Consider the following 118,632-nt stretch of genomic DNA (forward strand, 5'->3'; position numbering starts at 1 on the left):
GTTGCTAATGTTTTTCATTTGCTCTGTGAGAATGGTGCATCCACTTTCCATGACTGTCTAGTATACACCACGGGGCGCTGAAATCTGAAAACATCAGAAGACGGTAATTAAAAACCCCTCTTAATTTGGAAAAGCTCGAAGAGAAGACATCCAAATGTTTAGTCTGGTTAACTTTGTTGCTGTAATGACTATATGTCCATTTTAAGTTTTGAGTCTTGTAAAAGGCATTTTTGTTGTTGTGTATCATCATGTGTCTGAACAACAATTCAGAGAGAATGCCAAATTCTTGTAATTTGAGAAGTTGGCTTTTCTCTTTTTTTCTTTCTTTCTGTCATATTAAGCAGAGTTCAGTCTACCAATATTTTCTAGTAAAAATAATAATGTATCCTGGGTGGCACAATGGGACCTCGTAGCAAGAAGTGAAACCCAAGCCTGGTGTTTGTTCTGCCCTCAGCAACCACTTCATGACTACCTTGTTTTTTTGGTTTTTTTTAAGATTTTGATCTGTATTGCATTTGATATGATGACATCGCGCATCTTGCCAAGCTTCAACCTTCATTTTTTTCTCATATCTTAGTGCTTCTGAACCAATGATGACTCCTCAGCAGATTCTGCATGAAGTTTTTGTCAACTCCTAACCAAAATGTCCGATTACAGGAATCACAGCACATTTATAGATTAAATTAACATTTTATTCATGAAGCTAAAAAAAAATCAAACATATACATATAACAGAATGCATAATAATTTGGCTCTGTACAGCAGGAAGGTATAATCGACAGATGCATATAACACTGTAGCAATAACCTCAAGATTAATTTACAGAATCTATTAAAGCTATTAAAGCTTTTTGTAATTTAGCAGATGCTCTGAATCTGCAAAAAGGTTACAAGTAGGTGTAAATTAGTCATCAAAGTCTGGGATATCTTCATACGAGTAACCATGGTAACCCTTTGATGCATAGTAAGCTATTCGCAAGTGATAGAATCCAGGCAGGAAGACAAGGATCCCAATGATGAGAACTGGGATAGTTCGGTCTGAGTGCTGAAAGAATAAGAACATCAATGTAAGACTTATTTGGCCAGAGAGAAACATGCTGAAGAGCCTTCATATTGTTCAATTACTCACTTTGACCCCAAAGTATCCAGCCAAGAGAAGGGCCCCAATGACGATGAGCAGAGAGCCGATTAAAAAGAGAACTGTGGCCAAAGCAATGGCTTTGTACGGAACTTTTGGCGGGCTCTTTTTAAACTGCAGAGGAGAAATATGATGGAATTATGAGAGAAATGCACATCTACTGACAATAAGAGATGACAGTGAAATACATGCACTCACAACCTACAACTGAATTAATTGAGCAGTGTTCAATTCAGTACGGAGGCAGAACTTGATACGTTCAGAGACTTTGGAATTTGATTACTATTATTTTTGAGCGATTCAAATCGACTTTTCATCTGCTGCAAGTCATCCAGGCAAAGAGATCAAACATGCTGTCGAGGCTCCTACCTGTAAATCGATGTATCCGTCATCATCTGTTGCTAACCTGGAGTATTTAATATTGCTGTTGGAAACCCCGTTGGACACCACGTGACGGGCGGGCATCTTCTTCAGCTGGTCAGCGACTCTGTGGACAGTTTTTTTGTTTTAGTGTTTTAATGAAGCGCAAGGGCTCCGCAACCGCAGCACTATCGATAAAACAGACGCTACTCGAAACACCCAATACACACGACTGAGCTACATATCATAACAAGTGGTACAAACCCGTTGTTTAGGCGTAAAACGAGTTGACAGAAGAGATTAAGTGAAGTGTTGTCGTTTCATGGGCAGCTTCCGTGTTTTCGCCCACGTAGGTAACGCGCCTGCGCATACCGAAGCGTCACGTACTGGTGTTTTTTTTTTTTGTTTTTTTTTACAGACTGGCATGTAAAACGACAAATAATGCAAGTCAGATAACAAATTAAATGCATGAAATGTAATGTTAAAAAAGAGAATGAAAAATGTTTAATTTTTATTTTGACACGGTTGTTAAAAGATTTAAGCGCTTAGTTTCATGACCAGAAGATGGCGCCATTGAGCGGTTTCAAGGTCAGGTAAACGGTAGCAGCAGGCTGAGTCAGAATGACCCCTCTGTGCTGGTATTCATTTACAAGTGTTCTCTCAGGCCAGATCCGTATAGCAAGTGATAAGATGTACAAGATAACGTTTCTGTCTGCACTGCAGATTTTTTTCACTGAGATTTCACATATACAAACAGTCAAAGAGAAAGCACACGCACACAGACACACACAGGCACGCATACACACAAATCCACTATTATTAGAAAAGAGAAGAAAACAGGCCTCCAGAGAAAGGTTTATTTTATCCAGAGATAAGCTGTGTTTTGAACATCATGCTCTTCTTTATATCAGTTTCATGTGTCGCAGTTACATTTTTCCACTAAGAGATTTACTTTTTTTTTTTTACAAAACAAATATCATTCATTTCATTTTAATGTAGAAAATAGAGGTTTGAAGGTATCACATTTTCTTTTAAAATCTCCCAGACTCCATGGGCGCAGTGTGACTACATATCTTTTCTATCTTGGTAAAACAGCATATGTTGCCCTCTGGTTCCACCCCTGACAAAAACGCTCTGTTTTCGCTTCCTTCTCACACTGGCGCTTAATTGTACCTTTGGCATGTTTGGAAAGCGACAAAAGCGAGACAGTCATGACAGCGTCTGGTCGGACACTGGATGTTTTCACAAACCCTCGGAGAAGTATCAATGAGGTATCAGTGACCTTTGTGTTGTCACAGGGAGTTCATATCAGAGACTGTGTGTTTTAGCACACACTTTCTACAAAGGTAAAGGGTGGACTGCCATCGACAGCGACAAAATACAGTTAGAAAACGTGAATAGACTGACTTCTGCACATTGAAAATTATCCACTTGCAACATGTAAGTGTTGTGTGCACCAGGTACCAGGTCTTTGCCAGATACGGCCATGCACAGTATTAATAATACCTGTAAAGAAAAGAAAAGACTGATCATGTGACCATGAAAATAGACAAAATGCACAAACAATATAATTTGCTGACAACTCCCCTGACGTGAATATTTAAAGCTGTTGTGCCTGGTATGCTCTCTTTTCCCCACCCTCTTTCTTTTCAAATGGTGTTTCTCACATAACCTGCTTCGCAGAAAATTGGACTGTCACATAGACAAATATAGATTTTCCCATAGGAAGCACTTAGATAGCTGCCTCACCCTGGAGCTACACAACAGCGGATGATTGTGACTGTAAAGTACAGTCTTTGATAAATGTCCACGGGTCCTTAGTCATCAGGAAGCGCACCAACCACTTTCGGGATAAGCAACAATAAAGTAATTGCTTGCAGCATCAATACCACATTCTTGTTTACTTTAAAGTACACATTGGCAGAAAATGAGTCTCGAACGATCATTAGTGCATTCAGTGACCTTGACAGAATATCTCATTGTTGTAGGGTGAGGTCTTGGCGCCGCTCTCTGCGGGGATATCAGCCCTGGAACCATTTGTGTTTCATATTGTTGTTTCCAGCGTGCATTATGCTACACTGGCTGCGTTCTCTTGTTATTCAAATTCATGATGCATATCTACAAATATAGCCCAGCCTGTGCAGACTGTAATCTCAGTTAATCTGCTTTGGCTAAAACAGGATTCCATTTTTTGTTTTGAGGGGGAGGGATTAAGCAAATATATTTTGTTCTCTTTCTGGCCACTTTCGAATCAGTCCTCTTTGGACAATGTGTGAATGTGGAGTGCTTTCTATCTCAGAATAAAGCTATCACAAAGGGTACTTGAAACAACCGGCCCTCCACATGCATCTTCACAGCAGCACCCACTGACTGTATGAGGGCTAAGCGGCCTTTGCCGCTTTAATAATTCCAAATTCTTTGTACCCATTCCTCGCTGTGATGTGTGCTGGCTGTCTTCTCGCAGACAGCACAGCCCTGCTGTGTCAGCAGAGCAAATTCCCTTTTTGCAAAAACACTCTCATCACCTCAGTCAAACATTCTGATCTTATCAGGATCACCAAGCACGCCACTGTCCCTTCTCCGTGTTTGAGTTTATCTTGATTGATCTGCACTTCAGCCTCAACACGCTGGACAGTGGCGGATCATTTGGCAACTGCTTTACATTCATGCATTCAAAATGAGTGGGCTGGAAGTGAGACACCACTGAGCAGTCTGCCTGTTAATACCCCCACTGCCCATTTCCCTTCACTTTCAGGCATTACTTTATGTGTTTTCCAGTTTCCCTCCTGTCTCTTTTTGCTTTTGTGCTGTAATGAGTGTGCGTGAGTGTGTTTGCTTCAGGATTCCAGCGGGACTCTTATTTACTCAGGACAGACTAACAACAGCACTCAAGTGACATTGAGCGGGGGTGGGGGGGGGTGATAAATAACAATGATGAGGAGGATGATGAGCAAGACATATAGGCAAAGGTCAGAGGTGCAGAGCATGTTGCATAATCTCTGCCTTTGGATTAAAATGCCAGTAGAAGGGAGCATCACAGCTGCACGCACTGAGTCGCAAGTGACTGTGTGTGTGTGTGTGTGTGTGTGTGTGTGTGTGTGTCTCTGCGGTTGTGTTTGTCGGTTTGCATGGTTAGCAGACAGAGACCTCCACCCCTGCAGCATGACACTAAACCATACGAGAGCAGTATTTAGGCCATAATTAGTGTCCTGTTTGGAGGGGGAGCTCTGTCTGCTGAGATAATTAGGTCTGTCTTCATTACAGCGAGCAACGACAGCGAAGGCCAACCAAAGACCGAGCCATTGTCACGCTTCTTCATCAAATGATTTCTCTGAGTCCCTGTCTTCTTTTTTTGTCTATATTTTTCTTTTTCTCTTTTTCAAAGACAAGATCAGAAGTGCCATGTGGGCGGCGCACAGGTGCAGCAGAGCGACACGCCTGCAAAGGCCAATTCAGTTCTGCAGACATCGACACACATTTGGACTCGTGGAGGAATTAGATGAGGACGCGCATACGTCTCCCTGTTATAGTCAATGCACACGACAATGTAAGTTTGTGGCTATGAACGCAGCAAGGGAGGGTGCGCTCTTCTATTCGGCAAACGCGCTGCTGCGGCTCAGCGGACGGTAATGTCATCACGTCACAGACTATCCAGACTGAAAAAGCGCCTAACGTCTACTGCTGATGGAATGCCATGAAGTTTCGCAGACTCCCTCGAGGAGGCATCCTTCAGAGATGCGCCACAGAGCAGCACAGCAGCGTAAAAAGTCATTGCTGCCTGTGTGTCAGACACTCTGAGTCAATCGCCTCACTCCTGAACAGAATTCGCCCCCTCATATTCTTATACATTTATGCTTTCATAGCTATATTTATAACTCTGCAATACAGACTTACCAGAACAATCTTTTCGTGCAATCTATTGTTCTGTCTCTCTGCTGTGCAGTTCACTTGGGTATAGTTACGTATATACTATTTTACACACCATTTTAGTAGAAAAGTAATACAGTTTCTACTGCTGCATTTTCACCCATGTTTTCTGCTAAGATGTATATTGTGGTATTTTCTTTTGTCATTCTTATTTGTTTTGAGGTTTTTTTTTTCATGTGACTGAACTTCTCATGAACAAAGAGTTTCTGTAATGGGCTACCCTGATGTGTATTCTGGTAAAATGCATGAACAGAAAAAAACAATATTAGTTTTAATCTAATTTTTTGATGTCATACAACAGTTGTTTTACTTTGTGTAACTTAAAAGATGTATGGGTATTATAAAAAATGTTATTACAATTAAAATATTTGAAAGGCCAGTAAGATTAACACAATAACCATGTTCTATTCAGGAAAAATGTAAATTCTAGTGAACCTCTGCACTTCCTTAATAATAATAACTTTATCCGCCCGTCAGTCATGTGTCTTTTCTTTTTCAATCTGCTTTTTGGCCGGGGTTCAGGATAGCTGCCGCTGTGTGGGTGGACAGCTGACTGCTGCAGGACTCTGCATGAGAAGCATCATCAACACAGTCTCTCACTTTTATTTCATAATGTCAACTCAGCTCTGTCCTTCCCTTTATTCCAAAAAAAAAAAAAAAAGACCAAGGAGTACCTGCGGGGGCTGAGGGGATCATTACAATACAGTGGACGGAGGTTCTGTTTCTAGATTGAATTTAAAATGGAAAGCATTTCATATCAGGTTTCTTTGAAAGATACCGTTTCAGCACAGTGTCAGTGATTTGCTTTAACGTGCTGAGATGATTGATGGTCTGGGTCTCTTGTTATTCTTTTTTTATTCTTTTTTTTTTCATATTTTTGCCCATATTGAGAGCATGTGAGTGGAAACCCATGATATGCAATTGAGGTGAATGTCCGTGAATTGCAGTCTTGGAGCAAACACCTGGTCAGATCTGTTGCTTCCAAAAGGACTGCTTTCTTAATCCAGTGCAGAGATATTGATTTCAGTATATTTTAAACTCAGCAGCCTGCCTCACTTCATGGGTAGCCCAGATAGGTAATTGTTTCTCCACTAGGTCTTAGATGGCATGACAACAAGATGCAAAGACATAGTAATGCGGTGCAGAGGAAACATATGGGCCCCATTTTAATCCGCTCTTATTTTTTCTCCCGACTGCATTGTTTCCCTGGCTTATACGTAACATTGCAAACACAAATACACCTAAATGGATGCATGCTTCAGTCAATAGTGTGATGTGCAGGAGTCACGCATGCACAATAATGAGGCATAATTTCTGCAAATGTTAACATAATTGCTGACTAAACTGCTGTGAAAATTGCTCTTTCAAGCTCAAGCTTAAAGGCTCTCAATTTATGGTATTTGCTTTTGCAAAATTATCCATTTCATGTGCACAAAAGCAGAATGTCATTGCACAAGAGGCCATGTTAAGGTGCAGTTGATCTTGCACAGGGTTCAGAAGTGCTCGTGATCAACGCTTTTAGTGTAACCCAGAAGTTTTTTTCCTTCCAACTGCAAAAGCATAAAAGGTTGAGTAAAAGTGTGATTACTGATTAAAACACAGAGCTGCACTTGGTGGTCGGATGGTGTCACAGATGGCCTTCACATCTCTATCAATCTGCAGCAGTAAAAGCATTTATTTTTAGTCCCAACTGGAAGGCTAAGTATACACCAACCGGATAAACAGAGGATTTGTCTATAATGGGAGGAAAAGGAATCAGTCCAGATCTATTTGCATGTTGTTGTGTTAGAATTCCTACTTCCACATCATCTCCTTGTTGTGGCTTAATTGAAGTAAGAGGGGGGGAAGGTGTGGGCGCAGCCGCAAGTTCTTAATGAAACTGCACGGCCGAATAAATTGCATGCGTCAAGCTCTAGCAAATGTGTATTGATTAAGTTAAACCAGATAAACCAGAGAATCTTTTAGACCATAATGTAGATGCTGTGTTGCACTTTTTTTTTTGATCAAAAGATATGGATATATATATATATATATATATATACACATATACACAGTATATATAACTGCATCTTTGGTGGTCTTCCCAAACAGTTACTTTTGTTTTAGTTGAACAAGCACCTTTTCAAACTTTGTCACTTTAAACAGACTTAATACTCCAGTGTACAGCCTGCAAAAACAGCTTAATTATTAGGTATATAGGAGCCATCCATTCCACACTTCCACAGTGTCAGTGCATGACAAATTAGTACAAGATGGAAAAGGGACAAAAGATTAATGACTACGCACATAGTACAAATCACACTTTCAGTAGTTTTTAATGGCCTTGTGCATAATTAATTCACACAGCTAGATGGAAAAGACTATTGCGGGAAGGTCTGGACTTGTACATAAAACAGCGCGATAACATAAAGTTGGTCTTCACTGGGAGTAATATTTAAAAAGAAACAACATTGTTTTATCATTTGAATGAACTCTACTTCCCTTATTTCATCTCATGCATTTCATAAGGACAATTAATACACTGACAGTTGGAAACAGCCACAATGAAATGAAATGGCAGATTTCTAGCACAATGTCATAGTATTAACATTTGCATTAAAAAAAAAAAATAAGTGTATATTTGAAATGACAACATTTCAGGCAAATCTAATTGCATACGGTCGTTTCAACGAGCCTGAAACACTTCCTTGTTTGGTCTTAAACATAAAGTAGGTCAGAAAAGCGAACTTAACAAAGTCACTTGGAGGTCGCAGTTCCCTCCTCGCACAAACGAGCGTAACTTCCCTGCGTGCGAGCCACTCTTCGGACGGCCCAGTGGTGTGCGCGCTTTCTTGACGCGCATGGTCGACGAGGGGTGGATTGGGGTGGACGGACGGTGACTGGGCGTCGTGACGCACGGGCTCGGCAGTGATGCTGTGAAGAGGGGTGTGATGTGACGATGAGGATGGTGCGGTGGCTGGCCGGTGGCAGGGCGCGTATACGGGTGAGACGCGTGAGTCATCTGGCGCTCGCCATCCTGATGGAGAGGCTGACTCGGAGCACCTGAGGATCGGACGCGCGGAGAACCGGCGGGGAGTGAGGAGCTCTCTCCGCGGTGAGCGCACCATCCGTCTCACCGCCGCTGCGGGGATGCGACAAATCAGACTCAAAGTTAGGTGAGCTCACGGATATTGAATTTCTCCTATTTTTTTTATTATTATTTATTTATTTAGGCTTTTCCGTTTTTCTCAGTCAGCTTTGGTCTAAGCGTCGCATTTGGTGTCCACTCTGGTGATGCATGAATATTTCCGACCTCTTGAGATGATGAGTTTTGGGTGAAGAAGGAATTTTTCGAGGAATTTCCCCCACAGGTGTGATTTTTTTTTTGGTTTGTTTGCTTGTTTGTTTGTTTGTTTGTTTGTTTGTTTGTTTTAATTTATCACGGCTGGCACTTTGAAGGCATTTTTCCAATAAAATTGTGCGATCACACGGGATTCTGTCTGAAGGGGCTATTTTTGTCTTCTCAGTCTGCGGTAGTTTCCCTGCCTGAGGTAACATGGCTTGGTTCGCACCAGTTAGATCTGAAGGCAGTTGGAAATTAATGACACCAACGTGTTTTCAAATGAGACTTAGAGCCTTTGTGTTGTTGTTTAAATCTTAAAATGGGCTTTAATTGGTTGACTTTTAAAAAGCAACAATGCGGTGTCGGGACAGTGTCCATCATAAGAACGCAGTGTGATGTCTGCTCTCTGTCAGCGTTGGCTGCTGAAGTCATTTTATTGCTGGAGATGAATCCCAGCAAACATGCAACGTCAGAGAAACGGTCGGGTCAGGTCTGTGCAATGTCCCTCAGACCAGAATGTGAACCAGGTTGTAATATCTAATAACCCCTTTGACTGGGATTCCCCCTCAACGATGATCAAAACATATTTGGAGTGTTTTGATGAATTCACTGCAAGTGAAACGTGAGAGTTTGATCTTCGGGCATTGACGTGGCAGCGACCCACTATATGGCTATTGTTTGGAAGAGTCTGATACGATACAATACATTTATCACCAAAATGGTGATCATTGGAAATGGAGTGAGTCCCAAGATATTTTTGAAAAAGGAATTATTTTGTTTAAAATCTGAGTAAAACATCACCAGAGGAGAACATGCAGACACTTTTCACTGAATATTTAGTGTTCATCTGATCATAGCCCCTTTTGCTGGCTGGTTGATCGTTGAAGATGGATTACCTTGCAGTGGTTGAAGGTTCAGTGGTTCTGAGTTATTCCCCCCCCCCCCCCCCCCCCAAGTACTGGTTGTGCTAATATTTATTGTGAGACAGAAAACCACTCTACAAAATGTGTGTGTGTGTGTGTGTGTGTGTGCGCGCGAGAGAGAGAGAGGGGGCGGGGGGGCATTGATGCATAAAAAAAATCTCATCTGCTCATCTTTAATGACGTTGAAAGTGATATTTCAAAATCAATGACATTTCTAGAAAAAAATAGCTTCTCAGGTGTCTTTTTTGATGCCTCTCGGCTCAGCAGAATTGTGTTCCTGTCCCACGTCACCTCTGCTCCTGTCGTATCCAGCACACGCGTTCAGTTGAGACGTTCAGACAGCTGAGCCTGAATGTTTCCCTCCAACCAGTTAACAGAATTGCAGAGAGGGAGGCTGCACGTCTGCAGCTGCCTGATACCTGTCCAGCCGTGAGCAGCTGCTGCTTATCAGCCAGCATTTGTACATAATTAGGGCAGAGCCGTGTGTGCAACAGGAAGGACCCCCACCATTCTATAAGGCATTTAAATAGCATTTAGCTCTTTATGGATCCAGTCGCTGGGTTTGGAAAGGTCTCCTCCTCTTGCCGGCTTCTCTGCATGAATATTAAGACACCGAGAGACGAAAAAAAGCCCACTTAACCGCACCTGAATCTTTATGTATCAGAAAAGAAGTAGCCCTCAATCTGCAATTTAGATGCAGCGTGCAAGTCTTAAGAAAGGAAAAATAAAATCAGATGCCCATAAGGTGAATCTTTTTTTTCTGCCAGTTTTCTCACATATTCCCACAGACATATTGAAAGATATTTTAGTACCGATTGTAATTGTTAATCCCCAGTCATCTTCTTCTTCAGTTGAACACCTACATTACTGGGCAGCTCTGCTGCGTGAATTCCACCAAGATTCCTTCGCAACAGAACGGGCATGAGCAAAAATAACTGTACGGAGCCATCGCCGGGGCTCGTCGCGACTTCTCTTACAGTAAATTCATCAAGCTTCTTCTCACCAGTTAATTGTAACACAGTAGATTTAATATTGGAATGCAGCAGGGACACTCCAGATTTCAAGTGAGGGGTGGAACATAATCTCCTCTCCAGTGCAAAGTGATGATGGTTTAATGAGCTCCCGCTGCTCTGCTTTAGATAAACATGTTACTCTCACTTTCATAATTACCAGCCAAGCCCTCCCACCACCACCGTCCTCTGTCCTCCAGCACTTTACTCAGTTTTAAGCACGTGGGTAGATTCAGCTGCTACATAAGCAGACCGATGAACCCAGGTTAGGGTGTGGCTGTGGGGGAGGTTCAGCACGAAGTCAGTCGGAGATGCAACAGTCGGTCAAACACCTTAAGGAGCGGTAAATCCAAAACGTAGCAGTGGTTTGTGAGGCTCACAGTAAAAGGTCAAGCACTTGTTAATAGGGTGTTGAGGAACAGCAGCAGAGTGGGAAGAGGTGGGTGATGACTGAATGTGGCCATCTGACTCGTGTTAGCAGGTAGATAGATAGATAGATAGATAGATAGATAGATAGATAGATAGATAGAACACTGTAAAAGAGGACAGCTCCTATAAACTTTTAATTTGGAGTCAAATAAAGCAGCTTAACAAAATCCTTTAATCGTCAACATGGCTGCACTACTTTTGCTCATTCCCGTCTAATCTATGTTTAGTTAAGGAACATCCACATAGCAAATATGCATGGGCAAGATTAAGCGCACATCTGTCAGTCGGTGTGGCACTAAGACATCGCTGGACAGTCAAGGTACAGGACATTCAGAAACGGTGGATTTCTATCACTCAAAAAGGGGAGAAAAACAGATGCCAAGGAAGCTCGTGACAGGGTCACTTACAATTCCAACCACTGCAATTGATTTTTGTCCTTCTCTTATAAAACAAAATCTTATTTTTCTTTATGTAAATCAGGCTAAACACTATATTGCGAACTGTAGAAACAAAAACAAAAACAGTTCACGTTATAAGAAGGCAAGTGTGAGGGAAAGTGTAAAGAGAACTGCCAGTAAATAGCAGTAGGAGTAGTAATAGTCTGGCTTAAGTAAGATTCCGTTACAGATGGATTACTGCAGTTATGGTTTTAGTAACGTGCCTTCAGTGAAAATCGGTCTGGCATTGAGTATGCAAATCTGCTCCCTTTCAGCCTAAAAAGCACAGAAGTAGAAAAAAGGCACAGGGTGAGTGTAATGAAGGAAATAGAGGCGTAAAATTAGCTCTCGCTACTCGGGATATTAGCGTGCACGCTGCCATTATGGCATTTTATCAGAACTAGATGACATTTTCACGCCAAATATGAACAAAGCACTGAAAGGTTTAACGGTGTAAAAGATGTTTTCACTCACCACCAACTGGCTTTTGTAATAGTTGAGTTAAAAAAAAATTCCACACATCAGCCTTTCTACCGGCTGTGACATGAATCTAGTGTTGCTTGTCATACTCATATGGAGCCCACACCAATACAAACCGTTCTGATGTGACGCTGGCTCTGGTTTATGAGCGTGTGAATGAATGTGTGTTGTTGTTGGGTTTTTTTTAAAACTGATTTTAAATCGGCCTCATTCATTCAGTTTTACTAATCCTGCCTATTTGGAAAACATTGCATCAGTTAAGACCTATACGGTATGCGGTTAAAGCTAGCAACTTTTGCTAATTTGTCAAGTCCTGTTGTTGTACACCTTGCTAAATGTCGTTAGCGAAGAATAAATCCATATTGCTGCAATACGATCTATGCTTATTGAAAATGTATTAAAGGTTCAGTAGGGCGTTACACTTGAAAAAGTCAATACCTGTCAGAGTTTAACGCTGTTTATTGTTTCGACCCCTCTCTTCGTAGGTCAGGGAGTTTTATTGATCTGTTGTGAAAGGGTTTAGGATCAACAGCAGGCTAAGTGTGGGTCAGTTCAAGATCATATTAACGCCACAAAATAGAGATAAAGCACGCACTGACTTGTTCGTAAGACTGCACCGTCGTACGGTTTTGATTGCGTGTTGCCTTTTCAGACAATATAGCGAAATGAACAGTCGGCTTCAGTGCTGTAACTTACTTTATTCGCACGTTCACTTTGTGTACTGAGGAGCTGACAGTGGGCCCGCACAATGTTTTGGCAGCTTTTTCTTTTCATGTCTTTGCTTCCAGTGTTGACATGTTCCGAGCCACGGAAACATGAAAAGCGAAAACAATTATGTTTGTTTCTGTTGGATGTGTCACTTCTCTGAAGGCTAACTCCACTGTTTCTCTTTTCAAAGGTGCCGGGCGCTGCTGCTGGCTTGAAGCTGAACTGGGCCTCGACATGAGACAGTGCCAGGACTTCTGCTTATTTACCATCTTACCCAGAAACGTGGCCCCGCAAACTGCTCTTTTGCCACTGTGAACATGCTAAGAAAATAGACACTGATCCATCGATCCCAACCATAATGCATTTCTACCAGCTGCACTGTGAGAGATTCAGGAGATGGATTCTAGTGCTGTAGCTTTTCTCTGCATACATTACACTTCCCTCTGTTTCCACATTCTTCCCATTTTATTTTTCTTGATATTTTGCCAATTTAATGACCCAGTTGCTCAAGGCATTATCATTCAAATCATGTTTTGACGAGACAGACTTAATGTGGTCATTACCCTAATGGCGCTCACGAAAAACGCCCTAATGTCCCTCCACTCCTGGAGTCAACTTAAATAGATTTTAGTTTCAGTCCACCTTTGCTGCTCCGGCCGGAGCACGGAACATCAGAACATTGACTTCAGAGCAGATGCTTCCCTCGATGGACAAAATGACCAAAGTTCATTTGACACAGAACTGCTCAAACTGTAGCCAAGTTTTAGTGCCGGAGCTCAACGTGATTAAAGCTGTGTTACTGGGCCCGTTTCTGGGAGCCTTGATCGTGTTCGGGATCGTCGGAAACATCCTCGTTATCCTTTCAGTCGTTTGTCATCGAAACCTGCGGACGGTCACGCACTACTTTATCGTCAATCTGGCCGTGGCAGATTTGCTGCTGAGCTCGACGGTGCTGCCCTTCTCTGCCATTTTGGAGATTGTGGACCGCTGGCTGTTTGGTCGAGCCTTCTGCAATGTTTGGGCAGCTGTGGATGTGCTCTGCTGCACCGCCTCCATCATGAGCCTTTGTGTGATCTCTGTTGACCGCTACATTGGAGTCAGTTACCCTCTGCGTTACCCAACCATAATGACAAAGCGCCGGGCGCTGCTGGCGGTGATGCTGCTGTGGGTGCTGTCAATCATCATATCCATCGGACCGTTGTTTGGCTGGAAAGAGCCGGCGCCGGAGGACGACTCCATCTGCAAGATCACCGAGGAGCCGGCCTACGCCATCTTCTCTGCTGTGGGCTCTTTCTACCTCCCCCTGGCCATCATACTGGTCATGTACTGCCGGGTCTATGTGGTAGCTCACAGAGAGAGCCGCGTCTGGAAGGAGGGACAAAAGACTGAGAAGTCCGACTCAAAGCGGGTGACTCTGAGGATCCACCGGGGAAATGCCACCGTGTCAGAGGACGAGGCCTTGCGCAACCGCACGCACTTCGCCCTGCGACTGCTCAAGTTCTCCCGGGAGAAGAAGGCGGCCAAGACCTTGGGGATCGTAGTGGGCTGCTTCGTGTTGTGCTGGCTGCCTTTCTTCCTGGCTCTCCCCATTGGTGAGTATTGTCAGGTACACAATCCATCACTGTGCTGGCTCGACTTTTGTCTGCGACCTCTGCGCTGTGCGTCTGGGCGAACGCAGCAATTGTCACCCCTGTATCATTCTTTAAGGCATTGTTTTCATTGTCACACGTGAAATTCCACAATGTCCAGCTAATTTGGAAAATCCCTGCTCAGCCCCCTCTCGAGCTAGTGCTTAGGTAAGCCGTCCTGGGCTGCGGTAACATTGATGCATCGTCTCTTGTTGAACTTAAGCCACAATTTCAAGATTACAGAGATATTTGACACTATTTATACATGTATATATATATAAATATATACATGTATAATTTTAGCACTAGCTTTTTGACATTTTCTTTGGCATTTGACATTAACAGAATCTTGCAATATTTCTAATATTTTTGTCATTTGCTTTATTTCTGATAAGCAATAAGCCGCGTACTGCTTGCTATGCCGTTGTGTCAATATTTTTAATTTCAAAATGTTTTTGCACTGAGATCAGCCAGTCAGAGGACTTCCCTCTTTTTCTCCATTCGTCTGAACATATCTATACACAGTGATTGCACTGTGATGCACAGTAAAGCGGCAAACAGAGAAGGCCCAGAGGAGGCGTCCTCGGCTTGATTCCAGGAGCGACCTGGTTTGCAGTGAGAACACAACTGGCCCAGCTACCAGAACAAACAGCTCTCATACGTGCTGCCTGGCAACAGGTGCCAAAATATCACTTGTCAATATAGACAGTACGGTCTTTCACCTTTGGGTATCGCTGTGTACGAGCAGCACTGTTTGGCAGTTGGTTCATTGAAACTTATATTGTTTCACTCCTGATCTTAGAAACTGTTTCACTTTATTATGTGTGGCGTCCAAACACCTGGGAAGTGTGTTAATCTGTCCAAATGTCTATTCGCCTTTTCAATTCCTCTCCGCGTCACTTAGACCTGCATTATTGTCACGATGCTGTCCGGCGATGCGACGCATTAACCTGCAAGTACGAGGCGGTGGCGTCTGGGTGTGCGGAAACATATGTACGCCTATTGATTTCAGGACAAATCACCTATGTCGGAACAAACCAAGACAGTCCAGATGTGAAAGCACCTTTAGCCTACGTGAAAAGAAAGCAAATGTGACTGGCTCACACTGTATGTATTTAGTTGAGGCCGTTTACTGCAAGATTTATCTGGTGCTCAGCCGCAACCAAAATTAGCATGATTCCCGAAGATCCCCACGGAGGTTTTTGTCTAAATGATTAACCAAATGAACAACGCTATCTTAAATGTCATTGCCTGCACTCAGTCCACTTCTAGAGAGCTACTTACCTTCTGCATTCATTCATTTTACACATGCCATTTGTCAATTTGCCAAGTTTTGTAAGTGCCGGCGGATTTAATTGTTTGATCACGTTAATGTAATTGCTCCTCTGTGGCAGCACAATAAGGTTCATTCAAACTGACCTCTTCAGAATTGCAGTAAGCAGTCACTTTACAAATAGGCCCCATAAATCATTCATATCTCATAACAGCGCCTACAACTCACCTGTCTGTGAAAAAAAAGCACAGAGTTTCAGACAAGGGATTACATTTCAAACGCACACCTATCTACAAAGTGTAAAGGCGTTCCTTTGATCCTTGCACTCTCCAATATCCCTGTCACTCACTTCATCACCTCTCCTGCTAGGGAGTGACAGATAAAGCCATCACAGCGCTGTCAGACCTCATAAGTTCTTTTCATTCAGCTCGCCTGGCTGAATAAAGACATGCCTGGGGGGAAATTACATGGCTTGCCCACCATGCATTCACAATATTCAATGTATAAGGAATGTGAGGAGGAAATCTGAACAGTGGAGATATGATGAACGCTCATAAATCACTGTTTTTCTTGTATTTTCTTGCTCTCACGCTTGTAAATTTAGCCGCTTTTCGTTGGCCTGGGTAATCAGGAAAAGCTTCTGCTTACAAATCCTCCCTTACTAATGCTGGTGTCTGGCTGCAAACCATTACCACAAGAGTCAGTAGGCAGGTTCCTTTTCTGAACAACATTGAAAAAAATGTCGACTTTGAAAGGTTGGAGCATGATTACATTAATTAGTTATACATGTATGGGGGGAAATGCAACTATAATTACAAAGGGATTACTTAATAACTTGATTCATTATCAATAAAGGTGAGTTCAAGTCTTACATGTATCAGTAGATCAACAAACGCTGTATTCTTTTTTTCCTGTGCAGTTTTCTGTTTTTTCCCTGCACAAGACTTTTTTTTTTTTTTTTAATTTGTTCACAATCTATGTTGTCATATAATTGGCAGTAGTAATTTTTTCCATGCCGTTCTATCGATTTTAGTGAGGTGGAACACCTGCAATACCACAGGTTGTTTTTCTCTCAAAATGCATCAATCAAACAGCAGAGGGAATGACAGCACAGCTGGGGACAAAACGCAGGAGCTATGGAGCTGAGCACAAAACTATTGGCTCTGTTTGTCTATCCACCTCCTCTGCCCGTCGTCATACCACAGTCTCATCTATCAAAGACAGTATATAGGCATTTGTGGCAACTCTCATAATAAAAGCCCTTTATTATCAACAGTTTTACTTCTCAGACGAGTACAAAAGCAATGGTGGTGGGTTTTAAACGAAATCCATCAGACAAATGACAAGTGGGGACATGTGCTAAATAAAACATTAACGAAAAATGCACAATACGCGCTGCATGTCAATGTTAAAGTGATGTATTTCTCTCAGTTTATGCAGATAAGTGTTCTTTTCTCATTTCCACTGCCACTGGTGAATCGCTGCCTAACTCAGCTCTAATTCAGGGACTGTGAAGATACCACAAATTGTCTTATCTACGTGTAAACTGGTATTTTACACATAATGGTGCCAGTGCTTTCTACCTTAACAGTCTTAATACAAAGACAGCACGGTTAGATGAGGCTGGGGCTCATTTTACACAAGGTGCACAGCACAATTTGTTGGCATTAACATCACTAAAGCTGTAAATGGACACTGTTAAACCTACATTTAGTAGCTTTGCACTGTAGTTCTTTCCTGCTTGTCTCCTTTCTATGCAAGAAAACACCAGGATGACCACCAAGAAGAAAGAATAGTAAAGCCGTTAAGCTGGCAAGGACAGAAAATGCACAAATACTGGACTGTCACAGTTGGTTGCCTCTAATTCATTTACATAATTTTAAAGTTCCAATATTGTGCACTTTTCACAAGTGATACATGTCTTTATTATGACAGAAAACTCCTTATTTGCGTTGCCTATTCAACTGCTTATTCAAAAAGTGACTGCTAAAACACACTGTTTAGCAAATGAATTCAGCTCTTGTTCACAAATTGTACCTCACTCAACAGCTACGTGACAACACTGACCGCCCTGCCTGTCTCGAGTTTGGGCTAAAAAAGAAAACTCTGGAAAAGCTATAATATGATCAGCAGTATAACATAGAAAATGTCAATGACACTAACATGGTTAGTTTATGTTCACTTTTTTCCAAATACGTCAGTTTCTTAAACTCCATCATCTGTGCCTCATGTTCCCTCAGGCTCCATATTTCCTGCCTACAGACCTTCAGACACCGTCTTCAAGATCACGTTCTGGCTTGGATATGTCAACAGTTGCATCAACCCCATCATCTACCCGTGCTCCAACCAGGAGTTCAAGAAAGCTTTCCAGAGTTTACTGGGAGTTCATTGCCTCAGAATAGTGCCGAGGTCACAGCATCAGCATCTGAAAACAGTTCAGAGTCAAACTCAGGGTCATAGCCAGACTCTCAACCTGGGCCTGGACAGCAGGGGGGCAGCGTGCCACCTCAGCCCTTCCTCGTCTATGGCCCTGTCCCGAACTCCGTCCTCCAGGGACAGCAGGGAGTGGAGGGTCTTTTCAGGGGACACAACGGGAGAATCAGGACCAGGCCAGGCAAGCAGGAGCAAGGTGGCCAGACTCTGCAGCAAAAGCTTTCACCACACCTGCTGTTGCATCCTCAGGGGCAGGACTCCCCCGCAGGAGTCCACCAGCGCTCAGCCAACTCCTGTCGGAAACCTTCCCACTATCAAAGTCCACCAACTGTCCCTGTCGGAAAACGGGGAGCCTGTATAACGACTCTAATCCCCTTATGCATTGCTCATGACTTCCTGTTTGAAGGTGGCAGACTAGATTTTATTTCGTTTTGCTTCATCGACAAAGGATGCACTGCTTTGGAATTTAAAATGCAAAATGCTTATCCCCGTTGCCATTGTCATGACTTTGCTCTGGAGATATTTAAAGAGACACAGTACTGACACTGAGACTACTCCAGCCTATTCATTATACAGGGGTAAAATGATCATTTAAAAAAAACTTATTGAAGGAACCAAATGTTGTCCAAATGTTTACATATTTTATAGAAGGGTGGAGAGGTTGAAATGTACAAAGATGTAAATTAAAAGTCTATCTGCTGCATGATTTTCACAAATGTTCCAGAGATGCTGGTCAGTGGTGCTCCTGTTGTCCCAAGTTTGCCTATAATGCTGTTCCTGCCATGGAGATGTTGTTTGTGTACTGCACTGTGCACACAGCCGAAACCAAGGGACCTAATGTACTTCCATGCCATATTATAATAAATTTCTATGACGCAATTCCTTGCAGGGAAATCACGCAGACGTTTTTTTTTTCCGACTTTTTATTGTGCCTTCGTGTTGCCTCGCTGCATAATTCGCCACTATTTCCAATCCATCCGGCCCCATTCCCACCATTCCATGTACCTCTGAGCTGCGCCAGATGGATGTCTTAATATACTTGCAAGGAATTTTAGCTGACCTTGTGGTTGCTGACCTCAATCCCGATTGTGGTCCTCCTCCCCCCGAATCCCCCGGTCTCTCTGCCCCCGCCTCCCTCGAGCCTGTTTTTTTAAAAAAAAAAAAAAAAAGCAAAACAAAAAAAACAACCCCAAACAAACAAACAAAACTCTGATTTGTCAACTCACGCACAGTTGCACAGGGGCAGAGCCTTACATTTACAAAAGCCTTACATTTCCACTCTACAGCATCTCAAGTCATTGTTTTGTTGATGTACAGTATCTTTTTTTCTTATGCGTATTTCTGACTTGATGATTGTCCTGGATTCTGTTCTCGTATCTCACAGAAGGAATGTACTGTAACACTAACCCTGACAGGCTGATATGGGTTTATTATTCATATTTCACATTGTTGAAGAATTCCCGTCCTATAGTTCACAAGAATGGTGACGGGCCAACTGTTATAAGGTCAACCTGAAAACTTTTAATGAATCCAAAAAAAGAAAGGACATTCACAATTAGAATAATTAAAGCAGTCATGTTGACATTTCAGGTATCTAGTTTTGCCACCCCGATGTGAGTCACGATCTCACGCTGTGCCCCCCCCCCAGGAAACGTTTCTAGCTCCGCCAATGCCATTGCAGTCGTTTCTCTCCGAGGCCGTGCTCTTTGTTTCACCTTTTTCATAGAGGGCATGTGAAACCTTCACCTCAGCTCGTGTGCTGCTTCTCTTCATGGGTGAAAGGGGGGAGGGGTGGGAGGAAGTGAGTGTGTCAAGTGGGCTCGAGATTGCAAAAGTCTCCCTCCTGTTTACGCAGCAGCATCAAAGGGCACGAGGACAGCCTCTCCCCAAACATATTGATTTATTTCCCACCCGGGCTACGTCTTCCGCGCTGCCAAAGACCTGCTCCTTTTGACTGCCCCCTGCTTTGAGACGCGTCGTACAAGTGGAGCCGACAGCTTCCCCTCCCAACGGAGAGGGAAAACCGGCGTGGCGGCAAGAGTGGCTGCCCGTGTCCTCGTTGTCATTGCCCGTGAACCTGTAAATCACACCATCTCTGCGCAGATGCCATTAGGACAGCAGCTGCCAGCCACAGCAATAAAGTGCAGATGGTACAGATGACCTAATTCATCCCGCCCCTTTTACAGTCTCTCTGAACCTAGGGCTCAGATTATGGGCTATATCGGCCGACATTGAATACCTACGTGAAACCTCTTCCAAAGACACGTCCTCATCCCCGTCGTGTGACAGTCGTAATGAATGCCGTTATTGGATATTCATTCGTTGCAGCAGTTCGATGTAGAGCAGCACAGGAGCATACAAACCCACGTTTTCATCAACTCTGCCTGATCTTATCTAGCAGCCTAATTCCTTATTTGCACAACGGCCAGTCAATATCATCTGCATTCCCCTCAGGCTCAATCCTTCCAAGTAACCATCCTGACACTAATTGTTATTAGAATTATGGAACGTGCTGATTTGATTCAAAGGTGAAACAGCGATGATAGAGCACTGACGGATATACAGTTGTAGCGTCTGTGTTCCACGACTTAAGCGAAGGTGGTGAGTCATGCTGTTAGCACACTTTTCCCATAAGGCTTTTCTTGTCGTAAAGGCCTCCTGACGCTTTTGGTTTTCTCGCTAAATCTGTCAGCCAAGGATGTTTGACATGATGCATTTCCCTCTCCTTCCTGGCTACGGGCTCATAACGCTCGGCCTGGTTTGTGAAACAGCAGTGTCGGGCGGCGTGGGAGTCACCAGTCAAAGAACTTGTGTCTGATGTGAGCTTTCATTGTTTTTGCGCGGCTCACTCCAAAAGCAGCATTCCCGTGTGGGTGAGGAGCTGACAGAGGAGATGGAGCTGAAAAGCTGCTCTGCAGCTCAGTCTACCGTCAGGGATCTATTGCTCCACCTAGCGTCCGATTTCCAAACCTACAACTGCCTCATAAAATGCAGGGATAAAGTAAGGGCAACATATTTGATAGACAGAACATGATTTAATTTTGTAATGTCGGGTATAATAATTTGGAGGCATTTAATGAGCGTTAACAAAAAGAGCTGCCATATTGAGAAATGACCTCGTTGCATCGACGTCAAGCAAAAGAAGTCACATTCTGTTCTTCCTTGGTGTCCAGCAAAAATAGATCACTGCAAACGTATCACTGAAGACTGCGAGTGCTGAGAAACTTCATTGTTATTGGAATCTTAGGGCGTGTTTCCACTGGCTCTACTCGGTCGGGTACAGTATGGCTCGGTAGGGATGCGTTTACATCGGCTTGGTTACTACCTGAGCGTGGGCGGAGTTAGTTAGTTGGACGTTTGTTGTGCATTCTGTGTCCCCGGATACATAGGTTTTACTTTTTGCATTAACCATGTTTTTGTTTTGATGCAAGACATTTTAGTAGGGCTTAGAATCGTTTTGTCCTGTCCTAGCGGAGAAAATGAGGCGCTAAAACCATCACTCCTAGCAAAAGTGGCTATTGCTAGGAGATAAGTAGGAGTAAGTAGTCCCTGCACTCTGTGAAAACACTACAAATAAAGTGGAGGGGTTTTGCTGTTCTGCAGATCTTTTGATTTCTTTCAAAAAGCTGTTTATTGCTAAATAAAATCTGAAAAGTATCATAGATCAATTGAAAACATCTACTTATGCCAATAGTACACACTTCAAATCTTTGCCAAAGATAAATCTTCCATTTGGAACAAAGCAGTCGGCACACTGTGAGTGTTGTTTTTAACGCTTTAATCCACCGAAGTCAACACAGAGAGGGTCAAATGCTGACGGGACTGATGATTTTCCTCCAAAACCCTGGTATCCTACAAAAACATACTTCACCAAAGGAGTATCACATTTTTCTTTGGGGATGGGGGGGTGGGAGGGTGGGGGCTACGACAGTGGTCAACATCACAACTCAATAACCGTCACCATAAAAACCTCGCCCCTGAAAACGGTGTAACACGGTTCACGTAACAGCTTCAGCATACGAAACCTCCACCGCTGAGACGCTGTGGTTTGGTGTTTCACGGACACTACACGTCAAACTGGTCAGCAGGTGGGGTTGAGAGAAGGGAAAACTGGATATCAGGTAATTCATTCACAACACGAGCACAGAGAACAGCGGAGACACAGCATCAGAACGCCGTGGGGAGCAGTGGGGAGGGGTGATTTCATATACGTACTGAAGCATTTTTCATCAGGTCTCTGACATCGCCTCTTTCAAGAGCCTTCATAGATACAGTGTGCTATCAATATCTTACACAACAGGCAGGCAAGTTCAACACAGATCCTAAAACATACAGACATTTCCTCATACAAACCAAACAAACAAAAAAAGTTGCAAGCCGCAGATACATTTTTTTTTCAAGCTCTTGGATTTTACAGGTGCAGAAACAAATTCTTTCAAAACGTGGCTGAACGGTGGCGGGAGGGAATGGGGGCTTGGGGGGTGGGTGGGACAGACGGACGTCATCATCTGCGCATATACAGCAAGGGTCAAATAGCACCGGGTGTAAAGGGGATGCAGCCAAATCAGTGTATCTTCCTTTTTGTTCCCCAACAATCCTGAACAATATATACAGACAGCCGTTTCCAGCGTTTGTTGCAACAGCAAAAGAAAATGAAATGAGGGACAATAAAAGTGAAAGCTGACATGGGAAGGTGAAGTTGGAGGTGTTGCTGACGTGGTGAGTGACCCGATTAAATACCCTTCTTTTCCTTTAGTGCCGTCCGCACTTTGAGCGCGACTTAAAAGTGATAAAAACATGAAACATGGATCAAACAAAGTGCAACTGTAACAGAAAAGGAAGACTGAGGTGAGTTATTTTAGCTGCAGACAGAACCAGCGCAAGAATACTGCAAAGATAAAAGTGAAGCGGGGCGATGAAGCACAGAAGCTACAGTTGAGTCTTTCACTGTGAGGTTGTGTCGCTGTGCTCACAGAAAAAAAAAAAAAATCCTACAATGGAGGCATGACCGCACGGAAGGCGGTGACTTTACATTAAACTGAAAGTGGCGCTGTAAGGCAGCCACCAGCACATTCTAAATTATATAGTTGAACGCAGCGCATGACCTGCAGCTCTCACCGGAGTGCATTGGCTGAGCACCTCCAAATCTGAGGCAGAGCCAGGACAGTCTGGAGAGACATTGTCTCCAGGTTGGCCTGGGAGCACTTTGGGGTCCCCTGGAAGAGCTGGTGGGAGTGGCTGGGGGGGGCTTGGGTTTGCCTGTTAAGGACGGTACGCCCCCAGTGACCTGGACCAGGACAAGCGATAGACGACGAGGTTACCAGGTAGCGCAATGACAAAAAAAAAGACTGTAGTGATCCTACCACTGCCCGCTTTGTGTAGTGACTTTTCTCAGCCAATGGGCAACTAAGCAGCTTAAACATGTACAGCAAAAGTGAACACAAAATGTAAACAAATCAATTTCATCGATCATGAAACTTTAAAATGGATGAAAACAGCTGCTTCAATGGACTCAATCCTTCCTTGTCAGTCAAAAAATGGCAGGAGTGATGAAACGTGGAATGACACCTTCTTAGTTTTGCGTGAGTTGATGGGAGGGGCCTTCAGTGACAGTGGATGGAGTGCGTTACGGGGGGATGCAGCGGGGAGTCAGTGTTGGGCAGATGTGATGTGATGCGACAGCGGTGACATTGGCCCTCTGCATCCTCCGCTCCGTTCGAAAGCCAGTTTAGCCGAGGCTGGTGATGTTGGCTTTTCCACCAGGGGGAGCCACTATGCGCTGAGTGTTGCGGCGAGGGACGTTGTCATCTACTTGGGCACCTGTCGGAAACAAAAAAGAAAGGCAATGTGAAGTTGAGACTAAGACGTAAAGGAGCCACGGTAGTTGCAAGACAACGGGCTGCTCCTGCTCACCTGACAGACTGAAGCCAGACTGGTGAAGGTTGCGCACTGGCTGTTGGCTGAGCTGCTGTTGCTGCTGCTGCTGCTGCTGCTGCTTGCTGGGGGAGGTCTTCATGGAGGAGACGGTGGACATCACTTTGGGGGTCACGGTCACCTCGCACACAGGCCCGTCGTACTGGCCCCTGGGAACCCCTCGCAGCTCTGTGAGCTGAACAGAGTTCATCAAGCAGGTCGTCAGACACTTGGGGACACTGACAACTGTTTCAGAGTGACTCATTTGCCACAGAGCGGTTTTTCCTTCATAAAATGGAGCCATATGGTACGAACACATGAGAACCCAAATGACTTTGTCCAGAAATAATGAATTTAAGAAATTCCACAGCGGTTACCCTAAAATAAATCCTTTTTTCCGTCCATGTACTTCTGAAGGAAATTATCCTATGCATAATCATCCTACAAAAAGGGCAAAATCTGCATTACTTGCACCCTATATCAAGGCTGAGCAATAATCTTAGCTGCCGTCGTCAGGCCTCCTCCCAACCATGAGTAGATGTGCATTAACTTTAATCGCACCTGTGACATCTCTGTTTGTACACACTCAGATAAAATCAGACAGAAGAGTGACAACGGGCTGGAGAAAATAAATGTCTATCTTAAAGTGGAATTTGGGGGGTGAACTGGCCCTTTAAGCACGACTTCCTGCTGTGAGGACTTACCCTGCTGCGAGCCTTTATCCTCTTGTACACGTGATCGGAGAAGGGTTTGCGGGTGACGTAGCGGCCGCAGCCCTCGGTGGTGTGAAGGTTGCCTTCCTCCAGGACAATCTTGCCCTGGCTGATCACCACCGCGGGACCACCGCGCACCTCGGTGCCCTCGAAGATGTTGTATTCTACAGCCTGGATAGGGAGAGAGAGAACCAGGAACCATCAGAAGTAACAATAATGACATCAATAAAAGTTCATATAATTCAGTGCTGCCGTGCACCAGATTCAGTACCAATCATCTTTTATAAATCTACTTGCTTTACTCATACACACACACACAAACACAAGAGTATTAAAGACAGGTGAGTCAATGTTCTGACCAGGTTGTGGCTCTTGGCTGAGATGATCCTGGTCATGTCTGGATCCCACAGCACGAGGTCGGCATCGGAGCCAACGGCGATGCGGCCCTTGCGGGGGAACAGGTTGAAGATCTTGGCGGCGTTTGTGCTGGTCACCGCCACAAACTGGTTCTCGTCCATCTTGCCCGTCACCTTTTTAGGACAAGATGATAAAATCAAGTTGAAGGGGAGAAAAAAGGAAGATTTTCCCGTAGCGGTTATGTTGTTGGAACGCTTTTGGGAAGCGGGTCGAAGCAAGCTCACCACACACTTGTCCCAGATTAGGGACATCCTCTCCTCGGTGCCGTTGGTTCCCTCCGGAATCAGAGCGAAGTTGTCTTTGCCTATGGCACGCTGAGAAGTCAGGTAAGTGCAGTGGGCACTGCCAGTCACCTGCAAGTCCCCACTGTGCAACAGAGGGACGAAAAGAAAAACAAACAATCAAAAACATAGAAGAAAACATTGAAAAGAATGCAATTTGACTGGACTTATTGATACAAGAAGTAGAAGAAGAGGTGGAGGCCTTTATTAATCCCATACTGGGGAAATTTGCATAACTCCGGCAACAAAACAGTAGAAAAGAATGGAGATTATATTGACTAAAAATAAAATAAGTAAAATAAAATAAAGAAAAATATTTATAGGCTAACAGGGAATAAACAAGATATTTACATTAAAAAAACAAGACATTCATTCATAGTATATTTTGAGGGAGTTGGTTTTCTCTTTGATTGTGTAAAGCGCTTTGAGTCAATTTTGGCTGTGATTTAGCCCTTTATAAATAAAAGTTGACTGAAGAAAGCCTGCCAGTAAGAAAACTCTCATGTTTAGGGACCTGACAACAGCAGCGCACATGTCCCGAATGTATGTCATACCATGACAGCAGAGAGCTGAGGTAGTCGGGGGTGGTGGGATCAGGGCTGAGTGGCGGAGAGGTGACGAAGGCCGCGGCCTTTGCCCAGTTCTTGCTCCAGTAATGAGTCCCATCTGTGCCCAGGCTGGCGGAAATGGGCTCCCCGTACACCACAGAACCTGCACGAGTGAAAAAGGATGCCGTCAGCGCCCAAAAAGAAAGTGCCAGACAGACGGTCGGGGGCGAAGGGGGATGAGTCTGATAACTTTCATGGAAATAAACCAGCCGTCTCCGTACCCTTTTTCCTGGCGAGGGCGATGACGTCCGCGGCACTCTTGCTCATCACCTTGGTGACGTAGAGGGGGCAGTTTGTCTGGTTGGCTATAGTGATGGCGCGGTTGACGGCCTCGGCCTCCACCTGACGGATGCACAGGTTCATTACAAGACTCGCAACGCCAGAACTGATCCATTTTATTTTCCCCAAAACTCTTTTCCATCTTTTTTAACAGACTGTGTTTTTTCAGTAGGCCCAGGAGGCCTGAAACAGGACTGTGGAGCTCTGGGCGTTTGCCCAACACGCCTCACTTTTCTGGCAATAGTTTACACGCCGATAGATGGAGGGTGCCTGACAGGCAACCACAAATACATAGCTCCATTTCAGAACAGTTGTCACTTCATCCGATTGCATGGCAATGAATTGCAGAAATGATATTCATATGAAACATTTTAAGGTACAAAATGACCACCTGGCGGTCTGGGCTTCCTTGTCAAGGACACTGTACTGTGACCACGGACACAAGGAAGAAAAACACACAGTCTTGCTTTTAAAATCAACATAGAATTTCTTTTATCAAGACCGGCCAATTTAAGCTTAATGTTGAGGAGAAATTTCATAAAGCCTAACATATAGCATTCTAGTCTTTTCTATACAACAAAACCCACACTGGTGGTTTAAAAGTAACCTGTTCTAGGTATATTATGACCATCAGAGTATCAACAGGAGAACTGCTCTTTCCTGCCACAAAAACTGTTATGATATTAATTACCCGTGTAGAAAATGTTCAATTAATTGCGAGAAATTTAATATATTTGATTTGATTCTTAATTGACAATTTATCGATGATTGATTAGTTGTTAACATCCCTATTACTGACACTTGCTATTAAGTTTGCGAATTCAATTCTTAAGCCTTCATTTCATTCTATAAATCCAGGGATTGACAGAAATCTTGAGTACACAAAAGCATATCCAACCAAAGCATAGTTTTAAAAATGTCTGAATTTTCAGAATGACGGGGCTATACAAAGCCCATCATCCTACGTCTGAAGAATGCATTTCTTTTGACTTACCTCCTCTGGGCGGCTGAGCACATGACCCTCAGGACCAGTGATCCCCAGCTCAAGAATACGCCTCTGCTCCTGAAAAACCCATCAAAAAAGAGTGATTGGCACTGGAGAAAGCTGCTTGTGGATGGGATGTGATCGCCGCCTTCACTAGTGACTCTAATATACCTCTGCAATGATGTCCCCGTTCTCAGCGTGCACCTGAGCAATGGCCCCAAGGTCTCTGATGACACTGAAGACCTCGTAGATCTAAAGGTAAACGACACGTACGGGCGCAGTTTAAAAGACAGTCAGCTCAGTAAAGTGGGCCAAGCAACAGAGCGTACCTGGGAGTCAGAAAGCTGGAAAATGTCCTTATAGGCCAAATAGACCAGGAAAGAGTTGACACCTGAAGAAAGAAAACTTATGATAGAAAGCAGCCAAAGGTGGAATAAAGAGGCCAAACGGGGGGAAGAACCCAAAGTGAGAAAGAAGTCAAATCAAAGGGATGACAATATTTAGTGAATGTGTGTTGTTACTGTTGATCGGCCACTGACAAGATGGTTTGTTTTTCAACCATCCATCCAAGGAACATCATGCTCCAGACACTATTTTGTCAGGAGAAAGGTGATGATCTTTGGTAACAATAAAAGCCTCAACTAAACAACCAAATTCCATTAAAAGGTTGCGAGCCAGGTGAAAAATTACGTTTTTCCAAATCTTCATTTGCCATCAGCCACTTAAGGTCCTTAATAGAGGAAAACGGACTGCAGACTGATGCAAGTACTCTTTGGTAGTGCATGACACACAGATACTCGCTGCGTACCGTGATCTTTCACCAGAGTGTCCATCTCCTCCAGAGTGCCTTTGTCCCACTGGGTGATGTCCACGTGCAGGGAGTAGTCACAGCACGACTTGCTGTCGGCCCACTCTCTCCACTGCTTGAAAGCGGCCACCAGACTGGCCCCGGGCTCTGGCACCACATGGTCGACTGCGAAACACAAACAACAGGTCAGGGTTTGTGTGCACCTGCGTGCGACATGATCAGATTACACGCTCGGCGGCACGCGCATCTGCACTGCTATGATCGCTGCAACAGAATGACTGCGTTTGGCGAGTGAGTGGAACCAGTGTCGGCACTCACTGATCATGGTTGTCCCCCCGGCCAGGGCGGCTCGGGTGCCCTGGTAGAAATCATCTGCAGACACCATGCCTCGGTCAGGCATCTGGAATCGGGTGTGCACGTCAATACCCCCGGGAATCACCATTCTCCCATGAGCCTCGATGATCTTCACCCCCCCGGGAACGATGAGGTTGTCTCCGATTTGCCTGGAGACGCAGACAAGGCAAATAAATGAGTTGAATTTGACAAAGCAAGATAAAATTCCAAGAATCACGAGAGGTGACCCTTAAAGGTCCAGTGTGTAAAATGTTTTAGGAAGCCCGGTATTTCAGGACGCCCGCCTGACAGCGCATTTCGTATTGAAGGGAACTGTCAGGCAGGCTTCCTTAAAAAATGGCGGCGTAAGATGGCAGCTATCTCAGAGCAAGACCCTTGATAGCTGCCATAGCAGGGCTCTATGGATATTCTTATATATATGCGAACCATACTGTGAAAACGGACTTTATTATTGTATTTATGAGCAGTATGTTAAGCTTTTGCCAATATAACAATCATAAATCAAGACAAATTTTACACACTGGACTTAAATCTTCCTACTCAACCTACTTGATGACTCCATCCTCCATGTAGATATCTGCCAGGAATGACTGATCATCATTCACAATCTTTGCGCCTTTGACAAGGAGACGGTCACTCTGAAAGGACAAGGCAACAATTGCATTATGCACAATGGCCCAAAGACACAGATGCACCCATACAGCTACCAGGCATCACCAACAGCAAGTTAACTGGGAGCTGTCTTGACTAGAAGCCCCCAGAACTAAAAGCCCATCCTTCTAATGCTTACTGCAGCTCTGAGGGAATGAAATAGAAAAAATAGAGGCAGTTCTTTCTAACTGCCCTTTGTGACGTCAATGCTTTTTTGCAAAGATTTCTGGGTGGCTGTAAAGAGAGGGATTTTTCCAGAGATCTACAGAGTTCTTAATAATTCATGTGAGGCTGCTCCACTTAAAAACAACATAAAAAAGACATGGCGACTCGTAGATCAGTAAATCATACGTTTACTTCAACATCAGTATCAGTACAGGAATTTCATAATAATGTAGGGGAATCTTTTACAGTCAATATAGGCCAATTTGATTTTTTTTTTATTTTTTAGATTAGATTAGATTTTTTTCACTCCATACCTTTCAGTGTGGTTCAGTTCTGGCTACGCTGCAGCTACGGCAGCCAGTCCACTACGACCACCATTTAAAAAAAAAAAAAAAGACTGCAGTAGGTCCTTGCTCTTGTCACCCCAGGCGGAGCTACTAACTCTTTCAGCCCCGAAGGGCAATGACTGGACCGTTAACAGAAGTGGGAGTGTTTCAATATGGATTTCCAATTAGCTTGCAACCTTTGAAGGACAACGGAGGAGAGCAAAAAGGAACATGTTGTGATCTCTCAAAGCTAACAAAATTCCATGAATCTGAAAAGACCAAATTAGACACAAGTTACTGAATTCAGTTTGCAAAGATAAACTGCTTTAATTATCGATAAATGAGGAGTTTTAAAAAAAACTTCTATTTAAAAAAAAAAAAAACAACTTCAATGTTGTTAAATTATGTAAGGCTAAAAAGCAGACAAGCCATCTAAAGGGACGGAGCAGTTCTCAGGAGGACTCAGGTTTGCGCACACGTATTGCGCGAGTGGCACAATGAAGGCCGCCTGAATAAAATAAAGGGAGCCTGAATCTGTAGCAGCACGCTCGGTTTTCTGAGGACACGAGTCGCGAACGCTAATGAGGAAGAAGTGGTGTACTGCAAACCTTTTGGAGGGGAAAGCTCTGTATTGGATTGGACGTACATGGTGAGGGGGCATCAGTGCGAATCCATTAGGTAGACCGGTTATGGCTGTATCGGCATGACCCTTCAGCCTGTTCAGCCCCTGTATGTGGGTCATACAACCCAGGCATTTTGTGTGCCTGAGTGGTCAACAACGAGAGCCCAGAGACTGCCATAAATCATCTGAATTACTGTGGCTTTCAATTTTCTAATTGAGTATAATTGATGGAGATTCCACTGCCCCTCTCTCTTTCATTGCTATTGCATCATATCTCTTTTCATTAAGATGATGGATGGATGGATGGACGGATGGTTGAATGGATAGATGAACTCCTAACTGAAAGTGCCCAAGAAATCAAACCCCAAAGCTTCAGGATGTGAGACGCACTGTGCTGAAATACCCCACATACTAGTGTAAAACTGCCGCTTTCGTCCCTTCCAGCATAAAATCAAATAATCTTTCATTTGCTTTTCCTGAACATGATAACCCATGTTACATTAGAAGATTTACTGTATTGCAGGATAACCGTGTAGCTTTGCTTCAAGGTAAGTGTATTTTATCGGCTCACTTGTGACTCAACAAAAGCTTGACAGATTTCAAGTGGCAGAATTTAACAGGGCAGATTAAATTATGGCTTTGTTTCCTTTACATGATTGAGCGCATTGATGTTTTTTGTAACTGTTTTCAATCATTAATTTTTAGTTTAATTTATGTAACTAAAATATAATGTGTCATTTAATTCCGCCTAGCTTAAACAAGACCAGTGATGTTGATTCCATCTGTGACTTGAAATGACAAATATGGCTAGATTTTCCCATCATTCAGTGGAAATATAAGACAGTTGTGTTAACATGCAATAGAGCTGTAAACCTTTTACCCCCGTCACTGTCAAACTGTGCGTGTGTGTGTGTTGCCTATCTGCATGTTGTGTCTGGGCTGTCCTTGCATCAACCTGTGACAGTTCATTGACTCAAACAAAGCTTGGCCCCATACTTTGGTGTTAATGAGTGATCGGCCAAGTCGACCACTCTCTGCCTATGCACACTCGCACTGGTTAAAAACAGCTGCATGATGAAAGCTTAGAGGAAAAAAGGTTTGGATGGGTGCTGTCCAATGACCTACTTTGCAAAAGAGGTTTTACTTGATTCAGCTATCACGACATCCTTCTCTAGGCCCTAATACTGTACTCTGTGGTGGAAAAGCTGCATGATAAAGCAAATAAGGCGTTACAATGTCGTTTCACAAGCATGTAAGAAATTTAAAGCAAAATACCAGCCGTCGGCAAAAAATATATGAATACATTTATGTTTGCATTAAAGAGACCAATTTTAACACAAATTCTCCATCGTAAAAATATAATAACAAAGCGAAATACACAGCAAAGGCCAAGAGGATGGAGGGTGACAGATAAGATGCAGGCGGATGAACCTGTCTTTTCACCTGCTGCTAGCTACACCCTTCGAGCTAAGGATGCTCCGAGTGGGGCTAACGATGCCGCTGCGAACAACAGCCAAATGAGCAAAGGAGCAAACGACTGCAGCAAGCATCGGCCCTGGCCTCCATAAAACGTACAGACATAATATGAGTTCCGTATTTCTTTCTGCTACAGCTTTTCGTCAACCGGCAGTCCGGTTACCTGCTGGTGGCAGCGTCCGTTTAAATGAGCGAAGGCGTCGGCTAAGCGTTCGGCTAGCTTTAATCTAATCCTGACGGCTCGCCGAAGCGCGTTAATAATGATGATGATTAAAAAAAAAAAAAAAAAGACGCACATCTAATGAATGGAATGGCTTATGGTAAAACGCACAATACTCACTGTAATTCGTGGAATGTTCTTCTTTCCTTGGTAGCCCGACATTTTGCGAATGCCTCAGTCACAAATCTGCCCTGCCTCTTGGCTAAAATCAACTAGCTCGACTGGAAAACCTCAGCTGCCAATGAAAGGATGATTGGATGCTCAGCTCGTTGGACAGTCGACGCCCCGAGTGTTCTATATCTGTCCGACGATCCTTATCAATAAAGCGTAATGGTTTTCGGCAACTCCCCTAAACTAATTATTTTTATACGTTTAGGTTGTTTGTTTGTTTTTTGTTTTTTTGCCTAAAGGTCCTCGCCTTGGTTTTGATGCTGGAACAGGTCTCAGTAGACCAGACAGGCACCAAGAAGAGACGGGCCACAAAGACGTAGCGCGCATGCGCACTGCCCCGCCCTGCTCAGCCTCAGCTCCACGCTGTTTCAATGTGTTAGCGTCAACGATGGGAAGACAGGTTAAACATCGCCCATTTATTTGACTGACTTGAATTGACCTCACCAGATTATTAAATATAACATAGTCTCAGCAATAATTACAATTTACAATTATATTAATTTGTAGATTAGTTGACATTAAGGTAAATGTGTCCAAAGAAAACTGGTGTAAGTTGTATTACATAATACCATTGATACAAATATATATTTTTAGAACCAAAGTATCATCACAACTCTAAATTATTGATGTATTTAGATACAACATCCATGTACATTTTTATTCTATGACACTTGCGATAACAAGGACAATTTCACCTCATCTTTTGACAAAAAGAATGTGGTTTGTGATTTTGAAGATAATGCAAAAGAAACATAGCAGCGTAAGGGCAAAAACTGGCATCTAAACCAAGAGATGCAGTGAACTGGTCCAAATGTTTCATTCAAGTCTCTTCAAATTCATTAAAAAATATGGCTCATGAGAAATTTGGTCTAATGTAAAGGAAAAAAAATTGCATCAGGAGATATTAAAATATGTATCACATACACTATTACACCAATCATGATTTAATCACTCTTTATTTATTTTATTGTATCAATAACGAAAGGATAGCTTACAAAAAAGCAACAAAAGCTTCGAATAGAGGTTTGGACTGTGACCAATGTTTGTTTATTTGATCTTTCAACAATCAGGGCAAATCTTGGCAGGGAAATAGTCAACACCCCTGTGGATTTGCCATGGTTTACGCTATGTACTAGGGAGCTAACATGTCTACTGTTATGCTGAAGAAATCTGTTGTTTTTGCTTTGTTTTATTTAGATTGATAGACTCTCGTGAACTATAATCATTAAACTTGACTAAATAGCATTTTAGTTATTCAATAGAATCTGGAGATACTACAGATGGAGAAGCTTAAACCAATGAAGAATACATACTTTCTATGTGGTAAATTACATGTATGAATCCGTCCCTTTAAAGTCAGTCCAAACTTCATCCAGGTTTAACGATTCTCACCACTTAGTTGTGCATGAGACCTTAGTGGTGATGCATGCAGTTTATCTAACTGTATGTACTTTACTTAGTCTGGAGAATACTGCACATAAAACTGATCGGCTGTACATAAACCTACTATGATGACAGTGTAAAGTTAGTTGGAGTGACAGAGCTGGCTTAGAACAAGATAACTATTTTACAACTAGTACGGCTAAAAGCGTTCACAGCCATTAAGCAATTTTCCTGCGACTCCACGACGGCCTTCAAACACTGGCAAAGGAACCACCTAGTCACCCACCAGTAAGAGTCCACAGACATCACGTGTTCTTTGGGAATTGCTCTTAGAGGTCCACTGTAGGCAGATGGATATTGACTGTACACTGTTTATTGCATGATATGATGTGATAAAACTGCACAGTGTGGTCTATAAAGAAGTTAGATAACACTATCAAGTGAAGCCCCCTTCCATGGTGGTCCATGTCAGTCATTGACACTCTGACATTTGAACAACAGCAGAAACACATTACATATGCTGCCACTAGTCTATATAATGACAATGACGTAATGTGTATTAGTATGTATAAATGAATTATACAATGTCAAAAGGAGTACATGGGGCAGATCACAGCTTAAATCATATTTCACATCTACATCCTTAAATATCTCAACATGTCACAATAACAAAACAAAAACAGTCGAGGCGAACTCACCAATGTGCATGTGGTGAAAAATATAAATTTTTGGCACTTCGCCATTGCTCCTATGTAATGTTAAGAAGATATGTATGTAATAAAAAAGAAAAATAGCATATGGCCTGGTAAACCATCATCATCACAAATACTCAAAACAACCTTGCTATCAGCAATTTGCAGCTACATACCAGATTAATGTATAAGATTTCCAAAAAAAAAACAAAAGCTGTTCAAAGAAACCCTCCATCCAACTTGACACACGCCTTTCCTAAAGAATGTGTGGAATTTCAAAACAAATCCCACAGGGCAGCATTGTTGACTGCTCCTTGAATATTTAGCTATAAAATTAAGGCAATAAAAGTCCTATTTGTGCTATCTGTACCCACTACCATTTCAGTTGGTTCGTGTTGCAGATATGGTGCATATTTTTTGGTTTAGACTCTCTTCCTACTGAGGAAACAGTGGAGAGGCAAAGCTTCGGAGGCCAGATTTCTCATGACATTAAATGAAACAAGTAAAGAAACTTCAACCCTGAAGCCACAGCACATAAAAAAAACTGTCATATATTTTGGAGTTAAAACATGACGACTCATATTATTTTCCAGCTCTAAGAGGGTTTGTTATCCACTAGATTCAAGACGATAACAGCTGCTGGGTACAACGTTGTCTTGTGTCGAAATGTGACGGGAGTGCAACCACATTACGTCACGTGTATACCTCTATAACTACATCGACAATGTGAGAAAATGTAATGCTAATTAGAAGAGAAACATGGGCAGACAATGGGTGCAAGGAGACAGCTTAACTACAGAGGGGTGCATAAGACTTAATGACAGGAGAATACTCAGGCACTGCTTCATCTTCTGTTTAGTAAGAGCTGGTGGGAGCTGTGGCAATTCTCTTTCCGATGTACACCCTGCAAAGCAAAGACATGACATTCATCAAATGGACTGTGGGACTAAGCTAAAACTGACAGCAGCTTCTTTGCAGGGCTGATGACTAAGGTTTTTAGGGCTTATTGGAAAACCATTATTAGCCAGCTGAAATGGCAGTGTTAGATTTTTAACACTGACGGCTGTCTGTTGAAAAAGCTACAGTTAGGTCAGCCTTTTGGGAAAGCCAACACTGAAATCTGACTGTTAAAATGCTACCGCTGGTGGCTGAAATTTAAATTTTCAATCTTTTATTAGAGCCTGTAGAGTAATCGGACATTTTTCTGACTAAGGCTGACATTAGCCTTTTTCTGAGGGAAACTGGATCAATGTAACAAGTAAAAAAACCCATCCCAGTCCAAAGCATGAAAAATGACTGTTGCATGACCGAATTAAAAAACAAACAAAAAAAAAACAAAACACAACATTTTCTACAGCTAGTTATGTTTGAAGATTGCCCTTTCATGAATTCATACTTACCCGATGCCAAGAGCAAAGATGTGTGAGATGAGAAGGGAAGGAATGAAGACTTTGAGGAAATCAGCAGAGAAGATGCCACCATTCTTCATTACTCCACTCTTCCTCATACTAAGAGAGACTGAACGCCTGGGATGCTTAAAGTGAAACTCTCTGAAAAGAATAAACAACCAGCCATTTAATGATGAGTTATTTTTTTAATATCCCGCAGTCCATGGTATATTAATAAAACACTCTTGATGTGACAATTTGCTTACTTTGGTGGAATGTTTTCCGGTCTGCTGGACCAATCAGCGACCCAGTCTGCTTCTTTGTTGAGCAAAATGTCATCCTCTCTGTCCTGCTCTGGACCGTCATCCTCAGACTGTGAATATGGGGTTGGATAATTTAAATGTTAGGGTTATGTTTTATGTAAGTGCAACAAAAACATTTTTTTTTATAAATATTAATTTACCTGACTTGGCATCTCTACATCAAAGGTTATCTGACCCTCATCCTGATCCGGACTTGGTGGCCTGTGAGGACTGTTGTAACACATTAGGACAGATTAGTTGGCACAAAAAAACAAAAAACAACTCAAACTAATTAGTTTACTTAAAACAAACAAAAACACTGATTTTGGTTCTACCTATCACAGGAGGAGCCACTTGGACTGGATTCATGCTGTGCATCTAGGAGAATCTTTTCCATGTCTCCATTGTGAATAGAGGAAGATGAGGGTACATGCTCCAGTCCCCCCATCAGGGTCTCATCGTTCTCAGGCACCACTTCCAAGGCCTGCAGGGTTTGGCTCATGCCAGCGTTTGCGTTTATTTGGTCTGCAGCCGGTGTTGTCAGTTGCACACTGGTCTGCGCTGCCTCGGGGGTGGTGTTTCCATTTAGTTCCAGTTCTACCCATGAGCCTGGGCGACACAAAGTTCACACATAGGGAGGGACGGAAATGCCATTAAGCTTGTTGTGTGTAGGCGCAATCCAAACAGCACCGTGCATACCACGTACAAACACGCCCCTGTCTCCGGTTTCAATGGAAATGGCTGACCCATATATTTCATGCACTACTCTCAACTGGCTGGGATGCGCGCTGCATTCATGCATGCATTTCTTTGTGCCACTGCCCCACTAACAGCTTGCATATTTTTTCTTCAGCAGTTATGTAATCTACAACGGGCAGGGGTCTTTACTAAGAACGTGCGTTAATAATAATAATGACAAAACAACAACAACTCGATTTTTACTTGTTCTTGGCTTTCCCAACGTCAACAAGCATTGCACTGTTGTGGTTTTTATCATGCAGCAAAACAACCGAGTTCACATACACAGTTTGCCATCTGAGCTCCCGAAGGCGGGGTTGCATAACTGCAGCGAGAGACAGTTTGCCAGGACATGTCGCTGCTCCAGCAGCTGATGTTATTACGTAAAATGCTTTATCACACTTGTTTTTGAACCGGTGTTTTAGCCTCTGGAATCACGTACAAGACGAGGCGATCTGATCAGTTTCTAAATTCTTAAATGTGTTTTCAAACGTGAAAAATGCAGGTCACTTCCTCCATTGTATGGTTCTATATGTTTATTTAAGACTGTGCCTCCTTGGAGGGAAATGCGAATCAAATGCATTTAGCGGGAAACTCATATGACTAAGTCTTGCAAAAAACATTAAACTTGTCCTTTTCAGAGGAACCTTTTTATTTGGTGTTTTGTCTCAACTTGTTTTCATTTAGCCTCGACCCCCACGTCCCCATCGCAGACGCACCTGATTGGCTGGCTACACTGTCAATCTTAAACTAATCGCCACGTAATTGGCTATTTTGCCAATACGCTACTCTGACGTCAAGGTTTTCGTACCGCCCAGCTCAAAAGAGGAGGAAATACCATGTTAAGACAACTTTTGCAATCAATTCACGATATTACCACAATTCTCGAACCATAACCTTGTCTTGACTGGCTGAAATTAAGTTTTGTCGCGTGGTGCTCGGAGAAACAGATGACGGTACATACCGTGAAGCCCAGACTCTTCGTTATTGTTCCGTTGAGTAGCGGTGGACATGTTGACGGTGACGACTACCCAGTTTTTGCATTCACCAACATGATACGCAGACGAGCCTACATTTGCGCATGCGCAGTGTCGATCTTGCTTCTGGAGCGTTTAAAGACATGCGTTTACTGAGCATAGGTTGAGGCTAAAGTAAAAATTATAAAATAGACATAAAAAATATTGATTTGTAATTTTGGTATACACAGCGTAAAACTTCGAAACATGAAAAAGTCATTAATTTAAAAGAATAGTTTGAATGCCAACACATCGTAAGTTCCATTAAAAGTTGCTTCCAATTATGAATTGTGACAAAGATACATTTCATGCCCAGTACAGAAGCAAAAATAATTATTCATAATTAATCACTAAAAGGTGATCATATAAACATTTGTGTTCCACATTTAAGTCTGCATGTTCTTTGACAGTGTCAGTAACAAGTAAAACTACCTTTATTGTGAGAGAAACAATAAGACATGTTAGATTCAAATACAGTGCAGTTTGCATAAAGCCCTAATCACACACATATAAAAGCACTTACAAAAAATATGTTTTGAAAGTCTTTATTACGTTAGCTCTGAAATTCAATTTATTCTATTTTACAAACAAAAACATTGCTGTACAGTGAACGATTTTTAACTCTCCCATCACCCAAAGTCTTTAAATCTTTGAGAGCACCCATGCCCCCAAAAGGAAAACAACAGAACAAAAACAACATGTTGACAAAATTCACAGAAAAGTGCATTATTGTTTGAAGTCTTGTGATGCATTACATGATTATAATGCTGAATGGGGGGCAGACCGGGGGGGTTGTCAAGGAGGTCGTAACATGTATTCGGACAATTTCCTGAAGGGGCAGTTTTTATTCATAGTGATTCAAGATCACGTTCAAAAATCATTACAGCAACTTAGGTTTCACAAAGGAATCTATCTGCAAGTAAGGCAGTATAAAGAAAAAGTTAAAGGTACAAGATTTTTAAAAGTGAGCAGCAGTAATTCCCCTGAGCAGTCTCCTTTCTGGCTCCCCAGAAAGTTGAACATACTTGATAATGTTATATCTGCCCAATCGAGTGAGGAAGGAAACAGTTCTTCTGAATGTTACTACTGTTTAGACAAGGACCTTGAACTGTAGCTAATAAGACAATATGAGGGTAAAATGAAAGCTTATTGTATGCACAAGAGCTTTAGAAACTCACTAACCTCTAAACTTTGAAGAGTATGTGTAATTGCTGATAAGTGTTTTAATCAATGAACGACAGGGCAAGTTGAACACCAGTTTGTTTCTTTTGATCTGCAGCTAATTCATCGAATGATTGACGTTGCGAATGAGAGGGATCAAGGCGTCACATTTTTCTGGTTATTAAAGGCAAATCATTTAAATGGCACAGGCACAAAACATGCATGCACAAGCATGGAAACTGGTCGGAAACAAATAAAATGTTTTTCCAAAGTTCTCTAACAAAAATGTATATTGGTGCCTTTACTAGGGGACATTACCTAGAGCCCTGAGAGTGACACACCTAAAATGATATCAATGGTTCTTAACTAATGTCAAATGCCTGTTATCTGAAATTATTCTCAATGCTAAAGAAAAGTTTTAAATTCCATAAATACGCCACAGAGAACCAATACAACAAGCCCTGATTGGCTTAGTGTGGCTTTAGAATTTCATTGAAATTAAGTAGAATATTGTGCTTTCATTAACCTGTCTTCCCCAGAAGATGACTGGCACCATGTGACTGAAACATTTGTAGAAGAGCTATTTAAGAATAACAATTAAAAAAAAAAAAAAAAAAAAAAAAAAAAAATCCACATTCAGCCTCTTCAATACAACAATCATCAAACCAAGTGCTTCAAAATTTCTCCTTTTTAAATAAACTTCTCCCGCATCATAGGAAAATACATCTTAGACATTGATCAGTAACTGGCTAGTCAATGGAATTGACTACATACACATAACTTGATTTTGGGATTTCTTTTTACATTATATGTTGATTAAAATGCTATTCCCCCTTACGAGCCCCAAGGGTCTATTCTTTCACAGCCAGCGAATTTATTCATGAAAAAAAACAAAAAACAAAAACTGGCATCTAAAGAAAAAACAAAACAAAACATTAGCATCTAAATGTACTCTGAAGTCAAGATTTGTATTAACATTAGTTACAATTACAATAGTTATTGTGCTTATGACTACAGAAGTACACAGTCCTGGAAATGTTTTCTTTGGACATCGTGTGAGAAAATGGCACATAACCTCAATGTCACAAAAAGCCTCAGGTTCCCTCCGTGTTCATCAGAATAAACAAATCATCCTAAAGACCGGAAACGCTGCCCTATCAGTCAACCCTTCTTCTATTATCAGTCTGAGACAGTTGAAACCTACAGTGATCAGACTGTAATCCTATTGCTTTATGTATGAAAACAAATCAGCTCTAGTGACTAATCTTCCATCACATACAGTACAAAAGTAGAATAAAATAACACTAAATAACAAAAAACTAGATCCAGAGAAGAAAGCAGTCGTCATCTGCAACAGCACAACAGGCATATTCTGGGGAAAACCAGCAGCTGCATTTAATTTCAATGCCATAGACCACGTTCATTCGCTTTATTCCTGAGCTTCATATGGTGGTCGGAACATGTGCAAGAGACTGAATGAATACAACTTTCGTTTCCTTTGGCATGATTAGTTCTCAACGAGCCTCCAAAACCAGAATACTTTGAGTGGGTGTTACCTATTCGTTTCCACATTATGGGATGACATTGGTGTTTCAAATAGTGACTGGAAACCACATCGGTACTACTGCTGACATTTCCTTAAATGCAGTTGTCTAGGTACACAAGGAAAATAAAACCTGACTTTCGTAAAGCATTTCTTAAAACAGAGAGCAGTCTGTTTTTTTGGTAACGCAGCAGAGACCAAGGACTCGCATCACATATTTTGACGTTGAGAAATAAAATGAAAATGAAAACGATCAAACAAAGATTTAAACAATGCGGACAAAGCTTGGTGGTCATGTAACGTAACCGATGCACCTTTGAACTAAACACGATGAATGACTTCAACACACTGGACATCAGGAAAAATGAACGGTGGATTTGGCATCTTGACAAACACTTGGACAGCTTGACTTTTTTTCAGACTAGTGGCAGAAGGAAATCAGTGAAACACATGTTGTTGACAGAAGGAGGGATTTCTTATGTAAATAAAACATGGTGGCTATGAAAGTTAGATGACATGTCCCAATGGCACAAAATAATGACACCCACCAACCAAAAACAAGCATTAAACACACTTTCCCTTCGGTATGGGATGTAGTGAAATGGCAATTGGTAGATTGGTGAATGGAGTTCTCCTCATGCGGAGACCTTGCGGCGTTCACATGGGCTAAGACCTGCAAAGTCTGCATGTTTTTTTCTGCAATTTAGATGGGAAACACTCTTGGGAAGGCATCTTGCAGTTTGAATGCCCCTCTGTGCCGTAGACAAAAGCTTTGTTGCATTCAGCACTCGACCCACATAGGAGAAATAAAACCCAAGATGTGACGATTTAAGTAAAGAGGGAACTTTGTGTGGCTCAAGCACAAATTGACATCTTAGCCGTTTTAACTGTTGTTAGTTCAATTTCTCCTGGAATATGTACAGATTGTTGGTGGTGGCCACGGCAATAATGTTGTCCAGTGGATGCCAGGCAGTGTGGATGATCTTCTTGTTAAAGTCCAGGCTGTCTACACTGATCTCGTCCTTTTTGCGTTTCCCACCTGTGCTTACTTTGCGAGGCTTGAGGACGGACCGTGGCTTGCTGTTCTCCCGCGACGCCTCCAGAGTGACGTCCTGCCGGTAGCCACGGTCAAACATTCGGAAGAAGTTGTTGTAGGAACCGGTCATCACGACGCTGCAGAGGGAAGCAAAAGTTCAATGGTGCTGCCAGTTTTCAACCAGCCAACTTTTACCATGTTTGATATCAGGCAGATCAGCCCAAACTGTGAGCTCATTGTCAGTATGGGTCCCTGCGTTTTTGTTTTAGAGTGATATACTTGATCTACTGTCGATTAAACAATCAGCTTAACGGTGTTGATTAACAGGATTAATTGTCTTAGCACTGTTAAACATTAAAGGGGCCTTATTCTGAAAAACTGACCTTTTCAGCTCTCTAGCATGTCTTTTCGCATTACTGGCATGCCAACTAACGCAACAAGTACAAAAAATGACAACATGCACATTTCTAGGTGGGCTGGCTTTTTCTGTGTAACTGTGCTGAAACAAACTGTTCCGATTCTGCTTGACTTTCTACATCACAAGTCGACCCGATTATCACACTAACGTCTCTCTTTCGGCTAAGTGAGAGAAACACTTCTTTTGTACAGCCTGTACAGCTCAAACTAGTTTTGAACAAACAAACCTTGTTTATTGTTGAAAGCAGACTGCCAAAATTAATTCATTCACTCGGGGTATTGCCATAATAGGGCAGTCAGTGAACTGAAGAAGAGCTCACTAGTCTGCTCGGGACATGTAGCACCTGCTATCTTTATGGTTGCTCCACACTAGAGATGCAATGTCCTAACAGCGGAAAATAATAAATAAAGTAGCAGGAAGTTCAATTTGAGGTTGTGGCAAGGAGCCATATGTCCAGGCTCATGTTCTGCACGAGCCAGATAACCACAATCGGTGATAAGGCCAGACTTTCTTAATATAGACTAACATAAAACGTGAAAATGAAACATGGGTCAAACTTGTGATGGCATTTTAAAGAACACACAAACTCGTCAGTCACGGTCATGACACATTTCCAGAGAAATTGATGTTTACCAGCCGTTTCATTGCACGCAGTGTGAAGACTCACCTGTCATTCCCATTCCAACAGCACTCAAACTTGTCAAAGATGCAGTCGTTCTCATAGAGCGAGCACAACTTACTCCTGAGGTATTCATGCACCTGATGACACAGAGACAAATGTTGATGTATTGAAACAAGAATTGTAACAACACCTCCCCCTTGTGGAAAGGTACTGTAATGCCACAGCTTGTATTCTGCAGGGTAGCAACGCCCTGGAATCTGCATTACAGACCTGATATGTCTCCACTGGCCTGGTCTCCATGTTCAGATCCCAGATTTTCACTGACAGATAGTCACGAGTCATCATGTAGCGACCACTATGGCTGAACTTCACATCAGAGATGGAGGAGATGATTTCAGAAAAGAATGAACGATTGTTTGGGTCCTCTGGCTCCTCAAACACTAAAACAAAAGAGAAGAAAGCGTACAGTTAGCCAACCTCCTGCCCTCTTATTATGAGGTAGTCTCATGGCCAAAGGTCTTTCAGAACAGAGCGAGCAAAGGCTGTAAAATTATAGTCAGGTTTTTGAGTGTAGAGGATTACAGACCTACCAATAAGGTCTTATTTATTATGGACAAGGGTTTCTTTATTTTACCATAGGTTAGCCCTAGTAGCTCACTCAAGCCCAGTTACATTTATTGTGTATATAGTTGAAGTGAAACAGGGCAAAAAGAGAATCCATGATTAATTATGTAGTAATTACATAATTGTATAATTATATAATTGTGACAAGGCCCAATCATCCTAATTCTTTTTTTTTTAATTAATGTTTTGGTTTTTACAACTGGTTGGTTCGGTTATAACAACAACAAAATGGGATCAACGGGTCATGTGATGGGAAAATACAATCATGTACGTTTTTGATCGGACCAATTTCTCTTGTTAGGTGTTGAAAATAAACGTTTTTGATGAAGGCTACAAATTTTATGAAATTTTCTAGATCATCTAGCTAATGTTTTTCTAGCCTTTCCTTTCGGGGTGGTCACAGCAAAGCATCTGCCTCCATCCTCTTATTTCGAACCAACTAACTTAGTTCCTCTTGGGTCTTCCTCTTGGCCTCCTGCCTGGCAGATCAGACCCCAGCAGCCTTCAACAACACTTTATTCACTTCCTTTCCTCTGTTCATGTCCAAATCATTCTGAATTTACCCAAATTCAGGCTGTCAAAATCTGAAGTGTGTCACAAAGGGTTTTCCAAGGAGTTTAAATCTTTGTAAGCTCTGTCATGCAACATTGAGCCAAGTTTAGCTTGTCACAGTAACAGACCCCTATGAATCTGCTTAGATCTATATATAGGCACATGGAAGAAGTAAAAGTAGGCTCACTTTTAGCATGATTGTCACAAAGTGCTGACGCCCTCATATCACAGAGGCGGATGGTCCCTTTGCTGCTGCTGTAGACAAAAGTGTTGCACTGGTTGGGGTGAAACTCTGCTGCCGTGATCACCTCAGTCAGCTCCTCCATATTGGCTGGCTTAATGTCAACAATATCTGAAGGAGGGAGGGGTTAAGGACAATTGACTTCACAGACAAAACGTACTAAACCAAACCACTAGTATGCTGCATGAAGACATCTCATAGTCCAGTGGAGACAACTTTATGTAAGGATCGCAGATATTCCAAAAACAAATGGGACCTATGAGCATATTTATGATGACTTATTTTAAGAAGGATTGTTGTCAGTGTCAAATGTGAATGCAATATGGAAATTCTGCAATGTTTTTCTAAAAGTCCCTTCTAATATCCATTTTAATTTCTTCATTGTTCTATCTGAGCTTCATTGGAGCAGCCTCACACAACTCATTATCTCACCAACTATAGATTTCCAGTAGATCACATATTCAGTGCTCTGTTAACACCTTAAAGATGCTTTTTTTTGCAGCAGTGAGTACAAACAACAACTGGCTGCGGGTGTCATCACAAACCAGGGAGCTGAGAGACTCATCAGTGCTCTCTGTGACATGACAAAGGTAAAGAATAGACTCTTTTGCTAGAGACAGTCATTTTTGTACAACAACAGACCTACAGCACATGCTAAAACTCTCTCGAAAAAATAACTTCACAATTTTAACAACAGTCTTTACAATATTTACTTTAGAAAAAGGATACTAAAGCTGCGGTCGCTGATCTCCAGATTCCAGAGGTTTACGCGCAGGTCATCTGCAGACAGGTAGGTCTCACAGTCACTGTTGACCGAGATGGAGTTGATATGGTAGGTGTGAGCATTCGAAAACACTCGTCTTGGGCTGGCCTCTACCATCAGGTCCATTGGCCTGAAGACTGGAACCTGCAGACAGGATGAGGAAAAGTGAGATTTTTCTATTTGTATATATTTATATCTGTGCTGTGTTGTTAGCTCTGATTAAAACATTGAGGACTATAGTAGTAATACAATCATTGATCATTTTGAAGTAATTCCTGAAAATTATGCAACATATTAATACAGTTTACTGCTGTCAAACTATTTTATTAAGACACACGGGTGCAGCTAGTTAACATGATTAAGTGCACGCTGGAATGGGCTGCTAATATCGGATTGGTTCTGCTAAGACATCTCACTATGCCTGCATGAATTAACAACAACAAACAAGTCAGCACTCATGATTGCAAATTTAAATTCTAGGACAAAGTTGGTGCAACAATAACCTCATACAACACACTGGAACCATATGTTTTAAAATACACACCCGCAATGTTGTGACAGTGTTGAAATCTCGATATCGCCCATCTTCTTCCTTCAAGTTGTAACCCTCTGGTCTCTTGTCACGCTCACTTATTTTCCACAGCTTTATAGTTTTGTCTTTGAATGAGGAAAAAAAGGTGATTGTGACAAGCACATTGTCTGATACAGAATACACAATACAATTTTAGTTCACCTCGAGATGAAAAATTTAAATGTTTAAGGGTGTAAAGATTTAAGGATGGTGAATCACTTTGGTAAGAATTTATTGTTTTACAAACCATTTGTGGACAGAAGGAATTGTGCTGCGTTTTTCTGGGGCAGCCATCGAATCTTGTTAATCTTCTCCTCGATTTCAAGGCTTTTAAGGTAGTCAAACTCAGGCTCGTGACTTTGGAAGGTGCTGTAAACATTGTACTCTCCACGACACTGTGGCTGGTTCTTGCTCTAAAGTGTGAGACACAGACCTTGAGTATTAGTACAAGTTCAACGAGCAGCAACAAAACAATGCTGGATCCATGTGTTAACAAGCATAAACCATTTTTGTAAAGCAAATAGAAATCAAACCTGACACATTGAATATTTCAAAAAATGTATAGCTTTTTCTCTGGGAAACAGCCTAAAAAAACATGGAAGGTGACTTTAAGTTTTACCTCTGGCTCCTGCTGGAAGATGACAACACGGCCCCCTTTGTCCCCAGTTGCCAGTAGCTCTCCAGAGTGGTTGAACTCAACCGTTGATATGATGTCCGCTGCAAACAGGAAAATGTAGTCAGGATATCATCGAGCATTGTGCAGCGTCTCCATTTGCCAATAAAGCAGGAAGTACATTGTGTAAAATGTTCAATGCACCAAACACCTTCCCACTGGCTTGAAAAATGTTCAAATACTCTTTTTTAAAGGCATTAAAGATGTTAAATGCCACTTTATAGGGGATGTGAACACAAAGCGGTGACCATCAACATATGTATATGTACACAGTGTGCTGGTCTACCGGGCCGACAGTCTTTTGAACACTTAGGAAGAAAAACACTCAGAGCAGAGCTATTTAGTATTTACCAATGACAATCACTCACAGAAAAGCTTATCACACAACATCCATTGCCAGTAACACTATTGTGAGAGTGTGACCCTTGCTATAGACTGGTGCTGTTTTGTTTTTGACCGCAGTAGTACACCAAATGCCTGGTACGAGCTTCTCCATGCAGACCAGACACTCATAAAGCACAGAGGTCAGAGTAGAGAATATTTCTGTAAGAGTAAAATAGAACGTATTTATCATCACGATAGTGAGTTTTGCAGCTGTGTGTTGACACAAGGATAGGTTCACACTTTACTTGATTTCAAGCAAAGTTTACTGTAAGCAACGGTGAGTTGTTTAAACACATTGGTTCATCGTGTACTGTAAACTCGAGTGTTTCAGGAACTGAACTTCGTCATCTGACAATGAGAAAGCATCAGTTAGGTAACAGTCCACCACTGTGCTGATTGTCTCTAGAGTGGTACAAGGAAATGCTAAAACTGATTCGTGCAACTCCAGGTAAACTCATACCTGCATAACCTACTCATGTTGCGCAGGTAACCTTGCCAGGCTAATCAGTTTTTAATATAACCAGCGGCTATAATTTCAGAACACATAACTCAAATACACTTTGATCAAATGTGGCTGTGGACCACAGTTATGTTTCTGTGCACTACTTGTTAGAAGCTATACAATTTACATAATAAACATTGTAAGCAGAGTCTTACAATTCCAATCACAAGGGAGTGTAACACAACTATTCATATCAGGTGTGCAGGTCACTCCCATTATGCAAACAGTGCATTCCAAAGTGGGAAACAACAGTTGTAAAGGACATTGACAGCAGTCCCAGCAACTGTATGAAATTGTAGCCCCGAGTTAAAGAAACCAGGTTTTAGAAATTCTGTATCAGATCACCTAAGGGTATTTATTTACGATATGCACAGATGAATCTGCATATATGTGTGACTGAACTTGTTTTTCCCCCCCCCCTGCATAATCCAGGAAACTGATAGCAGCTCTGCATTCGGGCTAACATCAAAGCATGCATGCCAATCGACTAGTGCTGGTAACCAGCTACTGACCGGAGTTGCACGTGGACTTACCTTCTGCAACATCATCGTCTATCGCTCCTTTGACTTGGGAAAAGCACCACTGCACATCGCTGTTCCCACCGCCGGTCCCTGCACCAAACATGAGCCAAGTTACACACGAAGCACACCAACAAATTGAACTTCACATGCGTTAGCCTGGTGCTACCCAAGCTAAGATCACAAACACGAGAATGCCCTTCAATATATAACACTAGTCGTATATTTCGGGTGTGCGCGCTATATATTTACAGAGGGAGGGCACTTAGAGCTTCCTTGAATAACTATCACACTGTCATGACATGAACTAGCATCTTGCATGTGTATCCTAGCATGCTAGCTATGCTTCACAGGTTCACGTCAACATAGCGGCAACACCCTGGTTTCTTTTTGAACAAAACTGGGCAAGTAAAGCAAAAACACATATGCCGTTGTCTCCTTTTCCAAATGTTTACCTGCCATGGTGAGTGGCTCGGTCAGGGTGGCTCTGTAGCGGGCTCAGGCCCCGGACTGGAACGCTGCTGACCCGGGTCGGCAGAATGGTTCTGACCGACGAGTAGATGACTAATAAAGCTCCGAGGACTGTTACAGACTTAAAAGACCATAAAAGTTCTACGTGCGCTCCTTACAAACGGCGCGGCGCGGGTTTCAGCTAAATGGAAAGAGCTGCAGACATCAGTAGTGAATTTAGACTTTGCACTCCACTTTGAGATTTCCCTCGCCTCTGCCTCTCCCTACGATTACACTTTCAAAATGGCGCAGCGCGGGCGGCGTTCGGCGAGCATCACGGAGCGGAGAGGATGCATTTTGTATTTTTCTGCGTTCCACTTTTAAGCTGCAAATAACATGGTTCGCCGTCTCCTCGTGTCTCCTATGAAAGACGGTTTAGTCGTTTACTGAAAGTTTAATTTACTCAACAAAGCGTTTTGAGGAAACCCTGTGATGCCCAAACCCCGCCCATGCGAATTGTCTCCGTAAATCAATACGAGCAAACCTGCGCACGCATGGTTTTGGAGTAAACTACGCTGATAGTTATAATTAGATGTAATTTATTTTATATATCTATTCCATTGCTTTGTATCTTGTGCAGTTTAAATTATAGGTTAAAATTAATTACATCGTAAAATATAAATATTTTTCTGCTACTGTTGTTTACGTTGCCATTGTAAAATTGAACTGTTTGAATACTCTGTTCAATATAGAACATAACTTCGAGAAATTATTCAGGTCATTGACACAGCTAAATTAAATCTACTACTCACATTCATTATCATTTATTATTTTTTACATCATGTATTAACAGCTCCTCATTCATAATACACACATTTTAGTGTTGCTTGGTAGTGAGTTTGCATCAGCGAAAGAAAGGTCGGGAGGTAAGAAAGACAAATATCAAAGAATAAACAAGGCAATAGGTGTTTCTGCTGTAAACTGCAACCATGCATCTTTAAACTAGATTTGTGAAAAAAAAAAAAAAAAAAAAAAAATTATTACCAAGGGATTGATGAAATGACAGCAGTAACTATTGGGAACACATTTCTGTTTGACCTTTTGCTCTGGCGATGTAGCAGAACCACCACAGGACAGTTGCCACTTTTCTAGTCATTTAGAGACCATGTCGTTTGAGGAGATATTTATCTGTTAACCTTATCGACTGATTCAACAGGTTCGTTTAGGCTGAAAGTACTAATAAACATTCTCTGATCACATTGCCAAGATGCTTGTGCACAGTGGCCTTTTTCACTTCTAAAGTAGCACCTTTTAATCTATCACGCTGTCAATATTCTGGTTTTGTATGTTACACAAGTATACAACTATGTTTACAGCTATGCACATTTCTATGCCTTAGGATATGTAAAATGTTATAGCGTGCACATTTTTAGTCTCGGAATAGACACATCTGATGAAACTTAAAGCAGAACTCCGTGTGAAGATTGTTATGATGCCTACAAAGGTTTGTAACAAAAGAGAATGCACACCTGCCTGGTGCTCCAGTGCAGAACGCAAATCAAATAAGGAAGAGAACACAATGAGTATGTCTGTTATTACTGCTGTGTGCTGAACAGAGCCTGTGTCCCAAGATTGTCAGATCTCTTGGCTGCAGTCAAAAAGCAGGCGCAGTCTTTAGTCATTCCATTTTACTTTCCAACCATAAAATACGTGGTCCATCTGGCAAGGAGCAAAGCACCGAACAGCACTGTGTAGCTGAAGAGAATGAATTTGAGTATTTCCTTGAAAGTGCGAAGGAAGCGGATGAACAAGGGCTCCACATCCACATCCAAATCCAGATACAGCGACTCGTTCTTCTGCTTAGGCCGAGGCATGTTTTCCATGTTTGCTCCCTGACCCATTCTGCAAGAATAAAGACGTCCATGTTGTAATATGGAAGGTAACAGCTTAACTATAGCTTTAATAGGGAGTTTTAGTTATAGGCACCATGTCATAAGCATTTTCAGAATCAGTTGTTTTTCATTTCAGGATCTCCAGCCTTGCTTTATTTTTTATTAAAAAAAAAAAATCTATCTCCAGAATACCTCATATTTGTGTTTACCACCTCCATAATTTGCTTCATTTTAGCTTCCTGTGACACTGATGATTTGTTGTGTCTTCCAACTGTTTGTAAGGGACAAAAAGGAAGTGGAAGTGAGGTAGTCTCAGAGGTCGCACAACAAATACCTGGCTGTTCATGTCACTTACCTGGAGGAGGCAACAGTGCCTTTGGTGAGATCACAAATGGTTGATTTCCAAAAGCACATGTTTAAGTACGCACTTACAAAAAAGTAATTAAGAGGTAACAAAAAGAGGTAAGAGACGTTTCCAGTGTCTGGAAAGTTCAGACTTGGGATATTATTATTGCTTTAAAACATTGATGAAGTCCATAATATATTTCTTAATGACTGACAAGAATGTGCTGACTCACACATTAAAAGTACTCAAAATTAAAGAACATAAAAAAGATATGTCATCGCAAAACGAAGGATTGATAATTTTTGTGTAGATTGCACTGTGATTTCTGCTCTGATATATGAGAAGCAGAACTCATAATGTTGATATTTCAGGGGATGCTGCTCAGCTGCCATTATTGATAAATTAATTTGGAAAATGTATGAACTGTTCCTCACAATTTCCTTTAATCCAAAGTGACTTCATTGTTTGGCTAAAAACAAGGTGCAACTTTAGAAGTTACAATATGTAACTTGTGAATGTTGTCAATTTTAGCAGGTAATCTGATTGTGATTGGCAGTTCGTTTTTCGTATTTCTTCATTGTGTCATAAAAGCTATACACAAATCATTGTTTGAATTAACTTTTTATTGCAGCTAAATAAGTACATGCAATTCAATTCACTTAAACACCCCAATACCTTGCACTTGTTTAGGTTAAGTAACTAAACATCAGATACAATCCACAGCTTTTCCTGACTTGATTTGTCAAATGTACAGAACAAATTTCACTGCGTATCGCTGTGCATGTATGAACAATAACTTAATTACGTGTAATACTCAAAATCACAAACATGTTCAATGGTTAAAAATGAGAACAGTCATACCTTGTTATTGCAAGTGAGGCGCTGATCAGAAAGAGGCTCCCGTGCTGCTAACCCTGAGGTCCAAGCGGGTGTCTGCTTTCACTGTGCGATTCAGAGCTTATGCCAGGGGAGGAGCCCTAAGCAACAACTGATCGCAAGGACCTGAATCCCCTAACATTGATCTAATGGGAGTTTAAGTCCTCAGTGCACCTGCTCCTCAAAGCAGGAGGCACAGGGGTCTCCCGTTGTGGTCTTTCAGGAACAATTCAAAATGTAAATAATTTCTAAATTCCCAGAAAAGTAAAAGATCCAAATGCTTAAGCCACACAATAAGCTCTTTGAAAGATTGACCAAAATATCCCAAGTGCTGTCAGCAGGTGTGTCGCTTAGTGTTCACAGTGTAAGGCACAAGGAGGTATTGACTGTAACAAAGATCAAACAGGCTCCCGCAGAACAGTTATCCTCCACCGGAACACGGAGCAAATGGCCTCTTAATTCAATCAGTGTCCTGCGCTGTCAAATCATGGGCTGCCACAGGCTGAGCACTCCAGACAACGCAGGGCCATTACCCGCTAATCATTGGGCATGTTATGCTGCTAATTGCTCCTTCAGTGTGCTTGCCTGCAACTGACAGACACACTCCCAACTCTGCCTTTCATCTGCTCTCCCTGCTCACGGTCAGCTTTTCTTTCTGAACATGACGGCCACAAGTATTAGCAAAGTCAAATCCCTGATGAGCTGCTCTGTCTGTATATGCACCACCAAGGATTTTGTACATTACAAAACAAAAAAAAAGAGCAGCCTTTCAAAAGTGCATCTTTAATCATTGCATCCAATACATCTTGACATCCAGAATGTCTTAATAATACACACAGAAGCAGGTGAACAGAGCAATGACATGAATAGAAATCAACATTATTTAAGTGAATAGTTACATGTTCTGGGGACAACATAAGAACTGTACAAAAAAACCCCACTGGAAAACAGGCAAATGTTATTAAAAGTAAAGGTAACAATGCAAAGTAGAATTTTTTTTAAAGAACTAATGAAATTTAAACTGATGTGGGTTCTCAAAAAGTATTTAGCAAGTAGCGCTGACAGTAAACAAAAAAAAAAGTGTCTTTTGCTTTGTCAAGCAGCACAGACATCAATAAGACACCTGCAGTTCACTGATGGACATAAGACGAGTAGATGAGTCTTTTTTTTTTTTTCAATCATAATGGATGGGTTGTTTGATGCAGCCAGGTGTACACGCAGGTGTCTCACTGGTTCTGCGACTCAGGCCTGTCCATGAGAGATTTGATCCAAGTCGTGCCGTTCATGAGTTTGGTGGTGGCTATAATGTACTCCATCCCGCTGTCTTCCATTTGAGAGAGGAAACGGAGAGCAGCTATTTCTGCGTATGTCACTCCGCCCAGGAAGAACACCAGCGTCGTTCGATTTTCCCCCTGCTGGCCTGCAAGGACACAAGGCGCCAGTCGTGAGCACAAAAAACGTCAGCCAAAATTGACTAGAAAGTGGAAAACGTAAACATGTGACGCGATTCTCTTTTTTTTTATTATCTATTTTTCCATGCCAATGATCCCAGAATTAGACAACACTTGAAAAACATAATTTATAATGTGTTGGAGTGAAAGGAAGAAGCAGACATTTCTCAGGGTCTTTTTAAGTATGGTCAGTTTGCAGTGTGTTTCAAAAAGTCATCAACGTGCACATGCACACACACGTTCACACTCTTTGGAGATGGACTAAAGAACTGGATGGCTTATCCATGTTCGGCTATGACACAATATGGTGAAATGTGAAAACACTCATTTCACTGTCACACTCCCCCATGATCAGAGTCCTCTATTATCACCTTTTACAATCTAGTACAAGCAGGCAAGCAGAGGCAAGTCCACTGGCTGATGGCCAAAACAATTCTAATTAACACATTTAAATTGAAATGCGTTATTCTCACCAGTTTACCACCTAATTCTGTCAGTATTGAACAGATGGAGGAAAGGCCTGCTGCCCACATTATGCTGTTATCCAGCCACCTCCTCAACACAGACGCTTGGAACCAGCACTGAGAGTCACGCTGCTTCTGTGCAACTGTCCCATTCCTGCCATCAATCAGCTGCTGTTTCGCAGAAACAAAGCCTGCGTCTTATCTGCACTGAGCCAGAGCACGAGCCCGTTTGCGTTTATTCTGTTTAGCTAGCAGCAGGGCAAACAGCACATTTGGACTGTGCTTACGTTTCTTATGAAGGCCGGCAGGAAGCTGCTGTCTCTCCTCAAAGTGTGGACCTGGAAGCATCTTCAGCACCTCCTCGATGCTGCGCCACCCGGGCCTTGCTAAGACCTGTGTCAGCCGGATGCTTAGGGGAGCGTAGCCACTGTACACGTAGGAGATGTCATTGGGGTTCTGTGGAATTAAATGAACAGAACAGATTCAGAAGATCATTATTATTATTATTATTGTTATTACTGCAATAAGAGAAGTCAAAATTTTGTGGGTTTAATCCCCTTAGCTCTCTTTGTAGGTCTTTACCTGCTCATTGGCATCCTCCATCCAAAGCTTCAGGGTTTTCCTGATAGTGGGATAGTTATTCCTTGAGCTTGTCTGTGGCTTCAACAGACCCACCTTCTCCAGATTGTTCAGCGTTAGCATGTGTTCAAAACCATAGGTCTTTAAAAGACAGAGAACAAAGAAAATTATAAAAAAAAATTTGACTCTGAACTAACTTTGCGTAATTTCTTTTACATAGTAGATTTAAGATCATAATATAGTATTTCAATCAACCTTTTGACATATATTTACCTAAAAATGATTTAAAGACGTTTTACCTCCCTTATTAAGTATCATTGTCTAGTCCTGACAATTGTTGTGGAAATATACACAAACAAAAATGTTGTTTTAAGCTTTTCTTTTTTTTTTTAAAGACAACTGTGTAAACAATACATGTATACAAGTGTGACACGGCAACTTCAAATTTTCAAATCAATCCTAAAGCTGTTTCCACACTATAAATATGTTCCTCTGCCAGGCAATATGTCATCACTTCTTCCCTCAGACTGAGACACACTGCAGTTTATTCTTAGCAAACCATACTAAAAATAGTTCTGATTTTAGGAATCAACCTGGAGGTAGGTATGAGGCACATTCTTTGTAAAGCGTCTTGCTACCTGCATCATTTGCCAAAGAACATCTTGGAATGGCACCTGCAGTTTTCAAACTCTGACTGTACCTGGAGAATCTCCCTCTTGTAAAAGTCCAACACTTTCTGCTTGAGGCCATTGTTGCACATGGACTGCATGCACGCCAGACGCATAATCTTGATCAGTGGGTCCTTCTGAGCGATGCAGTCTTCTATGTATGTGTTCAACTGGGGAGTCACATGATGTATATAGTTACTATAAGTGCAGAAATTACATGGTAGTTGTTCTTCATAAATCTTAACAAATGCAACAAGGCAGTTCCAACGGTAGAGTTGAATAATATCATATGAAACCACTCATGAAGTAGAATTATGTTTGAAGTGTGTAGATTTTTTTGAAAACCTTGTCTGTGTCAACTCCGGTCATGAACTCCTGCTCCACCGTTAGATTATCGAAAAAGGTTTCAGATGCTGAAACAACAGGCAATACTTAGATCTAAACACAATGTAATTAATTTAGATTGTACTGTGACGAGACAACTAGACAAACCAAAATCTTTAAAAGCAAAAGTGCAAGTAATTTAAAACTGTAAGGAGATGTTGTTATTTACGTACTGGTGATTTCCTTAATCAGCTCAGCAATTGATGTGTGGTTCGCCAGCGAGCTCCGTGCCGCCTGCATGTGTGGCAGCTGAGAGACAAACTGCTTAATTTCTCCCACAGTTTTGGCGTTGTGGCGTTCCTGAAAGACAGGAAGGTCAATTCACTGTCAGAGTCTTTAGTGCTCAATAAAAGAATGGAATATATGTACTTTTCAATCTAATAACAAAAAACAAAAAGAAAACACAGATGTATATCTTCACACTCTGGTAGAGTTGCATTGACACATCTGTCCCTATAGTGCACAGCAAGTGGTAGAGATGATGTGTAAAACAGCAATTTTAACATGACTACAATATACACAGCACCTTTGTGTATATTGTGCTCATGTTAAATTTTACAATTCATATATTATTGTATAATATCAAAATGTATAGCAAATAAAACTGCAATATAATAATATATAATAAATTTTATTTCTGACATTCTATAAAGAACCAAGAAAAGCCCAAAAACAAAACGTTAACAAAAGTGACAATGCCTGAACAGAGGCTTTGATGGCTGCTGAGGTAATTTTGCAAATTGACACCTCACTCATTTAGTTAGTATTGAAGAGTGTCTGTCACATGAGCTGATAAGCAAACTATTAGAACACTATAATGATCGTAGTGATTGTCATCTCCTAGTGATTGTCATCGCTTCCTTATTCGCAAGGATTTAAAAAAAAGAAAAATACCTTTCAGCTAAAATGCCACCAAGACGACAATCAAATCAGTGAAAAGTGATCTAATGGAGCTCATTGAAAGTAACAGGACTGGAGAGAATTACATTGCATTTCATTTCACAGCATGACAAATGGGACAAACAGATGAGGTAATGCTGACCTCAAAGGCAGCTGAGATGATTTTCGCCTTCTTGCTGAGTGCAGATCCGACCGCGTTAAAATTTTTGTCACGTATTTCCGCATAAAGTTCCTCTGCCGAGTTAAGTTGTAACTTCTTGGGCTCTGTGGGTAGGTCTTTGCTGGCTTCACCTTGCTTCTTCTGCGCAAACTTTTCAGGGGGCAACTTAACGTAACCTGCAGGTTTGGCAGGAAAAAGAAGCAGAAGCTGTCAAACTCAAGTCAGAGTAATTGCAACATAAAAAACATCAAGTCAAGAAGATTTCTCTGACCATTCGTGATTCCGTAGATCTCATCTATGAGACCTTCGTAGGAGAGTTGCGTGGCCAGAGGGGTCAGCAGGTCGACGTTGCGGTCAAGCAAGAGCAGAGTATCAAACACAGGCAGGATCTGATTCTGGCTGCCAGCAAACTCCCTCTTCATTCTCAGCATCATGTTGGCTACATGCTAAACACAAACAGTTGATTGATTTCTCGTACAAATTCATCCTCCTGGATCAAGAATCAACAACGCACTCACCCGCGCACAGTCTCCTTTCCCATATATCTGTGGAATAGTCCCATATAGAGCTTGTAAGGTCATGAGGCCTTTGGCCGTGTGATAAAGGCTTGTTTGGTCGTTTTCCAGGTAGCACTCCTGTCAGACAAAAGGGAGAGTAAAATAACCGTTAGATCTTTTGGTTTGAAATATAAACCTCAGAATAAAACAGCACATGATTGATAGATACATAGTGCAGAAGAGTGGTATTTCCACATCTAGCATGTATGGGTTGAACTCACCCTGAAAGCACTTTCATACTCCATGGAAAGCAGGTCGCCATCAAATGGGATCAGATCGAGTATGTACTCATCAATATTGATAAAAGAGGCCAAGACGCCCTGTTCCTTAAGCCTCTGTTCACACAACAAGCTCCGCCGAGGCACGAACAGAATGTGAAAGTCCCTTGACGAATGCATCTTGTCCTCACTGAAAAGCCAACAAAGCAGAATCTTAAACACTGTAGACAATTGTTGTGAATCTTGCTTCCTGGCGTGATTGCCACTGAACACAAGTGTTTCCTGAGTAAAACACTGCATAAGAGTGATTTCACATTACGTGCCAGAGTTTTTAATGTTGTTTGTTAACAGTGCCCATTAACTAACCTGTACACATTCTCAGCAATGATGTCCATGAGCTCCAGCCTGGGACGGACAAAGAAGATGATATTTTTGACGTCTGCAGAGGGCAGCCTGCCACTTTTGAGGGTGAACATTTTTTCCACTTCATGTTCCTTAAAAAAAGAAAAATGATAGTAGAAACAGTGAGCAATAGTTGACATTGCTGTGGAAACCCAATGTGTGCTTACTATATCGCAAGTGCACCATTGTCCTTCTTATGCACGTGAGCTGAATTTGAATCTGAACAAAATAGCGGTGCACATAGAGTTCTTACCTTCAGAAGAGAGTACTGAGCTATTAGTCCAAAAGGGCCAGTTAGATATTCGTCCCAAACGATGGCCTAAAAGAGAAAAGTCACTTTAAAATACCGTTCAATGGGTTCAAATGCCTTTAATTTGAAACTGCACGCATCTTTTTACCCATTAGTATCCGCAGTAATTTGATACGGAAACAGCAGACAAAATCGCATGATACTAATACGTAATATTATAAAACTGAAACTACTAAACTGTACACAGATTACAAGAACGTTGGTTTTGATACATTATTTTTTTCAAAATGTGTCCAACACTGACAACGCTGTGTTATCGCAGAGGTTGGAGATGCGACATGTAGAGCCATTACATCGAAAACGGTCGTTGTTTCAGCCATGTTTTACAAATGTACGAGGTCATTACCTTGGTTCCAGCACATTTATCCAAAAACTCCCTGAGCTCTTTCCGTGCTGCCTCTCTCAGGATGTTTAAGTTGACTCTCCCATAAGACAGGTGGGCAGCCATCTTTCTCCGCAGCTAAACAAAATCAGGTGACCACGGCAGTCAAGCGTTCTGTCACATGATCAAAGAGTACGCAGCGTCAAAATGGCTCACGCACACGTACAGTGTAACGCATTTATTTAAGGATCGCCGTAACGTCTTTTACATTGTTTCCAAATAATGTATACTTCCCTCTTAATGAATCACCATTGTTTGTGTTGAACGTCCTCTTTTTATATTGACATTAAGCGTAGGAGACAGCGTATTGGAGTTGAAAGTGCAGTCACCGCCTTCAGTAAAGCTAGCTTTAAGAGCAGCGGCATTTCTCCGGATAACACGTTTGTTGGTAGTTTTTTAAATGCACGTTATTGTATGTAAAAGTAAGCATGGTTTAGAAAAAAAATTGTCAAATTTTCCCAGTCGGTCGTTTCTTCCTCATACTTGACTGCGGGTCCCAAACACGGAAGTACGAAGAGGGGTTTTTCTTGGTTCAGATTAGTGTGGGAAGGTGTGGCATGCAAGAAATTAACGGTGACAAAGGCCCCAAAAATGTGTACTTTGCGTTGATTAATATGCAGTGCACTTATTATTGGCTGTGAGTTTGTATTGTTTGTGCCGAATCCACTGGTGCCGCAAATAAATTATTTTTGAATAAGGCAGAAGGCAGTTTCTCTATTGTGTGATGCAATGCGTCCTAAAACCGTACGATGGCGCAAAGTCACCACAGTCAGAAACGCATTGAACCGGCTTCTTTCTCTATATGAAACTAGAAAAATTCCAAAAGGTTCGCAATGTTCTCAATTAAATGCATAGCACAAAATAATCTAGCTATTATTATATATTGTTGTACATGCAATTCAATAAATCGTTTTGTGTCCGTGTCACCAAATAGAAAGAAAAAGACGTTTCATACAAGGTACAGAGAGAAAAGGAAAACAGGAGAAAAGGAAAATTGAAACAATCAAGTGGAAAATAACATCATGTTCCCCTTTCGTGTTTCATTTTAAATCTTTATATTGGAATCCTATGTGAAAGTTTGCTGTAATACAAACGCGTTGCATGTGTGTAAATGGTGATCTTGTCATTAAAGTATGTTGATCATAAATCCGCAATGATGACGACACAAATTTAGACACTATGCGATATTGAGACAATCGCGCGTTAAGTGATGACTGTCCTGCCTTAATGTTATCACTTCAGAATATTCGATCCAGGGGTTTCCTTCCCAGGGTATCAAGGGCTTTCCATCCCCCGCGCAGTATAGAAGACGAGTTTCCACACATTGTGGATATGCTCTGTCTTTAGAAACTGAATAGTTCTCCGCGGAGGGTGGGGGGAAAAAAATAGACGCACTGGTTTCAGTGGCAGGCACCATGCGCGCGATGACAAGAGACGGAGGACGTATCACGCGCTGAAATTTAGTCTGCATCATTCCCTGACAGCTCTCTGGGAGAAGAGGAGAGAGGAGGAGAGAGCAGAGCGGGGTCGGAATCACAGGTAGGCTGGTTGATCTCTTCTGAAGAGGGCTTTTCATCCTTATGCAGTAACCTGCTTTGCATTTGGCCAGGGACTCAGTACAGTGTAATTTCTCATTTACAACTTGAATGAATGCAGCATCCCATTCAAACGACGGAGGCTCGGTAATGAGGGGAGCACATGTCCAGTACGTGTTAATCTGATTGAAAATAGTTGCGTTTTTACCAACATGTGATGTGTGTATGTACGCTACTGCGTTTTTCGTTGTGTATTAATTAATAAAGAGGTACCATTTGTGTATGCGTTCTGTGCAACCCAGTATGCGTGGACATCCTGGTTATTAACATATGTGGGGAGAAAATATGTAAATTTGAGTGATTCCTTTGTTTTAGGCAAAGAATATCTTGCCGACACCTTTGCTTTGCAGCAGAACGGTCCTGTCATTCATGTGGCGATGTTCAAAGAGCTGATTATCCTCTGGATTGTTGCATCTGTTGTACTACACCATGCTTTGGTGTTTTGATTGAGGATGCATGAATGACTGATGAATACAACTCTATGTAGAGCTCTGCGTGCTTGAAGAAAAAAAAAAAAAAAAAAAATCTAATTTTTGTGGCCGGCCGCTTCCATTCACCAATCTGTGGTCAGTTCTTTGATGTACATGTGATATAGAAGAAGTGACCTGGTAATTCTTGTGTGAGATTGGTGTGATTGCGGTCCCTGGGCGTTGCTGCAGGATTTTTTGGAGTGTATGCTAGGGAGTGATGTGCCTGCAGACTAGGCAGAAAACATCATGATTCCCGCAGAAGCTGATGTGGGCAGGGCAGCTCTCCACTCCAGCTGTGTCACATGGGCAGGTGGTTTGGTCACCTACTTGTTGTGACATCTTTTAATTCATACACATTGTTGCTCTGAGCATTGCTCGTTGCGATAGACTAACTGGACCGAACCAGTTCTTTGCTCAGCATTCGTGCAAAAGGAAAAGGGAATGGGAAAGAAGCTTGGAACCCGCCTTCTTCTTCTTCCATCTCCAACTCCTCCTACAGACCTGAAGCATGGAGATTAAATGGGGGAGGGGAGAAAGGACTGAATGAACAGTCTGAAAGATATCTGCAGCTGCCTCCTCTCACATGAGCAACCACAGCAGTGATTGGACGACATCCCTGTGCTGGTACCCCTCTCTTTATTTCTGCCCGCTGGCCTACGGTAAGAGGCAACCGAGCTCGGCCAAATGGAAGCAAGGCAATTTGTGTCTTTTTAAACTGTAATGTGTAAGAGAATATAACGTGAGAGAAGGCTTTGCGGTAAAATGGGGGAAAAAGATGGAGGAAGTGCACTCCACACTATCTGCATTATTTAAAGATGAAGCATATGAGGCAACAGTACCCGTAATCCCACGTCCTTAGTTTGTCTTCCCCCCCACTTCTTTGAACTAAGACAGTCAAGTCTAAGGTGCAAATTGCAGCTATTATTACAGATGAGATATTTTCCTGTGACACCCCTAATTCCAAAATGATCTATTCTTAATGGCCTTTGAAATCTAAACTGGTACATTCTACCGTGTGTGCGCAGACACACACACACACACAGACACACACACACACACACACACACACACACACACACACACACACACACACACACACACACACACACACACATTTTTTAATCATTCTGATTCTTCTGATCTTGCTGTTACCATGGTCACAGTTGGTAAAGGTGCAAGACTCCATGTCTCTTCTGAATGCTTCACAGTCTACATACCAAGTGTAGAACCCCAATAATACCTTACTCTTTGATTAAAGGCCCATTTTTTAATCTGTCATATGATAGAGACATCGTTCAGCTGTGGCCGAGCTTTAGAAGGGAGTGGCTTTTCAAATTCTCAGCAGAGCAGTGAACGAGAATCAATGCAGCTGCAGCTCCTATACTCATTAGATCTGCCTAAATACTGTGGCATATTGGAAAAGACAGATATAATTAAAATGCCATTTAAACAAAGTTTCCTGAGAGAGAAGGAAGGTAAAATGGCCAAAAATGGCTGTGAATGAACCTTTGGCTTGCTGTGAGCAACATCTCTGTCGACGAATGATCTCAGTTGCTGAAGATTAACTGGTAAAACTCACAGCTGGCCATATAGTGGTATAGCTATAGCAAAAGTAATGAGACAGAAGCTAGGAATAATGTCTTCATAAAAACCACTTTGCATGTCAGGACAGATAGCCGAGATTCCCAAATGGGGTTTTCATCTCAGAAATTGGGCCAAAGCCCGTTCTTACTGTCGCAGTGCTTTCCAAACCAGAATGGGTGCTTCTCTGCCAACTGATATCCACATAAACACCAGGGGGATTGTAAATGCTATCTCTACCTGCAGCTTCTCTATTGGGATCAGAGGGAGGAGTGACCTATTCAGATAAACTGGGCTAGATTCTCCAGACTGATTAGTGTTGAATCTTGAATCTTGGCCACCTCACAGAGGGATTGATTGGAGACCAGGCTTATTTCTTTTATATGTTGACAATCTTGTTGTTTATCTCAACTGCACACCGGCTCAAAGTCTCTGCTGTTTGGCAAGGAACAAGTGCACAGTATCCTTAGAACAAACCTTTACTCCTCTGATTTAATACCCATGTCTAGTTAGACTTATTTTCTCGAGATAAGACGGGAGGAAATTGAAGAGGCATCACTGGCCTCTACATCAGCAGCTAGTTCTCAAAGTCCCACCTCTTACTGAGGGGGCATACATGGATGAATCACCATCAGCAGAATAAATTTAAGAGTCATTGTAGGCCGTTGCAGGAGTGCAATTAATTGAGTGCTCCTTGTACGGCAGCCACTCAGCTCCATCATTCTAAAATAAGGCCTGGATGAAAGACGATTTCGGATTACATCAAAATGTCTGGGACAGTCTGTGTCAGCAGACATATTTCAGCTAAATGTGAAAGTCATTCTTATCAAACATCTCCTACAATGCTAATTTGGTACGCAGACTTTTAAGAATGAAGCCTGTTCGCTGTTACAGCAAAGTTTTGGGCCAACAGCGATAGGGTATAACAGCACGATAGCTTGTTGGTCACTGGATGCTCTTTCCTGTTTGCTCTCCAGCGATGCGGGATCTGGAGCCAAGTCTGCCAAGAGGATGTAGGGGTGTGCATTTGAATTGGTTGGACACTCTCACATTTAAGAGGTGAAGGGCCCTCACAGATGGCTCCACAGATGGTCCCTGTCGACGTCCTTGTCTGACTGAAAAACATCGCTGGTCTGTCGATGCAACAGAGCCAAGAGAAAAACATGCTCGCTGTTTTCCCAAAATAGAGTTCACTAATTTATCTGACCTGTGATATTTGTCTCCCAAAAACCAGTCCTAATGTAATCCCTGACATTACAAAAGATAGACCTGTACCTTACAGAGGGACTCATGCAGAGTGGAGTGAACTGGGGGAAGGAGTTGTAAATAATTAAAAAATGCTGAGTGATGTTTTCTTTCTGCAGTGAACAGCTTCTTTGCGCAGTGCTTTACAGTCTTGCCATATTGTGCTGCTATATTGGCATCTCTCAGTCCCTTTACAGGGGTCGGCTGCCATGCGACTGGGAGTGGTTTGCAAACTTTTATTATTTCGGTTCTTCCTTTGCTTCCTTGCTGCTCAGTCTACTTGCCCAGTAGGTTACCTTCACTCACCACCAGCTGAGTACCTTGTGGACAGAATGACCTGTGTTTTGAAGAAGAAAAGTGACATGTTATCCATTAAGATTGGGTGATTATTTGAATTTTGTATTTGCCGAAAAAGCTGAACAATATCCCTGTGAAAGCGTTGAATGTGTTCTTACATACTGGAATCATACTGGAGTCTTATGCTTTGTGAGTTTGTGGCTTTTTAAACTGTGTAGTACCCCCATTCCATCTGCATAGAAACTTGACTCACATATAATAAAGTAATGCATGAATACATTAGTACTGTGAGTCAACCAAAATTACGATCATTCTTTTTTTTTTTTAACCTATACCTAAACCGATTTTATCTCTAAAATGTAATGGACTGCAAGGCTCATATTCTAAATATGTAAAACTTTAGATTTTTTTTCATCTGTATAGCCCTCAGGTAATCTTTATTTGTATCTGTGAATGAAGAGGAGGTCTATAAAGGAAACAGCAAGAGTTTTTCCCCCATCTTTTTCATCCTGGCATGATGTTAGAGATCACCATGGGAGTTAAGTCGAAACAGTGGTGCGGGCCAATATTCTCCCGTTTGAGGAGTTCAGGCTGTACTCTGTTTCATAATACATATTACAATCTGAGTTACGTCCAGGCCAGATGGTAGAACAGGAAAAAAAAAAGGGAAATACCATGTTTGTTTTCTCTCGCAGTTTTATGATTTTGGCTCAAGATCTGCATACTCATTTTTTGAAGTCCACCGTTTTCCTTGTCAACAGTAAAATGAGAACGTAAACACCAAGAGCAGTATTTGCCGTGTATGTTTTGAGATGGATGGTGTTCCCCTAGTATTGCATGGTTTTGAGGGATACCAAGCATCATGAATTATAAATGCTCAAGAGGGTATGTGGCTCGTAATGACCACGTTAAAAACAGGCAATTTGCACGTAGCACATATTATGTATGTGTTCCCAAGGCTATTAGGCCTTACAATGGAGAAAGCTGAACACACTACGGGGGGAAAACATTACTGTCACAGCAATTTGTGCGAACCTGTATAGCTTTTTCATTACAGGTAATAAATCATAGGTTGAAATGCTGCATTGACTTGAAGATGAAATCTTGCAGTCACATCAGCATGTTTTGGTAGCGTTGATCTGAGTCCTCGGGGGCTCTGCTCCGGCCAGTGGCGATGTCGTATGATCAAATCCCAGTGATAATGTAGGTTTCAGGCCAACTTCATTACACATTAGTAAGTATTACCCTAAGGCATTTACATGCAAATGGGGGCCTGATGAAGGATAAATTAAAGTGAAGCCAATCGTGGGACTTAGCATTGATCTTCAATCCTCACATTAACCCATTTTAGAAATTGTCCTTCTTGGAAGTTAGCTAGGGAATTGTTGCCCTAAAATACACTGTGTGCTTGCCACTGCTGTTATCATAGCAACTAGATTCACAAAATGGAATCTAAAGATGGGCAATCAGCACTGGACCCTTTTCTGAAGGATCCTTTTATGTCTAACAATTTCCTCTCGGGGTCCTCCTGAGGTGCGAACAAAAACAGCATGTGTAAGACCAAAGTGTCAATTAGATAATTAAATGGAACCGCAGCCAAAACTTCTCTAATTGTACATCTGCTATATGATCCCTTCAAGCTCTCAAACGCTGCATCCATTATGGCCTATGCCACATCGATCTATCAAAACCCTGCTTGTTTATTGCCACTCTTTCTGCTTTCCTAAACTCACCAGTTTTCAGCACTGACTGCACTGAAAACAAATACTTGAAACTGGCAGTAGCACCTTGAAAAAGATTGTCAGTCTGTCAGCATTGCAAGGTGCTCTTGCCCAGTCGTATAATCTGCAGTAATGAGTCATACACCTGCTGTTCAAAGCCATAGAATAACGTATAACTGCACTAAAGTTCTTGACAAGACTTAAAAGTCGTGGCTCATAGTAAGCATTTGTTTCACGTATCCAAGGAGAATGCATGGCTCTGATTCTATAAATGGTTGGGAAACATGCAGGGTGTATTATGGGAGTGCATCCCATGTATGTGCAGATGCAGATTGTGGTGGCTCCGTGGGGTGCTATCGTCTTTTTACCCCCATAATAATGTCTGCACAGGAGAATTCCTGCCAGGTGGGTGACTTGCTGATATCAGAGAGATGACAAGATCCAGGCGGTGCTGTTTTCTGTGATCCCTCCCGCTGCCTCCATCTCACACATGATCTGTTACTATTCCTACCCCGGTGTGTCTGCTAACGCCATTGTGTGGTTGCCCAGCGCAGCTCGTGGCACCACTTTGCAGAGTGCCACTTTTAAATGCAACGTCATCGAGACTCTCTTGAGACCATGAAATTCTGGGATGGGATGGTAGGGGTGCAATATCGAAAAAAATCCACCACCTGACTGAGTGATTTTGTATGGGGGAAAAACAAAAATGCTTGTTGCACCAAGTCACAGATAACGCACAAGAGTTGAATTTACAACCTCAACAGATGGCATTCTGAGGGCCCTACCGTGGTGATGTCATAACCAAAGAGGTCAGTGTAACAGTTTGCTTGATAGCATCCTTAAAAACTGAGCGGTGAGCTTCTCATTGTGTGTGCAGCAGCCTGTCCTGACAGCTTTCTCAGAGGAAAGTCTGCATACATTCCTTTGGCCTTCCTGCTGCTGAATGCTAATTTGTTCGCCGGCAGCCCTCTCAGTTATGCGGTGCCATCCATCCCCAGCGCCACAGAGCTCTGACTTGCCTGAGTCAGTGAATACACCCAGAATACACCCCAGCCAGCCATATGAATGTCCACTCACCACAACTCTATCCGTCCATCTACTGGACAATTCTCTCAATCAGAAGGTCCTCATAGAAAGAAAGCTTCAATGCGTGTTGCAGTGTTTCTGTATTGCACAGTGACAGCGACGCATCAGACCGATGCTGAAAAAACGGACAAAGACGAGCGCTCCTTGAGGAATGAGTCGCCACTGTTGGCCGGGAGCAGCCTCAGATGGAAAAGCCGGCACCCGGAGTTCATATTAAAGCGCCGCGAAAATTTGCTTGTTACTCCACGAATCCTTCCGGCAGTGCTGCAACAGATTAGAGCTCAGGAGGCACGGTGGTGGTGTGTGATTTTTACGCAGCAGCACAATGCGAGCGGCTGAGTGAGGTAGGCAGCACAGCACACCACTACCTTTAGCTGAGATTTAAATACTGCGAGCAGCACAACACAATGCTATTGATTTCCTTTTTGAGCTCCAGCGTCACGCTTTCCTCTCCGACGCGGCAGCTGCACGCCTTCTCAGCCTCACGCCGTCGCGATTCTTGACGTTGGAGCGTGGTGGGGAGGTTCTCGTTTCCTCCTGCTGCTCCTCCGAGGCCCCTCGTAATTCCCCTCAGGACAAACACTCCCTCTCCTCCGGCAAGTGGTTGCTGTTGCTTTATGCATTGTCTGGCTTAGACGGGTGGCAGCCCTCAGTCGGTCGCGCAGACGCGCGCTCGCACAGATGAGCAGACGTGCCCGTAGGCGCTCGCTCTGGCGGTTGAGCTGCGTATCGTGGCAGCGGTGACACCGAGATTAAAGGACTTTGCAAAGTGCACCGCGTATCATCAGAGCTGACGCCACAACTGCGTGCATGTCATTTTTCCTCTATGTAAAAAGTATGCCTGCTGTCAATCAGCCATCCTCAGACATGTGTATCACCACCAGGGCCAGTTCTGATATAACCACACCTTGGCAACAACCGCTTCCCTTGACGACCCCCTGACAGCGTTCTTCGTCCCACTGGGTCCCTTGAGAAGGAGGTGGAGGAGTGGAGTGCCATAGTCAATACTTGAACAAAAGCTTCATCTTCGGCTGTCATGCCGTGGACAATCAGCACAGAGGGTGGTTGTGGGTGTGTAGAGGGTGGGGTTGAGAGGGCCCAGGGGGTTAAAGACCTTTAGTCATCCTTGTCAACGCAAACAAACCACCTCCTCCTCTTCCTCAGTGTACAGTGGTATAATTGAGCTGCAGCTGCAGCTGTGCATGCATCCATCTGTTTCTTTGATATCCGTCAAGTCACAAGATGTTTGTAGGAGAGCTGCAGTCGCAGCTGCTGACTTCACCGCACCTCTGGATGCACGCGCAGGTTTTTTAATGAGCCGCTGCAGTTGTGACATCGTTGCGTGCCCGCTGATTTGCAGGAGGGGTTGGCATTATCAGTCGCTACCTTTGCGGTGTCGGTTTGAACACGCTGCCTCTGTTCAAACCGACGGCTCACAGTTTGCAGTTGTCTTTACGTGTCCGCCGTGTTTGTTTTGTCTTTGCCGTCAATGCCCGCATGTTGTTTGAATAGGTTTGTGGAAAGAACAAGCAGATGGTACTGAACAGGCTTTAAATTTGAGCGTATTTATTTCATTTTATGGTTGCATTTGTGCTCGGTGGCTGTTTTATATTTTCTGTTTCAGACACTTAATGAACACCCATTTGGATTTTAGAGAAGGATTCAAAGTTTCAATTCAATTCATAAGTGTAATTTGGGTGGTGTGTCTTGGAAAGAAATTGATTGACATATGTTACAATAGCAGGATGGTTCTCTGACTCATAGCAAACACAGAAATACTTCATACAGTGCCATGGAGGATTTTTGCAGACTCCAGAGATGACTCAATCATGCAGACACTGAAAAATATTCTCATTATTTTCATTCCAACAACACGCTTTTATTTGGAGAAACTTACCTTGCTCCTGCCGATGTATTGACTATTAACCAACTCCGCATGTTGATTTAGCATCTTGATTACTTAAAAAGAGTAAACAAAACCATTTCTCAGATACGCCATCCGTCAGTAATAGACAAATAGACAAATGAGCAGTATATGTACCACATTTATTGCATACACAAATTCTCTTTCCTGTACTTAAAAGCACAGAGTAAGCACTCTGTTTTTTGAGGACAACAGCCGTTGTCGTCTTTTGACATATTTCAGCTGTGCGCCTCTCCGCCTTTGTCTTTCTCCAGCGGCAGACTGTGACAGTGCGGTATGACAGACACAGTGATGAGCAACAGCTCGGATCGTTGGGCGTCCAACGACAGGCAAAGGAGCATGCATTCGAGGTGAGCCTGGCTGGCAGAACCTTATCAGATGTGGACCGTTCCCTGTGAGTCTTAACAACCCTCTGCTCTGCCTCTCTTGTTTCCATTGCTGCCCTCTGATGTGGGATTTGTCACACAGCGATAAAGAGCAGTAAGTAGATAACCCTCTATTGTATGTGCATCGCGCATGGCTGCTCTGAAAATAACCAGATAGCGGGAAGCAATGGTTGGACGTTATTGAAGTGGCTTTTTAATTTATTTTACACAAACAAAGCATGTGTTGATGACTGTGATCATATGAACAGTGTAACCACTATTGTTTGGCCGACAGGGGTACCTGGACCATGCAGCAAGGCCCTGGTCCTGGTCCAGACCTGACAGATGAAGAGAAAGAGATAATAAACAGCGTGATTGCCCGGGCTGAGAAAATGGAGGCTATGGAGCAGGAGAGGATCGGGTGAGAGATTTATGAAATCTGCAGAGGTTTTCTTTAACATCACCTGACAGATGTGGCGGCGGGATGATTAGCAGTGGCATTTAAAGTGGTGTCTCGCCCCCCGTATTGCTGCAGGCGCTTGATAAATCGCCTGGATGACATAAAGAAGACCGTGTGCGGGGACGGGATGTCTCGCTGTCTGCTGTGTGGCGAGCAGCTGGGGTCGCCCGGGGTTAAATCCATTGTGTGCGAGGACTGCAAAAAGGTGAGCTGGACGCATTTGTCTGCTGAAGTTTTGAAAAAAGGGTAGAAAAAAATTCCATGAGCCAAAAGGTCACGGGCTTCCGTGCTCTTCCTGTTGTGCAGAACATGTGCACCAAGTGTGGGACGCAGTGTAGCAGTCAGCCACGTGCCGTGTGGCTATGCAAGATCTGTAGAGAGCAGCGAGAGGTGAGTGTTTAAAGCCTGTAAAAAATACAGGAATTAGTCACAGTGCATATGTCTGTGCATTGAAATGTCCATTGCGTCCTCAGGTGTGGAAGAGGTCTGGCGCCTGGTTCTTTAAGGGATTTCCTAAGCATTTCCTGCCATCGCCAATGCCTTTATCGAAAGTAAAAGAGAAGGTTTCCAAGGATGCTGCAGCCAAGGCCCAGCAGGCAGCAGCCTCTGAGCCCAGGGAGGAAGCAGCCCAGCCTCCAGCGGCAGGTACACACATCCACACTTTGCTCCCGTTATGCAAGCTTAAGGTTTCTGTAACACTGGGAGACTTTTTAAGCTTGTAATCCATCAGCCTGACTTTTATCTCAATATTTATTTTTTTAATATTATGAATGCACCCCCAGATTTACTGGAACAGAACTGGCGTTAATGCACCCCCCCCTGCTAGTGCAGCAGTTATGGATATCAACCAAATTACATACGACGGCCTTTTCATAGTTTGTGTTGCCTGCTAATCTTGTAGTGCAACATCACAGACTCTATGGAAGAAAAATGTCTATTCTAGTGCAGCAGAACAAAACAATATATATTACCAAATGGTTATGGACACAAAACAAAATCATGTATATTATGTTGCATCTATTACTAACCTCACTAAACAAATATGCTAAATGCTGGACATTTGGCATTGTAATGCAATCTAGCATCACACTGGTTGACAAAGCTGGTTACAAGTCATAATATTTCAGCTATTATGTCCTTCTGGTAATGAAAGCTGGGTGGCCGTTGCTCTAGTCTTGTCCAGAGTTAGGGTCTGTTTTGTGTCTTTCGAGGGTCCAGCTGCGATGACAAATGACAAAGTGAGTGCTGATAAAGCCATGACTGGAATCATGACTCACAGTTCTGTGTGGGAGTTTCAAAAATCACAGATGGTAGATTCTTTCCAGCAGCTGGTTGGTTAACTATTTTGAGGTTGCCACCCACTCAGATATTGCAGATCAAATAGCTGATGCTGACATCGTAAGGTACCAGGATATCGTTGTGATATGCTATCACTGCAGAAACAAAAACCTTCAAAGTTTTTGATTCAAACTCAGACGGAATTTGTGACCAAATGAAAACTGACACCAGGGAGTGTAATACACTGTAGAATTCATTTGAATTTAATTAGGCCAATGTCACATTAGATCAACAACCATGCTTAAGTCCCTCTGCAAGCTCACCTCTCGTTATTCTTTTTTTAAAAACTTAAAAATCTCCTTTCCAAATGTGGTTGAGGAGGACAAGCATGATCAACTCAGCTAAACCATCTAAAGTTCATGTAGGGTTGAGACGTCAGGCGATGCTGGGACATGAACTGTAGTTTCATGTTGTACTTTTATCAGCTCGGTTACCTGAGCAGTTTTATGTCCCTGTAGAAAAAAGAGCTGTGTCTCAGGCAACTCATATACCCTCTGTGTGTACAGTAGCCCGCTGCCACATCTTGTTGTTGTGTATGTAGGTCAATGCCTTTGCAACAGAAAAGCTGTAACATCAAAAGTATCCGTAGAGACTTAGCTGTATTACAGGCTCGACTGCACCTGGAGCCTGAAGTAGTGTGATTATGCACGCCTCCCTTATGTATAGACTGTGTGTTTAGCATACTGTTATCCATGCTGATATTTATGACCAGGGCCACAGAGCCGCTCCGGTTATCCACCTGTGGCCCCCAAGCCATCGCTTCCACGGATGGCCACCGGTGGCGCTGGACCCGAGGAGGCGGGGCAGGGAGGCCCAGTGGTGATGAAGAAGATGGTCCCTGTCCAAAGCTCCAGACCACCAGCTGCTGCCTCAGGCACCCTGGTCCAGCAGGGTAAGAGGTGCCACAGTTCCAATTTAAACCAAATACTGGAGCATCTCTGATGTAATTTTGTGCAACCCTGGAATCCCTGAATGGTGACTGCAGGTTCTGTGACTGGAGACGGGGGGCTCTACTCTTCTGGTGCTGCTGCTCCAGAGCAGAGGGTGCCCTCCAGGCAGCCCGCTGCCTACAGCGCTCCGCCGGCCCGGCAGCAGCCCCCTCCGGCCGAAGAGGAGGAGGAGGCCAATGACTATGACTCTGATGAGGCTAGTAAGTAAACCATCTGCGCTCTACTCGGGTTAGCTGGTCATGTTAGGTTTCATGCACTGATTGCCAGAAGTGATTTCTTTTCACACAGTTCAAGTGAATTGTACCAGTTTGTGTGTGTGTGTGTGTGTGTGTGTGTGTGTGTGTGTGTGTGTGTGTGTGTGTGATTAAACAAAGAATTTTATCCTTGAAGCACACGGCGCTGGTCATTTATTAATTACCATCATTTGATAAGCATCTGTGCTGCCCTAAAGATTCTGAGTCATAACTGTTCTGATGCTCATTTTCAGCCTTCCAGTCTGCTGGTAATAATTGATATCTATATTCTGCACAATAGCCCCAGCAAATAGAACGTATCATCCTGGCTGTGTGTCACGAGCTGGGTTGAAAATGACAAATGACATGTACCATTTGTCATGTCGGCATGGTAATCAATAGGAAGGAGCCCAAAGCGGAAGAGGATGTGAATCAGGACAGGAGTCAGTAAATCAATAGTGATACACGTGTTGGCTGTGTAATCTACATTTTGTTTTTTATATATGCTATTTTTATATCAAGAATTGTGCCATGTCGTCTGTGTTCTATGCCTGCAGTGTCAAACGGCCTTTTTTCTCTCTCGGGGGGATCGCTTGTTAATTTATTTTATTGAGGTCCGGGAATTTGGAGCTGTGAAAATAATTGCAGATGTTCCAGAACTAACAGGATATAGATTCTCTTTGGGCTTGTCTCCAGTCCCCCGTGATGGAAGAGAAAAATGTAGAAAGAGCACTGAGTTGCACGTGTCAGTTCTCTGCGGAGGTTTGAAGTTAGGCAAAGAGCAGCATTAGTGTGCCACTAACTGGTTCCAGTCCCATGAGTTTTATGTTTCCGGGAATTAATGTATGTTAGTTTAAAGTTATGGTGAATGCAGTACATCTTACAGCTATTTTAAATCGTTCAAATTTGTCACATTTGCAGCATCACTTGCCCCCTGGCTTAGATGCCATTAAATGTGGTTGTAAAAAAATACTGAAAATAAATTATTGCATTGATTTGTAAAACGAAAGTCAACACATTTTTCTGAATGTCTTGTTTTAAATCACATGCAAAACAGTATGAAAAGCCTGTTACTGTTTACCCACAAGGAAAGGATGGAAAGGAAGAAAAAGAAATCGTAGAATGTGTTTTTGTTCATTGTTAGCCCGCGCGGTGTATAATTCTCATCGTTGTCCACAAGTTTGGTTACTTATATTTAAAAAATATTAGTGCATCTCTTGTGATGACTGGTGTGGGTCTCTTTCAGCCACGCTGGGCTCTTTGGAATTCGGTCTGCACTATGACCAAGAAAGCAACAGCCTCCACTGTAGCATCCTTAAAGCAAAGGTAAGGTTCATGGGGTTCCAAATAGGTGCTTTTTGCTAATATGATCCTGTACTGCACCCCTGCCCTGAGCTCTCTGTCTCTGCTGTGCATGACGATCTGATGGACGACATGATGTGTCTCTATCCCAGGGACTAAAGCCCATGGACTCCAACGGACTTGCCGATCCCTATGTGAAGCTTCATCTGCTGCCTGGGGCCAGTAAGGTAAAAGATGCAGCACTCCTACATTAAGCTCCTACATCTTTTGAAAGATTCATCGCTTTAAGTCCTCCTAAGCAGAATAAGGGCGGTGATTATAGATGGCTTATTGTCAGGCCTTTTCCTTTGGCTCAAGACTGACACCTTGTGGTCTGAGATTGAAACGTGCCGAAAACGAACGCATGGGAAAATCTCGAACTAGTATTTATCGATTCCAGATACGTTGCTCTCATTTGCGCGCTGGGATTACATTGCCAAATCAGTCGGAGGCTTTGATGGGAAGTGGTGCAAGGTGGATTTTAATGACCAAATGATACGAAACATATCTTGTGTGCTGAGAGTTTCTTGTCTCCCTGCGCCTGACAGGCGACCAAGCTGCGCACAAAGACCCTGAGAAACACCCGCAACCCCGTGTGGAACGAGAATCTCACCTACCACGGTCTGACAGATGAGGACATGCAGCGCAAGACCCTCAGGTGCATAGCGTGCAACGCAAACGCACACCCCCCATGCCACGGCTTAATGGGTCCGCGTGATTGAAATTCTCCTCTGACTCTCGCAGGCTGTCAGTCTGCGATGAAGACAAGTTTGGGCATAATGAGTTTATTGGCGAAACCCGAGTGGCCCTGAAGAAACTGAAGATGAACCAGAAGAAAAACTTCAACGTGTGCCTCGAGAGAGTTGTCCCTGTGCGTAGAAAACTCAATTACAGCCGAGCAGCATTTTGTTATCCTTGTCTAAATCTGTTATTGACCTGCTGTAATCTTGCCGCGCCTCCCTCCACAGACAAAGAGAACCGCAACTGCCGGCGGAGCCAGAGGCATCGCTCTCTATGAGGATGAGGCAAGGCCTCTACTTCTCACGTCTGTCGACCCGTGACCGATCCTCTTTTCAAACATTCCCAGTGAACCATTTCTATCGTGTTGAATCTTTTCCTAGCCGGGGAAAGACGGCGGAGAGGTGGAGGAGCGCGGTCGGATCCTGATGTCCCTCATGTACAGCTCCCAGACCAACCGCCTCGTTGTGGGAGTGGTGCGCTGTGTTCACCTGGCCGCCATGGACGCCAACGGCTACTCAGACCCCTATGTCAAAATGTAGGTAGAACAACTTGAAGCTCACCCATGCATCACTTGTGGCGTAACTAAACTTTTATGCAATTCTTAGATGCCTGAAGCCCGACATGGGGAAGAAGGGCAAGTGCAAAACACAGATCAAGAAGAGGACACTCAATCCAGAGTTTAATGAGGTTTGTGGGCGAATTCAGGAAGGATGAGTGGACACATGACTGAGTGGCTGAGTGTCAGAAGACTTGTATCTAAGCAACTGTTAACTGTGTGTGTAATGAATGAATGTTCTGAATTACCCTGCAGGAATTCAGCCTCGACATCAAACACAGTGAATTGGCCAAGAAGACTTTAGATATCTCCGTGTGGGATTATGACATCGGCAAGTCCAACGACTACATCGGTAAATGTTTGCCAAGTACTTACTTTGTGAGTTCAATGCCAAAGCTTTTCTCCCACTCACCACCTGCCTCTCTGACAGGTGGCTGTCAGCTCGGTATCACCGCCAAAGGGGAGCGGCTCAAGCACTGGTACGAGTGCTTGAAGAATAAGGACAAGAAGATTGAGCGTTGGCACACCCTGTACAATGAGAATCACGATGCTAGCGATTAACCTCTCGCCCTTGGCCCCACACACAGCATGAGCTTCCCGCTAACTCCCACTCTCTTCTTGAACTTTCTTTGCATTCATCTCCCGATGCACCTTTGTCTTACTTTAATCCTTTGATCCGTTCTTTTGTCAAACTGACCATCTCTCAACACTTCCTCGATATAGCGGCTCCTTCCTCACTTATAAACAATTTCCCTGCCTGTGCGGAATCTCATTTTGCATTTGGGACAAATCAAAGTCCAAATGAATAATAGTTGTTAACGTAGACAAAACACCAACGACCATCTTGCCTTTCAGTAACTATATGTACAACACTGAATTTGTTGCATTCTGTGATTAAAAAAAACAAGCAAACACACAAAATAAGCAAACAACAATATGTTGAAAACTTGCACTGGCACAGGTCAAAGAAGCAATATGATATGGCTCCTGAGGTCAAAAGCATCCTCATGCCCATCATCCCCGAGAATTGCCATTGCATTTCCTGTTTCACTATCTATCTAGGAGAAGACTTTGCCGCACCTGTCCGACACATGTTGTATATTAACATGAAGAAATGTTTACATACCGATACATTGCTCAGGTTAGGATAGGCGTCTGACGTGCAGATGTTTCATGTCTAAGAGGAACATGAGCTAGCTAATCCTCGATTGCTGTTAAGTTGTGATTTGAAATGATAGCACACCTCGTTAAACATTAGTTGGTAGTTTTCATGTATGTTTATTAAAGCTGTTGCTTTTGTTCCCTTTTGGGGAGAAAAAAATAATAGAGGAACATTCTTTACTTTCACAATTGATCAACACATTTGGCAGGAAAAAAATGTTTTAACCTCCTGCTACCTCTTCTTCACTCTGACACCTCAGAGCTTTTCTACTGTAGTGTTTACATTGAATGCACACGGGCAGGTCTCTAAAAAGGTTTCACTCTTGTCAGAATCGGTCTGCTCACCTTATGGGAACGGTTCAACCAGACATGTAAATGAAGTCATCATTGACTCATGCTCCGATTATGCTAGATTGAGATTTCGAGGCCACAAAACATTTCCAGTCTTGTAGTGTACTCCAGGTTACCTAAAGAACTTTGAACCTAAAACACCCAACAGGTTTAGCATGAATCCTAACATGACTTTTAATTGAACCAAATATGTATACCCCATTTTAAGATATCCAGTTTGTGATTGACAAGTCCTTGAGACCTGCGTCACAGAAAAAGTAGCATGACACCCAGTTCCCTCAGTATTTTAGGTAAAGCTGATTTGCTGAGTTGACTTTTTTCTAGCTTGGTGATGAGCTAATTATGACTTCATTTGAATTTTGGCTGAACAACAAGCGGGGAGAAGACGGAACGGTTTATGTCATAAGTATGTGCAGCTTTACCTGCATGCACTGTGCTTGTGAATCTGGTGTGCCTCGGGCAGTTGTAGCCCACTTTCACTCAAAACGCACCTTTTGCACAAAGCAGGACTCCTCACCCTCTGCCACACCCCAATCACTCGAGGCTTTAGTGTGTGCCTGCTCACGCATCACAGCATACCTAAGGAAAGCACACCTTACCAAGTGGAATGACCTCAATTTATATGGCTGTTTGCAAGGTATTCCAGCGTCAGACATGAAAACAAAAGATCCTATGCATGAGATGTCTTGTGGTTCAAGATATATAAACATATATACTTTGTAATAAATTATTGCTATTGTGATTCTATTTATGTTGACTGCTCCTCTCCCATGACATTGCTGTTTAAACTTTATTTAAAAAAAGGAGGCCATATTCTGCATGATTATGGTAACTATGATGTTGTCAGAATAACATCAAAAAGGGCAGACTGATTATCAACTGGGCGCACAGCCCCCTTTCTGTCAGTAGCACATGTGCGAAACTCACCTCTTTCTGTACATACGCACTCGCATCTCTTCATCACGTTTTATCTGCAAAACTCTCCGCCCCACCCTGTGGAATTGTTTTGAACTACCACAAGTAGCATCACATATGGCCTTCTGGTTAGCTACTTCAGCTGCACTAGACTATAATCAAGATGAAATATAACCAGTAGGAATTTCTTTCAAGCTGGCTTCTCCCTGAGCCCCCTTCTTCCCTGAGCTGAACCCCTTCCTTAGCTGTCTTCTACTCGATTCTGCCAGTCCAGTGGAATGTCTCTGGGTAAATCTCTGTATTTGTACATAGGTAATGCATGCACTGGGAAATATGTATGTTTGCAAATAACTTTGCATGTAAAGATTTTGCAAAGAGTTTACACAGATCAATAAAAAGTAATGAAAACTAAGAAACTATGTGCGTGTGAGTGCTTATTGAATGTGACTGTGAGGTAAGATAATGGAAATTTAAAGTGGGAAGTAGTGCGTGTCATGTGGACTTGTCAAAAGAAGTGGAGACAAAATTTTTATTATTATTATTATTATTATTATTATTATTATTATTATTATTATTATTATTATTATTATTATTATTTATGTCTTCATTATATAACAAGATCCTAAACACATGGGACTTGGGAACTGAGATAAGTACTTGATTTTATGGGCACACACCCACACATGCTGCTGTGTGTAAAAACGTGGAGGAGTGTCAAATTTCTGACGAGCCTCCAAAGAAGGCAGACCAATAAGAACCCGTGCCAAGTCACACGCGTTTCTCAGCAGACACCGGTGCGTTTACGCACTGATGCAATAATTTCATTCAATCATTTGCTCTCGGCTTGCATGTGCTCTCAATCTCTCTCTCAAAAGTGACATGCAGAAGTCTCCGCCGCCTGTTCCCTTCGTCGTTCTATGGCTTTGTGTTATTCTGACAGAAGCGCAAAACATGAGCCCGCGTGACCTCTCCTGTCTTAGATCAAGTCCATCCGACCACGGCCAGGCGCAAATCACGTTTCTAGCGTACGTTGCTGGAGTGCGTACTCTGTACGTCAGCCGCTGGTCCGAGGATCAGCTGCTGGTATCGTGCGAGCGAACCACCGACCCGGTGGTCACAGAGAGATATGGCGGCAGCTGCGACGACCGGAGTGACTCGCAAGGTCATGAAATCATCCGGAGCTTTAACATCAGTTCACTTGTGGCTCCTGGTGCGCCGTGCACGCTCGTCACAGCCAGAGGTGAAACAGAGGGAAAACTCCGGAGGGAACGCAGATGGATTTTTCCCGGGACGAGGTGGTGCGGCACTGGAACCTCAGCGTCCAGATACGACCAGCTAGGTGAGGACAGTGGGTGGTGTGATGCCATTCCTTTTCTTTGAGTTTTCCATTCATCTTCATCTTCATCTTCAGTCTTTTGCACATAATTTCATGCCCCTTGTATAATGTAAGCCATTGTTTTAATTTCATGTCCTACTTATCTGTCCTCTGATGCTTTCAGGCTGATTTCTGTTTTGTTTTGTTTTGTTTTGTTATCATAAATAAATAAATAAATAATTCCTTCCAAGAGAAGTGCCACATGACTAAACATGTACCTCTGTCTTCTGTTCAGGGACCTTTGTGGACACAGACCGATGCTGCCGTGAGCACGACCACTGCATTCACATCATCCCAGGGAAGACTTGGAATTATGGAATCTTCAACTCCAGATCCCACACTGTCTCCCATTGTAACTGTGATAAAAGGTGAGCCCCTGAGAATACACATTGCAACAATCTTACACCGTGTGTGGATTATGAGCATTTGTCATCAACACCAATAACAACTAATTCAATTTTCCCTCTGTTTTTGCAAAGCTGCTTGCTAAGTCAGTTGAGTGAGAGGCTGATTCTGCACTTTTTACTATATGATATTTGATAAAATCTGTTAATGAAAGTGTCCTGCCGGCCGACTCTTTGTGCCAAATAAATGTGAACCAATGAGAACTCATAGGGTCATGTGAACATCTGTTTTAGAGATGGTCATTGCTCAGGGTACTTTTGCATTCAAGAGTGAGCATACTGCTTGTGATTAAAAGTAGTATTTGCATTTCGTTATCACACTGCAATGTTCATTCATGGCTCATTAGGGAGTTAGTAATGTAATATACATGTGTTTTAGTTAAAGGTTACTTTATCTATGGCCAAAGACTGTTTGGACTGCTCACAAGGCATAGCCACAATAGATTCAAGGTTTCTAATGCATAGTGTGCATTTATCTTACCATGTCACTGGCTCATCCTTTTTTTGGCAACTCCACAGATTCCGACAGTGCCTTCATAATGTGAATGATCGCATTTCCAGAATGGTTGGCATCAGCTTCTTCAACGTCATTAAGGTCCCCTGCTTTGATTTTAAACAGCAATGCACCTTGTTTGGAAGGTAAGCAAGGCTGTAAAAATCTAACAACAGCTGGAGATTATTTCACAATTGCAAATGTTTGTTTAAAACTTTAATCACTGAATGAAACATCATTCTTGGAATTTTGGAAGCTATTTGGGGCGTATCAAAGCGATACTTGTGGCAATGTACGTGCCTATTCATTGCCAAACCGAACGATCATAGAATCAAAACAGACTGTGTGTCACAGTTAAACAATTAAAATGGTGACCTACTACTAATTACCAACAAAGCAAAATCATCAGATTCTTGGTTGCTCAGTTATGATGAACGACCTCTTTTGAATTTTGCAATTTCCGCTCAGTCATATTTCGAGGACTACTACTACTCACAGGTGACCAAAATTACAGACAACGTGTGACTAAGCTAGTGATTTAGTGAGTAGCATTTTTCAGTTTGTTATTCAGATGTTTTGCTTTTAACTTATTTATGGTTAGTGTGTTGGTGTATCATTATTGGGAAAGTGTAGTGCAACATCTGAATTTGTTTCCTAGTAAGTTTTTTTTTTTGCATTTGTGTTCTGATAGGTGTAAAGTGCCCATAAATGCCGCTCATGCCGTCCTAAAAAGCCCTCATCCATACAACATCACTGTGGTCAAGAGTGAATCAAAGACAAACAGGTCAACAGCTGATGAGAATCAGCCTGTCACCAAAGGAGCTGCAATCACCCCACATGCAACGTCACAAAAACATGAGCATGCATGTACCTCCAAAGACCCGCCCACGGGAGACTCATCATCCCACGGAACCAACAACAAAGGGTGTGTAATACTCAGGAACGTGTCTGCTGTTACACCAACTGAAATTCCATCAATTTCAGAATCACACAACGCCACACCCTCTCTGCCGCACACTTTGAAATCGCTGCCAAATGACAACAGAGAAGAACGAAAGGAGGACACGGAAATAAGCCCGTCACCTGATCAAAGAATCCACATTCCACCACAGGTGACTACAGTACATTATGCATCTGCCACACAGACGCCAGCTCCTGAACAAAGCTCACCTCGGGCAACCACAGTTGCGACTCAAAACCACAAGACACTTACAGCTCACACCACCTGCTGTGGAGACCCTAAAAGATTGCGAGGTGAAGCTTTTCAATCTCACTGCAGAAGTTGCGTGACTGAAAATGTGACATATCACATGACCACTGCCAAACCGAGTAGGACGGCACTTCAGATTCTCTCGAGAATAACTGAACCATCTCAAAAACGCACAACGGGTTCAGCTACCGCTGGAACACCAGCCTTAATGCAACACACTACAGTATCCTCCATTAATAAGCGGACTGACTCCCGGCTGCCGTGGACGCACACGAGCCTGCCGCCGACAACCAAAGCCTCAAGCAGACTGACATGGAGGGGCCTCAGACGACATATTGCATTACGCAATTTGACAGGTGAGTGTAAGCAGCTGCTAATCCCATCACTGTTGCAGTGTCAGCGGCCCCCTCAGTAAATCTGATTCACTTGTCACAGGGGCTGCTGCTAGGATATAATGTTTGAAGAAGAAAAGTGGTCACTTCGGTGTCGCTTTGCAACAACTGTAACAGCAAAATACAAACACTTAGAAGTAAGTTAGGCCATTTGAAACAATAATTATATCTGTCAATAAAACATTACCCAGCCAGTGCAATTGTTAATTATCAGGGTCCTGATTAGAAGGCTCTCTGATTTATCTGTTATCTGATTAAATGGCCCGATCAGGATGATTTGTGATAGTCAAAATACCATTAGAGAAGCTTTATTAGTCAACCACTAACACTGCCCTTCTCCAATAATGAGGGGGAGTAAATAAAACTCTTTTGGAGAGCATGAGTTATAAAGTAGCTGAATACATTTCTGAGAACATTTTCAAGTCACTGGGTTCATTCTCAAATCAATGTGTTCATTTTGGCTCTTGCAGACTACGAGTTCCTATGTACCAGTCTCAAACATCTGGATGGATGCCAATACAAAATACGCCCTATGGAAAACAAGTATGGACTTCTGAACAATTTAACCAATACCGTCTACCACTGCAACTGCACCAGCCGGTATGACAGCCTTTCAGATTTCTTTCTTTCTCTTCTTTTTTCACATTTGTCTTTTATCAGGTAGTTACTTCAGATCCTCGACAGTGTTTATTTATTTATTTTTTTTAGAAGGATTTCTGAAGGAATGCACATAAAAGCATGACACACAACCTGCTATAAGGTCACATAATGTTACGGTGTTGAAATTTTAAGTCTACACCTTGGTATCCGAACATGTGCATACAAGCATGACAAACATATTATTATTGTCAGCCATGGAAACCTGCTAACAGCTGAGCCTGTGAGGATAAGAAGGTGGCCCAGTTTTAAATGAAGTCGGAAGTGAGAGCTGTCACCCCAATAAACCATCACCAAAAAAAAAACTACATCTTGCATTCCAGAGATACTTTAAAGTTCTACCCACTGGTTGCAAATGGATGAATTACTGATGGTAACTTTAAACAACATCATGTCAGCAGAAGCACAGCAGGTTTTCTTTTCCCCTAACTTTTGTTTTGATGAACTTTGTTAAGGTTTTTACTGTGGTGGCAATAAACGAGTTAAACAAATCATTAAGTTGTTTGCTGGAGAGTGTTTACAACACATAGAATCATATTTGAAGAGAGGTTAGTGTCCATGTAAAGGAACAGATATCCTAACACATTAAAAGTTATGTGATGTGGAAGGATACAATAAAAGACAAAATGTCTAAATAAAAATTAAAATACATGAAATTATTACTGCTTCTTATTTTTAATGTTTTATCATTGTCATTTGCGCTCATTGTTAGGACTTGAGGTCTTAATGGCTGTGACTATTGAAAGGGCTCTTTGTTCTGTCACCAGCAGTGACTTGTTCCTGCAGGTGTAGCTATGGATCACTGACAAATGGTTTCCTGCCCTACTGAGGGCAGTTTCAGAGATTACAAGTCAATGGGTCAATGCCAAAATCAGATTTGGAAACAGGATTTTTTGCACTAATTCTCCTTGTTCAAAACCTCTGTACTGTGTAATTCAATCTAATTGATTACAAATCTAAGTGGGACAAACAGTATTTCAGCATCTAAATTCCCATTAAATTCCTCATTTAGGTTAATGTAAAGTTGTAACTAAAATCTTCATATCTTGTCAAATGCCATGTTGTGCCAATTTATTTACTTCATTTTTAGTTTTGTCCCTGTCAAAAACTAAAACTAAAAATAATGTGTTCATTTTGGCTTTTGGGAAATTGGTTAAGTTAAAACACTGAACATACCAGTGCCACTGCTGAAAATACCACCAGTGGCCTTTTGCACCTGGTGCCTGATGCAATTTGAAAGCCTTGATCCTTCAGATGAAAGAGAGCCATCTTATGGACAATTAGTGTGTCATACTGTGTGTCTGCCTCAGTGTGACAGGAACTCAAACTTAGACAGTAATAAACACAATTGTATTACATTATTTTATCATTTGGCAAAAAAAATACATTTCTTTTCAATTTTTGTGTTATACAATATTTAAAATACATTCAAGTGTAATTGTCATTTTGTTGTACTGTTAATCCTACCATTGTGTTTACTTCACACTTAGCAGCGCACATGAATAAGATTATTACTCATTTTTATCTACTGCATACAGAGAAAGGAAGCCTAACCCCAAAGGCAGCTTTCTTTCTCTTTGTCTTGTGTAGTTTTCTGAGTCACTCTTTCATGCATACACATTTTGTTTTATTTCTGCCTTGTTTCACACTTTATTCCTGTTTTGCAAGGTTTTAAATGGCTGCCTACTCTGTTATTTTTACAGCATGGCTCTTCAGATTAAAAGCCTCAAGCAACCCAGTATTGTCCCCTCGCTCTTGATGGATTTCGTCTCTCAGTCCTGCTTTGAACTGCCGAAAGAGAGGAACTGCAACAACAGAAAAAGGTTGCAGCCTAATCTCTGACAAATGTTGCATGAGTTATGCAAGTTTTATATCAAATAACTGAGTTTTCTTGTATAAAAGGCTATTGGTGTAAGTTTCTCATGTTTTTTATTGTCTCTTTTTCAGCTGCTCTCAAGGCTTCACTAAAGCCTCTGACCTACTTGAAGCACTTAAGAAGATAGAGGAAAAAGACACAGTCGGGGTGCGAAAATCAGGCTATGGCAGAAAGAGAGGGATTCCTGTTCGCCTTTATAAGCGATGCCTGAGGCTGGAGAGAGAAGCTGATGTTATTGCACAGCTCACATGATTATATAAGCTGCAGTGTGCAACAATGAACCTAAGTATTTTTACCTTTTCACAGCCTTATCTGTGTCTGTTTTTACCCTGGTGGCATAACATGGAAGTGGTGCAAAATATTAAATGTCCCAAAGTATATAATATACCAACAGGTCTGCTATGAATGATGTATATATTTTTAAACAAAGCTTTGTAAAACAAACATTAAAGATTCTGTATTTCTGCATTAAAAATAAACTAAAATATTTTGTTCTGTTCAGTAATTGTGACTGATATATCTATATATACATATATGTATATATATATATATATATATATATATATATATATATATATATATATATGTGTATATATATATATATGTATATATATATATATATATATACATATACATATATATATATATATATATATGTGTATATATATATATATATGTATATATATATATATATATATATATATATATACATATACATATACATATATATATATATATATATATATATATATATATATGTATATATATATATATATATATATATATATATATGTGTATATATATATATATATATATATATATATATATATATATATATATATATATATATATATATATATATATATATATGTATATATAACATACTGAAAAAAAAGCAGAACCAGCTAATACTGCATGCACTGTTCTTTTATATCCCCCAGCTCTTACGCTGTGTTGCATCAGTATTTTTTAGTCAGTCATGGTTTCTCACCTGTAAGGGATGGAAAATTGAGTTGTAATAAGCTTGAAATAACTCCAGCAATCAGAGGAATTTTCAAAAAAAAAAAAACCAAACAAAAAAACCCAGAAAAAAAATATTTTCATTGTAGAAATGACCTCAGATATTATTTGAGAGATTGGGTGTGCCAATTTTGCTCACATTTTAAGAGAATATTGCCGTTTTTCCCTTCTTGTACGTACGATATTGAATTTCACAACAAAAAACTTGAGCATTCCTATGAATTCCATACATCCCTCTATGGTACAATTTAGAATGTAAAATTGTGAATATTATATATACATGAATATTATAATGCATATTATAATATAAATATAAATAATAACATAGAGTTAGGATTACATGATTACATATTTAAAGGAGACTTTCTCTTAACGTATCATACTTTAAGTATGTTATTACTAAGTGACTGAGAATAAAAACATTTTTCAAAGCGATGGAACGGGCCAATGGCTCTTGTAAAACTATCTCACTTGGGTAAAAATGATAAAACATATAATAAGTTTAAGATTGATTGTTATTTGTATAATTATAGAATTATATTGTTTTTGTTCTCACTGTATCTTAATCACAGAGATAAAGTGACAGTTGCAATGAACAGTTTTCCTGGGCCGCGGTGCATGCTGGGTGTAGCTAGTTGGCCTTGGAAACATGGCGTCGCACTGACAGCTGAGAGACTTCTGTCTCCTCCAGCCGCTGACACACCGGCTGAGCCGTTTACAAAACGGTCCGCAACCTCGTTTTTACTGAGAAACGCGCTTACTGCCGGAGCAGTCTTCGCCTTGACCAGCGTATTGTTTCACCGGAGCGTCGCAATAACGGTTTTAGCCCGGGTGTCACGCCCACTCCGCTCGGTAACGTTATAACGAAACGCACGGTAAGTTAGCTCCGCTTCCAGCTAAGCGCACCAGACAGCTAGCAGCCGCGGCTAGTACGGCACGACCACCCGTGTAATGTAAGGACAGCGGGTTGTTCCTCTCTTTATTGATGGCTGTCTTCCGTCTATTTGTTCCATAGTGCGACTGCCTGCCTTGCCAAAGCCCAACAGATAACGCGCTGACAGTGACGCTTGTGATGTTATTGTGGCTCGCTAGCAGGCAAGCTAGGGCGTCTCTGCCATTCCGTCACTGAATTTTTAATGTTCGACCCTTTTGGCATCACTCTCGGAGGAGAGAGCGATGGGCTCCGGGGCTGTAGATTCGTCCCAGTGGCTTTCGGTAAAGGAGGAGACAATTTTCCTCCACGATGGACTTATTCGGGTGACAGATCTGGCCGAATTGCCCAGTGAAATTGGAGTGTCGGAGCATGGGGACACGGAGCAAGAGGTGGGTGAAAGCCATCTCTCTCTCTCTCTCTCTCTCACTCACACACACACACACACACACACACACACACACACACACACACACACACACACACACACACACACACTTTACAAAGGGTTAAATTTAGAAGGACGCTGTCAGTAAGGAGATTTTTACTTTCTGTCTCTTAAAACGATGCTTTCACAGTTGGCTGCATCACGACTACCCTTAATAACAGCAGCGCCAACGTTTGCAAGTTTGCTTTTCTGTGATATTTACCCACTGTTAAAGAAGCCATTGTTGTCAGATCATTTCCCGTCATTTCCTCCAAAATTAAAGTAATACCAACGTTTATGGATATAATTTAATCACCAGTGCAGCCATGTGGGGAGGATAAAATTAGATTCAGATGCCACACCAGCCTTGCTGGGCGTGTGCAAGCGATATGATGTTCAGTATGTTCCAAATTGTGTTTCACTTCACCAAAGACCATATGAACAGCATATGGCTTTTAGACTACTCCTTCACCTCATGCGCCAGGCTTCAAAACTAAATCTCTATTGTTGGTGCCAATGCAGCAGTACTCCTACCCAGAGGGGCTCAAATTGCACTGAACAGTATGTATTTCTTTGGATCGGCTGATGGAATCGAGGACTCAAGTATCTTCAATAACATCATGTAGACTAGGTTCTGCGTAATGTGAAATTTCCCAGACGCTTGATAATTTAAGTTGTCAGTTTTAGTACAATCATATCAGTGGTATTATATGATCAATGTCAAATGCAGCTAGCAAATACACCATTAAGATGCTGTCATGCCTGACCTGTGTTTTTTTTTTATTTTTTTTTTTATTTTTTTTTATATTTATTAATTTTAAATGTTGTATCCCTTCAGAGTCCAACTTTTCCCACATGCTCTCAGTTCAAAATACCTGTGTTGAATGCAGTACACTTTTATGTTGAAGGAAAATTCTTAAAGGAGGCTCTATACTGATACAGCTAACAGACACTATTAGATAAAAGTAAGATAAAGCACAATCAAGCAGTTTACAAAGCCATTCATTTGCAAAGCCCTTTTCTATCTTAATTTTCTGTCTGAACTTGATAGAAAAAGCAACACAAATGTATTGATATTTTTCTTGACAAAAGATATATTTGCATTATATTTGAGGTTTAATGGGATAAATGTTAGGAGATTGGTACAGTTGGAAGTACTCCTACAGGGAATATGCTTCAGGGATTATTGTTTGGCCTTTTGTGTTTATAGACAGGCACCTACAGCTTGTCTCAACCTCTTGTGTGATTCATCCAACCATAATAACCTAATTTGTCCTAATCTAATGACCATTGTCCTTACTAATGGTGAAATGACTGGTTTTAAATCTGGCTTTTGCTAATACAATACCACATTTTCTTTGGTAGTGGCTTTAGTACTGTTTAATTCATGATGTAATTAGCTCATGGCTTTTGGTCACCAGAAACAGCTGCTGGTGTCTTCTCTAGTATTCAGCTGTCAGCTGTATGCCATTTGCTTTTGCCGATTGTGGGCACATTCTAGCATATGTTCAATCCGTAGCTCTGATATAGTAATGGATAATTAATGGACGCGTATCGAGAATTAGCTCTTAACTGTAACAGTCGTGCTGAAGAAACTGAGTGTGATAGCTGTGGTTCGCAGTCAAGGAAGGTACGAGATGACACTGACACATCCCTCAGCGACTGAGTCACTGAGGGATGTTGCATGATGGTGTAATGTTAGTGGACTACTAATTTAGACTACTGCCGCTAATTTGAATTTGTTTATTGTAGTATTTGTATATAATTTATATGTATATTTTAAGCTATTTTCAGACTATGATTACATCATGCCAGGACAAAATTGATCAATATCCCGAGAAAAAGAAGAATAGTCACATGTTTTGTACATGTACTGTAATATGGAGGAAACGGACACTGTATAGAGAAAATACACAAATACATATATTTTTTTTAAATACAATTTTAATATGGTGCATCATTTACTTTGACTTGTATCCATCTGTGCTTGTAGTAGCTCATACCAAAACCCTGGACTGCCCTCTGACTGTGACTTATTTTCCACCGCATTCCCAACCTTTTCCGCATTCTGACACCAGCTATGAGACTGACTGGGTCACTCAGTGCTGTTTTCCGTAGGTGTTGCGATACCGACTATTTTTATCCACATGAAGCCGTGTTTCTCAGTGCAAGGTGGAGAAGGCCCAGGATCCAGTTAAGGCGCGGGACTGTAACATTAGTAGCATTGCTGAAATTCAATCAATACAGTTGTGCCTGCTAAATGGTATAATGGATTTTTTTTTTGGTTCATCATTCGTGGGCCTCAGACTGTAATCAATACCCGAAGTGCTGCCTAAGTGCACATGAAGCACATTGTTTCACCCATGCAAGGCTACCGCAGAGTGCTTTCCCCTCCGACAATTATTTTATGGGGAATGAGAGTTTATTCCATGGAATTGTTGCAAGATTTCACAGAAAAAGAGACAGATCTGTAACAGAACTGATATGTTTAACTTTAAAGTGCAGGCGAGTTCATTTCAAACTCGAAAATTCAAATCTTTCTGAACGTCGCCAGTGAAGCAACATTTCAGTCCTCTTCCTTATTCATCCTTTTGTCACAGATTCTAACATTTGAGTCGAAGAACCCGGTGGAGCTTGCTGAAAGACTGCGCGCCGTTTGCGGGAACCAGAGCAATGCCTACGCCCGCCTGCTGGAGTACCGTCTCAACGCTCTACGCGGCCTGTGGGGCGCACAGCGGCAGCTGGCCCTCGAGGAGCAGCAGGACCGAGAGGGAACCGGCGGGGCCGACGAGGAGACCCTGGCCCTGCTCAAGAGACAGGGTCTGCTTCAGCAGCCTGAGCAGGCTCCCTTCACCTCCCGCGTGGGCCTGCTGCTGGTCTTCCCCCTGCTGCAGTCCCAGACGCGCAGCGACCCGGCGCTCTGTGGCGTCACGGCGGAGGTGCTGCTGGCCTGTCTGCGCGATTGCCAGCCGCTCAGCCTCAGCAAGGAGCCCGCCGACTGCCTCAACGGCCTGGAGGGTCTGCTGTGCTCCTGGCTGGAGGATGGAGCCCAGGTGTCGGACAACCAGCAGGCTCAGGCCCGGACGCAGATCCTCCACACACACAGGCAGCGGGAAAATGCTGCGGCGGCGCTCGTGGCCCTCGCTTGTGCCAGGTGAGGCCTGTTTTTTTTTTGTTTCTAATTCTTTCAACTTGTATGAACAGTGTAGTTATGCAATAATGTGAGGCACAGGTTGCCAAAAAACAAGGAAAATTGCTTGAGCTCTTTTAGAAGTCCAAATAATCTTCAATTCAAATATTTATGTGCAATCCTGACACTGTCCAGGAAGCATCCTCTCCCTAATAAAATAAATCCAGGTATCTTGAATATGAAGTCATCTACATTAAAGAATGACTTCATTACTGACAAGCAGGTCAGTTATTTGTGGCGGCCAAAGCTAAAATAAGCACATTACTGACCAACTGATAATTTTACCCCCTCTCTCATTAGTCCATTTGCTCCGACAGCGATCACGTCTCATTCATCGCTCACGAGCCAGCATGTTCTCTCTTGGTCCCTCCGCTCAGTGTTTACATTATTACTGAACATCTAATGCTGTTTGTCACCACATCAGCACTGTGGTTACCTCTCGCTCATGTTCACAATCAGAGCATGTTATGACACAATCCTTGCTGGCATGAGCTACCAGTGGAACTTGAAAGTACACATGGGAAGGGATGATATATTTTTTTTCCCCCCACCTCTGAGTCTTTAACCGTCATTTTGCACTCTGCAAAATCCACACAGCAGCAGCAGAACAGAGCTGAGAAAGAAGTGACGATTCTTTTTATATCAACTATTGGCTTTTGGCTTCCTTCTCTTGCTAAAAATAACATTTGCAAAATGAGTTAAACTGGTTTGAATTTAAGTGTCCTGCTTGTCAAGTAGGGAGGAGGAGCAGAATGTTCTTGACTCTTTCCTTGCATTTGTGCATGAACCCTGGCTTCTGCTGGTGACAACTGATCTTCACGTGTCAAAACCAGAACGCTCCACTCTTTGTTCAGCCTCTGTTGGGGCCTAGAGGTCTTTGTTCTCAGGAACCATCCAGCCCTCATTCTGTCCCCCCCCCAAAACAAACACTAGGAGCTAATTAAACAGATATCGGTCCGACTGGCTCTTTTTAATGAACGGGTCAGTGGTTTTATTTCACTCTTAGGCGAAAGGACAGAATTGTGTGCTTGTGATGGTAAAGAACACAACCTTTAGACTGAGGTAACAGGTGAACGCTAAACAAATGCACTTTCCCCTTTGTTGCATTATGGCATTCAGTTTTCTTTCTGCCGCACAAAATCATTAACGCAAGCCACATTCAGACACACCAATAAAAGTATCACTACAGTCAGAGAGAGTGAAAGGAAATTGAAATTAAAACGGTGAGAACCGAATGTGTTTTTTGCATCTTCTGGACATTATTTTTTGCCAGTCTGAAGTCACTATTTGCACTTTTACTTTTACTTGAGGTTCATGTGGCCTTTGTTGTCAAATGCCGCTTTTACAAACATCCTGTATCGAGACCTGTGCAGAGATTAATATACTGTGGATCGTCCCTCCTTATTCAGTTAATCAGTATTGAAGGAGCCACTGAGGTAAAAGTTATGCAAGTCACTTACTGCGTTTCAAAGGAAGTTGTAAAAGTAAACCAGTTACTGTGCTGGAGTAAATGCAAACATTGGCATAATAAAGCGATTACATTTTACTGTGCATATTTTTTTTATTGTTTATCCTGTATTTAATTTTTACCGGTACCTCTGCTGTATTTTAATTCCCTTTCCTTCGCCCAACATTTATCTAGGGGCTCCCTGAAGACCTTCATCCACACGGTTCACCTGCTGCAGAAACAAACCGACATGGGACAGCTACCTGTGTCAGACGTCCTGTACAGGTTGGGGGCCTCATATATATACCTTTTTTCTTTTCTTTTCTTTTCTTTTTTTTTTTTACACTTTTTTTTCTTTATATTCAAGATTTTTAATGTGTAACCACCTTGAAACTCCCACTTCAGACTATTGCTTCTGGAAGGAGGTCCTGGCTCCCCTTCATGCCTCCTGGGGGGCAAACACAATGTTTCCTGGGGTTTTGAGGACATGCTGCCCACACCAGATAATTCTGCTGGTGGAGCCGAGAGCAAAGGTATGCACACTTTTTAAAAAAAATATATATATTTTTTTACAACCTCTCCATCTCTCTTGAATATCAGCATCCAATGTAAACACAACCACAAAATGCAAATTGTGTCGTTTGCTTCTATCGTTGGGTTACCATGCTTTTTGATTTCTTTATTTGTTGAATATGTGAATTCCATATGAAAATGGAATATAATAAAGATTTCACGCGCTCCATGATTCATTTGGCCTCCTCTTCTCAGATAAGAGCCGTGGCTTGTTCAGTTTGAGGTTGATGCAGTGGATGGGGGAGAGTGATGTTTTCTCTCCCACAGTCCATCATCTGCATCGGGAGAGTGATGGAAGCTGATGTATCCACTCAGTGGGTTTGCATACATACATTTTAAGCTTGCTTGGCGTTGGATCTGAGCGTTGCGTCACAGTTCTGACAGTTAAGGATTATGCAAACCAACCAACGCCTTTACTTTTTTTTAGCATCCTTATCCTTTGCTTCTGCCTCTCCACTTTGTCCGCTCCGCTGCAGATTCCTTCAACAACTTTTTTTGCGTCAGCGATTTCTCGTCTGTCTGTCCTTAAACTTTATTGAACGTCTGTCCCCTTTGCCTTCCAGACACCGATCTCGGCCGCTGTCTGGCCACAGATGGGCTCTATCTGTACACCACCAATTCCTCTGGGAGGGGACTCAGCAAGTTGGGCTCTGGTTTACATGGGACACTGAGGTAACGTGACACTACATTCGCCCGCTGTCCTCTGTCTGCAGTATTTAAAGAAAAACATGAGAAAGGCAAAAAGGAGGACAAGAATACAAAAATACCACTAAAACACCACTCGTCACTCACTCATCATGGCTTGTCAGGGTGTCCTTTCTTGGATATCCATTTTTCTTTCTTTGATTGATTTGGGTTTTTTTTTCTGAAGAAAGGAGAAGATTGCAAACATAAAGTCATACCACAGTTTCACACCTGTAACAAAATGAATTATTTTAGTTAATTTAGACTTAACATGACCACAAGATGAATAAATTAAACAAGATTCACATTTTTGGGTCCAATTGATAAGAAATAAAAAAAAAAAAGAGCATAGTTTTCATTAAATAAACGTTGGTATGCTTTGTTGCTTTTGTTTTTTTGTTCCGTCAGACCGAGAGGTCTCGGTGAGGTTCAGTATAAACTGAAGCAGCCTTGAATTTAAAAAAAAAAGAAGAACAGAAAGCAGAGTTTGACCAGTTCTGTTTGGATGTGCAGGGGTTTTGTGTACTGTCGAAATGAGGAGCTGGAGCCTGGCTGGGTGGTGTTCAGCGGCGGTCGCCTCCTCCACCGGCCCTCCTCCTTCGATGCCAAGCCTCATCAGCTGTGCCAGGTTGTCGACCCCTTCTCCCTCCAGGTATGCTTGACTGCAATTCCACCACGACTTGATGTAATGATGAAGCGGTCAGTGTCAGTTTAGCCTTTTTGATCGCACTCAAAATAGCTTGTTTGATAGTTAGTTTTGATAGTTTGATTGTGATGAATTTCTTACCTCCACATTTTAAATACACTACTATATAAAAACAACCCAACAACATTAGCTCTCTCCATGGAACATGCCATAAAATATACACATATAAAGTCATATACATTTGGAAAACCAGAAAACGGTTTATGTGGCAAACGCATAAATACATATGTCTCATTTCAGGTGTGCCAGATTGTGCCCATGCCAGCACATCACTTTCCAGTGGGCAGCAGCATGACCACGTTGCACCTGTGCTCGGATGGAACGTACCTTTACTGGGTCTGGTCCCCAGCCAGTCTCAACGAGAAGACTCAGAAAGGCCATTCTGTCTTCATGGATGTCTTTCACCTCTCTGTGAGCACTCGGAACTACATCAGTTACACTAGTTTCAGCTGCATTCAATTTGTTTGTGCTTGACTTTGATTTATAAGGCTGTTTTCCCCCACTCCCTGTCCTGTCCACGATGCAGACGCAAACAGGGTTGTGTGTTGCAGACACTTTGCAGGAGAGGGTTATTCTCACCCGCAAGGAAGGCGAGTCCTCAAAGTGCTTGAACGAGCTTTTGTTGAGTCGAATGTCTCGCTTCCGAGCCTCCCATTCTGCCACATTGGCTGCTCTTACGGGATCCGCAATCACCAACACTGTCAAAGAGGAGCAATCTGGTACTTAATCATCAGCACCCGAATTCACATTCTGTGCGACTCGTACGTTCAGTAAAATATTCCCTGTTGAGACATCTGTTTAACTCCTTTTCCAGCGGTTAACACCAGCTGTGGACTCCCTCTGAAGACTCTGAGGAAGACCCCCATGTATGTGTGCGGAACCTATCTAGTGATGCTGGTCTCGCCCCCTGGTGTATCCGGCAGCTCTGCCACACGCTCCCTTTTTGGTGGCACAAGCAGCCTGTCCTCTCTGAAAAGTAAGACATCACACTGTTTTAATCTGATTGTGCTGATTTAGTCCTGATAATTTTTCCTTCCTCATATTTGGAGAGAGTGGAAGCCTACACGTAATTGGACTTGAGATTCAATACGCAGTTAGAATTGAGCAGCTTTGTGGTGAAGACAAATGGAACAGCCTCTTAAAGAAGAAACACATTTTTGAACAGTCCTTTTCCCCCTGCCTTACAGTTTTGGCCTCCAGCCTGGTTTTCAACCTGGCTGATGGTCAGTTCAGTAGCCGCGCAGACCTCATAGACGCCCCTGGCAGTTCACTGGGCCGGGGGGCTCAGGTGTCGGGACTGGGTGAGTCAACTGCTGCTGTTCTGTGTTGAAGGTCGCTGATAGTTTCTCACGCTGCTCTAACAAATGAAATCACTTGGGTTTTTTTCCCTGGAATTTTGGGCCTTGTAGGAGCTTGTTACGATGCACTGAACAATTTGATCTGGACCTGCTCGAGTGATTACATTGACCAGTGGTGCAATCCTGGGAACCAAGCCTTTCATCATGTGTGCCATAGGCTGGGCGTCAGCCATGTTATCAAAGAACCCAAAGGTATATTTTAAAAAAAATCCACTTCAATCACCAGACACTCTTCATATTATAGGAGATACAAGTGACAAGTTTGATCCTATAAATTCTATCTTTTCTCAGAGGAGACTGTGGCCACTGGCGAGGTGATCAACCAGCTGCTTCATCATGTTGGCGCCATGTGCATCCATCAGCTCAACCTGCTGGCAGCAAGCAGCAACAGCCTGCCTCTGGGGGCACTGCTAGGTAAACAACATCCCATCGAGGCACGTCACTTCAGCAGCATCTGGGACATCATGGAGAAGGCCATGGTCAACGGGGATTCCTGCATCATCCGCTGCATCTTAGTGGTGTTTCAGGTCAGTTTCGTACAACCAAGAAACAGTTTTGCTCAAATGCAACACGGCAGCTGTGTCCTAAATTTGTTCTTTTTGTCTATCTTCGTCTTCCTTAGGTGGTGTTTAGATTTTATAACCCTCAGTCTGAGCAGAACAGGGAGAGTGGGCGTCGATCTGGCCTACTGCTGTGGCAGCTCCTCATGGCTCCCGTGGATCACATAGGACCAGAGATTAAAAGAGAGGTGTGCCTGGCCATCAGGTAGGTCATATACGTAAGCAGATATCTGAACGAAATGGTATTTTTTTCAATGAAGTCCGATTCACATGGGCTGTATCTGTCTTTCTAGTTCCGGTCTGAACATTTTGTATCAGGGGGAAGCCGAACTAAACAAACTGCTCAAACTGGTTTTAACCGAAGGTGACTATTGCAAACTGTCAGTTTTTATAACCAGCCCTTTTTTTTTTAATGTGCATCTAATATGTGCTTTTTTAATGCAAATTCCAGGGGAAAGAAATAGTGGACTGTCTCAACTTCGGGACGTTATCCTCACTAACTTGGCAGACCAACTGCAGAAGAATAGATTTTGTAGTGAGGAAGATGACCACTACAGGTAAGATGCTTTTTTTTTTTAATGACAAACTTTTCCATGACCAGCTCATGTAAATGCCGCATATTAGCGGAAGCTTTTAGCTTACCACAGGTACATGTTTTGATTTAGTGTCTTTTATAGGTTGGGAGATGACCTGCTGCACTGTATCCTCAAGACTGTGGTCCGGGAATCTTGCCTCCTCATCACTAAATGTCAGACTGTCGCACGTGACGATTTCCAAAAGCTGCTCTCCACTGTTCCAGTAAGAAAATCCCCTCAGGAGAATAAAATACAACAAGGCCATATATTTTATTTATTTTTTTATGAATGAAAAGGAAATTCCAAGGCTTTCTTGGAAACAATGAAAATGCCTTTGTTGCTACGGCATGGTCATCCTTGTTCTCAGCTCCTCCTCCAAAGAGCACCTCTAGAAAATCTGGTTTGAGTCCTTAAAGCTCCTTCTTCTAGACATTTTTGGAAGTCTTTTTATGTTGCTTACGACTTTGTTTTTTTTCTCTCTTGGACAGGTGGTCTCACCTTGTTTGCGCTACCTCATGGCAGTTCAGAACCACCTCCTCAGTAACACCATTCTCATCCATCCGGATGATGGTGATGATAGTGACAGCTCCCTGCAGGGGGAAACAATGAAGGTACAGGTAAACACCCCTTTAAATACCCCTACCTTTCTGCATGTGGACTTTTTCATTTCACTATTATACTAAATACTATATTATCAGTTTAGGCAAAGATACCAAGCAGCTGGAGATTTTTAATGAATTGGTTAAAGAATTTGCGCTAATCACGTTTGTTTTGAAATTATCTCTAAATATTGTTGCATTAACAGAGCAAGTCTTTTCGTACTATGGCACCATTTAGTGTCTGATAAATGTTCACAGACTGTTATTAATGTTATGACTGTCAACAATGTTATTAGATCAACAAGAGATTGTATTGGTTTACTTCATTGCATGGAAGTGAGAGGATTATTGGAAAGAAACGGTGGTTACGTAAGTGTGGGCCTCTGTTGTATGCACGTCTCAGGAGTTGCAAAGCAGCATACTGTCCCTGGCAACCAAGATCCTGATTGGATGTGATGAAGTTCTGGAGACCTTGCAGCAGGTGACAACAGCCCTCATTAACAGCGATATCCCTGACAGAGAAAACAGGTAAGATTTTATTTTATTAAAAATAAATACATTTTAAAAAAAAATGCTCTAAGGAGAGAAAAAATGCCAAAGAGGCAATCCTGTCCACTACACTGTTAATCCATAAAGCTGAATCAGCAAACCGGCAACGCATGCGATGCAGAGTCTGAAAATAAGATCGAGCTGCTTTGTTTTAGTTTCCCCTCTGTGGTTTTCAGGTTGAAAGGATTGGAACAAGTGACTAAGGCCACCATGCTGGGGCATCTGCTTCCAGTGTTACTCACCACTTTGATGCACCCCAATCTTCAAACCCTCACTCTTGCTGACGCCCTGATGCCTCAGTTGGTGCAGCTCGTGCTTTACACCAGCCAGGTTGTGCACAACGCTTCTTCAAAGCTCTTGAATGATTGAAATTCATGAAAGAATTTGAAGTCTTATTTTCTCCTGTTTTTTTTTTTTTTTTAGACTGCTCTTTTATTGAAGACCCAGTCCCCACTTTTCACTGAGGAGTCCCAGCTATTGAGTGGCGCTCTGGGGCAGGGAGCAAAGGCTTGTGCTGCTGATGACAAGTAAGATTTTCACATCTGCTCCTTCAGGATGTTTAGTGACATTTTGCAGTGGTTGAATTCCTAGCTTGCTTTTTATCTATCTTAAAGAATTTTAACAAAATCCAACACATCGATGATACAGAATGGAGTTTACTGAGCAAAGGTTCTGTTTGTTTCAAAGGATTCTTGACGAGCGCGAGGAGCCTGGTTTCCTGACTGGTCTGAAGATCCCTGCTCCATGGGCTGCTGGCAAGACGGTAGAGACAGTGCATCCCGTGAGGGACAATTATAAATTTAAGGAGACTGTACACATTCCAGGAGCTCGGTGCCTGTACCTCCGCTTCGATTCCCGCTGCTCCTCCCAGTATGACTATGATAAGGTAGCGTCTGCTGTCATATTGGCAAATATCTATCTAGCAGCCTTAGCCAATATTAAGTTGAGGATATTTTTTAACATAAAACCATCACTTCTTTTTCAGTTGGTTATCTACGCTGGTCCCAACACCAACAGCCGAAAAGTCACAGAATATGGAGGAAATACCCTCGGGTATGGCAGTCGCAGTGTGTTGGGGACAGGATGGCCCAAAGATCTGGTCAAGGTAAAATTAGTTAGTTCTACACTACCAATAAACAGCGATCAGTTTGCACTGACTAAGCTATGTGGTGCATAACGTTTTGTCTGCGTCCTGCTTTAGGTTGAAGGGGACACAGTGACGTTTTCCTTTGAGATGAGGAGTGGGCGTGAGCACAATACTCCTGACAAAGCCATGTGGGGGTTCTCCTGCACTGTCAGAGCTCAAGTAAAATGCAGCAGCAGCAGCTCATTGCACACATTTATTTGAAACTCTCATTATGGAATCTGATGGCACTCTTGCTAATTCTGAGAATGCCTTCTGCTCTGTCATTTAGGAGTCATCAGAGGACGTCTCGGGAGGTCTTCCCTTCCTGGCAGACCTTGCCCTTGGTCTGTCAGTGTTGGCCTGCTCGATGCTTCGCATCCTGTACAATGGTCCCGAGGTGACAAGGGAAGAGGAGGCCTGTCATGACTTGCTGTGCTCAAAGCTGCTGCAAAGGTAATGCAGCCAATTAATGATGCCATGAAATGTATCCCAGTGGTACTAATTATACCTAGGTTCCTTGTCGGGCATTGTTTTTAAAATAGCACATTGTCCAGCACGTCGTTGAACACTGGTGCTTCTTTGTAGGTGCCAGTGGCAGGTTGAAGCGAACGGGGCGATATCCCCTGCCCTCACACCAAGCCCCTCACCTTTGCCGCTGACGATCGAAGAGGACCGGGAGTTCACCTATCCTTCAGATGTGCTAGTTCCCCCGCCAGGCCTGATGCCTGGAACATACTTTGATTTGCCTCGCATTCGACTCCCACCAGGCATCATGGGTCGACTGAGAGAGGTGTCGGGAAGGGCGCGACCACAATTCCGGCCGAGTCTAAAGTAAGATGGTGTTGCTGTCACAGCACACAGGTTTACATGTGATGTCACTGTAAAATGATTTGTGTATAACGGCCCTCAAATTGTGCAGAGTAAAGCTACTGCTTTCTTCGAGGTTTTTTAACAAAAATGCTTTTTTCTTTATTTTCAAGGGAGGTGATCAGGCCAGACGTTATGGAGGAAGTTATAGTATCATGTGTTATTAAACATCTGAGCCTAGTGGATGCCCTTCAGTCACTCGTCAACTATCAGTACCGAGAGGACCACACTGAGGAGTATGACCTGCTCTGTAAGATCATGGCTGAGACCTTCAAGAAGATTAATGCCATGGAGCGCCAGCTGCAGGTGAGCGGTAGTTGCTTCTCAGCTTTTTTGGCAAAGCAATGTCTTTTTTCTTTGTTCTTTCAACTTTGGCAGACACACTGAGCAAATAAATGCAAAAAATATTTTTAAAATGTTTTTTTCCCCCCAGAAAAATACACTAAAGAGGACCAGAACTACCTTAAAGTAACCTTCTAGTGTCTCACTCTGGGTTTATTTTTTCACATTGCTTCTAGAGTGTTGCAGAATTGGAGCAGAAGTGGCAGAATGAGGTAGAGGAGGCCCATCAGGGAAAACTGGACAACAACACTCCTTTCTTTCATGACTACCATTTCTTTGAGGTACCCTGTCCTACATACTATACGACATTCATGACCTCTACTGGATATCTCCTGATAATTTTATGTTTTTCATGATTTATTTATTTCCTCCCACCAGAACAAAATTAAGGAGTTGGAACTACTTTGCTCTTTAAAAGAGATCCCACTGGATTTCAGCGACCTGGAGAATGTCGTCCTAGCATTGAGGCAAGTGGCTCGAAACGCTCCCACATTTTAAAAACAATTGATAATATCTCAGTTTATGGTTGTGACGTTTTCTATGTGCAAACAACAGGGAGAGATTCTTCCAGGAGGTGAACTCTGTGCATCTCAAAAGTAGCATCCCACTGGCCAAAACAAAGGCACTGGTGAAGAGTCTGATGAATCGCACCGAGCTGCTGCTGCACGTTACCATCGCTCCACACTGCAGAAGCCTGACAAGCACGCCAGCTGGTACCCCGGGTCCAGGTGCACATCATTGTGAATCCTTTTGCATACAGTTTTTTCCCCTCTTACTTGTCTGCCTTCAGTTATTTAATTGTGTCTCAGCCTTATGTCTGTTAAATGTTTTGTCTGTCAAGTGTTTTTTTTTTTCACGTTAGTGGGCTTCAGTTTGTTAAAATCATTAGCGTGTGCCTGTTTGCATGTGCCAGCCTCAAAATCGGTGTCTGATGCCAAGACGGTGATCCCCATGGTGAAGCAGCCAGTCTTCCTACGCAGCATGTCTGCGCCGTCAGACTTGGAGATGATTGCCAATCAGGATTTAGAGTTTACACACGCACCCCCAAGGTAGTATTTGTAATATTTCCAGACAGATTTAACGTACAAGTATCAAATGAGTGGTTCCCGGTAAATACTATTCACCTGTTTTTTTTGTTTTTTTTTTGCCATTAGGAGGCGACACCATCCCACCAGCCACCGTAGCAGCTCATTCACTCTGCTGCAATCTCTGGCCATAGAGGACAGTGGCGATAAGCCGACCTACCGTGTGTTGCTGGGACAGCTCTTTGCATTCATTGGAACCACCCCTGATCAGGCTGCAAGTGTCTTCATTTTTTTAAGATCTTGTCATTTCTAAATTAAAATTCTGCTAAATTATGGTTTGACTGTTGAATGTTTTGGTCTGGTCATGTTTGTAGGTGTCAAGCAGCAGCTTCTTGTCAGCCGCACAGACCCGATGGAGACGTGGCAGCACGCGAAAGCAGGCTCTCGTTCACATGAGGGAGTTGCTTACTGCTGCTGTCAGAGTCGGAGGCGTCACTCACCTGGTTGGACCGGTCACCATGGTACTGCAAGGAGGCCCAAGGTAAGAAATTACCCCTGCCTATATACACAATGCAATTCTGCACACTCTTCAATGCATAGATGTCAATATTCTGTCTCTGTGTATTATCTGTTCAGGATAGAGGAGCTCACCTGTGGTGGAATGGTCGAGCAGGTACAAGAGGCCTTCGGGGAGACCATGACGTCTGTAGTGTCACTATGTGCTCGCTACCCCATTGCTTGCGCCAACAGTATTGGTTTGCTTTGCACAATCCCCTACACAAGGCAAGAAACGTCATCCGCATCTTAATTGTCACCGAGGATATTTGTTACCCTTGCGTGTCTCACTCAATTTGTTGTTTTTTATTCTCACAGGAGTGAGGAGCAGTGCTTAGTTCGGAGTGGTCTGGTCCAGCTCATGGACAGCCTGTGTAGTCTAAGTGGTCAGAGAGAATGCAGCTCAAATGAGAAGCAGACCAAGAAGCAAAAGGTTGCCACCATGGCATGGGCAGCTTTCCAGGTGCTGGCTAACCGATGCATTGAGTGGGAGAAGGTAGAAGGTATGCTAACACATACATAAGTAATGCTACATTTGATACTAAAAATCTGCAAAAAAAAAAAAATGAACGAAGCGTTTACATTTATTATATCAAGGTTTCATTGAAATGTCCTCTTCGTGGGGACGTAGTAAACACTCCTCATTTTATTATTATTTTTCTTCCATTACAAAAATAATGATTAACAGTTCTAATTGTACATGATTTTTTTTTCCTTCACATTACAGGTGGCTCTACAGATGCTGTGCACTCTGGTCTGGCGCGGCAGGTTTCCAGCCTGTTGACCAATCACTTGGCCAGAGCCACAGAGTGCTGCGGGAATCAAGCAGCTGGTAATGATGCCTTACAGGATGTGCTCAGTCTGCTCAACGACCTTTCGAGGTAAAACACGATTCCAATTATTCTCGTAAGGTTTGTGCGATTGTGCATGTATTTATCCACTGCTTGTGTGTCTATTTCCAGGAGCCACATTGGGAAAGCTATTTTGAGCCAGCCGGCGTGTGTGTCGAAGCTCCTGTCTCTGCTGCTTGACCAGAGACCCTCTCCAAAACTAGTGCTCATCATCCTGCAGCTATGCCGAGCTGCCCTGCCTCTCATGAGTGTAGAGGACTGCGGCAACGTGGCCCTGCCGTCGTGGAGCTACTCTATTAACACACTGGATGCTGAACAACAGGATGCAAATGACCCTGCTTCACGCATTGCTGCTTTATTGTTAGCCAAGCTCGCAGACTATGTTGTACCAGGTTGGTCTCATGTAACTAAAATACGTTTGTTTTAAACCGAGTGTAATCTTGTAAAGAAATTCTGTTTTCTTCTCTGTTTTATAAGCCAGATTGGTTAAAGCTGCAGCTCCCAGTGCTTACCTCTACAATGTTCCCTTTTTATCAGGCTGCCAGACACTACTCTCTCCCAGCTCCTCAGAGCCAGACACCAGTCTGTCTCGCGCTAGTTCCAAAGGGGCTCTAAAGGCTGATGATGTTGGGGAAGAGGGAGAGGCTGTGGATGGGAAGCTTTCAATATTCATCCACAAGAGAGAGGACCAGTCCTCTCATGAGGTTTTACAACCGCTTCTCAGGTCAGGATAGCACTCACATTTATGTCTTTAGGTCAGATTAGCAAACTTACTTATTCTGACATTTTTATTTACACTCCTGATTACAGCAGCTCGGAGGGACGTCCTTTTCGGCTTGGGACTGGAGCAAACATGGAAAAGGTGGTGAAGATGGACAGAGACATGACAAAGGTACACATTATTAAAGAAAAACAGCAATTTTGGAGTATTGTTTCAACTGGTTGTTGCTAAATTTGCTGACTGATTTGAATGCCTCTCTAGAGTGGTTGCTGTGAGGTGATCACAGAAGAGGCCTCTGCGGCGCTGAGAAAGGCAAACAAGTGGGCCCAGTCTGGTCTGATAGTGAGTGTCGGTCCGCCTGTAGAGACCTTAGCCCAGGAAACTGCAGGAGGCATCACGACTGGTGACAAGAAGAAAACCGCACAGACGACTGTGTGCAGAGACAGGAATGCTGAGCTGGCCAGGTGAGTCACACTAGAGGCCGTAGAGAAGCCTGGATGTTTGACTCCCGCTGTCTTTTATTTGTCCTCAAGATGCCTTTCCGAGCATCCAATGTGAATATCTGGTCTCGACACCACATTCACTGATTTCTACGTTTGTTGTGCACAGGTCAGACCCCGTCAGGCCATTTATCAGTGGCCATGTTGCTAATAGCATGGCTGCTGAGGTTATTGCTCTGCTGCATAGCCTGCTCACTGCCCCAGAGTCCAACACGGCTCAGATCTGGACCAGCACTGCTGAAAAAGTGAGTTACTGTGTCTAAATAAATGGTAACCACAACCGTAAGCACTGTTCTTCATTATTGACTGTTGTGTATGATTCTAAAATGTTCTTGCTTATAGTAACATGCATGTTTTTTGCGGGACCCTGTTTCTTTTTAAACGTATAATTTTTTGCTGTGACTTTCACTTAAGGTTCTGTCTCGGGCCCTGATGTTCATCCCTCAGCTGGGAAAATATGCTGAGAGTATTTTGGAGAATGGAAGCAGCAGCGGCAGGAAACTGGCTAAGCTGCAGGCAATCGGTAGACAAGCTGTAGCTGCACTCTGTGCCCTCGGAGGCTTCAAAGAAACTATTAAGATTGGCTCAGAGGTCCAGGTTAGTTTGTCAATCAGCTGAAATACTCACCAGAGATTGCTGGAAATCATTTGTTTTCACTTTTCTTTAATGATGACAATGTTAAATGTACGCTTTTTTGTGATTATTTCCCTCTTCCTTTTCAGGTGGTTGGTAAAGGAGTACTGGGTAGCGCTGGCATTGTCATGTCCATCAATGAACAGGAAGGTATCGCTACAGTCAAGTTCCCCTCATGCGAGTACAGAAGAGCCTGCAAAGCGTCAGACATCCTTACAGTCCCAATATCGCGCCTCTGCACACCCAGATCTGAGGTACACACCACATTTTTTCTTTTAAATGATTGAAAAAAACACTTTTATCTCATATTTGTTTCTGCTCTCTGCAGGCTCTGCCCCTCTATAAGCTTTCCATCACAGAAAAAGTTGTCCAAGCCGTGCAGTCCATGCTTCTACCACAGGAGGGCAGTCTTTCCATTCACACCTCCCTGCCAGCTACGGGAGATGGTTCCAGCCCAGTAATGGCTGCAGTTCGCCTGCTGGCTGAAATCCGAACCAGGTCAGTCATCCTCATTTCTGTAAAGGTCAGATTCAAGGTTGATGTTCTCTAATACCCCGTGTGATTCAGGGGTCACCCAGAACTCTTTGCTCACAGGCAGGTATCCATGTGTATTTTGCTGGCTTTTCAGGGCTTGTCTGGTGATGGCACAGCTCCTGGAGGATAGCTCCTTCTGTGAGGAGTTCATCCAGCAGTGTCCTGCAGCTGTTGAGGTCCTCAACCTGGTTGCGCAGGAGTGCAGTCCAGGTGAGAATGCGTTTTGGCAATTACACATTTATAATTGTTTTTATTATTTATTTCAATATTGTGGAAAATGTTCAAATGTTTTGTTTCAGGAGAGCGCCTCGGGATGGTCGAGGCTCAGTGTGAGAGGTTGAGAATGTTGTATAGGGACTGTGCTCGGCCGCCTCCTCCACCACTGCAGACCGACAGGCGTCAGGTAGTGTTTTCTCATCTCTTTTTTTTATGACTTTTTTAATAATCTTATTTTTTTGTACAATAAGGCAACGCAAGGTTTTCCCTGGACAGGTTTCCCCTAATAGCTTATGGCAGTTTGTTCCAGCTTTAATGGACCAGGTCTTTCGTGCCAGAACTGATTTTTTTTAAATTGGACTTCACTGCCCCCCCTAGTGGTTGCCCTGAATAACTTGTGTTGGATAGAAAACTTCTGTAATTGTTAACATATCTTGATTGGCACACAACTTAAGACAAGATATTTATAGAAGGGAAATGACACATTGCACCAAACTATACAATTTCAAAATCTTCAAAGACATTTTCAGAAGCAGTGAGATTGCTCTGCGCCCCTTTATCCTCTCACCCCTTTGATGGGATTCTCTCATCAGCCCAAGGAGATCACGTGGTGTCCATCCAGAGTCTTTCCTCCGGTCCGTGCCTGCATGTTCTCATCCCGCCTGACCTCTGTCACCTTCCTCGCTGATCCAAGTGCTGGAGGGGGGCTACCCAGGGGTACCTTCATATACGCCACCTGTCCCGTACCAATTCAGGTACATACCACATGAAAGTTTTGCATTTATTTTTCATTCTTTGTCTAGCATTGTTTAAACAAGTTAATAATTATGCACTGGATACTGCATGCTGTCTGCACTAATGAAATTACACCAACTGTTTCTACAGGCCCCTTCTTTCTACTGGGAGATTGAAATTGTCTCCTATGGAGACTCTGAAGAGGACAGCGGCCCGATTGTCTCCTTTGGTTTTGCCACCGAGGCAGAGAAGAGAGACGGAGCTTGGACCAACCCTGTTGGCACTTGTTTGTTTCATAAGTATGTTCAGATGTTTATAGTCACTGAGAGACTCTCATTCTCCTACTGCTCTGACTCTGAATTGAATACTGACTGCACTTGTCTTCTTCCAATGCCTCTGCCTTTTGTGCTAGTAATGGAAGGGCAGTGCATTATAACGGCTCCAGTCTGCTGCAGTGGAAGAGTGTGCGGCTAGATGTTGCTCTGCTTCCTGGTGAGAGATTTGATGGATTTTTCTTCATTTTTGTATTATGACATTTATTTAATTCGTTCTTCCACATCCTCTAACTGTGCTTTTGCACATAATGTTTACATTGAGTCAATATTGAGTCATCATCTGGAATGTGACCTCATCCCATACGCAACCACAGGTGATGTTGCTGGAATAGGCTGGGAGCGATCAGAGGGAACTCCTCCTCCTCCTGGTCAGGCTCCAAAAGGCAGGGTCTACTTTACCTACTGTGGCCAGCGGCTGAGCCCCATCCTGGAGGATGTAGCTGGGGGAATGTGGCCCTTGGTACACATTCAAAAAAAGGTTAGTTACATTTTATATTCAATTCTTATTGTTTTCCTTTTTTGGACACACAACCCGAATATGACTTGAAGTAATAATACTGCCGCCCTTTTCATTCACAGAACTCAAAGATACGTGCCAACTTTGGAAGCCGCTCATTCGCGTACGCAGAAGGCCAAGCGCACAGAAATGCGGCTGACCTCTGTGTGGACCTTGCTGAAGAAATCAGCGCAAATTTTGAAGCTCTGCCATTTGCAATGGCATCAGACAGTGACAATGATGCTGGTGCAAGCGTGACCTCAGACTCTGGCTCTCATGGTCCCCCCTGTCGGATTGCAGCTGTTGCAGTTGCCCAACAACGTATGTTCATCATCCATAGTTATCCAGTTCAGAAGTTCATGCTGTTTGCCTTTTGGAAAGATTTACCTAATTCTCCTCTCTTCCTGTTCTTACAGAATACAACAGTGATCTCTCCTGTCATTACAAAGTGGAGCTGAGCTATGAGAACCTGGTCACTTCTGGTCCTGACCCACACCCTCCTCCTATTGCTGATGATGAGAGTGACGATGAGGATGATGATGATGTACCAAGAGTGAGTTTCAATTTCTTCACTACTCACAATGTTTGTTGTCGTCTCTAAACCAACGTGTGTCTGATTATTTAGGAGGACCACTACGCCTTGCTGGTAAAGGCCTGGGAGACCAAAGTGTTCCCGACTATTCGGAGACGATTCCGTAATGAAGCTGAGAGGAAATCTGGTCTGGACCAAATCAAAGGAGCCCTGCAGCTCGGTAAAGAATAAAGGAGTGCAGAGTAATGGAGGAACTGCTTTAAATTCTAAGTGTCATTGATCAATTATCTCTAATCATACGGATGATTTTGTTGGACAGATTGATGAAACGGTTTTAATACTGTTATTTCTTTGACAATAGGTATGGTTGACATAGCAAGACAGACTGTGGAGTTTCTGTATGAAGAGAATGGCGGCATTCCTCGTGATCTGTACTTGCCCACCATCGAGGATATCAAGGATGAGGCCAACAAGTTCACCATTGACAAAGTTCGCAAAGGTACTGCAAAACTGACTCATTTAAATAACTGTTGTACTTTATGCACATGATTCAATGCTTTTAACTGGAAGTCCAGTGTGAATAAGCTCTGCAGTGTTCATTGAAGATATATTTTTAAGTTATTTAAGGCCAAATTAACTGACTGGTTGAGTATATTTCTATCTCCCCAGGCCTTACTGTGGTCATCCGGTGCCCAGATAGTAACAATACCAACAGCACCACAGGAGGGACAGCATTGCCAAAGTTTGCTATCAGGGGCATGTTGAAGACCTTTGGCTTGCATGGAGTTGTTCTGGATGTGGACTCTGTGAGTACAAAACATACATTTGCAGGCCATGGATGAGAATCACTAAAAATGAGATCCAAAATAATGCACAGTGTATAATCAAAATATAGAACTCTTGATTTTCTTGCTATGTTGATTTTATACAAATTTTATTGGCCTTTCCAAATGGTAAAACAGCAGCATTTGTTAATGTGCTGGCACTAAAATAACAAGTATACCACCCAAACATTTGTATGCCGTTCTTATCTCATACAGTTGAATGAGCTGGTGCAGGTGGAGACTTACCTGCGCAGCGAGGGTGTGCTGGTGAGGTACTGGTATCCTATCGAGATGCTGGAGCGGCCACCTGCTGGATCTCGACGGACTGCCGCCAATGGCTTGGTGTCCCTAGACAGCAGCAACATTCAAATTCACAGGTAAGCAATGGACCTGACAAAGATGTGACTCGTATTTAACCAACCGGAAACAAGGGTGAGGAGGAATTCACAGAAAATTTCCTGTTGGGATGAAAACAAACATGTGTACGGCAGTGTTGTAGGGGGATCTCTGACACAATCAGCATAACAGGGCCCACTTTGCGACAATTAAATCCTTTGCTTCACTGTGATGCATTTGTATCATGTGTAGCTGCCGCAGCAGGACACAAACAGCTGTGACCAAGAATTTGAAATTTGTTCGACTTAAGGCACCATCTCCAGCAAGACCTGAGGGGTGTCATTTAAAAAAAAAATCCATATCCAAAACCGCGGCAGGTATAGTGTGTTTATTTTCTTTTTCTTTACAAAAATCTCTCTCGTCTCCCTTCAGGGAACTCCTCCGCTGCGAGAGTGCGCTGGCTCGGTTGTACTGCCGGATGGCCTTACTTAACATCTTCGCCCCTAAGAATCCCCACACCTTCACACGTCTCTTCCACATACCAGCCATCCGTGACATCACCTTAGAGCACCTGCAGCTGTTGTCCAATCAGCTGTTGGCTCCACCCCTCCCCGGTGAGTTATGTTTTTGTAGTTTTTTTATTTTATTTATTTGATTAGGACAATGCACATTAATTGACATGTCAGCAAAAGCATCAATGTAAATATACCGGATTTAGCATAAATGCTAATTTTAATCCGTTGTGTCCAAGGCAGACGTTTAAAGACATAGAAACAATACGTTATATATACACAATACACTATGACAAATAGATAAAACATGCAAAGATCTTATAAATGGAATTAGCTCCAATTCAGAGCTAATATATTCAGAAAATATAAGAAGATTACTCATGAGTGCAGGTCTATGACCATTAAAATGGTGTTGTTTGTGTTCTGAATTCTCTCTTGTGTCCTCCTTTAGATGGCACCATTAGCTCCAGTTCTCTCCTGCTGGCGCAGTCGCTCCTCCACAACCTCCAGGGCCAAAGCTGCTCTCCGTCAGAGCTGTTCTACCAAGGCAACGCTCAGCCAATCCGGGAGTGGCTTACAGTGGCCATAACCCGTGCCTTACATCAAGGGGAGGAAAGCCTGCTGGAGCTCACCAAGCAGATCTGCTGCTTCCTGCAGGTCTGCCCCGACAACCAGTGTTTAACTCGGAAAACTTTTTACCCTTAAACATTGGTCTACAAAAGTTGCTAAGCTTCTCTTGTAATTCCGCTTATTTTGACAGAATGCACCGGAGCAGTTTACATCAGAGGAGTTTCCAGTCACGGAGTCTAAGGTCAGCATGGACGTCAGCTTTCCAGGTGCCGCATTTGTGATTGTGTCATGCAAAGAGAGCCAGCTAGGCTGCCGCAAGGAGTGAGTACAGTGGAACTTTCCTACATTAGCTATTTATAATGATCTCTGCTTAAGTGCAGCCCCTATCCTGGGTTTTCATACTCGTCCTTACGTTCCATCCCATTAGCTCCAGCCTGTACAAGGCTCCCTGGGCTCGAGTCATGGTCTATGGCCTTGGCCACAAAGTGCGTCGAAATGGACAGCTGAATCTGATGGAAGCGATCCGCTTTCCTCTCGACGCCTCACCCACCAACACCGGCCTGACTCCCCCTCCCACCACTAACCAGTACCCCTCAGTTATCATACCTACTGATAAAGTGCACATCAAACTAGGTGAGTGTCTAAATCCTGCATGAACGGCAAGGTGCCTGTTTAGTCTGAAATTAAAATTGATACTCTTGCGATTGTAGGAGTGTCTCCCCCTCCTGGTGCTGTACTGGTGCTACACTCCTTGCCTCTGGAGTTTCCTTTAGCCATGGCCTTTGCCGAACAGCTGTTGACATGGAAGCTGGGAGAAGGTACTGAACGATCCGAAGACGAGCTGGACACAGTGCCCTCATCTGTGCTGCTGCAGGTGGTAGAACTGCTCGGTAAGTAGGGATTTATTCCAACTTCTAGTAGCGGCAAAACGTTTTAATCTCTCCCACAAAGCGCCTATTTTATCTTTCTGTTTTCGTTTTAGGTGGATTGCTTTGGACAACTGACGTGGCGCCCTCCATTAAGGAGCTGATCTTTCACCTGCTGGCAGAGCTTTTGCGCAAGATTCATCACCTGGAGCAGCGCAAGAGTCCTTCCGGCCTCTCCAGCTCTATTGCCCTGCTGCTGAACCCCTGCCTCGCTGTGCTCATGGCCATGCAGACGGAACTGCGGAAGCTCTACGACCGTGAGACTCAGGGATGGTCGTCGGGAGGGTCGGGAGCAGGGGGATCCTCCTCCGGAGGCATCGCGCTGGCTCTCGGGGCGGAGCAGAGCCGCTTCTCCACCTACTTTCATGCTCTGATGGAGGTCTGCCTGGCCGTGGCCGAAGTGACTCTTCCCCTCAACGTCGGCAGCTCCTCGGTCGGCGCCCTGTCCTCCACCAGCGCGCCAAACCTCAGCGACTCGTCCTCGTCCTCGTCCTCGTCGCCGGGCCAGACACCGCAGAGCCCAAGCCTGCTGTCCAAGCGGAAGAAGGTGAAAATGAAACGCGAGAGGGCGGCGGCGGCAGTGGTGGCCGCAGTCTCGGGGAAGCGTGGCGGAGGCGGAGGCGCGCGGCTGTCAGAGAGCGACAGCGCTCTGCTCAACATGGCGGGCAGCAAACCAGAGGACATGCTGTGGTTCCACCGCTGCCTCACTCTCCTCATGATCTTAAGGCATCTCACCAACAAAGACCCTCAAGGCTTGAGCGTGACCAGCGATGCGGTGACGGACGCCTGCCAGGCCCTGGTGGGGCCCACCGCCCACAGCCGCCTGCTGGTGCTCTCAGGGATCCCCACGCACCTGGGGGAGGCTGTGGTCCGGAACGCCATCCGCAGGGCCTGCAACGCGCACGGGGGGCTCTTCAAAGACGAGATCTTCATCCCCCTGCAGGAAGAGGACCCCAAGAAGACGAAAACCGGAGCTTCCAGCCCTCAGGACGGCAAAGCGGGCTCGGAAGCTGAGCGGCCCTTCCCGAACAGCGCCGGCCCCGAGAGCCCCGACAGCTCCAGCAGCGTCACGCCGGCCATGAGTGTGAGCGCCTCGGCCTCCACCAGCCAGACGTCCATCTGCAGCTCCTCGCAGGGGGTGTCCCGCACCGCCAGCGAGCTGTCCGTGGACCAGGAGCCGCCGGCTGTTCCACCTCTGCCCCTCGTGGGCGTGGCTGCGGCTGGCCCTCAGCAGGGCCCACAGGACCCTCTGACGGTGTCCAGTCAGGAGAGTCTGAACAACTCGGGGAGTGTTGGGAGCCTGGGCAGCCTGGGCAGCTTGGGGGAGCCGCTGGACAGCGCAGAAACACCCTCGGTTTCAGACGGGGGCTCTCTGCACACGGTTGCCTCGCTGGAGAGCAACGCTGTCATGTCCAGGCCCATCAAGGGTTACGCAGTCATTGAGGTGGGACTATGAGAAGCTTCAAAAGGGATGGCCGTGATTTCATGTTTGTCTTGTAAATATAAAATCTCTGCTGTCGCCAATCTGTTGCAGGTCCGCTCTCGGGCCAAAGTGGAGAAAATACGCGCCAGCCTTTTCAACAGCAGCGACCTGATTGGCTTGTCCAGCCTGGAAGGTGAAGAGGAGCTGATGGAGTTGACCAATGAGGAGATCCTCACCGCCTCCAGTGTGAATCAAAGCCTGTTTGACACGCAGGGAAGCTCTGCGCTAGAGGACTATTTCCTGGACAAGTCACTCAGGGGTTGGTCTTTACCTTCAGTCACATGTTTTGTCTTTTTTTTTTTTTTTTTTTTTTAAACCTTTAAATGAATTGTTCCAGTAAAAAAAAAAAAAATGTTTTTCTCATGGTGTTTCAAGGTGACAAGCTCGTTCCTGGAGCGAGGGATGTCCTCACAGACATATTTAAGAGCTGCGTGCACTCGGAACAGATGCTCAGCCTCACTCCAGCCAAACCAGTCAAAGTGTCGGACATTTACCTCAGCAAGGAGCAAATTAACGCACAGACCCCTGGAAACCTACTACACACTTTCTTCGCCAATGTTAGGCCGCCGAAAAAAGTCCTGGAGGATCAGCTAACGCAGGTATAATACACATTCTGTGAGACACAAAATCTGACATTTTTTTTGCTATTACTCTGAAGTCCTACCACTTCCCTTTGCGATCAACCATAATTAATTCCTCTTAATAACTTCACTTAATGTATTGTGTTTGGCAGATTTTAAGGAAATATGGCACACCCAAGCCCAACAAGAACAAATACAGCAAAGCAGGGAAGGAACAGCACCAAGGGAAGGTTGTGAGCACCAAGAGACCCATCACCAAACCCCCAACCAAGGAAAAATCTGTCATCAACAGTGTCAGGTGAGGACTCCTCAACACGCAGTGCACTGTCGCTCTCTGGACCCATCAGCTTTGGCCCAGTAATTAAAGGAAATGCCTGCTGTGGTTCTTCTGCTAGGACTGCATTAAGTGAGAAGAAGACTGTCCTGAAGCCAAAATCTCCAGAGAAATCCAGACCTGATGAGAAAGATGTGGAAAAATCCCCTGCAAAGAAAACTGATGGTGAGCCACTATTGCAGCATCCCACCTTAATTAAGTGTATTTTAGTATGATATTTCAACATTAGGTTTGGAGAGTATTAGCAGCATGTGAAATGCGTTTAGTCTTGTTGAATGTTGATGATGATTACATGAGGAATGCAAATGGATACAAAAGGACTTTGATATAACACATTGTTCATCGTGTTTTGCTTTTAGTCTGATGTGCTTGTTAATTCCAGTGAATATATGATTTTTTTTGGAGCAAAGATGTCATTTTTGGATTTACATGCATGTGCAAAATCATCTACATCCTCATCTAAGTCGTAGGCCTACATCGGCCGTTATTATCTCCATTACTGGCAGTGATCCTTGACAGTGAGGTATCAGGTTTGGAATTAATCTTATCATATTGTAGCTCTCAGTGATGTGTGATTGTGCAGTGCTTTGTGTGGAACCTGCATGTTCTCCTTGTGCCTGTGTGGGTTCTCTCTGGGCACTGAGGCTTCCCCTCGGTTTCCAAAGACGCACACATTGAGCTAATTGGAAACTCTGAATTGTGGTAATGTCTTCGCAAAATGGTTGTTATGCTGTGTTAAACTTGCGACTTGTGCAGGATGTAACCCTGCCTTTGAACAACGCAGCTGGGACAGGTCCAGCAGCGTCTGGATTGAATTGGTGATTGAAAATGGATGAATGGATATTGTGCACAACTTCCTGACACAACACTCACTCTGCGTCCTTCAGTCCCAGAGGAGAAGTACTTGACGCTGGAGGGCTTCCATAAATTTGTTGTCGACCGGGCCAAGCAGGACATCCGCAGCGTGTGGAGGGCAATATTGTCTTGTGGTTATGATCTCCACTTTGAAAGGTAAGACTTAGTTGGGGCCAAAAACAAATACAGCCACATGGGTAGTTATTTTTCAGATCTTTGGAATCTTACAGAATTAAACCAAAATAACGGCTTCATCTACACAGTTTTGATTTAATCGTCTTAATCTTGGCTCAATTTAATGCTCAACCAATTGGCGTACTGAAAAGTGTCTCCTTTTTTTTCTTGTGTGGACTAAACTACCTTTATTTGCATTTACTCTAGGTGCACCTGCATAGACACTCGACATGCCCAGAAGGCCTGTCGCAAATGGGGCTTGGAGATGGATGTAGCATTGGTCCAGTACATCAACCGGCTCTGCCGTCACCTGGCTATTACACCAGCCAGACTTCACCCCCACGAAGTGTATCTGGACCCCAGTGATGTTGCTGATCCCCGTGTGGCCTGCCTTCTCAGTGAGTGCACTTGCTTTCCATTATATCTATCCTGTTTGTTTTTCTTTTACTTGTCATGGGCCATTTACCCTCCTTCAAGGCGCACCATGCTTTAAGAGAGTCACTTTACCACAGGCTGCAATGATTTTCAACCTGCTGAGCCTGTAGTGGGGGCGGCTCTCTCAAAGGTGTAGGGAAAAAGGGTTCTGTATAAGTTTATTGTAGCATCAGGATTTCATACCAGCCAGGGCCCAGCACTGGCATGTGCAGTCTGCACACATTAAAAGTCAGTTTGCAAGTTACCGTCTATTCAATGATCCCGTTTGTGTACGTGCTTGTGTTTTCAGATGTGCCTGTGGAGAGTCTGCGGTTACGTTTTGCTCTCCTGCAGTCCCTCAACAACACACTGGAGAGTTTCTTCCTGCTACTGGTGGAGCTGAGGCAGACACAGACCTATCAGAATAGCATTGCAGCGCTGCTGTGCGAGGCGAAAGGTGAGCAGGGTCTCTCATCTCTTTAAAACCAAGATAAGATATCCAGCTGATGCTAGCTTATTGCTGGTTTATTAAGAAACTGTTTCTCAATCACTTCGCAAACTAACCTAAAATAGATCAAACATACAAGATTGCCATCATGTTGCTTATGGCTCCTCAAGCCGAACTGTTTAGAAAACTGGTTCGTCTCCGTCTCTTCAGATGTCCTTTTTCCTCTCTCATCACATCAACCTCTTATCTCCATCTGTCACAGGTCTAATCTTCTACGATACAAAAGTCACCGTGATGAATAGAGTACTGAACGCCACAGTACAGCGGACAGCTGACCACGCTGCACCAGAGATTACACTGGACCCGCTCGAGATTGTGGGAGGTATGTTTCTCTTTGGTCGCTCCTGTATTTCAATGCACCACTCTGGAGGCCGCACATTCTTTCCCTCTGCCGTGTCGTCCTCGGGTGAGCTCACCTGACCTGAAAACCCACCTCTGCTGCCTTGACTCTCACTTGTTTACACGTGTGTTGTTTTGCACTTCATGTGACTTGTGAAGGACAGTCGTACTCATCCTCTGTTTGACGTTTAGGAGAAATCAGGTCTTCGGAGAACACGTACTTCTGCCAGGCGGCGCGTCAGCTCTCCTGCGTGCCGTCGTCGCAGCTCTGTGTGAAGCTGGCCAGCGGAGGAGACCCCACCTATGCTTTCAACATCCGCTTCACCGGAGAGGAAGTTCATGGCACAAGTTAGAATTCTTTCTCCACATTCAATTCACTGTCATATTTTACATCCAGGAGGTTGTGTGTTTTCTGCTGGATTGTTGAAAACCTCAAAATCAATGCAAGTGATAAAATGAATAGACGTTTTGGACTCTACCATCCAGACCTTGTGTTTCCATCCAGACCTTATGTGTTTCTCTCAGTATTAGTAGAAGATATGTGATTTGTTATTGATTTTTTTTTTTTTCAAATCAATCCTGTACTAACAGAGCTTTGTTGAACCTGTGCTCAGGTGGCTCCTTCAGACATTTCCTGTGGCAGGTCTGCAAAGAGTTACAGAGCTCGGCTCTCTCGCTGCTGCTTCCCTGCCCCAGTGCTGCTGCCAACCGCAACAAGGTCAGTTCTTACTTATGGATTGATGTGTTTTTACGTTTCCAGCTTCACCTTGTATATTCTGCAATAAGGAAGAATAACCTCCTGGTACATTGTTCAGGGATGCAATTTTTCATAGTAAGAATCTGCAGTTTTTTTTTTTGTTTTTTTTGCTGTGCTCAGGGGAAATACATCCTGACTCCCTGCCCCATAAGCTATGCCGAGGAGCAGTTGCTGCACTTCTTCGGCCAACTTCTGGGCATAGCCATCCGAGCAGACGTGCCACTTCCTCTGGACCTACTGGGCTCCTTCTGGAAGGGTCTGGTCGGAGAGTCCCTGGACCCTGATCAAGACCTGCAGGAAGCCGATGTGCTCACCTACAACTATGTCAGAAAGTTTGAAAATGTAAGGGACCAGCTCATGTCATGCTCATAGTTGTAACCTATCAGAGGTGTCCAAAGTATTCACATTTTGTACTTAAGTAAAAGTACAGAAACATGTGTAAAAATACTCTGGTAAAAGTACTTATTCAACTCCTTTACTCAAGTAAAAGTAAAGTACAAGCTCAGAAATGTGCTGAAGTAAAAAACATTTTTTGCCATTAATGAAACAAACATTTGTTGATGATTTTGCAAAAATTATAAAACTATTATAAATAATAATGAAATTACTTTTAGGAGAACACTTTCAAACGCAAAAGTAACAAGCATGTTTTTCCAATGTAAGAAACAGAATGTACAGATATTTGTGTACAAATGTGGGGAGTAAAAGTAAAAAGTTTTCAGAAAAAGAAATAAGTAAACAAGTCAAGTACAGATACCTGAAAAAAATCTACTCAAGAGTAGAAAGTAATTGGGTTACTTCCCACTTCCGTAACCCATACACCTATTTAACTATAACCTATATACGACCTCAGCACACACTGGGTAAAATGAATCATTCAACGGCTGGAATGAAGAAAATTCGACTTTTGTATATTATTACTGTTTTGGTATATTAACTTAGCCTCTGAAACAACAGGTGAGCGACGAGACGGAGCTGGAGGCCCTCTGTGCTGAGATCACCTCCCAGCACCACTCGGGGGAGAGCCCCGACTCCCCGAGCCGGCCCTGCTGCACCTTCACGTACATCACCATGACCGGTGAGGAGGTGGACCTTTGTCAAGGAGGTCGCAGCCTCACTGTCAGGTAAGGAAAGACTCCCCACATTTGCAAACTTAAAGGACCGTTAAACCCCGCCCCCTGCCTAATTGAACGTCTTTGCACCCAAGCTGGGAGAACAAGGACGTGTACGCGCGGGCGGTGCGCAGCCTCCGCCTGAGGGAGCTGCAGAACGTGGATTGCATGACGGCGGTGCGGGCAGGGCTCAGCTCCATCATTCCCCTGCAGCTGCTCACCACGCTCAGCCCTCTGGAGATGGAGCTGCGCACGTGTGGCCTGCCATACATCAACCTGGAGTTCCTCAAGGTACTGAAGTGTGTTTGTGCGTCTCAAACCAGGCGTCAACGCGTCTCCCCCGACGTACGTGTGTAATGAAAACCTATTCGGGGCTGATGTGCCAAATGCAACCTACATGCAATTGTGCAGCAATTGTGTTGCCTGCCCTGCCTGGTGTTTTTCTGTTAGTTAAAACATGCATTTAAAAAAGAACTGCTTGTCGATGTATGGAAAGGGGTGGTAAACGCTGTGCTGCCCTTTTGCAGGCTCACACCATGTACCAGGTGGGTCTGATGGAGACCGACCAGCACATTGAGTTCTTCTGGACGGCCCTGGAGATGTTCACCCAGGAGGAGCTGTGCAAGTTCATCAAGTTTGCGTGCAACCAGGAGCGCATTCCGTTCACCTGCCCCTGCAAGGACGGCGGCCCCGACACCGCTCACGTTCCACCGTACCCCATGAAAATTGCGCCCCCTGATGGAGCTGCAGGTATTGGCTTTGTTAAGGTTCTGAACGACGCTGTAGTGGGACAGTCTGAAGTGCCAAATATGAAATCTCTCCAATATGCTGCATTTATTTTACATGTCCATTAGGGAAAGCTCAAAGGAAACATTTGGAAAGGAAAAAAAGACAATTTGTATTTGATTGGTCAAACCTTCCTCTGATAAAAGCCTATGGTGTTTTTCTTTGTCTACAAATGCACAAATCCACCAACGTTCTGATAAGAGTGCAGCAACAGCAGCATCCATGCTAATCTGCTGACATATTCATAGTTGTATCTCCATCTGTGGTGTTTTCTGTAGACTTGAACACACAAAAATGCTCTTAGAGCGAGTTTGAGAGCACAATCACTTTTGACACTGGAGTGATTGTGCTGTACTCCAAGTTTCACAATGGGAACCCTTTGTAGCCCTTTGTGGGTCTTGTCAACACATGAGCAGGTGTTTTTACAAGCAGATTTCCCATGTGGTTTGACCTTTAATCCACAACTCTATAAAATAACTCCTCCAGTGTTGACACGTTGCCTTGTTCCTTCTCTTTCAAGGTCAGCCAGACGCGCGCTACATCCGCGTGGAGACCTGCATGTTCATGGTCAAGCTGCCTCAGTACACCTCTCTAGAGGTGATGCTGGAGAAGCTGCGGTACGCCATCCACTACCGCGAGGACCCTCTCAGTGGATGAGATGACTTGACGACCACACCGGCCCACGCTTAGTTTGCTGGACACCTACACACACACACACACACACACACATGCACGCACGCACACACGCACACACTCACTCTGACCCTTCCTCTGAGTCAAACAACAACAAATCAAAGTGAAAGTTAATTTGCATTTGCTGTTAATGCTTTGCATGTTTGCTTATATATTTTTTTTTCAAATCAAAGTTTACACGAATGACTGCATTTCTATGATTGTTTGATGCATATTTTTTTGTGAGGAACTCTGGGTAAATTATTTGAAGTAGCCCTTGATGCTGGTGGAGCATCTTTTTCTGGTTGCACTGAGTTTGAGGATGGCGTTGGAGTAAAATGACTGTGATTTTTTTTTTTTTTTTCCTTTTTTTTAATTATTATTTTTTATTCCCTTCCCCTGGTGTTAACGGGGGTGCGAGAAGGTTTATTAGAGATCTGTGAATTCCGCTGGGTCAGATCATCACCTGCAGGTTCAGTTTGTGATTTCTGAACCCTCCGCCTGCAGTAACGGTGACGAGCCCTTTGATTCTCAGCAGCTCCGGCTCTGCTCTGACTTTGCTGATACGTGTGGAGGAAACACACTAGCCGTGTCCCTCCCACTGCTGATCCTTGCTGCCTCCTTCCGCCTCCCCTCTCTGAGGAGGCGGAAGCGTTCGAACATGACCTTTCTGTTGAGCCTCTTTGCGGAGGGGGATGCTGGTATAAAGAATATTTCCAAATGCATTTCATAGAAATTACATTTGGATGACGGTATTGCCATCAGTGTGCAAACATGCCTTTTTTTCTCCTTTTGATCAACTATTTTGCAGGTGGAGGACGTGAACAAGAGCTGTACAGGATAGTATGTAGTTTACTGCCCTTTTCAGTAAAAAAAAACTACCTGCTAATGAAAAAAGCTAACTTATAACTATTTCAACATTTTATTCAAGTCTCTGAGCAGAGGGTATGTAAGTCGTGTAAAAAGTCATATTAATCTATTAGTTTATGAAATTGCTCAAACCCCCTCCCCCGCCGCCTCCCACCGTGAGTTTCAGAGAAGCAGTCGTCAGTAGGTCAGATGTTTGGAGACCCCTGCTGGTCGAGACCAACTGTTCATCAGGTTTGTGAAGCCTGAATTACTGGGAAAAAAAGAATCCAGGACCGAGATGTTCTCATAGGCTGCTCTGCCACATTGTGTGCTACTGCTACTGAATGTGCTACACCCTCCCTCTTACCCCTCAAACAATCTACACACACACACACACACACACACACACACACACACACATACACACATACATGCACACACAAGCAAGGGGGGAGGAGCAGCAGCTTTATTGAGTTCTGCCTTTTAATTTTTTTTACCGTTTTGCTCACTGAGAGATCAGTGTTTGCTTTTTTTCATTTCTTCAATAACCAAATGATAGGCTGTGTAAAAAATAAGGGGGGAATGTAAATAAGCTGAAATTATGTTTGATGCCAGTTTCTATTAACTGCTTCCTCACCTCACTTCTTTTTTTTTCTTCTTTTTTTTCTTCTTGTTTTGCACTATTCCAGGAAAGAAAAGATTCTACAAAATAAGCAAACTCGCTGATGTCTGTTGGATATCCGGTTTGTTGTGTTTGTTATTTTTTATGAATTTTGGAAAATTACCAGTAATTCTTCTCACGTTCGTCTTGTACTCAGATGGATTCACTTTCTTCTGCTCATGGTGAAACATGTTTTTCTTGTGAGTGAAATCGCCATGTCCTTGGATAGAGCTGAAAAAACAAAATCAAACAAACAAACTAAAAAGAAACTCCACGACATGCGGCGCATATCCGATCGCTGGGTTGCTCGCGAGCTTCGGTTCTGTTCTCCTGAGGGGTGATTATACCGCTGCTAACAGGGACGCTCTCTTTCTCTTTCTCTCTCTCTCTCTCTTGCTCTCTTGCTCTCGTTCTCCTACTTCCTTCTCCTCCAGGGGAGTCGAGAAGGTTATCAGAAGGACATATCCATACAAAGATGTGTTGCGATTTAAAAAAAAAAAAAGAAAAGAAAAAAAGAAAAGAAAAGTGTGCTGTACATTTACTTGATATTTATTACAATTATTTATGGTTGCATTAACTTTTACTGTCTTACCTCTGCACATCAGAAACTTAACATATCTAAAAATGGATTATACAGATGTAAAGAATCCAATGGCATTTGAGATTTCTGTGTCACAATAAAGAAAAAAATCTTCATGTACAAACATCGTTGGCCACTTTGTTTTTGTCTATAGCATAGGTGTCAAACTCTGGACCGCATGCAAATTTTGGCCCATGGTGTCATTATATTTGGCCCGCAAAGCCAATACAAAATCACTACTAGAGCTGGCCTGCCACTATTATACAGCGCATGTGCCACTAATACTACAAATCCCAGAATGCTCTGCTGGTATTTTTCAATCAGGACAGGACGTCCATTGAAGTGTATTATGACTTAATTGGTTTATTGTTGTTATTTTGTTTTTTATGTTTATTATTAGCCTGTGGAAAAAGGTTACTGTTAAAATACTACTTTGTTTAGTTTTGTTTAATTTGAAAAGTTTGATTTCGCATTTGTGCAATATGAAGTTATTTATTTTTATTGTATATTTGACACCCCTGATCTACAGCTTGTTGTACCTGAGAACAGTTTGCATGACCACTGCTGACAAGGTTCAAGACAGGATGTTTTTATCTGCACTGGATTCTTTGAGTGAGTGAGCAGCACTGGCACGGCGCGGTAAACATGCCTGTTACATGTCTGCGTACAAAAGAAGCGGCGATCACGATGAATGGCGCCTGGCGGAGCGTGCTTTGTCTCCTTTAGGACATGCTTCTAGTGAAAGGCCCCTTGGCCGGCTGTGGTTACATCAGAGCTGCGTTTAAACTAGACACCTTTGCAAGAGCGGCGAGCGCCAGGCGAGGCCAGTTTAAGCCGGATCCCCATTCTTTCCTCTCAATTAGTCTTGCCGTTCCCGCCACTCCATTGTGTTTTTTTTACTCAAAGAACATGATGTGACGCAAAGGCAGTGTTTTGGACACTTGTTGACGTGGTTTTACATAGCTGAACCAGAGCAGGAACATCACAATGTACGACAAGATAAATATCAAGTTCACAAAAAAAAAAAGTCAATTAAATTGCACCTAAAAAAAATAAAATATGGTACTGCTTCAGTACCACCTAAAATGATACTGGTGGCTTTAAGCTTAAACTCGGCCATTTAAAGTTTATCATATTGTCTGAGGAAGTTGTGGATGATGCAAATGGAAAAACCAAATGAAAATATTTTATTTTAACATTTTAGACAGAAGAAAACTGCGTATGGAAAATTCTGTCCTGGGTTTTCGTTTACTCACATTCATTTACTAACACAGTAATTACCTAATAGTAATAATAATGATAATCTGAAGTAT

The 118,632-nt window shown here is 43.0% G+C and overlaps 9 protein-coding genes across 14 annotated transcripts; 4 read left to right on the forward strand and 5 right to left on the reverse strand.

Moving 5' to 3' along the window:
- Window positions 1-670: 670 nt before the first annotated feature.
- On the reverse strand, window positions 671-1,869 carry tmem230b (transmembrane protein 230b). Its single transcript, XM_076038940.1, has 4 exons — window positions 1,762-1,869; window positions 1,507-1,624; window positions 1,129-1,251; window positions 671-1,044 (listed from the first exon to the last, which is right to left on the reverse strand). Exons 2-4 carry the CDS (start codon window positions 1,600-1,602, stop codon window positions 904-906), a joined length of 360 nt encoding a protein of 119 aa, XP_075895055.1. The 5' UTR covers window positions 1,603-1,624; window positions 1,762-1,869; the 3' UTR covers window positions 671-903.
- A 6,444-nt stretch (window positions 1,870-8,313) lies between these two features.
- On the forward strand, window positions 8,314-19,058 carry adra1aa (adrenoceptor alpha 1Aa). Its single transcript, XM_076039045.1, has 3 exons — window positions 8,314-8,579; window positions 12,924-14,325; window positions 17,875-19,058. The coding sequence occupies exons 2-3, from the start codon at window positions 13,428-13,430 to the stop codon at window positions 18,426-18,428; spliced, it is 1,452 nt and encodes a 483-aa protein (XP_075895160.1). The 5' UTR covers window positions 8,314-8,579; window positions 12,924-13,427; the 3' UTR covers window positions 18,429-19,058.
- Window positions 19,059-21,830: 2,772 nt separating this feature from the next.
- On the reverse strand, window positions 21,831-32,476 carry dpysl2a (dihydropyrimidinase like 2a). Its single transcript, XM_076038894.1, has 14 exons — window positions 32,006-32,476; window positions 28,975-29,063; window positions 28,390-28,574; window positions 28,072-28,236; window positions 27,593-27,654; window positions 27,435-27,515; window positions 27,273-27,341; window positions 26,221-26,341; window positions 25,946-26,102; window positions 25,335-25,476; window positions 25,053-25,223; window positions 24,685-24,864; window positions 23,981-24,176; window positions 21,831-23,887 (listed from the first exon to the last, which is right to left on the reverse strand). Exons 1-14 carry the CDS (start codon window positions 32,045-32,047, stop codon window positions 23,796-23,798), a joined length of 1,752 nt encoding a protein of 583 aa, XP_075895009.1. The 5' UTR covers window positions 32,048-32,476; the 3' UTR covers window positions 21,831-23,795.
- Window positions 32,477-33,792: 1,316 nt separating this feature from the next.
- bnip3la (BCL2 interacting protein 3 like a) lies at window positions 33,793-37,647 on the reverse strand. The gene is made up of 6 exons (XM_076038895.1): window positions 37,524-37,647; window positions 36,157-36,430; window positions 35,983-36,052; window positions 35,786-35,892; window positions 35,532-35,681; window positions 33,793-35,035 (listed from the first exon to the last, which is right to left on the reverse strand). Exons 1-6 carry the CDS (start codon window positions 37,570-37,572, stop codon window positions 34,987-34,989), a joined length of 699 nt encoding a protein of 232 aa, XP_075895010.1. The 5' UTR covers window positions 37,573-37,647; the 3' UTR covers window positions 33,793-34,986.
- Window positions 37,648-38,128: 481 nt separating this feature from the next.
- On the reverse strand, window positions 38,129-48,045 carry ppp2r2aa (protein phosphatase 2, regulatory subunit B, alpha a). Of its 2 annotated transcripts, XM_076038862.1 has the most exons (10): window positions 47,639-48,045; window positions 47,199-47,276; window positions 45,726-45,823; window positions 45,354-45,519; window positions 45,080-45,192; window positions 44,502-44,679; window positions 43,719-43,883; window positions 42,626-42,795; window positions 42,401-42,492; window positions 38,129-41,452 (listed from the first exon to the last, which is right to left on the reverse strand). In XM_076038862.1, exons 1-10 carry the CDS (start codon window positions 47,643-47,645, stop codon window positions 41,173-41,175), a joined length of 1,347 nt encoding a protein of 448 aa, XP_075894977.1. In that variant the 5' UTR covers window positions 47,646-48,045; the 3' UTR covers window positions 38,129-41,172. The 2 variants fall into 2 exon arrangements, with proteins under 2 accessions (XP_075894977.1, XP_075894976.1); XM_076038861.1 differs by lacking the exon at window positions 47,639-48,045 and having other exon boundaries at window positions 47,199-47,304.
- A 3,469-nt stretch (window positions 48,046-51,514) lies between these two features.
- On the reverse strand, window positions 51,515-57,343 carry vps33a (VPS33A core subunit of CORVET and HOPS complexes). Its single transcript, XM_076038967.1, has 13 exons — window positions 57,187-57,343; window positions 56,784-56,849; window positions 56,495-56,622; window positions 56,132-56,318; window positions 55,872-55,988; window positions 55,625-55,799; window positions 55,336-55,529; window positions 54,467-54,593; window positions 54,255-54,322; window positions 53,942-54,079; window positions 53,245-53,382; window positions 52,950-53,118; window positions 51,515-52,167 (listed from the first exon to the last, which is right to left on the reverse strand). Exons 1-13 carry the CDS (start codon window positions 57,286-57,288, stop codon window positions 51,974-51,976), a joined length of 1,803 nt encoding a protein of 600 aa, XP_075895082.1. The 5' UTR covers window positions 57,289-57,343; the 3' UTR covers window positions 51,515-51,973.
- Window positions 57,344-58,738: 1,395 nt separating this feature from the next.
- Window positions 58,739-75,968, forward strand: LOC142896981 (rabphilin-3A-like). The gene is made up of 18 exons (XM_076038966.1): window positions 58,739-58,761; window positions 67,396-67,491; window positions 67,610-67,621; window positions 67,802-67,927; window positions 68,042-68,171; window positions 68,273-68,356; window positions 68,440-68,611; window positions 70,017-70,196; window positions 70,290-70,454; window positions 71,734-71,813; window positions 71,942-72,016; window positions 72,377-72,486; window positions 72,573-72,699; window positions 72,797-72,853; window positions 72,950-73,104; window positions 73,175-73,256; window positions 73,381-73,477; window positions 73,556-75,968. The coding sequence occupies exons 2-18, from the start codon at window positions 67,418-67,420 to the stop codon at window positions 73,684-73,686; spliced, it is 1,857 nt and encodes a 618-aa protein (XP_075895081.1). The 5' UTR covers window positions 58,739-58,761; window positions 67,396-67,417; the 3' UTR covers window positions 73,687-75,968.
- Window positions 75,969-76,341: 373 nt separating this feature from the next.
- On the forward strand, window positions 76,342-82,434 carry LOC142897032 (uncharacterized). Its single transcript, XM_076039039.1, has 7 exons — window positions 76,342-76,891; window positions 77,163-77,295; window positions 77,851-77,970; window positions 78,516-79,390; window positions 79,897-80,026; window positions 81,787-81,906; window positions 82,031-82,434. The coding sequence occupies exons 1-7, from the start codon at window positions 76,432-76,434 to the stop codon at window positions 82,209-82,211; spliced, it is 2,019 nt and encodes a 672-aa protein (XP_075895154.1). The 5' UTR covers window positions 76,342-76,431; the 3' UTR covers window positions 82,212-82,434.
- Window positions 82,435-83,609: 1,175 nt separating this feature from the next.
- On the forward strand, window positions 83,610-117,443 carry hectd4 (HECT domain E3 ubiquitin protein ligase 4). Of its 5 annotated transcripts, XM_076039100.1 has the most exons (77): window positions 83,610-83,854; window positions 83,995-84,302; window positions 86,938-87,491; window positions 89,170-89,259; window positions 89,380-89,507; window positions 90,111-90,219; window positions 90,745-90,883; window positions 91,178-91,348; window positions 91,464-91,656; window positions 91,752-91,913; window positions 92,125-92,238; window positions 92,347-92,487; window positions 92,587-92,822; window positions 92,918-93,060; window positions 93,149-93,219; window positions 93,307-93,412; window positions 93,521-93,653; window positions 93,919-94,047; window positions 94,433-94,557; window positions 94,755-94,908; window positions 95,002-95,105; window positions 95,266-95,464; window positions 95,564-95,683; window positions 95,780-95,884; window positions 95,994-96,157; window positions 96,290-96,535; window positions 96,685-96,877; window positions 97,090-97,194; window positions 97,292-97,384; window positions 97,473-97,641; window positions 97,827-97,962; window positions 98,068-98,212; window positions 98,313-98,479; window positions 98,575-98,721; window positions 98,812-98,996; window positions 99,221-99,374; window positions 99,456-99,736; window positions 99,882-100,068; window positions 100,155-100,236; window positions 100,327-100,529; window positions 100,675-100,810; window positions 100,980-101,162; window positions 101,288-101,452; window positions 101,527-101,696; window positions 101,827-101,942; window positions 102,032-102,135; window positions 102,542-102,703; window positions 102,834-102,982; window positions 103,096-103,175; window positions 103,333-103,496; window positions 103,598-103,835; window positions 103,931-104,067; window positions 104,140-104,266; window positions 104,408-104,545; window positions 104,716-104,852; window positions 105,087-105,247; window positions 105,639-105,820; window positions 106,170-106,375; window positions 106,479-106,609; window positions 106,716-106,921; window positions 106,999-107,178; window positions 107,271-108,658; window positions 108,749-108,956; window positions 109,073-109,296; window positions 109,431-109,576; window positions 109,674-109,777; window positions 110,500-110,623; window positions 110,849-111,039; window positions 111,366-111,512; window positions 111,766-111,885; window positions 112,095-112,250; window positions 112,517-112,620; window positions 112,780-113,001; window positions 113,617-113,783; window positions 113,867-114,062; window positions 114,299-114,521; window positions 115,078-117,443. In XM_076039100.1, exons 2-77 carry the CDS (start codon window positions 84,156-84,158, stop codon window positions 115,212-115,214), a joined length of 13,359 nt encoding a protein of 4,452 aa, XP_075895215.1. In that variant the 5' UTR covers window positions 83,610-83,854; window positions 83,995-84,155; the 3' UTR covers window positions 115,215-117,443. The 5 variants fall into 5 exon arrangements, with proteins under 5 accessions (XP_075895215.1, XP_075895214.1, XP_075895216.1 ...); XM_076039099.1 differs by having other exon boundaries at window positions 83,610-84,302; XM_076039101.1 differs by having other exon boundaries at window positions 83,610-84,302; window positions 93,919-94,041.
- The last annotated feature ends 1,189 nt before the right edge of the window (window positions 117,444-118,632 follow it).

The sequence above is a fragment of the Nelusetta ayraudi genome, unplaced genomic scaffold, assembly GCF_046127955.1.
Source record: "Nelusetta ayraudi isolate G7.1 ecotype Tasmania unplaced genomic scaffold, CSIRO-AGI_Nayr_v1 ptg000058l, whole genome shotgun sequence".
NCBI classification, from domain to species: domain Eukaryota; kingdom Metazoa; phylum Chordata; class Actinopteri; order Tetraodontiformes; family Monacanthidae; genus Nelusetta; species Nelusetta ayraudi.

Coding starts and splice junctions, on each gene's coding strand:
- tmem230b (XM_076038940.1), bottom strand. CDS start 1,602: ATGCCCGCCCGTCACGTGGTGTCCAACGGGGTTTCCAACAGCAATATT. Junction 1,252..1,506: donor ACGGATACATCGATTTACAG/GTAGGAGCCTCG, acceptor TCTCCTCTGCAG/TTTAAAAAGAGCCCGCCAAA. Junction 1,045..1,128: donor CTGGATACTTTGGGGTCAAA/GTGAGTAATTGA, acceptor TTATTCTTTCAG/CACTCAGACCGAACTATCCC.
- adra1aa (XM_076039045.1), top strand. CDS start 13,428: ATGCTTCCCTCGATGGACAAAATGACCAAAGTTCATTTGACACAGAAC. Junction 14,326..17,874: donor CTTCCTGGCTCTCCCCATTG/GTGAGTATTGTC, acceptor ATGTTCCCTCAG/GCTCCATATTTCCTGCCTAC.
- dpysl2a (XM_076038894.1), bottom strand. CDS start 32,047: ATGTCGGGCTACCAAGGAAAGAAGAACATTCCACGAATTACA. Junction 27,655..28,071: donor CACTCTGGTGAAAGATCACG/GTACGCAGCGAG, acceptor TTCTTTCTTCAG/GTGTCAACTCTTTCCTGGTC. Junction 27,342..27,434: donor ACGGGGACATCATTGCAGAG/GTATATTAGAGT, acceptor TGGGTTTTTCAG/GAGCAGAGGCGTATTCTTGA.
- bnip3la (XM_076038895.1), bottom strand. CDS start 37,572: ATGTCCACCGCTACTCAACGGAACAATAACGAAGAGTCTGGGCTTCAC. Junction 36,431..37,523: donor CGAAGAGTCTGGGCTTCACG/GTATGTACCGTC, acceptor TGTGTCGCCCAG/GCTCATGGGTAGAACTGGAA. Junction 35,893..35,982: donor ATGTAGAGATGCCAAGTCAG/GTAAATTAATAT, acceptor CCATATTCACAG/TCTGAGGATGACGGTCCAGA.
- ppp2r2aa (XM_076038861.1), bottom strand. CDS start 47,289: ATGTTTGGTGCAGGGACCGGCGGTGGGAACAGCGATGTGCAGTGGTGC. Junction 45,193..45,353: donor ATTCCTTCTGTCCACAAATG/GTTTGTAAAACA, acceptor CCTCATTCAAAG/ACAAAACTATAAAGCTGTGG. Junction 43,884..44,501: donor GATCAGCGACCGCAGCTTTA/GTATCCTTTTTC, acceptor TCCCTCCTTCAG/ATATTGTTGACATTAAGCCA.
- vps33a (XM_076038967.1), bottom strand. CDS start 57,288: ATGGCTGCCCACCTGTCTTATGGGAGAGTCAACTTAAACATCCTGAGA. Junction 54,594..55,335: donor TCATCTCAGCTGCCTTTGAG/GTCAGCATTACC, acceptor CCTGTCTTTCAG/GAACGCCACAACGCCAAAAC. Junction 54,080..54,254: donor CCGGAGTTGACACAGACAAG/GTTTTCAAAAAA, acceptor GTGACTCCCCAG/TTGAACACATACATAGAAGA.
- LOC142896981 (XM_076038966.1), top strand. CDS start 67,418: ATGACAGACACAGTGATGAGCAACAGCTCGGATCGTTGGGCGTCCAAC. Junction 68,172..68,272: donor TGTGCGAGGACTGCAAAAAG/GTGAGCTGGACG, acceptor CCTGTTGTGCAG/AACATGTGCACCAAGTGTGG. Junction 72,017..72,376: donor TGCTGCCTGGGGCCAGTAAG/GTAAAAGATGCA, acceptor TGCGCCTGACAG/GCGACCAAGCTGCGCACAAA.
- LOC142897032 (XM_076039039.1), top strand. CDS start 76,432: ATGCAGAAGTCTCCGCCGCCTGTTCCCTTCGTCGTTCTATGGCTTTGT. Junction 76,892..77,162: donor GTCCAGATACGACCAGCTAG/GTGAGGACAGTG, acceptor TCTTCTGTTCAG/GGACCTTTGTGGACACAGAC. Junction 77,971..78,515: donor CAATGCACCTTGTTTGGAAG/GTAAGCAAGGCT, acceptor GTGTTCTGATAG/GTGTAAAGTGCCCATAAATG.
- hectd4 (XM_076039099.1), top strand. CDS start 84,156: ATGGGCTCCGGGGCTGTAGATTCGTCCCAGTGGCTTTCGGTAAAGGAG. Junction 111,886..112,094: donor CCCGCTCGAGATTGTGGGAG/GTATGTTTCTCT, acceptor TTTGACGTTTAG/GAGAAATCAGGTCTTCGGAG. Junction 114,063..114,298: donor TCAACCTGGAGTTCCTCAAG/GTACTGAAGTGT, acceptor GCCCTTTTGCAG/GCTCACACCATGTACCAGGT.